The following is a 144,179-nucleotide window of genomic DNA, read 5'->3' as shown; positions in this document are numbered from 1 at the left end:
TGGGTTCTCCAGCCAGGGAGGTCCCTGGGGAGGGAAATTCTCATGTCCTGCTTGCTCACATGGTTTTCTTCATGAGGACTCACTGTCAGCAATGGCCAAAGTTAAACTCTGTTTTCACTCCCAGTCCACTCTTTTTCCATCTTTCTCCTTGGCAAAATCTCCATCTCCCTCATCCTTGGAGCTCCACTGACAAAGCTTCCTTCCTCTTCTCACTTAAGATCCCATCTCTGCTGCTTTCTGTTCTGTGAATTCATCCTTCAAGCCCATCCCTGCTCCAGGTTTCCCCAAATCACATTAATTTCCCCCAACCAATGTGAAAAATGCTACCAGAGCCACCTCATCCCCGCAGCCCTCCTGGCCACCTCGTTTCAAAGGGTGACCGCGGGTGGGCTGGACAGGGAAGAGGGAGGTGGGGGGCAAGGGGGGGGACAACGGGAACATTACCCATGGGATTTGATGGCAGCGGGGACAATGACGGGAACATTGCCTGCGGGACAGGGCGTGCTGAGCTCCAAGGGGCTCCAAGGGGCTACTGCCAGGGAGTGGGGAACGGCACGTTTCTGGACCCCGGACACGGCACCAGACATGTCAGTCTGCTGCTGGATCAGGGCACACAGCTCGTAACAGAGACGTGGTCTGACAGTCGTCTTCTTTAGCAAGGGGCTGCTGTTCCAAGTATTAAATCTCACTTGAAAGTGATTTGAGCGTATTGCTCCTCTTTCCCCGGCTCAGCTGCATCTCCTACCTGCATCCAAGCACTGGTTCATATCGCTGGCTCTTTTCAGTGCCAGCTGAACAGCTCTTGAAAACAAGAGCTAAACACGTATATATAACACGCTCATATGATCTCAGATATCGTTGTGACAAAACCTGCAGCAGATTTGTTTATATTTTTATTTATACTTTTAATTTAATCATATTCTTTCTAGCATCTTAAAACTTAACCAAGAACTGCAGCAAGCCGTAGATGCATATTTAGAGGGATATTACCTAGTTCAAGGAATTTAGGGAGAAAGTGTAGAAGAAAGGAAACACAAGCTGTAATGATAGAAATTTGAGAAATGGGAGAAATGCAGGCATTTATCGAGGTACCGCAGGAAGTTATTCTGCATCGACTGCAGAATGCATAGGTACCAGCCCGGGCCCCTACCATGCAAATATCCAACTTTCTTAAATATGCGCAGAGTAAAGACAGGTTTGTGCAATGGTCAACAAATAAGGCAGAAGAAATGGAAATTCATTGCCCTATGGTAGCATGTCAGACTGAAGAAACTGACTTTGGGGGGTTATTACCTCAGGGCATAAATGTGTATATATTGCCAAATACTAATTTTAAAATTGCTTTACAGCGCTTAGAAAAAGTAAGAAATCTTATTCTCAGCCTAAAGCATTGCAGCAAATTCAGTCCAATGGAGTTAAACTGGCAATGTTTGCAATCCAGGATTTATATGTCAGTGCTTTATCAGATTTCCAGAGACGTATAATGTCTCTTTCTGCTGCCAATAAAACCAGATGCAGAAGTATCTCTGTGTGTTTATTTAGCACAAGGCTGTTAATGCCTGGGAGTAGCACACACTGGGGTGTGGCTTCCATGTCTTGCACACAGAAACCAGCGCTCGGAGGCCAGAATTAAAACAGACCCAAGCAGAAGTGCAACAGACTGACCTTGGAGCCAGCAGGGTGGGAAAAAAGCTTGTGAAAACCTAGACGCAGCAGCTAATTTTTATCCCTTGGAATTCAGAGGTGCTTGATATGTAGTATTAATATCAGCACAGAATCAGAGAATCACAGAATGGTTTGGGTTGGCAGGGACCTTAAAGCCAATCCAACTCCAACGCGCTGCCATGGGCAGGGACACCTCCCACTAAACCCAGTTACTCAAAGCCCCATCCAACCTAGGGGCTTGTTCTCTGCTTCCCATTTCCTTAAGGAAATTCATTCTCAGGCTGCAGGCAGTCCTTTTTGATCTCAGCTTTGCAGATGAGAAAGAAAATCCTGGGTTGGCCTTTTAGTGAAGAACTTTTTTTGCATAACTTCATCAAGACAAGATGCCTTTACGCATTAAAGTAAGAACTACATCTAAGGAGGAGATTGAATAAACTTCTACAAAGTCCCTGCTTCAGGCATGAGCCCTGATTTTCTGGCAGGTTGGAGACGCAGTCTTCTCCACTGGATCTTCATGGCTCAGCTCGCAGCAGTGCAGCACTGGTTTTAAACCTGTCTGGCACTTGCAGCGTTAACCTTGGTGCTGAGCCTTTGGTGGGAAATGTTGGTATCAGTTGTGCCACCTCGTCTCCCACCCTTGCAAAGGTCTTCATCAACAAAAGTCTATGTACCTTAGCAGTCTCATGCCACACAACCCTGGGAGCATGAAGGACCACAACAGAAGGGTTGTCACATTATCTAGCCCATTTAACCAGTTTGCTTTTTGCTCTGCTCCAGTGTCAGGAAGGCAGCTATGTGCCCAGGTAAGTCTTTGGCTGGGAGAAAAGTGTGATTGTCCCTGACCACAGCTGAAAAGCAGTTCCAGCCTTGCTGAGGACTGAAACAGGTTAAAGCCAGCATAAATCATTGCAAAGGTGAGAGTGAGAGGGCCTGGTCCAGAGTAGGGTGAAGGCAGAAGAGCAGCTGGCCAAGGGCAGTTCTAGGGAAAAAAATAATAATAATAATAAATGTAAAAAACAGAAGTTTCTTTGCACAGAAAATGTCTGTGTTCAATGAAGTCATCATAGTTTACTAAACCTGAAGTCATATTTAAAACAAAAAAAAAATCACTCTGCCTCTGAAGAAGCAACAGCAACCTCTGATAAGTGGGAAGGGAGGGAGAGTGTGTTACTTTCTCATGGCTCCTTGGCAGGCTCCAGCAGTGTTTGATTAACCGGGAGCAAGATTTATGTGCTATAAAGTGCTCTGGGGAGGTTGCTGATGCCAAAGCTCTGCACCTGGGTTTTGAAAGCATCTCTAAAGTGATGAGAATTTCTGTATATTCTCATTTAGGAAAAGAACCCCCCTGAAAACCAGAAATGACTACTGCTTTTTGGCAGGAGAATAGGAGAGTGCGATTTCACCTAGGAGGGAGATTTGTAAAGATACCAATAACCACTAAATGTCCCAGCCCGACAGAAAATGGATGTGAGCTAGCACTTCATGGCCATCTACCCCTGGGGAGGAGTGTCCCGTTACCCCTGATTAGTTTGGATTCTTCCATACAAGGAAGATTAAAGAAATATCCCACTAAATAATTTCAGGATTGTTATTGTTTTTTGTTTGTTTGTTTTAATTTTAAATTACTGTGCTGAGTATAATCCCATGGAAGCTTGCTTCAGAAGACAAAGGAGCTTAATGTCTCTTAATGGTTAGCAGAGTCACATTCTTGTGCGACATCTGCCTCTAATATGATTACTTGAAAATGAGCACACCAGCGGGACTAGCAATGTAACCAGGAATGTTATCAGCCTCTCAGCAGACTTGGAAATTAATTTTCATCACGTATTGTTTGAAATTGTATTGTGCTGAGCGTCGAAATTGGCCTGTGTTGCAAATAATTATGCTGCACTGACGCTGTTTTCAACCCTTTCTAGAAGCCATCAACAATCTTCAGTATCTGGGCGTTGCGCAGCCTTTGTCTGGAAATCACATCCAGTCTGCACAACTTTTGCAGGCTCTAACCAAGAGGAAGCTTTTCAAGGGGACACATCAGCACCAATTCCTACCAAGAGAGGTTTCTTTCAGAAATGTGCTGCTGCCTCCCACTAATTAATGCCATGCTTGGTCAAAGTCCTCATCCAATATGATTCATGTTTCATGACTGAGTGCAATGGTCTGTGCTCTGCAAGGGCTGTGGTGACTTCAGACCACAGCTGAATGGGATGGCAAGGAGAAGAGGTATCTGGACTTCAACAAATGGGAGAGAAACTGCAAAATGAAAGTTTTGATGGGGGGAAGCTGAGACAAACTGGATACTCTGGCTCGTTTTGTCTTTCCCATCACTAAGGCCAAGACTTGGACAGCTTTTGGAGGCTGGTAGTCTTGCAAAGAAAAAGGAAAGGGGGGTGATGATACTTTTGACAGAAAAAAGGCAGAATGTCTTCTTCTCATGATGGGGTCTGTCTCTTGTGGGTAATGAGGGGATTCAGATACATCATTGCTCTACTGGTCCTTGTAAAGGAACTGCAACAAACAGCAAAGCCCAGAAAGTGTCAGAAAATGCTTCTGAAGGTCCATGGGATTTCTTTGCCCTCCCATGGTTCAGTGATGTGACCGTATGATGGGATGGGGCACAGCCACATGCTCGCAGGGAAGGCAGAGCTCACAGCACAGTCCTCATGTGCTCTGGGAGTGAGGATAGCACCCATGGAGGTGGCAGTTGAATGGCAGCGTACTACTGGGGCAGGAAAAGGGTTTGGCTGTGAAAAGATACTTAGGAAGGAGTTGAGGGTGTTTGTGCCGGAAAACAAAATTTCTTTTTCAAAATCATTCGGGGTCTCACTTCTGACCCACACTGGGGGCCCTGAAATGCCCAAGGCAACTCCTACACCATGACAACAAGTCCTGAACAACAACTAGCACAGTGTTTGTCTTCTAGCCATTTTGTGGTAAGGTGCTGCCATTGCTGTTGATCCCCTGGGCAGAGATAGACTTTCCCTCTGAGCAGTGCCTTCTGCACTTGCCACTGCTGTAATCATGCCAAGCCTTTCACCACACAAGGTACAAGCACAAAGTGTGTGTTCAGTCTTTGAAACAAACCCAGTAGCTCAGGGGCTCTGTATGAACCAGACCATAGACCCCTGCAGTGGGACAGGAGCTCCCTGAAAGAATACAAAAAAAGCACTGTTTTGTCTGGCTTTGTATGAAGTCAAGAGCTATTTAGCTAACTCCCACTTCACCCCTCCAATTACTCATCCTGGTTTGAATCTAGAGAGGACCTGAGGAAAAGAGAAGCTAAGATTCTGCATGCAAGCTGAAAAGACCCTCAATTCAAACCGACTGGTATCTGACTGACAAAATCAGAGTGGTGATATGGCTGGACTGTGAACCCCCACAGTGCTTGTCCTGTTTCTGGGTGTCCAGGCTCCCTGGGAGCCTGTTCATGTGAACAATGAGTACACAAATTCTTCAAATGCCAGGCACTTCCTGGCACTTAAATGTACTGGATGTCTTGTACTCACTGCTCCCTGCACAAAGATCGCTGCTTGGTGATGCTTATGCCTTCGGTAATGTTGGCAGCCATCTCCAGCATCTGATCTGAAGGCCTCATGGTCACCTCGCCTGTCATCTGCAAGGTTCCCCAGAGAGATGTGTCACCAGCATTCACAGGTAGGATGGAGGAGAAAGGCAAACCAGGTTTTCCTTCAATAGCTACAGACCTTTGCAAGCTCTTCTCATGGAGTCAAAGTTAAACTGACAGCAGTATAAGTGCAGGTAGGCCCCATGAAAATACTTTACAAAGGAGTTCTCCAGAAAAGAGCTTGCTCAGAAGTCTTCAGAAGCATCACCTGTCCTCTTTTGAAGGCTGGAGAAAGGCTGATTTCTGAATCTCTTCTTGCTGTAGGTAGACTCTGGACCATTCTGACAGATAAGTGGTCTGTCTCATTTTGAATGCAAAATAATTCAATGCACATATAGAAAGACTTTTCTATGTTTGCATTTTATCAGCTACTAAGTGGGAATGATCCAATCCAATGCTGTCCCATAACCATGAAGGGTAATGGGTTAAAAGTACTTTAAGAGGAGATGGCTGATCTGGAGAAGAGACATTTCTTGTGGTGAGTTGGTGGAGCCAAAGAGTTTGCCAGTAATGCAGTCTGGGCTTATGGTACTCCTCTTCTGTCAACATGCTAGCCATAAAATTGCATCTACATCCATACTTACAGATATATACATTAATTAATCTCCTAATTGGCCTATAAGTGGGATGTTGCATCTCTCTAAAAATGAGTCATAGTGCTACTGAGGAATGCATGGATTTTATCTGGAAGCTTATTTATAAAATGCTAACATTTAAGTTAAATTCATTTCTTACTTTTTCATCAGGTGGATCCTCAGCTGGGGGCAGATTGTAGCGGCACTGCTGATACCACTGGAGCTCCAACAGCACAGATCAGCTGAGTACCCAACCCACGAGGAACAATATGAACATCAGTTTCTCTCTGTTTTCTTGTTTCTGTGTGAACACTGGTGTGATTCCTCTGATGAAGTGGCAAAGCCATCTTCCTGGATACCAGCTGGCATGGTATAAGTAAGGCTGTACTGTGTGCTCCGTTGATGGTAATTTATGAAACTTTCACAAGAGTGGGTTTAAGTTGTGCTGGAGATCTTGATTTCTTGAAACTCAAATCAAATCTTTATGCATGCAGAGTAGGGAGGGTATAAATAATTCCCGTAGTGTTTTATAAACTATTCTAAGTAGCAAATATCATCTGTTAACTTTATTGGGATTGGTACATGCAGCTAAGGGAAACAAATGAACTGCTGCTGAATTAATTTGCAGCTCATCCAGAAACTTTTTTGCACTTTGTCTGGAAAGCTTCCAGGCAATGGAGCAGCTGGCATGCAAAAAGTGGGTGGCTTCATAGGAAAGGGGGTTGGTCTTTTTTTCTTTTTCTTTTTCTTTTTTTTTTTTTCATTTTTCTTTTTCTTTTCCTTTTTTTCTTTTTCCTTCATAATTTGTTTACAAAAATATCCACCTATGGTCAGATTGAGCTCTGCCAACCCACCTGGAGTAACCCATTTTAAAGGGAACATGTTGAGTCAGACTGGTCTTTTTCTACCACTGGTGGAATAAGCCAGGAGTCTCCAAAAAGAAGCAGAACTTTCTTTTCAATATCCTCCTCAGGATGTGATGCCCTCCTGGAGGAGTCCACCTCTCCTCTTCGCCACAGACAGAATCTAAGCAACTCCCTTATCTAAGCACTTAATTTTTTCCATGGTCCCTGGGAGAGCAGGAAGATAGCATGGCACTTTGCAGGGGGGGTGTTGGTGGCTGAAGGTCAAGTTGGACTCAGTGCATCCCTCTCCCATGGGCTATTGGGCAGAGCTTTGCCAGGCTTCAAGCAGACTCTGTTTAGGGGAAAGTTTTATAAATAAACTTCCCTCTTTTCTAAGAACCCAGTTAATTCCTTGTGCCACCTGATTCACTGTGTTTGGTCTTATTTCTGAGATAAATGGGCAGAATTTGCCTAGTGAAAGTGAGAAGACATGCAGAGCACATGAAGGCAACAGAGAGAAACAAGAAAAGGGTTTTCTAAAACACTCCTCAAAAACACTTCTTCCAAAAATGCAGCTACCAAAATGGTTCCTTCATCTTTTCTATATAAGTTTGTTTACTTTTGCTGGCCCAGGTCAGGCCCCCCACTGCGCATGCTGCAGGATGTGGCCCTGCTTCCATGGCCCTGAGCTGACGCTTGTTCCAGTGTTAATAACAACACTGCTAATAAGGATAATGACTGTAGCACTGTAAGAATATATCTGATGTTTTCACAAGTGATGTAACTTGTCTTGATATGGAGATACCACTCAAAACCCTTCAGCTATGTTTTTTATTACACTTCATTTTCTTTTATCCTTTTTTTTTCGTCTTCTTTAAATACACTTCTGATTCTTGTATAAAACAGCTGACAGATATGGACAGGTTTGTACAAGCAATTATAATTTGGGGTGCAGAGACCGGTGTTCTATAAATGACATTTATTTTGAGGAAGGGAGGAAACACAATGGGAAAGAAATTGTTCTAACTTTTCAAACAACAACAGGTTTGAAGTCATTTCCTAGAAGAGAAAACAATTAAAAGCCAAATCATGCCGCTAAGTACAAAATAAATCCTTCATCAGCAATAAAAAATCAAACAAAGTATCTAGAAAACCCTGGGAGGTTAAACAGAGCAGTGCGGGGATGAACATGACACATGAGGGAAGAAGTCACACTTCCCATGCGTCATCTCCTCACGGTGCCAAGGTACACTGCAGCACTGCTGCTGAGAGTGCTCAGAAACATGCTAGGTAAAACTGCGATCTCAGCTGCCGTGGCACAGAGCTGGAGCAGCTCCACTAACTTCATCCAGAGATGCTTCTCCAAATTTTCTCATGCATGGGGATGGAGAGAGTTTGGTCTGTTATTTCTGCACGTCTCTCCCCTTTCTTGCAGGAGCGTGTGCTGCACTGCTGTAACAAATCACCTGCTGCCTCTAGGGAAACAAGGGAAAAAACTGCACATGTGGATAATGCCTGAGCAGTTTTCTACCCGTTCATCACTTTTTGTGACTACATGAATGCAAAGTTTAGCCAGGCTACTATATCTGAAATGTTTCTTCTGAGATCTTTTGCTTTCAAAAAGTGAAACAAAGCAAAATCCTTCCTCTTTCAGCTACAGAAAGAGGCATGCTCCTAAGGAGCTGCTGGAGGTGCAACACAGAGCAGGATCCCTTCCCACCTGAACCCTGGGCTGGTGCTGAAGTGGTGACTCTGGCTTTAATGGGATGACTTCATGTTGTCTTGGAAGGAAGGAGAGCCTGCCCAAGACTCAGCTGGTGCCTGCAGGAGGCACTCCAGACAGCATGGGCACGCCAAGAGGACAGGCATGGCCCCTATGGAGGGGGCTGGGGAGGCAAACCAGGCCTGGACGTGCTGCCTCCATGCCAGGCAGGGCCTCACCAGGACCATGGGGGCTGGAAGGGGAACCCTACAGGCAACACAACAACTTCTCACCATGCCTGAGCAAAACAACCCCACGTTTAGCCCCCACATTCCTTTGGAGAGGGGCATTTAACAGCTTTGCATGGCACTGTGCCGGTTCAAAGGGCCTAATTTTTCACCCATTTCTCCACCAGCAGGAATCAGGCCCAGGGAACATTGGCAGAGCTGGTGGGCACGCGCCGGGGCCCCGCCAGCGCCACAGTGCCCCTCCCCGGCACCCGGAGAGCCCGTCCCTGCCAGAGCCAAGAGCAAATACCAGAAGCATGAATCCTGCCCTAACAGCTCCACATTTGCAGAGCTTAATTAAAATGATAAAACAGCTGCAAGGCCGGGCAGGCCCACTGGCACGCGGCTGGCGGCAGCGAAGGGGTGACGGGCTCAGATGGCTTCTCACCACCCAGGGGGGGTCCTGCGTGAGGCAGAGCGGGGTTCACCTGGTGCACAGGTCCCACACATGACCCGAGCTCAGCTGAACAACTGCAGGGTTTTTTCCCCCGTGTCTGTAAATGTGTCTTTGCTGGGACACCCACACGGCTCCTCAGGAGATCCACAGGGGTCGGCACCAAGGGACACCGCTGATGTGATGTGGAGTGGCAAGGTCCCTCCCTGCCCAGCCCTCAGGAAAAGAGGACATTAATCAATACAAGCAGAGGGATTTTGGAGACTGAGTTTCAAGTCTTTTATTCCCACATTGTTTTCCCTCTGTCTCACAACAGATAGCCTTCTCCAACCACCTTCCACCCCTCTGGCCTCTGTTGACTGCTGCCCATTCAATCTCACCTCCTCAGTCATTGCTTAATTCTATTCCTCGAGAGATTCAAACCCTCTTCCCTTGGTTTAGAACCTCAAGATCCATCTCTTCCTTTCCACTGAGCCCACCTGCTGACCGTTCAGAGGTCCTACCATGACACACTGTGCCTCCCATCCCCAGGAGAGACCTCTTTCCTATCCATGGCCTCCACAGCCAGGAACGGCTCCTCTGGAGTTTGGTGTGTCTCCTAAATTCCCATCTGGCTGCATGCATAAATACATGTATCCACATCAAAATAGCCCCAAGGACAAGAAACCTTTCACAGATCTGGTTCCACATCACCGCCAGGCCAATGTGCTCCTCTTCCACCTTTCCCACAAGAGCTCCCCTCCCCTTTGTCCATCCACACTTTTGTGGGTTTAGAAGATTAGGAGACAAGGCTTTAGGAAGTACGTTCACTGGGCCAGAATATCTGCATGAGCCATCAGTGCCTCCTCTCCTTGCTTTCTGTCTGTAAGAATAAAATTCAGGTGGTTTCCAAAGAGCTTAACTTCTTACCTACTTTGTGTCTGGATCCCTTGGTGTTCCTAGAACTTGGATATCTTAATAATATCTAGACAGTCATTTGAATGTCACAGGGACCACTAAATCCTAAGACACAAAAATTTTTGTTTCCTGGAGCTGACTGGCTCTTACAGTGCCCTCCAATATTCTCAGTACTCTTCTTCCTCAAGAGCATAGCAGAGCTGTCCAAGGACAAATATTCTAATTATAGACAAAACAGAGAGCTCTTGGAGGCAGGTGTTGAATTCTAGCTTATAGCTCCAGTGTTTCCAGTGCCTCTTTCAAGGTTTCTAGGCAGCAGATGTAATCCCCTCTGCTTCCACCCTCTGTCCGCAATCTCACGGTGCCCTGAGAGCATGTGGTGTGGTTGTATCCTGATAAAATGGGAAACATTAGAATAGCTAGCACCTCTGCAACATGAGAGTGGGAATGGAGACACAGCAGGCATGCAGAGCACCCCAGGTTCACAGGACGGCATGGGTGCATGCCCCAGAATCAGCCCCTGACTGAACTAAGAATATTATTGCACAGCTGTGGGCTGGGGAGAGCAGACAGGGGGTTGTTCTTTGCCCCTTCTGCTGTTAGAGGACATCCCTGAGGCACTGACCTCACTTTGCCACAGAAGAGGGGAAAGGCTGTGAATGTGTCCATGTCTATCCATGGACTGAGCCTCCCAACATCTTGAAAAACTCCCTCCCATCACCTGAAGGTCAGCAGCATGTATAATAAGTTACACCCAGCACACTAAAACTGATCTTTTTTACTAGGTTGCTTAGCACCCAGCACAGAGAAGTTCTCAACTAAACGCAGAAAACATGCCTGAAGGAGAGTATGTTGAAATGCAAAGGGTAGGACACTTTCTTGAATGATTGTGTGCAACCCAAGTGCGTGCACAGCAATGCTAACATGTAGTACCTCCAGCAACAGCATCTGTTTAAATTATCTCTGTTTATAATGCACTTTAGGCTGACTTTTGATGCTCAGTTGTCATCTAACTTTCAAATCCATCACACCAACACCACAGGATCTACCTAGAGCACTGCTGCAAACAATCTCCCATCTTGTGCAGGTAAACTACCATTTCTTTGTGGCAGAAGAGAGAAAATAAAAAATGGGATCAAAGACAACCAACCTGTTTTCATGGAGCAGAGAACTATGGGAATTGTTGTCTCTGAAATAACTGTTCCTGTAAATAGGCACCAAGTGCAAGTCCCTATCATTTGTTGGTGACAATCTTCTGCCCTGTATTTTACTTAACCTTTTTCCATGGACAGGAATAATAGAACATCAGAACTGAGTGGCCAAAGGATCAGACAGGGAATGGGGCATCAGGAGAGTCAGTCCCAGTTTTAATGCAAATCACGTCTCTGCCCCTCTGTTTATCCCTCCACACCCTCTGTCTGCCTTGTCTGTCCAGACTCCAAGTGCTCTGGGACAGACACCTTCTCTCAAAATGTGTTTGCAATAATTCCCCTTGGAGTGCACTGGAGAACATAATAATTGCTTAGTATGCCATAAAAATATTTAGTAAATAACAGGCAATTGTGAGTCACTGCCCTGTAACTCCATGTCTGGTTCTTGGTATGTATTTTTATACACAGCTAAGGGATACAAGTACCTACACCCCATCTTCAAAAGAAGGAACCTAAGGGTCTTGACTCATGTGGAGTTAAAAATGCAGCGGATGAGGCAGGCAGATATCTGTTCAGCCTCCTCTGCTGTTGAGGTGGCTTGCCAGGATGGGGAACATGAAGAGAGCAGCTGGGAGCAGTCTCTGACTTTGTCTCATTTTATAGTGGCAGCCACAAGTCCCTTCGCTTGCATTGTCTCAAGGCTTTGTGTGACTTCTGAAGACTGCTTCATTTCTTGGCACTGAAGAATTTAATCGTCTCTTGGCATTAAAATGTATTTATCTTGTTGTGTTTGTTTTGCCTCTGCTCTTCACTGGTCTCTGAGCAGGACTTTGTCTTGCTTCATGATTTAGAAAGGCCTGCTGAAGAACAGCTGTGAATCAGCTTTGGATTGCAATGCACTATAGAAGGACCCAGGATGAGGGCAGCTTCATTTGTGAAAGCCTTGTAAGGGATGTGCTCCATTGCAATTTTCTTTCTCTGCCTGCCGCTCAACTTTTCTTCATTCATTCAACTACCTGCTTTATTTTATTTATTTATTTACAGGATCATCTAGCTCTGCAGTACCAGAGCTCACACAGTGACACCAGGTTTGTTGTTTCTGCCCAAACTCTTACTGCCAAGGACGTCACTCCTCAGCTCCCAGCCCTTCCACCCCTGCACTCCTCTGGCTGCTGATCGACCCTTCTGATAGCCCAGTGAAAATTCTTGTACAACCCTGACAAATGAACAGCACAAGAATTTGGATGAGGTGGGAGGATGTTGGAAAGATTGTGCGTGTACAACTCAGCTGTGATTTTGATGTTCCCAAGTGTTGTTTCCATACCCGATAATGTTGACCAGTCTCTTCCACTGGCTGGTTTGGTGGTGTAAGTAGAGTTGCTGTCAGGTGAGATGGCAGGAGGTGATGTAAAGACGTGAGTTTGGTTTCCTTTGGTGAACACAAAGGTCTGATGAGATAACCACAGTGGCCAGATCAGCCAGATTTCCAACCACGTTCAGGGGATCAGGGGATCCTTTGAGTAGAAGAGATGAGGCACCAGCATGCTCTTTCTCTCATCAAAAAGCTCCTCATGTAGCCTCACAGCTAAGGAGGCAATTTAAATTATTTCCCTGCAATACTTTTGCCTGAGCAATTAAGCCAGCCCTCAGCTTTCTGTGCCCTCCACTAGGGGCTGCGTTTAAAGGAGGATGTCCATGCAGCTGTGCTGGTGGGAGGGGAGAAGTCACTCCCCCTGCTTAGAAATGCACAGAAACGTATGATGCAGCTGGGTCCAGAAGAAAGCAAGCACTTCCCAGATCAGACCCGTTCCTTGCCCTCTGAATATCCATGCCACGAGGCCTTTGAGCCTATAAGTTAGCACCCACAACCTGGTTGTGACAGGGCTCTGCTTCGCTGTCACCCTCCCTTGCAAAAACCCTTTGCAGACAACACCAGAGCTGCAGGGCCAGCAGATAGGTTTTATTACGGCAGAAATGACCGGGTTGTTCATCCTGGCTCCCTGTGCATCCCTGCTCCCACTTCTCCTTTAAAGGCATCACCCACCTGGCCCGGTCACGAACACGAATGAACAGCCCTGTGCTCACCCTCACATAGCAACTGCTGGGTAGTGACAGATTTTAAGGGAATTGGTGGTTATCTGATACATAGCTGAGCAGCCATGTTCAAGGCTATAACTGATCCTTGCTCTTTCTTTTCTTTGCCACAAGCCCACCTGTTGACTGCGGCTCTTTCCATCAGGTTGTCCTCTAAAAAGAAAAAGGAAAAAAAAAAAAAAAAAGAGGATTAATTTGACAGTGAAGTTCAAATTACATAGGAGTTATTTGACAGGGAGTAATATCTGTGGGCTGAGCTAAAGAACCAGCCTGGGAGTAAAAATCACACAGGGCTGCTTTCTTCGTGTTTAAATACTAGAGGCCAGACTCAGTGTAACAGATGATACAGAGGGCAGATTTGTATTTTTTATTTTCATTTTCAGGGGGTTCTGTCCTGCTGTGCCATGAGCTCCACGCTAATACAACCTTACCTTAAACTGCTCCCTTTGGGTGAATTTAGGAGCTAGCAACTTACATGTTTATTCCAGCTGCAGGCAGATTTTGTTGCACTGTGCTTTTTATCTGAAAACTAAAATCACATTGCTACAAATAAATGACATTGGCATCACTGATGTTGCAGATTACTTGCAGCTTGAGAGGTACGTAAGGATGAAAGCATACATCATTTATGAGCAGTTCGATGTGGTGGTAAAGACCTGGAAGAGAGACATCAGACATGTCCTGAAGCTATGCTTGGTAATGTTGCTTAAATTATTCTTTCTACACAGATAAATCATTGCTTTCTTTTCTCCATTTTGTGCTTTTATGACTTTAGCATATGTTCATATTTTGCACTTTTATAATATCCCTCTTGTGTTTACAAAGGCACTTTGAGACAGAAACAGCTTAAAAGTGAGGAAACCGCCTTGATTTACCCATGCAGAGGTGAGGAAAAAGACCTAGAGTTGGCAGTGGGGAGTGAAAAGATTGTCGAGGCAGTGGAGAATACCAAGAAAATCCTCAAGGGTCCAACCCAGCACGCTTTGCTGAATTGCCACATGTATCTGCTGGTCACCTGCAAGCAATCCTCAGCTCCAGCATCAGCACGAAGGGAAATACTTTGCAGGAGAAGGATCACGACAGCATGTCCTGGGAGCAATAATTACTGTTTTACTGCCAGTTCTGACAATTTCTGATGTCAGGGCAACTCAACCAAGGGAAAATCTCTGCTGGCAGACTTTGGCTTTTGTCACAGTCTTTGGCTTGGTCCTCACACTGCCACTCCGTGCCTCAGTTTCCCATCTGCAGAACTTCAATAAAGGAATTCCTCTTTTTCCAGACTAGGTCTGAGCACCTCGGTTAATGCTCACAGGGGGCAATGAACCTGGAATAATTGTATCCCTGGTGCATCACAAGGCTAGTGCTTTTAGAAGACAAAAATGCTTCCATTCCATGGCCTTTCTGACAAAATCACTGGCAAAAGATGTGTTTCGTGGGCAGCAGCTTGCAAACAGTAAGCCTGACCTCAGTCATGATTACACTGGTGCAGTTCCTATCACTGCAGCTCACAGCAATCAGGAAGTAAATTAAACCCCTGTGTTCAGAAGGGGCTGCACATTCATGTCCCTAGAAGCTGGGGATATACTGATTTTCCAGCCTGGGTAATTTCCAGCTGAATAAATTACTAGTAAAATGAGAAGAAAGGAGGTTGCTCTTACTTGGTGCAATTACACACTAACACCGGGGCTCAGCTGGCAAACCAGTGTGAGAGAGGTGGTGTTACATAGAACACCACTCTGGGGGACTGGTCTCCAAATTTTGAGGATTATTGCAGGTCAGATCTCCTTGGGAGATGGCAGAAAAGGGCTTGGCCTGAAAAACCCTGAAAAACACCCTGGGACTTCAAACCACCTACAGCCACATCTCACACCCACCGCAGCATCCCACAGCAGGATGCGCTGAGCTCAGCCGGGTTGTCACCTCCCTGCAACAGCATTTGCAAATATCTGTGCAAAGCTGTGTTGCCCCTGGAAAGGACAGAGTGACTGGGCAGAGTGTAGGGAGTGGAGCATCCCTGTGGCATCAAAATGCACCCAGCATTAATAGTAATCATTCATTAGCCAGCATTTGCAAATTATTTTTTTTTTTTCCTAACCTTCCCTTGTTCTTCCTTTTTCTTCCCCCCAGTTTTATTAAAAAATGTGTGTATGTGTGGAGAGAGATATTTAACAGGATGTTGGAAAACAGAAGTAGAAATTTCAGGAAGGAAAAACAGCTGGAAGATTACATTTGATCTTTTAACTGAGGCGAAAAGGGAGAAATGAAGAGATGCTAAGTGATGTTTTGGGACAGACAGAGAAGTGAAGATAGAAGCACTTGGATTAATCACATGGTGAATTATACATATCTGATTTTATTTGAAAGAGGAAAATAGTGGAACTTTCTTCAAGTTTTGGATAATTTTATGTTAAATTTAGTACATGAACTGGCTTGGTTTATCTTTTTTTGTTTGTTTGTTTCTAAATAAAATACGTTTCCGATCCATATGTCATGTTCCTCTGCTGTCATTGCAGCCATCTCAGCCTGCGTCAGAGTCGCCTTGCTATACAGCACACCTGCTCTGTGGCTTATGGCTCTTAATTGAATTTAATTCAGAGGTTTTGCTCTAACTTAGACGTTGTTCTTGCTTCAAACATTTCATAAAGTATCCAACCACATCTTGAGGTGTTTTCAAGAAATAATGTCTATAATTGTTCTAAATCTGATTTTTATTTTCTGCTTAGAATGCCCTTTTTCTCCTAAACTCTGTATTTCTAGGAAGTTTTGAGTATTTCTAAATATAATATTTCTTAAAACAAACAAACAAACAAACAAACAAAAACTTATTTCTCTGGCAGAAATTTGGTTTCACTTTGTTTTTCTTAGACCATTTTGTATTATTACATTTTATTCTTCCCTTTCAAGTCCCATAACAAGCTGCTATCCAGAAGTCACAGATGACAGCACTTGTCACCCTCTTTCTTCACTGTCTCAGCATTAAATGTCTAGTGAAAGCTAAGCTCTGTCTTTTGCCTCTTCCTAGAGAGCAGAGGATAAATCACCAGCTGGATCTCTCATTGCCCACTGTAAAATTAGTGCAGAAGATTGGCTAGAGTAAGTAGATGTAACCCTCAGATGGCTAAAATTGTATCAGATGATTTGTGACCTGAAGAGAAACAAGACAGGCAAACAGAGGATTGTAAGAAAAGTGAGGAGAAAATGCAGCCTCAGCTATCAGAAAATCTATGTGACATTGAGTGACAAGTGAGGAACAAAGGGACATGGAATGACAAGTAAAAGGGGAAAAATATGGAAGAAAACTATAATTTAAGCATTTTGATATCAATATAAATATTTTAATGTCTTTTTTTCCAATACAAATTTCAGTCTGTATCATGCATCTATCTTCTTCATATAGGGGCTAATATGTAGTTGTTTCTGACAGCTGACATTTATTGCCAAATAAATGCAACCCCTGTATCCAGCCGAACAGTTCCTGTTAGCACAGATTCCTCTGCCTTTCTCTGCTTCTGTGTTCCACCTTCAGCTGTTGCAGCCTGCCTTCACACATGCTGTATGCTGCTTTTCCTTGTCTGGATGGCTGCAGAGAAGACAGTCTGCCACCACAGTGGGCACTGCAGGGCTTCCCCATCCATCTATAGAAGGATGACCAGTTTTTGCCTTGCTGGTGTCGCTCAGACTGCTGTGTGATGGGAGACCTGAGGGTGAAGAACCACTGATCCCTGCATGACCTTGGACAGCTGGCAGATCTGGACAGTGGTTGTACCTGGATGTAGGTACCATGATAGATGGGGATGGAGCAGCCCCCGAAAGGTTTCCCTGCAACACGCAGCACAAACCTTAGCAAGGTGTCCATACCACGGGTACCCCATGGTCCATCTGGGCCTCAGCTGCTTAACTCTGGCTCTTTATTTTAGAGTCATCCCTCAGGACAGCCAAGGCATGCACTATCCTGTCAGTAAGCATGTCTGATGGAGCCCATCAAGTGAACAAATAGCATTTCAAGGCAAACCTCTCTTCTCCAAGGCAACTGTTATGGGTTTCCCACTGTTCCATTAATTCCCACTGCTGGGTTTCCCTAAGGTTGCTGTAGATTATCAGGGAGGTACATCATTTGAAAGAGTCACTGGGCTCAACATATACATCTATACACAAAATTGAAGACTAAGTAGAAACTAGACTTCTAGGTCCATAACAAAAACGTAAGCAAGGCAGATGTGATTTAATATTGTGCCTACAAAAAGGAAAATTCCCCATCAGCATTATGACTTGCCATCCTTCATAATACAATGAATTTGGAAGCTGAAAGAAAAATAGGGAGCTTTGGATGTCTTTGATAGGTGTTACTGGAAGTGGTATAGCTGCAGTCAAACAAAAGATCCAGCATTATAGTGTATTTTGTCATTTTCCTGAATGAGCCAAGACAAAGCTATGATTTATTTTGATTTTTTGATTTTCCTTTTTTTTTTTTTTTTTTTCCTACTAGTTCTAGTGATATCTGAAGAAGATTGGGCACATTGGGGTGTAAATGAATAAGCATAAGTTCAAAAGCAATCCTACTGCCAAACAACTGGCAGCCCCACTGCCCCAGGGAGACTAAAGGTGGGCAGGGATTAAGAAGAAAAGCATCCAGACTGGAGTCAGGCAGTATAAAGAGATGAAAATAAAATCCAGGTCTAAATGCACAGTCCCTCTGGCATACTTGATCAAATTGCCTGTTCTCTTACATTTGTAAGTGCTATAAGCCTGCCTGCCAGGAGGATCTTTATCTACCTCTTCTTCTCTTTGAAACTGATATAAAACCAAATACTGATGGCTTGGTAGCTTCTTCTGACATACCAACTGATCTGATCTGATTTGGTGCTAGCACTCGGTGTTGCCATGACTCTTCATTTTGCAAACCCTTTTCTTCTTTTCCCAAAGTCAAATATGGAAAAGCTGTGACAGCAGCATGAGCAAAAGGATATTGGAAATAATCCTCTTCATTCAGCCTGCATGCAAGATTTAGTGGTGCAGTAGCATTGCAAGGATGATTTCCATGCATCTGATAACACTGTGACACCCTATAATAAAACGTATACCTTCTGTTTCATTTTATCCATTTAAGCCCTTTGAGCAACCAGCAGTTGTTGAGTTCCCCGCTCCTACTATTAATAGCCGGGGCAGACCACGTCTGCCTACTTAGATTTATTACATTTTAACTAATCTTGATTGAAGTCTTCGTATGTATAGGCTCCAGAGCAGTCAGTCACCAGGGTTACACACAACACACACACAGACACACACACACACATACACGCAGAGATTTCCCTGAAATTAGCTCAGTAGATCTGAAGTGAAAGTCATTTAATGTGGGGGGAAAAAAAAGAAAAAAAAAAAAGTTTCTCCTTATGAAACCTGGAGAACTAAATGAAAGTATCACCTCTTTCACCGTGATGGATGAATCCTGTACTTTTACCCATGTGAAAGTCCCACTGGAGTCTGTGGGGAAGTTCCCTTGAATAGGGAAACTTGTACAAACCCATGTTTTGCCTCTGCTGAGCAGCCATGATACTGAAGAGTTCACAAGGCGGAGAATTTCTCCCTGATGCTGGTGTATTTTAGCTGAATAGTTTCAATAATAAGCTTTGTGTTAAGAGACTTGTCAGCAATGTAAAAATCCACTCAGGGGAAAATTCATGACACAGTTTCTCAGTGTGGTCTCTCACGAGTCCCGTGTATGCACCACACAGGGACAGACGATGTAAGGGGCACTGCTGTCCCCATGGCTGAGAGAAGTGGGTTTGGGGTCTGACATGTCCCTGTGTCCCTGCTTCCTCCCACAGGACTGCACCGAAGAAGAGGGCCCAGCTAAAAAGGCACAGAGCACTTTGCTTTGAATGCAACATTGAAATGCCTGCAAGCCAAAATATTTCATTTAATTTTAGTTAGTTAGGATCATTGAATTTAGGAAACGCTCCTAGTCTGGAGAAGAGGAGGCTCAGGGGAGACCTCAGTGCTCTCTACAATTGCCTGAAAGGAAAGGCAGTTGAAAGGAAGGTGTGGGGAGCTGGGGGTCAGCCCCTTCTCACAGGTAACTAGTGATAGGACTGAAGGGAATGGCCTCAAATTGTGCCAGGGGATGTTCAGGTTGGCAATGAGGAGACATTTCTGCTCAGAAAGAGCAGTCAGGCACTGGGATGGGTTGCCCAGGGAGGTGGTGGAGTCACCGTCCCTGGGGGTGTTCAAGGAAAGGTTGGACGTGGTGCTTAGGGACATGGGTTAGTGGGTGACATTGGTAGTAGGTCATCTCGGAGGGCTTTTCCAACCTTAACGATTCTATGATTCTACTGCAAGAACAAGATAAATCTCCTGGGGTTTTAAAGGTTCACTTCAGAGGTCTTTTGGCTGGGGCTACTCAAAGCCTGCAGCTCCAGCAGGGCAGTGGGTTTGCCCTGGCTGAGGACACGCAGCAGTGGGCATGACACAGTGTGCACCACAGGCAGGGCACGGCCGTGATGTTGGCTGCACCAGGAGCCAGCACCGTGCAGGAGCTCTGAGGCCTCCAGCACACACTGAGCTTCCTGACCAGGTGTAGATCTCCTGCACCATGTGTGCATGGCAGCTCCCAGGCACCCACAGCACGCTGAACACATTCAGCACGCACTGCACATGCTGCTTGATGGCGGCTGAAGCCAGCCTGTGGGATTTGGGGATGCCGTCAGCATGCTGCACATCCCTCTGTGAGAGTGCACGTGAGCTGCAGAGCTCTCATTTCTGGAGACCTTGGGAAGAAAGCTGGCCAACTCCATAACCCTGCATTCAAGGAGGGGCAGAGAGAGACTGATAAGAAACTACTTTCTTGATAATCCAGCCAATATCCCAGGGGGATGACAGCTATGGAGGGGCAGTCTGAGGCTAATGGGATATGGCTCAGCAGGGACATTTCCACCTATTAAAACCCCTCCAACTGTCTGTGCCCAGGACAGAGGTGAGAATTGTTTCCTTCTTTCCTCTTAAGAATGGAATAAAAGGGAGGTGATGAAGTCAGTGCTAGGTGTTGAAAGCTGATGTGGATACTGCTCAGACATTTGCAGGGATGTTTTCGAGAGTGACTGGGGTGATTCAGCGGTTTTGGTCAGGAATAAGAGTGGTGTGATTGGCTTGTGACAATGGCATACACCACACGTGGCTAACGGGACATCGCGAGCCCAACTGAATCATAAACACATCAGCTGTGGGGGATTTGTATCTAATGTCTTTCTTGGCACAAACAGGACCCCTCGTCCCCAGCAACTCAACCAGCGGTTCCCTGTCTGCTTTCGCCGTAAGATGTAATGCAGGATGATCAACAAACCTCCATCAAGGAAATCTAAAAACTTCTGTAAGCAATTTAATGAGATGTTCTCTGAGCCCACACGTGGCAGAAGCTGAAACAAGAGATAAAACACGGGAGAGTGATGAACCCATCCATCACCAGCAGTGTAATTGGGAAATTTCAGGTCTTTTTCTGCCTCACACACCAATTGCAAAACTCCCTATCTTATCAGTTCTTCCAAACAGTGTCCAGATTTGCTCCGTAAATCATTTTTAATTTGCAGCCATCACTCTGTAGCTGTTAACGACGTTATTCACAAGGTCCTGTTATAGTTACTGGCAGTTCAATATAGATGTATATACACCAGTGAAAAAATAATTGTAAGGCAGACCAAAGCATGGAGATTAAAATGCAGTTTTAAGAATACTGAGGCACAAAGTGGTCAGAAAGGAGAAAGCCTTGCTGGGAGAAAGAGAAAAAACCTCAGTGGTTGCTTCAGAGCATGCCACGGCTATATTTCTTGCTGGAGATGCCGGGCTGGGAAGAGGCTATGCTGGTTTTGGCCACCCAGAAAACCTTCCCCATTTCCCCAGGTGTGGATTTTCCTGAAATGAGCTTTCATGCCTACTGTGTGTCCCCAAAGCATCCCCTAGGAGGCTGCAGGGAAGGTGCAAGCCCAGGAGCGGTGGTGGCCAGGTCACCATGGGCTGCCTGGGCTCAGCATCCCCAGTCCCAGCCTGTTGGGACTCGCTGTCAGCTCCGAGCCCTCTGGTGAGGGCAAAAAGCCTCCCTGGAGGCACATTCCCGGGCTGACCTCTGTGTGGAGGCTGGGCCAGATTCTGCAAATGCTGTTGCAATCCGGGAGGAAGCCAGTCAACACCTAGCAGCAGGGTTTGCTCAAGCCACGCTTCTTTTATGCTGCGGCGGCCAAAAAAAAGTCTAATTGAAAATAAATCTAATTCCATTTCAAAGATAATAAGGGGTTTAGCAGAGCATATCAATTTGGTAATAACAGCGCTCGTAAAGCTCGCCACTCTCTGCTGGGCTCCAAAGCCTCGTGTAGTTACGAGCGATTATTTAGTGCATTTTGCTTTCCCCTGGAGGAAGCCAACTGGGAGCTGCTCCTTGGAAGAAGCTGATCTGAATCAAAGAGAAACCCTCTCGCTAAAATCTCTGCTGTGAGCCATCCCAGGAGAAAGGGGAGCACCTCAATCATCCACCCCACTTCTCCCTCCCAGGAACCATTTTGGAGGAAGCCTCCATCACGAAGCCACAGCACACCACCAGCCTGGGCCCTCTCCTTTTAAACGTCACCCTTTTCCCCAGGCTCTGCAGAGGGGCCGGGTGGGCTCAGCTGAGCCTGGCACGACAGGAATTTCTTTAAAAAATGATCTGCATGCCTGCCTTGAGCTCCTTGTGCTTGTGCTCCCCCCATCCCAGAGGGGCAGGAGGGCTTTGCGAGGCTGCCGTGGTCCAGGCGGACAAGAAGCAGCTCCACGGGCATGATTGATGGGTGCTCTGGTGGTGGGAGCGCCGAAAATAATCCCAACAAATGTTTCCCAGTAGCACCTGGCAGCCAACCAGAAGAGAGCACTAGCATTTCCTAAATACTGAAAAAATGACTGTCACCGCAGATGCCTCGCTAAATATAACCCCCGTGAGGTGGCAGCCTGTGAGAGGCTGAAAAGGGGCAGCTAGCCACGACGTATGCACCGTGCTGGTCCCATCTGAGCCCTGGGCTGTCATCCCCCGGCTGCAAGATCCCCAAGACTTTACTGCACAGGCTTCGAAGCCTCAGACGTGGTGGAGAAGTCTCTCGAGGAGTAGGTGCCAATGAAATACTGCAAATTGAAAACAGGGAGCTATCTGAGCAGAGCAGATTCTTTCTGTCTATAGGCAGGAAGCATGATTTTGGGTGTTATTCCATCTCTGGGGCTCGCTGGGAGGGGCTTTACCCACACACCTGGGGCTATGGGGTGCATGTTCCACTCGAGTGCCTTCTCAGTGCCTCTGCAGAGGGACCCAGGCAAGCATTTTTGAGTGCTACCCAGCCAAGAGCTGGGGCAACTTGGAATCACAAGATGGTTTGGGCTGGAAGGCACCTTAAAGATCCCCTAATCCCACCCCGCTGCTGAGGGCAGGGACACCTCCCACCAGACCAGGTTGCCCAAAGCCCCATCCAACCTGCCCCTGGACACTTCCAGGGATGGGGCATCCACAACTTGCACACCCAAAATGTCACAGCTTTCACGGGTGGTTCACACAGCAAAGTGCAACCCAGCGGCAGGGCAGTGCAACACAGCATTCAATTTTTCATGAAGATGGGGGTTGTTCCTTGTAGCCCTCTCCCCTTTGGCCCCAGGTAATTCCCTCCAGAAGTACTTTGCCAGCAGACTCCAGGGGTTCCTCAGGTGATGGCACTGCGAAGCATCAGTCCTAAGAGCGTTTGCTTTAGCAGCTTGCTGGGTCACTGTATGCATCCAGACGTGATTTTGATGCTTACACATGAGTATCATTTCCCTGGGGTGGCTTTTATAGGGCAGTAGGGCTGAAGGGAAGTCTTGTGTCACTCTTGAATCTGGCTGGTCTCCATGGTGCAGTCCATGGGCATCTGTCTGCTGGCCAAAGATGTTACACCAGCATTAGATCCCACTGCCGGAGCATTTGCTGGTGCAGCAATCTTTCATTGCCTTTATAAAGCCTGCCAAAATTTGAACTTCATAATGGACACCAACTTAATTTCAGCAATGCAGAAGGAGGAGCATCTGAGTGGGAGATTTATTTTCCTGCATTTGGCCTTGCCCTTCGATTCTGAGTTGCAAGAAGCTGCAAGCAACCTTTCCCCAGCTCTTATCCATGAACAGCCGACAAAATATAAAATAAAAAGCCCAGCCTGTGATGTTACTGCAAACTCTGGGCTGTCTCCTGTCTATATGTTTGCATAGTGCCTGCTACAGCAAGCCCGGGGGTCCCAGAGGCTTATCATCGGACAGGTAGCTAACAAAGGAAAGCAGCTGTACGCTTCCATTTCAAATCCATCACACAACGTGCTGGCAGGCAGGGGAATTTCGGAAATCATTATCCAAAGCTGCCATCTTCGTCAGGAAGCCCCCCATATGCTCTCTGGAAGCTCTTGCTTGTGCATTTTTTTAAAACAATTCAGGCTTTAGCCCATCAAGATGAATGATTAACTTCCGAACCAAGGAGCGCGGGGTTTCAGCCTTGCAGGTCCTCTCTCTAGCAGGAGCTGTCGTAGGAACGGTTCCTACAGCAGAGTAGGTAAACAAACGGATATAGAACAGAGTCCTCCATAGGACAGCTGGTGAGAAAAACTGTAAGGGCAGTAGTGTCATTTAAACAAAAATATCTAATTTGGGATCTCCTGTACAGGACACAGGCCCTTATGCATCCCAGTGTTTGTCCACACCAGAATCTGTGGTTATAGGTGATCCGTTTTTGCCTCCAGCCTTATCTGTACAATACACGGAGCATGTGAACATTTTCATGCAAAGCTTCAAAAGAAATGGGCAAAACCAATCCCAGCAGAAGGGATGGGCAGTTCCATCAGCACTGCGTGCATTTCTTGGTTTCCTTTTTTTTTCCACGTGCTTCCCTCCAGCCTGGCCGTCTGTGTCCACCTGTTGCCCCTGCTCTTATGTTTCAATTGCAAGCGCCGTGGGATAGGAAGCGTTATCCTCACTTGTGCAGGGCCTGAGCTGCTGGCCTTAATGCTCTGACGTGATACCAATGGTCTCCTACAGCACTGGTTATCTGGCAGCTGGAGAAGTATTCTGCAAACAGGTCTGCCTCCTTGTACCACCTGTGTTTGACTGAGACTTCATTGCAACAAATTTCACAACCCTCGGGTTTACCTGGGAGCCCACTCACACCAGCACACTGCAGGATGCTCTCAGGTGGTTTTGGAAGAGAAACCCAGCAGCAGGATGATGGCTTCTGAGAGGCATTAGAGGGCATGAAGGAAAGTCAGCTTACCAGAGGCTCCCTAATTCCTCCGACTCACCTCCTCCAGGAAGGCCCATTGCATATCTCCCATTCCATTCAGGTATCAGCAGAACTAACAGGCACCTTAGGAGCCATTAGGATTTTAATATTCATACCGCTTCCTAATTGTTCACTTCCCAGAGCCTTCTCTTCTTGCCAGGAGATGATAATGTTCCTTGCCCAGAGCCAGATTCCTCCAGCTCCCTGACTAATTTTCCTACAAATTTTGCAGCAAAAGCAGTTGGCTGGTAAACCTGCTCCACACTTCAATGGCACCTAGGGTGAAATTCATCTCCCTAGCTCCAGACACCTCCACCTAGCTGGTTACCATTTTGTCTGCTGTTGTCTCTTTAGAATCAATGGCTTCAAACAGGATTCATCTCATCCTGGAATTAATGCCTACAATCAATTAGATGCATCCTTCTCTAAAATGGGTTACATGACTGTGAGGGACCTCTGATAAGACAGCAGCTGAAAGTCTAAAGCATGGTGAGATGAATCTTATGAATCTTACTCTTGTGACCAGAACATTGTCCTCCAGTATTTAAAACTGGTTAAAAAAAAAAAAAAAAAAAAAAAAAAAAAAAGTAAAAAAAAAAAAAAGTATGGAATTATGAAAAATCTGCACTGAAAAAGTCATCAAAACCCATGATTACTTCCTAACTGCTCCAAATGAACAGTTCCTATTACTTCTTAACCCCAACCATCCACTTGAACCACCAAATCCTAATGACAGACTCCAAGAAATTTATATGAAGCTTCTGTATCACCCTTCTGGATGTATGTGCACAGTTTGTTATCTTATATGCAATGAAGTGTACTTTTTTTGCGACTGAACAGCAGGTTCAGGCACTGGAAACATCGTCTTTCCCATCCTGTAGCTGTGACATCCCTGTGCATGTCCTCTGCACACCGAGACAAACACAGCCAAAGAGAGCCCTAAAAGTTCTCCTGAGCCTCCGGGTGGGGAGGACAGAAAGGCCTTGGTCTTGAATCTTGCGTTTTCAGTGTTCTCCCTGGCTGTAAAACCTTCATTTCTCTGCTTGGCCTTTCATTTAGCTGGACTTTGGCACATGTCAAGAGGCAGCCACCTAGTGAACTTCCTGGCTGAACAAGGGGATGCTGAACACCACCACTGCCCTTTGAAAGGAGCATTGCCACTCGTTTTAGGTCTCTGAGCAGAAGTTACACCCCTGCCGTGTGGTTGTTCAATGAACTTGGGGCTGTGAGCCTGCAGATACACACACGGGCATGCAGCTGGTTTGCAAACTATCAATTACTGCAGCAAAAAATAAATAAATAAATTGATATCTCTGAGACACCCTGCTGAAGAGGAAAAAAAGAGTAATAACAGCACAGAACTGGCAAGACAACTGTCCAGAGGTAATAAGTGAAGTTTTTAAGCTCGGTTTGAAGACTAGCTGCAACTTGCCGCACAGGAAAAAACAGAAGACAAAAGCACTATTATGCTTTCTTAAAAATGTAAGAGCACAGCACACACATTCCCTGACAAGGTCATTAAACACCGGTTCAGAGACCCATGGCAGCAGATGCCCGGGCCCTGGTACAATGGGTGTTTACTCTTCGATTCAGCCAGGTGCTGGTATGCACAGGGGTTGCTGTCGCCTGCAGAGCACCGCTTTTGGCCCAGGGTGGATCGCAACCACTCGGTATTGTTGGTGCACAGAAATGCGGCTAAACCCACCCCTTCAGATATCTAATTTGTTTGGAATGACAGGCATGTCCTGACCTAAAATTAATTCTGCCAGGTGATATAACTTGTTTGAATTTGCAGGAATTTGCCATTTGGAGAAAGGAAAAAAGAGAAACTTTTAATTAGAGAAGGAGCTAAAGCAGCTAATTTGATCTTTCATTGGGGAAAAGAATTACAGGTTAAAAATGAAGATTATACACTCCGGGTGAAGAATGCTCCCTCCTTTCAGGTATGCTTTGATGAGGCTTCTTCCCCTGCAAAGAAATGCAGTGCACGTTTCTCTCAAACCCCCTGTTTGTTGTCCTTTGGGCTCTGCCCACGGTGACCCCGTCATGGTGGGGATGTGTCAGGGAGCTCTGCTCCTCTGGTCGGCTCTCTGTTGTCCCTCAGGTGGGAATCCAAAGGTGGCCACCGAGGCCAAGGTGCAGAGAGCAACCTCACCTCTCCAGGGCTTTGTTCCCCATGCCTGTCCCCTCTCCTTGCCAGGAAGGAAAACAAAGACCCCCTGTCCTCTTCCCTGGGGCTGAGCAATCCCTCTCACCCTTGGTGTGCTATCCCACCAGGACCACATGGCACAACCCCGACAGCAGCAGTGGTGCAGGAGGGAACTGTGTGGGCATGGTGCCACCATGCTCTGGGCTGCCCCCAGCATGGCCATGAGCACTGCCCACGGCTCTGCTGTGCCCCAGGGCATCCCTGGAAGAACATCAAGCTTTTCCATGCCCCCAGAGCCACCATAACTCCCACAGAAACCCAGGAACAATTCCCACCACCTCCAGCACTGCAGGTCTTCAGCAGCACCGGGGCTGTGTCCTGGCAGTGAAGGCTTCCAGGCTTCCTCCTCCTGGGGGAGGCTGTGGGCTTCATCCTTCCCCAAACCTCCCTGGGGACATTCAGGATGCTGTTTGGGAGAGGTGCAGCCCTGACACTGGAGTATTTCAAACTCAGACAGGTTCAGACTTCCCCTTCCCAAAGCTGTGAGCAGGTCTCAGTGCTTTCTGGAAGCAGGCTCCTCGGACAGAGCCACTTCCTGACGGAGCTCTTTGTCTTTTATCAGCAGGAGCGTAATCTGAAAAAGGCTAATTATTTACTGGAGGGTTATCATTATTATATATTTTTTTAATCTTTTCTCTTTTCTTATTAGTGTCCTTCCAGTTTATTACTCATTTGTGGCTTTTTTTTTTTTCTCCAAGTTGTCTTTCAGGTGAGGCGCAGTGAAGTGGTGTTACATTCCATGCATGTAGGGGCTTAGCTGCAGTTTCATTGTGTATTCAACCCTATAATTACGACTCAGATGGAAGACTTTATGCCTTTAAAGCAAAGAAATTCTAGGTTTCTTGGCAAAACATTTGGCTGAGTACATAGAGAGCACCTTAAGTACTTAAATGGTCTCTACGTGAGGAAACCTGATGCCAGAAATGATGTACCTTAAAGGCAGGCTGTTGGGAAAAAGCAAACAAACCAAAGCTAAAACGCTTGATGTCTCAAGGTGCATTCTTCCTGCACATTATTTTTTTTCTTGGAAGATGCTCTGTGAGAGGGATTGTATTCTCCAAAACGTCTCGTTGCTGGCACTCGGTTGCTGTTAATGTGAGCTGCATAAGGAGTGGGAGTCAGCAAAAACCACCCAGCTGGTTTTCAATAAATGATGAGGGGCTCGGCCGTTGCCTTTAAGCAAATCAATACAGCGCTGCTGCAGCCAGGGGAGTGCGATGGGAGGGAGCCAGCGTCTTTCTGAAGGAAAACCTCTGCAGGGAGGAGGAGCAGAGCCACAGCTGTGCCCCTGCCCAGGGAGGATCAGGGCAGCCCAGGGAGGGTTGGGGCAGGAGGAGATGCTCTGCCCTTGCCAGTAGTGCTTTTCCATCCTCTCCTCTCCTCTCCTCTCCTCTCCTCTCCTCTCCTCTCCTCTCCTCTCCTCTCCTCTCCTCTCCTCTCCTCTCCTCTCCTCTCCTCTCCTCTCCTCTCCTCTCCTCTCCTCTCCTCTCCTCTCCTCTCCTCTCCTCTCCTCTCCTCTCCTCTCCTCTCCTCTCCTCTCCTCTCCTCTCCTCTCCTCTCCTCTCCTCTCCTCTCCTCTCCTCTCCTCTCCTCCTGGAAATGGTAAGGAAAGATGACAGACACAGTTGCTGGGCTCAGGACAAGCAACACGGGTCCCAGATCCCCACTTTTACAGAAGGGTGCATTTGCGTTCAAATACGAGCATGGCACAACGTGGGCCAGCAATCTCAATGACCACCACATCAGTCATAGAAGGCAAAAAAAGTATTACTGCTCGCAATATTGATATATCGTTCAGGCAGCAGTCTTTCCACCAGCCAATCTCAAAATACCCCAAAGAGGGATCAATAACTTTTTTTTTATAGATGTAGAAACCACGTCACAGAGCCGTGACCTTGTCACCATCATCCAGCTGGCTGGCGGCAGAGCCAGCAGCAGAATTAAATTCACAACCCGTGTTTTAATCAGCCTAAAACAAACTCAGCTTTGCCATTTTGGCTCTTCATAATGCCATTCTAAAGTCTGGCAGAGAAAGGCGCATGTATCCTCCACTCACCTCCCCTGGGTTTGGGGCCTATGGAGTGTAAATGCAACGGCAGAGCGAGAGCAATAAAGATTTGTATCAATGGGGGACCTCCCACTGCACAAGGAATGTATTTAGTTTGACCTTCAAAAGTAAGCAATTTGCCAAATGTCAGCCCGAGCCTTTTAGGGGTATCTGTGCTTCTTTCAAGGAGATGGTCTGCATATGAGAGCCAGAATCTTTTGGGATGTGAAAATTACAACAGTCTCTTGTTCTTTTTTTTTTTTTTTTTTTGTTATTAGGCATCAGAGTAAATAAGCATAAGCCCTACATGGAGCATCTTGTTGGGGCATACACTGTATATGCTCCAGGGCGCAAATATTTTACACACCCTCCCCTTTGATTTTTTTTTTTAATGGAATATGCAAATCGTGCATGTTTCAGCTGGGATCGTCTGCCTTTGATCTGACTGCTTTCCATCCTGGAATTTCTCGCAGCGGGGAGACCGAACCCAGGCATGCAGTGAAAGGGAATTTCACCCCGCACTTTCCCTAAACTCGTCAGGGGCCCGGCAACCTCCCTGCGAGGACTTTGGCTGATGGCAGCACTTCTGGAATACAGTCCCTAGGAAGGAAGAGCTGGAGAGTGCCTGCCTGGGGCGTGCGAAGGATAGGCAGAACAGGTTGGGTGCCTCCCTGCGAGGATTCGCCCCTGAAGGGGATGGTTAGGTGAGAGAAAGTCAAAATCTCCTTTGAACCACGATGCCCATCCTCAGCATGAGAGGGTGGAGGTACCGATAGCCGTGATGGATGCATTGCATGCAGCAGCATCCCTGGCAGCACCTCCTGCCTCACCCTGCACCCGTTGGCCATGCAAGGACTCAAAAATAACCCTGAATGCAAACTGGGAGGACCTTTTGTGGGCACCTCAGATGTCCCATTAAGGCCAGGAGATGCTCCATCCCCAAGGAAGTCACAGGAAAATGGCTTTAAATAAATGCAGCAGGGGGGAAGTGGCAACGAGAGCCACCTGCAGCCAGCGAGGCTGGGGCAGGCACGGAGGAAGAGGTCAGCTGAAACAACAAGCGGTGCCTAGGCTACGCTGCCAAAACAGCTCACGCCAGGGCTTGAATTACCTCCGCCTTTGTGCAAACAGCCCGCATGGCTGCCGTGATCCGCTCCCTGTCTGCGATGAAGCAGATAGGGACGGGAGGAAAGCCGGGCGGGGAGAGAAGGCAGCATATGGTGACACGCTTGGGTTTGTGGCATGAAATGGGCTCCTGCTCCCGCTGGATCCTCTGGCTCCAGGGACAGCAAAAGACAAATTTGGGGGACCTGAGGAGTTGTTTGTTTTTTGGTTTTTTTTTTTTTGGCACATGGGGAAATGAGCTGTCTATCAGGCATGTATTGATGGGCAGGAACACAGCCTGTGTGCCAGGCTGTGCTGCAGCAAACCAAGCACGAGGGGAGTTTGCATATTCAGAGAGAACAATTTGAGCTGCCTGGAGAAAATCGTACCAACGCTAGGGAAACGAGGCAGGCAGGGAGGGTGTCCTGGCAGAATCTGGAAAGTATTCCTGTTTATTTCTGCTCGCCTCTGGGGGAGAGGGCAGCACAATGAATCATTCCAGCCGCACAAAGAGCAGAACTCGGAGTTTACCTGAGCGAGAAGAAAGCTTCTCCAAGGCTCAGAAATGCCTCCTGACTTGTCCTCTTCCATTTGTGCACCTCTGCATTTCCAGGAGCACAAGCAGAAAGAAAGCAGCCCTGAAAGAAGACCATCAGCAGGGCCTTTGTTTTCTACCTATTTTCTACTCTGTTTTTTCCTACCAGCCCCTTGCCCAGTGATGGAGCCACTTGCCTCCAGCCATGGACTTGGTCCATCCACCACCGATGCAAGCCGGTGTACGTGGAGCCCTGGCAGACCCCATTGTGCTCCCCGGTGCCTCTCCCCTGCACATTGCCCTTTGGGGCGAGCCCAGGACACTGCCAGGGGTCAGCTGGGGGGGAGCCAAGAGTTTGGCCGGCAGAGTCATGGGGCTTATCAATGGGCTCTTGTTCGGCTCGGGATTCCTGAGCTCCTGAGTCACGTCTTTGCAGGTAACTATAAATCACCCTGCAGAGCCTTCTGCACAGCCCGGGGTTTTGCAACACTTGGCCCTCTGCAATTTTGCCTCCTCTGCAAATAACAGGAGTGGCCATTTCTGCTCTGCCCGAGCCAGGCTGTCTGGTTACGGGCTCTGGGTTCACAGGGGGTTTGTTGGTCCCACTGGGCTAGTTCTGCCAAAATTATTGTATTTCATTAAATAGAAATATAGAAATATATTAAATGCTAGAAATGCTAGAAATACACTAAGATCCTCTGTGCTCGTGTTTCTCCTTATAAGGAATTGTTGCTACTGGGCTGGAAAGTTGGCCAAAACATCCATAAAAGCGTCTGCAAACAGGCTCAGGAAAAGCATAGGGGTTGGCAGCTCCAGCACAGGACCCCACTGCTGGGTGGCATTTCCCCACAGGTGAGCTCAGGGCCATTTCCCAGTGTTGCTGTGGCAGTCAGCAGCTGGGCAGAGGCAGGAGACATCAAATCATAGAATGGCTTGGGTTGGAAGAGACCCTAAAATCACCTAGTTCCACCCCCCTGCCATGGACACATCTGGTGTCCACCTTCCCTCCCCACCCCAAATCCTGTTCACCTCCACGGGTGACGGGGTCCCAGAGGACAGACCCTGCACCCACTTCACCCACTGCTGAAGAATTTCACTCCTTGCAGTTTCACGGTGCAGCAGATTGTCTGGGTGCAGGATGCACCTGCATGGTCAGAGGTGGGGCATGGGTTGGCATGAGCTGATGGCTTAGGCACGCTGTGCCTGCGGTGGCTCATTCAAAAATACAAAAAAAGCACATTATTGCACCAAGCCGTCAGCATGGCTGTCACACCATTGTCTAAAGTCCAGTCAGCTCTGTCCACGAAAGCAGCTGCTGAGGCTGTTCAGGGTTGGATTTTTGACTTTTCCACTTTTCGGGCTCACTTGCCCTCTCGCTGGTGCCTTTCCCTCTCTCGGCGCTTACTTAATAATGCATGACCAGGAGCACGGTAGGGCAGCGCGTCTCCCCGGCCGGGCTCGGGTTACTGCCGCCCGGGAATTCGACAGATGGGAGCGCTGGGATTCTTTCCATGGCCCCCGGCCTCCCCGGGCTCTCAGGATAGCAGAAGATTATCAGGGGCACATCCCAGCACAGTCGCCAGCCTGGGAGAGGAGAACCTGCAGTGAGAGCTGGGGGGTGGTAGGAGTCATTATTTTAATGAAACTATTGACGATGAGATGATGGGAAGGCAGGGCATTCATAATCGTGTGGCTAAGAGGATTGGTTTGGCTTCTTTAAACTGATTTCACTTTCAACATCATGGCCCAACTAATTACAGAGAAATGGAGTGGCTTCTTGTGAAGTGTATTCTGTTTTCTGCAGTGGTACTGAGGGAAATGCAGCAAGAACTGCTAGGAACGTGGTCCCCTCGCCCCCATGCAATGCTCATGTGTTCTCTCTCATATTTTTTCTGCTCCAAGGGAGTCAGAAGAAGATGTCAAAACAGGTGCTTCCTCTGACCCACCGCTGGGTCCAGACAATGTGCAAATACACTGGATCATTTTGCACAGCCTGAATGATGCTCACACAAAGAAGCTGGGGCAGATGATGGTGCTCAGGGTCCTGAGCACCACAAATGACAGCTCATTGGAACAGGTCTGTGTTCAGTGGCTGTTTTCTTCTTCTTAGGGCTCTGTATATTCTCTACGCTGAGAAATGTGGATGAGAGCAACAGGGTCAGGAGATTCAGGGATTTCAGGCTCAGGTGTCAGCCCTCCTGGTGTGCATATAGGTGAAGCAGTCCCAAACAGTGGTCTGGGAGCCATGCTCACAGCTGCTTGTTCCAGCAAGGGCTGCCTGTGCTGTAGCAAAAACGTTTGTTCATTTTTGGGTATGAAATCTCGCCAAAGTCGAAGCTGGCTATACCTAACAGGTATGGCAGAGCAAGGTGGAGGAGTCTCACAGAAAATGGCATTGTTGTCAGAAAGGATTGCCTAGAATATGAAAACATTGGTCTGGCCAAAATTGTGGAGTTTTGGGGACCACTTTCACGCCTCTACAGATGCTTCGCATAGAGAATACATCGAATAGGAACCTAATAGCTAATGCCAGCTAACATCAGCGTGCACACAGAAACCCACAGCAGTGCCCTGCACATCTGCACCCAGAGAGGGGGCGGCTCAGAAAGGGACATGACTACATCATGGAGCATCAGGCAGGTGTCTTTATCCCTTGGTGAGGCCGCTCTGCAGGCTCTGTCAATCCCGGGTGACAAGATGCCTAGATGGAAGCCAGCATTTGCTCCCTGTCTCAGTTTGCCTGCTCCAGCCTTGCATGGAAGCTTAAAGCACCATGAGACAGCTCCCGCACCAAAGTATGTCCCCGCTTGGCTGACGCAATCCAGGCCAGAGACAAGGGGACTTAAGACAGCTCATGAAAAAAATGCCATTAGGCTCACCTTTAAACCTTGCCTTCAGGCTCTCAGGCTTAAAAATAACACCCACCGTTGGCCATGTATGTTTAGCTCACTGGGGGCTTTCTTTCCTGCAGGAATGCAAGGATTAGATGGTCTTCTCCGTTTGTGCGGTGACTCCACCAGTGCCCTGCAAAGCGATCATGTTCTCCTCTCCTAAAGCCTAGGCTGGATTGGCAGCAGCGGTGCAACAGCAGATGCATGAATGAGATTCCAGTGTGTGCGTCCTGTCCGGGCGGGAAGGAGGGGACAGCTCTGCAGGACAGGCTCCCTGTGAGCAGGAGCAGGACCTCTGAGTTGTGGGGACCCCAAGAAAAACACGGGTGGCCACCCACTTGGCATCACAGGCAATGAAGCCCCCTGACCACAGTGCCATGATTTCTGAAGGTCAAATCCAGCTGCCAGGCTGAAAGCAGTGACAAGCTGCCTGTGGGTTTCAGTGGAGAAAAGTGGCTGTGAGAGGCAGCAGGGAGCAGCTGCAGAAGGATGCTAATCAAGCCAGCAAGTTGCAGAATGAGGTCTTAGACCCCTCCACCAAGTTCCTTGGCTGCTGTTAGCTCCTTCTGGTCTCTCTGGTGTACACCTCAGAGTCTGGAGAGATGTTGTTACCCAGGACTTTGAAAAGAAAGGATGTTTCCTGATCTCACTGGTACTTTTTTTTTTTTTTTAAGAATTAAGCAGCTTTTTGGCCAAGCAACAATTCAGGGGCAGTGGGTACAATAGGAACAAAAAAGAAGGTTTACTAAATCAAACCTAGAATTAGTATCTGCAGTCAATAAACCTGAGAGCAGGCTTACTCCTGAGAATAAACCTGAAATGTAGGCTTTGCATTGCTGCAGAAGACAAATATGGCACAGGCAGAAAGCCTCATGTCTCCACCCCTCAGGGGAAGGATGAGGGATGGAGCAGTGCCCCAGAGCAAGCCTGCTACACCCAGAGACTGTCTTACAGATAAAGGGAGACAAACCTTGTTCAGAAGGAATTTCCTTAGCAGGATCAGTGATGTTGGACTGGGTATTGCTGAGCGTTTGCTCAGCATTACAAGCTCCCTACCCTGCTGCAGGAGCAGCCTGGCTGGCCAGACAGAGGGATGCGGCAGCAGACAGCACTGGGCTCCGGTCTGTGTGCCTCAGGATATGATTCACAGAGGCACTGGGCTTCCCCAGAGCTGGGGAAGTGGTTTCAGCCCAGATAATGCAACACCTCCTCATCCGTCACAGCACCTCGGGACGTCTGAGAGCTGTGGTGCCTGCCAGAGGCTGCGGGGATTGCCATGACTTTCCCCTTCAGACAGCCTCCAGCTTTCCTGGTGCCTCCTCTTCAGGTCACTTCACCTGATTCAGGGTGCATTGAGATAGGGGATCTTCCTCCAAAGCTGCTTCAGCTTTTTATGATCTTTACAGAGCAATTTGTTAAGTGTAGGACATAGTACAGGACATCAGGGCAGTGGTCCTTAAAATACTCCTGTTAGAGAAGGAGCATTTGCAAAGGTGAACTTGAAGTAAGATGAACATTTAGCTCAGGTGCCAAATGTCAGTCTGAAAAAGTGCTTGGTGGTGAAATAAAAGTGGGCAAACACTCTTGTGATGGCTGGTTTAAGAAAGGGAATATTGCCTTTGGTCTAACTGTAAAAATGTGGAGCAGCCAGAGACACACTGTGCTGCTGGGAGAGAAAAGTGGTGGGTGATCATTCACACCAATCTAGTAATCCTGGAAATAATTTGAACCAAAGTAGCAGAGGAAAACAGAGTCCAAAAAATAAAGGTAGCAATGAACCTGTAGATATCTCTGATATTTATTGTCCCATATGAGCAGAAATACTGCAGTGAATGGGGATCAGGAGATGAGGGAGCAGATTCCTTAGGGAAACAGAAATCAGTACCAGTGCCTGAGTGTATCGCTAATGGGTTTTATTTCCATGCACCTCTCATCTCCTGGATCTGAGCTGGCCAAATGACACATCATTTTCTTGCCTGCTGCTCTGCAGCACTGATGTCCAACCACTGCAGCTCAGGTGCAAATGCCCGAGATGCTCACCAGAGCAGTTTCTCTCCAGGTGAGGCACTCTCCCTGCCTTGTGGGTTAGAAACTAGCCTGAAGAAATTATAGCAAAGCCTCCTGGTGATCCCATTTGATTTAAGCAAATGAACTCTTAACTGGAGAAAGAAAAAGAAGTGCTATTTTTTTTTCTGATGAACTCTGATTTGCACTAGAGTTCTAGCCAGTGGTACATATTGAAATGTCTCTGGGGAGATGCTGGGGTGGCACTGAGAAGCTGTTGGAGGACAAACTGGCTGTCTCAATGCAAATGAGCCCTCAGAGATAGCTGGGAAGTCCTTTCTTGTGGCTTTTGCTAAACACCGTGGTCGAACAGGCCGTTATTTGCCCCTTTGTGCTGACTGTACACGCTGCATGCACGCCCTGGGGTGATGTTATGCCCTTTGTCCAGGCTGCAGGTTAGGCACTAAAATTAAATGAGCACAGAAGCAGTGAGCTTGCAAAAACAAGAGGTTCAGCTGCTGGCCAGGGATGTCAGGCAAGGGGGCTGCAGTGGTGGCCCTGGGCATTCATGGTGGAGTTGGGACAAGCTGGTGGAGCAGAGGACATCCCCCTTGCTGGGAGCCTCCACTCCCCTGTAGCATCCAACTGCAAATTGCAGCTGGGCAAAGAGACTCTGTTCCTCTGTACCTTTTTTGTCATATTTCCAGCACTGGTTCACATCCCATTCCCTTTTCACTCCACCTTTGCACTCCTCCCTGCCCACCCCTCCTAGCCCGATGCAGTCAGGGTTCTCTGCCCCACCAGGGCAGATTTCCTGAGGAAATCTCTCAGCTCGAGCCTGAGCCAGCCCCTGGCAGGGAACAAGGGTGCACAGGGATGTTTATTTCCCCGGGGCAGCAGCGCTTGCGGCACTGTTTTGCTCCTGCATGTCCGTGCATTCCCGCCAGGGATAACAGTATTGTCTCAAGGAGCGGCAGGCGTAGGTACGGGATCAGGAAACTTGTTTGGTCATGCCAGGATCGCAGCAGGAGCTCTCTTATCTGCCCTTATCACACAGTGCTGCAGCACAGCTCCCCTACCACGGCCCTACACAAGACCCCAAAAGCATGGGGCCAGAGGCTCAGGTGCAGCTGCGCTACCCTGGCCACTGTCCCTGCAGTGCTGCCAGCCATACAAGGCTTCCTCAGGGACCCCAAAAAAGTGTGGAGGGAGGGGAGAGAGTGCGAGAGGAAACCTGCCCACCGGTGCATTTGTTCTGACTTTCTCCCTGGCTGACCCTGGCTGGGGCCAGCTTCTCCCTCTCAAGCAGCATTAGTGCAGCCAGCCACGTCACAAACCCCAATAAAAAGGATTTTGGCTACCCATGAGCCTGTAAAGAGAGCATAGAGGGCAGTCTGTTTTAGTCAATGGCATCTAGGAGAAAAAAATTAGCCTAGACTTATTAGCCTAGACTGATTTGAATGAATTGCTGTACAAGACAGAAGCACACTGGGCTGGTTAATGCACACCCTGCTCAGCAGTTGCTCATCTCCTGGTGCTCCTGAATGGCCGGGGCTCGGATGCAGCCCCTGCTCCAGAGGGGTTTCTTCAATACCAGGGAGCTGTGAAAATGTATGCACTGCGACGTGCCCTGGGCCAGCCTGCTGCCCAAGTCTGTTAAATGTTAAAAAAAAATCTGGAGAGCCCGAAAATACAGACCTTGGAAAGTTTTGGGCCAGGTCCCATTCTGGGCATACGGACCCTGGGCTGTTGCTGCCACAACACCAGCGCTCTCTTCCTCATTTTGGTGCCCTGGGGGCTGCTCTGGCTAACAGCATTTTTACCAACTCCCCCAAATCCAAGAACAAACAGAGCTTTTCCATCAAACACTGCTGTGATTTATTGCAGAATAACGTACTGACAGGGGTGGAGGAATGGGACAGTGTGGGGGTCACTGTGTGCTGGGACAAGAGGTGTCAGTGCAGAGCCAGGGCATCGACATGGCACAGATGCAAGGTGTAAGCTTCAGCACTGCAGGCTGCTGACTTTAGGGAATTATTTGTGCTTGTAGGATTGTAAGATTTAACCCAGTGCAATCAAAATATTGCAGAGAAAGGGGCAAAGACAATCATGGAAAGGCTTTTCCTTCATGCTTTTCCCCAGTGCTGGGCAAGGAGCTTTATTAGCTAAGCAGCATCTCACAGGCGTCACCCGCATGCAGGGCAGCACCGGCACCTACAGAGACTTCTTGTATATGATTTCATAATAAATCACAACAGATCTCACCCCGATGGAAACACTCTGTTTGTTTTTGGATTTAGGGGGAAAGCACGCCGGGGGCTGGAGGGGCTGGGACTGAATGTGTTTGCACATTCCCTGCCCGTGTGGGATTGAACCCCTGTCAGCCCAGTGATGGATGCACTGCTGAGCCAGTGTATCTGATCACCACAATCATTAACCAAATTGTTCGAGGGTCAGGGGTCGGGGGGCCAAACACCACTTCTGCTCCCGGTTTTACAAGGTCCCTTTGTCGCATTGTGCACGAGCGTAAGCCCAGTGCCCACAGAGCCTGGCCAGCACGACCACGCCACTGGGGGACGCGGCAAGCAAATGACAAGAACAAGGATGGGGAAAGAAAAAAAACACACAGATGTGGACTTTTTCCCCCTGCAGATTTCTCAAAGTGTTAAAAAAAATAATCAGCTGCATGTTGGGATGCTCCTGTTCATCTTGAAAGGCACACCACAGCAGAAAGGAAAGGATGTGTCCAACCCCTGGCTCTCACCGAGGGTCTTGTGCTTGCCGTGCTGCTGAACCATGTTTGATGCATCACTGATGCATCTAAGAGGGGATTTAGGGACTTAAAAATTTGCCTGGGGGCATCAACACATGCTTTGTGGACTGCGATCCCTGAGGAGGTATCAGGCTGTCAAAAAGAGGGAAGGAGGAATCAGCTCATGTTGGGGCAGAGGGGAGGGAACAGGCTGCAACTGCAGCAGGAGGTTTGGATGGGGAGCAAAAGCTCTGGGATGAAATTCCCAAGCAGAGACGTGCACTGCCCAGCAGCTTTGGGAAAGGCACCGGAGGAAGTGCAGGGAGAAAACGTGTGATACAAAGTACGTTCGCTTCAGTGACCGAAAATACTTCTGCTCATTCTTCAGTGTCACAAGAAGACATTTTTGACATAGCTTATTTAGACAGCTGCTTGCAAATATTCAGGTTGAGTCCTTTCCTGTCAGAAGAAGAACGTGAAAAAGAAAAAGAAAGTGCTGTTGTTTCAAAAAATCGAAACTTTCTGTGGGAACATACAGCTTTCAGCCAAAAGTCACTTTGCAAGAGGCTACACTGGCACTCTCCTGCCAAGGGCAAGATATTCTCTTGGCCTTTTCTAAGAGCCTGTATGACTTTTTTTTTTTTTTTTCCAAAACAACTTGTCATTAATTTTTAATGCATATTCTATTACAAAGAGCACTGCGGTTTCAAAGGTACTGAGACTAGAATAAGGAACATTGATTTTACTGATGAAGAATGTTCTTCTGACTTCCAACATCCCCCTTGATCCTTTGGAAGGTGATTTCAAACTTTTTTTTTTCTTATTTATTTCTTTACTTATTTATTTTCTGTTTGGAACTAATATCTCAAACTCAGAGAAGTTTTGAAATCACATAAATCCCCCCCCAAAGGAAATCCTCATCCCATGAAGCTTTACTCATTTCCCCTGCAGACCTGAGTAATGAACGAGGGAGGAGGCTCTCTGCAGAGGGGACAGCAGCCCAGGAGCTGTGCAGGCCCTGCACGCAGTGCAGTTCAGATTAGAGGGGACCCAAATTCCTGGGCTGTGGAGCACTTCCTGAACACGTTCTTTCAACCTGCACAACCAAAATTTGAGGGCTGTGGGCACGGTGGTCTCTCCCCATGGCTGTCTACAGCCCCAAATGTAAGCCCAGACTTTAGGAGCAAGCCTGGGGGCACCCAAGCGGGTGCTCTCAGAAGGTTTCATTGACTCTCCAGCAGGTATCTTGGCTGGACACAGGCAGAAGGAAGAAGATGCACTAAAGAATGGCCTCATGCAGTAGATTTTTTTGTAAATTTTCCTTCTTCTTGGATGAGATCCTGTGCGAAGAACCCTTTGGGTTGGTTTACTCGATGGAAGATTTACAGCTGGATGGTGTCCCAGTCCCGTTGCAGATGTGTGGGCTCCAGACACTCTGCACCTGACTCCCCATTTGGGAAAACACCTTGAGATCACTTGGGAAATTTGGCTTCTCAAGGTTTCCAAACAGTGGCTGACTCAGGGGTGTGCAGAAACTGCTGCCATAAACTCGGTTTGCAAGACGACTGCACACATCAACTCTGACACAAGACCTGATTAATGCCTTCTAGGCCATTGCTGGAGTGTTTGCTGAATCACTGCACTCCTCTGCCTCAGATGGCTCTCTTTTATTATTTATCAGTCATAAGGAAGACAAGTGTCTCGTGTTTGCAAGCCATGGGCTGCACTGAGGTATTCAATTAGCATTGCAAGAGGAGGCTGCATCACTTGGTCTCCTGCCCAGATCAAAAGCAACAAGTACCAAATATTCCTTCTCCTGAGGACTGAATGATTTACAGCAGGGTAGCAGGAAGGTGGGAGTAGTCCTGGGGTATGTGAGGACTTCACGTTTTGAAGGGGAATTTTGTTGATAACCAAACAGACCCCATGCTGGGGCTCCTTTTAGTGATATTATTGTGTAGATAGGTGGATGAAATGGCAAATTGCTCATCTCTGGAGTCAGCCAGCTGTAAGCAAATGATTCTTAAATTGTCATCTGAGATGCAACACTGCACAGAGGGCAAGAAAACGCTTACTTCCAGCCGAGCTAATAATTCCCAGCAAGGAATTTTTGTCTGGTGAACTTGAGCAAGATCTTTGTGAGTGGCTTCTGAATTTCTTGGAATTATTGATGGCTTGGGTTTTTCTCTGCAGGTTGTGGGTGGGGTGTTTTTTGGGGGGTGGATTTTGCTCACGGTAGGAACTTAGGTGATTTTTGATGGGAAATGCAATGAAGTGGCATATGTTTCTGCCAATGTGAGATTCTGTTCCTGCTTTGCCCTGGGAGGGAAGGAGAATGGTGACCATCTGTGTTGCAGGCTTCATGGAGAGGGAAGGTTGCACAGGAGGCTTTCTTTGGGTGCTGAGCTAAAGAAAGTGCTGTGAAAAGGATATCCCTTTCTCCAGTGAGCTGCTCTGGCAAAGTCCTACCTCCTGAGCTTCTTCACTCCAGGCTCAGCCCTTGGGGACAGCTCCAGAGCAGTCATTTTGCTGTGGTTTGAGCCCTCCTAGTCAGCAAAGCACTGCAAAAAGCTTCTTTTCAGCCATAGCTCTCCCCTGTGCTCACAGCTGGGCATGGGCTCAAGGGCACTGCTGAGTGAGGGTGGGCTGAGCACTTCCCCACATACTTCGGGGCCTAAAAAAAAACAACTTTCATGAATTGTCCAGATTTCAGATGGTGCTCCATTTTTCCATGTGGGCTTTATGGTTTTTTTTTGTTTGTTTGTTTGTTTGTTTGTTTTTTGTTTGGTTTTTTTTCTTCTCCTTTTCCTTTTTAAGGGCATCTAAAAAGCCACTGTGCTAATGACTGGAGCCTGCATTTGAGTCAGTGTGTGCTCCTCCAGCACATGGCACACCCCGTGTCCCTGACTGCTCCTGGTAGTTCTACCACCAGACTTGTCCCAGCTGGCCAGGGATGCAGGTCAGGAGGAATGCCATCCCCCATCCCCATGGTGGACCAGGCCCTGAGCTCTTTCTCTGCCCCCATGCTGTGTTTTCATCACCATTATCAAGACGTGCCATCTCTGAACACCATTTGGATATTTTGTCAGGCTTCATGTCAATAGGAGGTTGTTTTTTCCATCTTCTAAATGTTTTCTGATGTTGAGTACCTGGGATATACTCTACCCAGCATGGAGGTAAGAAGCACAGCAGCAATACAAGGAGGAGGAGGAAGGGTCACCTCAGAGGCAGTTTGTTAAGAAGCTGAGCCTCTCTTTAATTTCAGTAAGAACTGAGAGATAACTTGATTATGCCATACACATTAGTGCTAATAGGATCTTTAGCAAAGGCATAAGTGGTCCGAGACCACTTAAGGGTCAAGCCTATTTGAACCATAAGGAAAGAACAAACCTGAACAATGATGGCAACCAGTTATCATCGCAAAGAGAAGCAGGTACTCCATCTCCTTGTCTGCCAAACAATTTGATCCCTAGTGAAACAACCTCTGGAACTCAAGTTATTGAGCTGAGTGATCGAATATCTGGGCTAATCCAGATTTAGCAATTCCTTCTGGCCATTAAAGTTATGACCCTCCTGGTTCTCACAGTCTGCCGGTGGGAAAGGGCTGAATTTGGTAAACTCAGACAAGAATGCGGTGTGCTATATTTATACAAATCAGCACAGCATTCGCCTTGTAGGGAGCAGCCCTGTCCTGCGGGGCAGCAGTCACTCATCGAAGGGCAGCAGCAGGTCTGGGTTGGGCTGGAAGCCATCCACAGCCATCCCAGGGCAGCGCACACACTGCTGTGAACAGCTCTAATGATGGTCTGCTTCATCCTACATTAATGTAGAAGCAGCTTTCTGAACATCCAGGGACCTGTGAGCTTTATCAGCCAACTGCCATAATAACAACAACAAAATAATAAAATAATAAAAACAAACAAATAAATAAATAAAATAGGTTAAAATGCTATGAGAAATGTAAGCTTTGTAACTCCCCAAACTTTCCTTCCAGGGCTTGGATAGTGCAAGCCAGAGCACAATTTCCAGCTTTTGCCTTGGAGACAGTTTCACAGAACCCCCTGCCACCACCACTCTGTTCCCTCCTGCAGCGCTGTCAGGGAAGCAGAACCCCAAAGCTGTCTTGGGCACTTGTTTCTTGCAGGGCTCGTGGTCTTAACCAGGACTCCTATGAAAGGATTTTGAGCACGGACCCTTAGGTGGGGAGCAGCGTGAAGCCCATCAGGAACAGCCAGAGCAGCAGCATCACTATGGCAATGGAGATAAGGAGCAGCCCTCACGCCACAGCTGATGAGTGAAATGTTTTCTGACCCTTTCAATACCGTGAAGTGTTTTCCTTCTTGACTCAAATTAGAAGTAGCACAACTTAAAAACAATTAATGTCCCCTTGGAAAAAAAAAAAAAAAAGAAGTGATTTTTCCTTCTATTTTTAAGCCTTGCTTCACCACAATGGCTCCAATATTTCACTCCTGACTCAAAGGCGAAGGCAGAGTGAGCAGGATATGCTGTAGGGTATCTCTCCTGCCACACCATTCGTGTTATTCCTCAGTTCCTCTCCGCCGGGTTGATCTTGGCAGCAGATCACACGCCGGTGCAGCACAATGTAAACTGCAGCCATTGTTGCTCCGTCCCGCGCTCCTCATCGCTGCGACAACATTTCCCCAAACGCCTCCCGGTGAATTGTTGCCGTGCCCCGTCCCATTTCCCACCCCCCCCAAGCCCATTAGGCTGTCGCAGCTCAGCTATTCATCGAGCCCCCCTCGGAGGCACCGCAATACGGCGGTTTCCCTTTGTGGGCTGACGTTAGCAGGGCTTTGACAAATGGCCTCGGTGCCAGCAGTTGCTGCAGGGCCGCCCGAACGCTTCGTGTCTTGTGTGGGCAGAAAAGGCTGGTGGGGAAACAGGGAGAGGCCAAAATGGCTTCAAGCTGCCTTGTGCCCTCCTGTCACACGGTGAGGGCCCAGCAGCAGGCCCGGCTGAGGCCCCTGGGGAGGTGATCTCCATACATATAATGTATTGAACGTGTGTGGGCTCACTCCTTCGACAACAAAGGACGTGCCAACCGTGCTGAACCTGAGCTAAGCCACCTGGCTTCCCGTGGGTGGCTGCCACCATGGATCAGCAAAAGGATGCCCCAGCAGGCCCCGGCACATGCCAGCCTGGGCCAGACCACGGACAGAGCCAGCCCTGTCCCCACAGAAGTCCCCTGGCCATGCTCAGCCAGGCCGGGCCCTGGTGGTGGCGGAGGACGCTGCCCAAGATGGGCTGGGAGCGGTGATAAAAGTGACATCCGTGGGAGTTCGCCGCTGGCTTCAGTGAAAGGGGATCAAGCCTTCTGTCACTTGGCAACCCGCTTTATCGACGTGAACTTGTATCTCTCTCTGGTGCTGTTTTTCCAAGGGCTATTCATGGTTCAAAGCCGTAGACAATGCCGCTCCTTTCTTCACTCACCGCCACCTAGTTATCTCTGGCAGAGTGTGACTCTGGAGAGAGGCAATTTGAGAGAGGAAATACACTGGTGATGGAAATAGTACGGAAGATACAACAAGGACTTGGCTTTCTTGTTTATATCTTACTCGAGATTATGTTTCCTGACTGCATCCCCAAATTCATTTGAATTGTTCTAAAATTCTTCTGAAAGGCACAACAACAAAAAATTACACACATTGCAGAAAATCATGAATGATTCTGGTGATTTCCAAGGTGTGAAAGCAGGAAAGGGAGTCAGCGCTTGGCCCTTGGCTAAAGTATGAAATGCAGGGAAAGTCCAGGAGTATGGGAGAAAGAGACACCTACGTGGGAAAACTTTTATCAGCATCCCAGCTCATAGCCATTGGAAAAAACATTTTGATCTCTGCAAACTCTGAATGTCATAAAAATGCAGTGTATGGACAGAAAAATATTACTATGGGAAATACTACAGATAAGATTGTGGTAGGATGCACTTAGTAAGGAGAAGTGCAGGTGTGGGTGTGCTCCTTCTCCCTGGAAGTCTGCTGGGTCAGTTCACCTTTATGGCAAGGAAGTTTGGTCATCCTGGGCTTACCTGGTGTTTTCTAAGTAAATCTGATTGTCCAATTGACCCAATTTTCTGAAAAGTGTGCACATAGAGATCAAGTACTATGCTTGTAATGAATAAGGAAAAAAAAGAGTATCAAAGAAAAAAAAAAAAGAATAGAAATAAAACAATAGGAAAGTTGTAAAAACAATAAATTTAGGAAACAAACAAATGAAACAAATGAGATTTTTCCCCAGTTGGCTGACCTGCAACTGTTCAGGACACTGACCACAAAGTGGCACTGGGATGCCAGCTTCTCCCCTCTGCAGGTCTGGGGCTGCCTGCATGGTAGAGATAGCACCTCTGAAGAGTCTCGCACTGCTGGAATACCCAAACTGAAACTTTCTATCAACTTCAATACACCCCAGCTTGATCACAAAACATTTTCCTGTGTGATTTATGAGAAATAAACAGCTGCAGTTTAAATAAACGTTTGCAGGCCTCTGGCTATACCAACAGAAAAAAAAAAAAAAAAAAAAAAAAAAAAAAAGGACAGCAAATATTAGCAACAGATTTTTAACAGGTGGGGGGAATTATCATCTGTATCTCAGAAAAAACAAAGCAGGCACTCCTAAATCACCAGCGCTGACTTAAACACAAAATTTTAAATACATACAGTATGTGAGCAGCAAATGGTTTCTAACTGATGAAAGCTTGTAAACAAGCAGCAGCTTTCATCTGCAGCATCATGCACAGTACGCGCTCTGTGCTGGGGGCTGGATCCTGCTGCTAAAGCTCAGGCCTGGGAATGGAGACATCTCCGTAACAAATCTCAAGGCAGAAGCATCCTGGAGCAAGGAAGAAAAGCAAACACGGACCCACACTTTCACAGAATCACAGAATCACAGAATTTCTAGGTTGGAAGAGACCTCAAGATCATCGAGTCCAACCTCTGACCTAACGCTAACAGTCCCCACTAAACCATATCCCTAAGCTCTACATCTAAACGTCTTTGGAGGGTCTGAATGAGATATGAGAGCAGTGCCAAGCCAAGGAGCCAGGCACATGGGGATCCTGGGGTTTCCCACCATGAGAACTAGAGCCATGTGGTCCAGAGGCAGCTTTGGAGCAGTTAACCGGCAGGGAGAGAGTGGCTTTGTAAAACCATCTTCAAGAGACGTCATTTGCCCTGAAGCAAGAAAGTTGATGGCCCTTTCCAGCTCCTGCGTGTGGGCATCTCATCATCCTTGTCTCTCTTCATCTCCTGTTTTGGGAGAAGACTTGCCTCAACATCCAGCCTCTATCAAGCACCGTGAAGAAGTATCTGAGGAGCAATCTGGGCAAGTGGGAGTAGCAGAAAGGAGGGAATGTGGCTGGAAACAAGCCTCTGAAAGATAGGCAGGGGCATGGTCAGGACAGAAAGGTCTGTTGCAGCAAAGCATGCAAAGTTACTGCTCAACTTGTGATGCAAGAGCAGAGGAGATAGAGCATGTCCGGAAATGTCTCAGTAGTGCAGATACAATCAGGGCTGAAACACACAGACCATGCCAAGGAAGTAACCTTGAATGTCTGCTGGTATTTTTCTCTGGAAAGCAACAACAGGATATTACAAGGGGACCAAATTTTGGACATGCTTCCCAGTGCTTACCTAGATTCTCAAATTATTTGCCCTGGAATGGAGCAAAAGAGGCAGAAATATGCCCTGTTCCAGATCAGGGATCCTTAAGAGGTGGTGTCCCGTGGGGCTGTCACAGCTGGCTGGGCACCTGGACAGTGGGATGGTGGCTCTCAGAGCACGTTCTCAGTGTTTGCACTGCTCCCTTTGCACCCAGGTCTGTGGTGGCTGAGCATGAAGAGCATCTCCCTACTCGAGAGAGTGGCTGCGGTGGCAGAGCTGTGCACACATTGAGCACCCGCCACTGGGGAAAAGTAGCCCGTCCTCATTCAGATTTTATTTCCAGAAGTTTTCATTGCTCTCTGCTCCAATACATAATTAATCACTCAGATAAGCTGAACCAAAAGCCAGGAAATCAAAGCAGCCCAAGTTTTGAAAACACTTTGCCCACAAACCCCGGTTTAGCACCATACCCTCCAGCAGGAGAAACACAAACCCCAGCAGAATATAGCACCCTGCAGCTCCCAACCCAAGTACCCAAATTTAGGCATGTAGATGGAGCAGCTTAGCTCTGAGGATTGCTGGGACCCATATAGACCACCAGAGAGTCAATGGGAGCAGCAGGTGCTTGGAAACACTGCAAATCAAAGCGCTCATTTAGGGGACTAAATATAGAGGAAAATTTAAACACCCGGGCTGGAAAATGTTGGCCATGTCATCCCTCCGCTGCATTTCACCGCGGGACCCGCGCACGCAGGCTGCTCCCACGCGATGCCCCTAGAAGGTGCTGGGTCTCCATTCCCACCGCAGGGCTGCTCATTAGCAGGTTTTTATCCATGGTGACACAGTGCAAAGTAGGTTCTCCTCCCGGCTTTTCTAGAGGATATGGCTGCACTTGAGATAACCTCGTGGGTTTATCGGTACTGAAAGCGATGTCAGCGGGCTGTCAGAGCACCTCCCAGCCAAGCGTCCCTGGCGCCTCGGGGCTGCATGCAAACACTGTCCCTGTGCCACCGCGTTTGCAGCCAGGAACCCTGCAGCTGCCCTCCGGGGTGCAGGAAGACCAGGCCCTCACCATTCAACTCACCCAAACATTTCCAGCAAGGTCTTATTCTGCCTCCCATCGAAATGCTACTGCACCTCTCCATTTGCCTTTTGGGGAATGGGGGTTTGATGGTGCTGCAGTGGTTGAGCTCTTGGTGTCCTACAGAGAGGTCAGCCCTGCCCAGGGGTCTTTCAGCCAGGACATCACCTTGGCGAGAGCAAAGGCTGGCCGGCACATCACCTGTGTAGTCTGGCTTGGTGTTTCTGCACCAAATGGCCTTTCTCATGCCCCCTTATACCGCTTCATAAGTAATGCATGGAGGATTTGGGACTGTAGCCCAGCCACATAGACATACATCAGCAAAGGGACCACCAAAGAAGGAAGAGCTGGATAAACCACATGGCAAAAGGAGAAATGGATGCAAACTGTCCCACAGTTTTCTAAACCATGGCGAGGTCAGTTCTGGGACTGCTTCTAACGAGGGTACAAAAGGGTGGATGATCTCCCCTCTCTCCAACAGCTATCATATACTACTTAAGAAGATTTATAGCATCGTGTTTCTGCCCAGGGTGGGGCATGTGGTGACAGCCACCCACCCCTTCTTCCTTCTCACTGAGATCATGCATTTTGCCTCTCCTAGAACAGCAAACCACAAAGGCAGTTGGTGGAGCATGGCTCCATGTGAATGGGGCCATTTTGGGCATGTGGTGGTGAATGCAGGGCTGTAGACACCCCACTTTTCAGGAGTGCTTTATTGGCTGTTTAAATGTTGAATGAATAAACCAATGCCATGCTCTGCCTTTCCAGCATGGAGATTTTCCTCTACTTCCACTGTCTCATTTCTGTGCTAATTCTGCAAGTGCAAAGGACTGTACTGACTGGCCTCGCACAAGTACTGCATCTTTGTTCAGCTGCTGGGAGCCTTTTTTGCTTTCCCACTCCATCACATGCAAGGAAGTCGGGGAAAGCCATCCAGATGCAAGAAGCAGAGTGGAGACAAGGAAATGCAGATTGCTAGTAAGGGAAATCAACAAATTGCTGAGCTCCGAAAACATCATCTGCACTGTCAGTGGAGGCCAAAAAGTAAACACCTGTGATTTTTAAGAAAAGATTTGAATAAAGTGGAGAACTGCATCGATCTGCTATGGCTGTTGCTGTTCAGTTTGGTCATCCCAACTCAAGTGGCAGAGCACAACTTTGAACAGGGCTTTCACAGGACAGACGGTTGGAGATGTGGACCAGCATCTCTGCATGTGGAGACCAAAAAGGCTGGGACTCTGAATCCCAAGACGTAGGGAGATAAGGGTGTCTGCATTGTAAACCCCAAATGTTGTGGAGACTGTGGGGAAGGGAACAACTGCTTGCTATATTCACAGCACCTTACAGGGGAACAAGTCCACAATAAGCAGAATTTGCTCCGAATTCACACTGCCACTGTGGAGCACATTGCTGACACAGGATGTTGTGGAGGCCTAGAGCATAGAAGGGATGAGATGATGCCATGGAGAAAAGATGACTATTAAACACCTCTGGCCCAGGAAGCCTCTAAATCACTGATTGCCAGAAGCTGGTTGGGTATAAGAAGGACTCACATTGTATTTGCTGATTTTTTGTGCTTTCCCTAGGCATCTTCTGCTGGCCACTGCAGGAAGCGGGACACTAGACTAGATGGACCTTTGATCTGAGCCTGTACAGCTGTTCATTGACTCTACTTCCACCCACAGATAGCGTTCTGTTAATTAGTAGGTGGGGTTACACCCATCGTTATGCTTCCAGCCAGGTGGCCTAGCCTTCAAAGGGTCTTACGCATGCCGCTGCCACAGCAGTTTCCAAACCTGCTCCACAGCTCCCTGCTCAGCCTTCTTTAATACACAGCCTATCGGCACAGCAAATCTGCCACAGGGAGAAGTCCCCTCCAACCCGAGACTCCTTCAGATGGGTGGGAGAACAGATAGGGTAGCAGCTGAGACAGATCTACAAGTTAACGAGTCTCTCCCCACCCAACAGAGCAAAAGGATTTGCATTGGGTTGGGTTTGTGGGTTTAGTTTTTTGGACAGAACATTTGAAAGCAGTATTCTCTCCTGGGAGCCCGTAGCCAGAAAGCAGAGCATGACTCCCTGGCTGTAGTCTTGCATCCTTACAGGATTGTCACATTTACACCAGTCACCCTCCTGCCTTGTCCAGCACCGAGGGAAAGCTTAGTTTGGATTTCAGAAACTCTGATATTCTTTGCATCTATTTGTGGTTATAAAGAACAATATAAATGGAATATCATTAATATGAACAAAAATATAAACCCTCCTAGACACTATTTAAGGTTTCCATGACTTTTTTTTCCCCCACACAGAAACTTTTACAACAATTTTTGTTTTGTTGTTCAGATCACACTAGGGAAGAAACAAGTTCCTCACTTGAATTTCTAGAGACCTGATAATTTTTCCTTCTGACTAGCTGACACACATACTCCTTTCATGAAGATATTGCAAAGTATCTGTTGAGAAGGATGTGATACACTCCTCATAGTTACAGGACCAGGTTGTTCAAATGAACCATTGGTCATTTGTTACTAGCTACAGGAGACATCAAACAGCATTGTTCAGTCTTCGGGGAAATTACACACCCTGTGCAAACCGTGCTGATTGTCTGCAAACAACTGAGTCCTTCCCTCTTACCCCCAGATTTTACTGAACACTGCAAGTGAAAAACTTACCCATTAGATCATGAATCATAGAATCATAGAAGAATCATAGAAGATCATGAAGTTAGCAATGTTTGTAGAAACAGATACCCTAGATAAGGATATTACTTACGTTATTTATGAGCATTTGATTGTAGGCAGATGTTTACAATCAAATGTTTGAAGAGATTTTTTGCACTTAGTTTAAGTCCCTGTCGTGACGAAAACAATCACTTGTAAACAGACATCTGTATAGAGATGCTGTGCGTAAGCATGGGCGCTAGAAAAGGCATGAGCATAGAAAGTGTTTAGTTGTAACTCATTCTGAAGAGGACCTTTCGTTCCTTTATTGTTTTACATGTCTATTCTTTATTCAAAGGCACGATAAATGAAATAACAAGAGGCTATATAGGAAGAGAGTGCTGTAAAGCGCCAAACAGAACGAGAGCAAGATTCACAGAATTTTTCCAAACCAATATTCCTACTAGCAGTGACCCCAATGCCAACTTTACCATTGGCTTTGCTATTTTTCCTTTCTCAACCACCATCCTCCTCCCACACAATAAAACCCACAAAGGTCACAGCTAGCATCCCCACATCAGGCAGTCCAGCTACCCAGGAGGGTTCACAGGTTGCTGCCATGCTACTGCACGTCTGAGAACTCTTCTACAGGCTCATCCTACCTCTGTTGCATCCCAAGGACAATAGTCCATTAGCACCCAAAACCAATGAGACAGACTGCACCTGTAACCTCATTGAATCAAACTCAATGCCCACACAAGTTAACTCCATGCTGCCCCTAGCCCCTTATCCAGCACTACAACTAACACTCTCTGCAGCTTTCAAGGAAGCAGCTAAAATGCCTTTCAGCTTCTAGGTTGTTCCTGAAAAGCATATGGGGGAAGCACTGAGTTATTTTGCTATACAAGTTAACTTTCCATCCAAGCACAGTTTGATCAAAAGAGGACTAATTACACAGTCCTCTTGGAGAAGAAAAAAACAGCCAAAAGGATTAAACTCACCAAGTGTTTCAGATTAGCATCAGAGAGCATTGAAAAAGCAAAGTTAGCCTGGAACTACTCATAAGTTTAGAAAAAATCTCAAACGTGCCTGTTTCTAAGTTGTTCTCATTACTTAGCTTTTGCAACAGCCCTTTCAGGAGTAATGCAATGCTTAGCACACCTGAGAAAACCTGCACCAGCAAGAAGTTGAGATGCACAAGTTCAACACCTTATGTAAAATGTCAAAAAGAAACAAAGCTACAGAGTAAGGATGTATAAGGCATGGGGAGAAGGCATGCAATTAATGTAAGAGCAGCGTAGAAATAAAATCTGTAAAAAATCTTGGTAAACTCTACAAATCGGTTTACTTTTTGTTCATCCTCTTCATCATCTTATTTTATTCACCCCATGCTACATAGCTTGTGCTGGTCACCATATGAAGGTAGCATGAAATAACTCTTGGTTTTGGCAGATAACAGGTACTACTGATATTCACGCTAGTTTCACAATGCCATGTGAGAGCAAGGGTCAGGATCTGGAACCTTCGTGAGGGCTGATACCAGCCATCAGGGACGCTCGGAGCCTTTGGTTAGAATGGTTGATGAGCCAACTGCAGGTCTGACATCAAACTGTCACCCAGTTACTTTATTTACCAATTCAATAATATATTAAAAAACAGAGCTAACATCTTCAGGATCAGTGAGCTAGCTCGCTCCTGCACAACAGCAACAGCCTTACTATACAGATTTTGATCCATTATTTCTCCATTTCCATACGGCAGTAACACCCACCACGTTTATCCACATTCATGTAAAAACCTGACAAGAAGCATTCTCTCTGTCTTCAGTACATGGCATCAAAGACTCCTCTCTGCAGGAGGTACTCACAAATACTGCAGCCTCAGCTTATCTTACAGAACAATGAATTTCATCGCTCCCACTATTGCTAGGGAGCTAATGACAATCACTAGTTTTTTTCCAAGTTGATTTTAGAAAGTAATAGCTGAGAAAGTGTTGGTTCCTTGCCTCATCTTTGGATTTCCACAGCCCCATGAGCCTTTCTTCAACAACAGGAGACATGTTTGAATAGTTGAAGCTTGGAAATCAAAAGGTAATTCAAAAAGTAATGAAAGAATTTGATTTTGAGAACTGACTTTGTAGCCAGGAACTTAAAAACAGCTCTCAGAGCTTAGAGACAGTTCTCACTCATCAAGGTAAAGACAAGCCAATGCCCTAAGGAAAAACCCTAGGGAAAATAATGAAATAGCTATGATGACTGGAATCCTAGTCTCTAGGATGCTGTTTCTGAGGTTGGTAGCTAAAAGAAAAAAATCAGTATTTATATTCCATATCTCCTTGTACAAAAGTTCAGCTTTCATGTAGGTTTTTGTCATAAAAGTCATTTAAGTCACCATAAGAAACAGGCACAGACCTACTTAATTAAAATTGGAGCATGAGAAGACTAGAGCTTGAACAGTTACAGAATATAGAAAGGAGTTAGTTAAAAAAAAATCCACATCACTTTGGCAAGAGCGTTCCAAGCTGTTTCATGCTTGACAGCCCTCTTATCACCCAAGGAAGCAAACTGATACCACTAGACAAGCCTCTGCTCAGCAGCTGGGAGGAGAGCCATTTCTAGAAAGGCACATGGGCAATAGCTGCCAGCAAAATCAGCTGCTGTACTCTGCAAGGGGCAGCACAGAGAATCCCAGTTTAAGCAGTAGAGGTGTCTGTGCCTCTAGACCACCTCCTGTACAAAGGGCTACTTGTGTAGTAGTGGGCAAAGGACAACGCTGCCAAGTTGGCTCAGGAAATACCAACAGGAACAAAGGCCATAAGCGAAGGTTAGAGGAAGTACCAGGTATTAAATCAGGACTTTCACTGCTCATTCATTTTGCCTCATCAGATCAGAGCTTCAAGTAACCAAAGCAAACACAATGTGAAGTATCTTACACACAATGAGGGAATCATTTTATTAGATTATGGAAGACAGCAGCATTACAGTACAAAAAGTTACAAGAGTAGCAGAAAAAAAGTGTTTTTGGTTTAAATACTCAGGATTATACTGGGGAACATGAGAAGGATAGTACCCTTTTCTAAACTAACTCCTAAACCAGGTTATCAAAATAAGTTTTGAATATTCAGCACAAGTAAAAAAGTTACAACAAACATCATTATAAAATGCTTTAATAAATAGTTTCTTTTCTGAAAGTTTTTTTTAAGAACATGTCAAACAAAAATGTACTAAAACAGAAGATCCTGCAAAGCAAATCGTGTGTTCCTGTATAAAATAACTGATTTCAAAACATTCATGTTTACATTGTTCATGGGCCAGAGTTTACACTCAAACATCCGCTCCTCTCACTGGTAGGGTAACTAGGTGTATGTAGTGTTATGCTTCTTCAGTAATTAAAATAAATGTACAGTTTGCCCAGTTAATAGCAATAATAAAGCCTAAAAAAAATGCACAAGTCTTCCATTACAAATAACCATTTCTAATGAGGTACTCCCATCTTCTGAGCTTGCCAGCCTTTTTTTTTTTTTTCTTTAGAGCAAAAGATGAATAAAGCACAACAGAAACAAGATTGAGGAAAATATTGTTCCCTTCATTAGGCCTGTATTTAAACGCAAAAAAGTAATACCACATGTAATTAACATATTCACAAAAGAAAAAACAATGCCTCACTATGTTGGTACTGTACAGTAGATGCACCCGTTAGTGTTCTTGAGATGGGCTGAACATGGGGATAAACAAACATTTCTGGATCTATTTACATGTAAGTGGTTATGTTCCTATGTAAATACAAATGACCAACAGATTCCTAACATTGATTGTATTAACATCATTTTCTAATCTGGACATAATACCAAAAAAAAGTCTTATAAACTGCCATAAAACCTCCTTTTCTGTAACATAAATTAAAAGGAATGACATGTAAAAAAAGACCAAAATATTTAAGTTATTAAATCAAATATACAGAGTGATTCATTTAATATGTACATATTTACAAAAAAGCACTTTCACTATTAGAAAATAAACTGTGTCAGTTGGGGAACCTAGAGTTCTCACAATTTTACTATATTGATATGGCAGTCTTTGACAGTTGCTATAGAAAAAGTTTAATCTCAAGGCACTTGTCACATGCTTCAATACTGCAATTCTAAAGGAATTCAACAGAAATAAAAAGGCCACTTTTAAACCACAGTTGAAAGATCTCTATAATTTTTTTGTTCCTATTACAAAGTGTGTAAGGCAAATTTGGAAAAAATCTTACAGAAGCTACTAACGTAACAAGTGCAGTGAGCTGCCATTAATAGAGATTCAAAGTCAAGAAAGCAGTTTAAAGTTCACAATTTCCTCAACCAGGAGGTTTTAAAGCCACCATTAAATTAGAGCAAGTAATAAAAAGAAATACATTCTGTAAACAGTGTACAGTCTTTTGTAATAAACTTTACACATATTGAAAATACAACCTCTCCTCTGCCACACAGCGAGTGTATTATAAGTAAACTTTACAAAAATAGCAACTATCAAAGATTACTCATTTTTTCATCTGACAGTCATTGAATAATTTATACAAGGCTAAAGAAACAAAATAAATTTTATTTATTATTATTTTTATTTATTTTTTTTACGCAAAATAAAGAAACTATGAACATTTGACTCCAGATATTTTTAGTCCTTGATGCAAAGTGGAGATGTCAATTTTTCCCCTCCCCAGTAAGTGTAGGCGCAGTCTGCCTACATTCCAAATACAGATTAGTCTCTACTGCCTTCAAAGTTTGATGCATTCACATTTTTTACAGATCTGTTGTCCATTTTGCCTATTTGATGGGATTTCTTTACCGGACTGCTCTCTGATGTATCAGATGCCTTTGTTGGCAAAGGCTTTGCGAGTTTGTGAGAGAGGAATTTGTCCATTTCCTCATCTCTTTCCTCCTCTTCATCCTCCTCTTCCTCATACTCTACATACTCCTCTACTGCATCACAAGTTCTTTTTTGAGGAGATATGAAGTTTTTGCATTCATAACGAATGTCTTTGTTACTGTAAGATCTGTCTATAGGATTTCTTATGGGATTCAAAGGCGCCCACTGGTTATTGGCACCCTCTTCTCGGGGAGGACGACTTCTTTCTCTCTCTTTTCTTCTCTTCCGAGTCCACCACACACAGATGATTATACAAGTCAGCCATACAATGCTAAATACCGCACAAAGAATTGGAACCAAATAATCTAGAGGGCAAATAAAAAAAAAGTCTTGAGTTAATGGAACTAGTTATACAGCACTGAGCAGCTGCAAGAGAAATATCCATACAAAGCTCTAGGTTAGTCCTAGAAAGATTTTTTAGTAACTCTGTTAGGTCCTAGAAAGATTTTGAAGAAAGAAGGATGTCATTGCTGCACAACAGCATATATCTGAATACACTAGATTGTCAAGAAAGACTCTTTACAAAAATAGTGAAGTTAGACTTTGCCCTGCTTAATGATGGGGGAACACCTGAGATGTTTTTCCCCTCGAAAGGACAAACTTGCTATATAAACAGCATCTTCATTCAAGTACCCAAGCCTAGTTGGCCCAGAAAACCTCAGTAATGACTCTGAGAAGAAACAAACTGTTTTTGTAGGATGGAAGCAGAATGAAGAATATTATCCCTCTAATTTGCCCCTGAAATAGCATATTTCTGATGCAAATGCCAGTGCTAGGTATCCTATCAGAAGAGTTCCTTACCATCAAGTTCTCCTGTATTTATGTGCTACCCACCTCTTACCTGAATGTTTTTGTTTGTTTTTGTGTGCATGTGTTTTTTGTTTTTTTTTTTTTTAAATATTTAACCAAATAAGTCAGGCAGTTTTTAGGATGGTCCACCAGTTTTACTTCCCTGTAAAATCCTTACTTCAATTTCTCCTACAAATATGGTATATACCAGAATGTTGTCACTAGATATGAGAACATTCACTGCTCAATGAGTAAGCAAAAGGATTTGATGCAACTGCTTTTCCCCCAGTTCCCTTATCACAAATCCCATTAGTGTTGTCCAAGCCACACAGATGGATTATTCTTCTGGGAAACAATTTCTGAAGATCTGACAGTTATTTGTCTGTCTTTTTCAAGGGCTTTATTACTAGAACAGAATATTCTTTTCTGCTAAGCAAGAATTCATGCATTGTAAGTAGTAAGACATCAGGTGCTTTGCTTTTATAAAGACAGGAGGGCTTAACAGCTCTGCAGACACACACAGTCCAAACTACAGTTTTGGCCTCTAATCTAAATAGAAGTTTTCTGCAGTTTTGAGACAGTTACTTACAGAACAACCTGCTAGTTGCTGTACAGGCAACTGCTTCAATGCCATGGTCATTCATTCCAACTTTAAAATGTCTTCTGAACATATTCTAGTGTGAAGATGATGGTATGCATGATCTGACATGCTCAAGCATTTCCTTCTAGTACAGGAAAGGGGTTTGCCTCATGAGATTTAAAGTCATAGTTTAGCATGCTAGTGAAAGACTGTGCTCTTAATAATAACTGTTATTCTCTCTCCATTTTCCATAAGCAGTCTAAACTGCTTATGTGGTGGTGGGAACAACTTAAGAAAAGGAGCTCTTCATACCAGCTTCAAGTAAAAAAAAAGATTCTTATGCAAAGAATAGTCTCCATAAGATCCAAATGAAGATTTTTTTTTTTTAATTTTTTTAAGCCAGAGGAAATTGATGAAGTATTTAAATAATCATCTCCATCTGGACACTTGAGCATCCCACAGAAATCAGTCTTAAAGATATAGGGCTTTGCACCAATGTTTTGTGGTAGGTTTACACCTGCCACACCTAATTAAAGGTGTCTAATTAAAGGGTAAAAAATAAAACAAACCAAAGACCATGAGAGACCAGGCTACAGTTTACTTTTTCAGAGTCCAGTTAAAGAACGGGGGACCACTGGTCAATATTGAGCATCCACAGTGAAATGAGTCTAGAAACATCTTACAGCTAGTGCTTGTGAATAAAGTCAAAGACTTCGCGCTTTCTCAGAGAATCTTTGGATTTCATTGATGCAGAAGTAAAAGTAATCCCAACTCTTTCCCCAGAATTTAATGCACAATCAGAACAGAGAAGCTGAAGTATTTCAGAATCACAGCTCAGTTATCATCTATAACATTCCTGTTGACGACAAAAACAAAGCTAGTAGCCTTCTTCAGAAGAGCTAAGGAAATACTACATTTGCCAAGGCTTTAACAGATGAAAGGCATTCCCCTAAAGGGAAAACATAAAGGAAATGGAACCAGGCAATTTACTCATTGTTTTGACTATGGTTGGAAGATCTTCCAGAAGATTATCTGGGGAGGTCTAAGAAAGTTGGGAGGGTCTCCAACATTTGTAAGAGTTCCACTCTGAAGCTCTTTAATCAAACTGCAGCCCACCAGGGGTCCTTCAGAAAACTTTCTCCTGCCTCCCCCAGACAGGAAAAGTACAAGGAACACAGACACACAGAACTTCAGCTGTTCATTTTGGCACATCTCTTGGACAGACAATACTGAGAGATGAAGGTATCTCCAATCACACCATACCCTTGTTAAGGGGAATGTATGTTACAGTTTAAACCAGCTGTGCACTACTGATAAACATGAAGGAGAACAAAGTTTTGTATTACCATTGTCAAGTACTGAAAGATCCTAGACATCTAACTCCTGCTAAGGTAATACATAAACACTTCAGAAGAGACTTGGTATCACACTATATCCACCCCTGTTCCCATGTTTTCAGTACCTCACATCTTCAGTTTCTATAGTGCAGCAGCACCAAGGTCTGAGGTTTGGTTAAGGTTAATGTAGGAAAATCAGAAAGGATATGAAAACAAGTACTCCTGATCTGGTGGAAGGTATGCTTAGGATAGAAAATGGGGTTAGAAATAGTGGCAATAGCAGGTAGGGACATAATCCATAACATGGTATCAAGTTTAACCTAGCACACAAGCACAGACTCTTGATCTTAAAGCCACTTTCCTCTTCAGTTAGCAATAGCAATTGAAGAAACAACCTGGTCTACCATTTTCCCCACAGAGAGACAAGACACTGACAGCAGGGAATAGAAAACACTTGAACACACACAGGATGGGTGCATTGGGAACCTTACCTGATGATGAATTCCCAACAACTATGGTCTCTACTTTAACTTCAGTTACTGCCAACATAACAGTGCTGTTCTGCCGCTTGGTGATGGCATTTACAATTGTATTAGCAGCATTCTGTATGAGACTATTATCTTGTTCATCTCGATGTGGGACAAAAGACTAAAAGGCAGGGAAGGTGAAAAAACAATTACTGCAGTCACCTAGGCAAAACATTGCAATTTTTAAATTTAACTCTATCTTATTTGAGTTCTGTGGCTTGAGTTTACCAGACAGAAGTTAGAAACCTTTAAGTATTCTGTAGCAATATCATGAATATCTTTATTTGAACTGCAGATGCAGTGTCAGGCTTGGTTGGTAACATGCCTACTTGCTAATCCAGCATATCTCAAAATGCAGCTGACTTCCATGTCACTTACACCGCTGAGCTAAACTTAGTTATAGTTTGAAGCACTTCAAGACGTGTGGATTATCTAGATAGAAGCCTGGAGTAATAACAGTCTGCTCTATTTATACCATACAGTTTACTTCTTGCATCATGGCTCAGCATGTTCTTTACAATACTGGCAGAGACAGTCCAGCTTCTGCCTTGACAAACACTTTAATATGAAAATTAATTCTTTATTTGGAAACTACTCAATAGAGAAGCATTGAGTGACTGAGCTATAAATGCCTTCAAAGCACATCTTTAGCTCAGTATGGCAACAATCACTCTCACCTACTTAACTTGCATCTTCTTCAACTTAACACTTATGCTTAGTGAACATCCCGAAGCAGTCATACTAAATGGCAAGTACCAACTTTTTTACACTGCAAAGATCAAATCCAGCCATCTGCAACAATCTCCCCACTGAAAAGGTCAAAAGCCCAAGATTTGATAGAGCAGGTAGGCACCTGTTCACTAATTTAGGCTGAACTAGTCCTCAGAATTACTTTATCAGCAGATTGTGGTCACCTTCTATCATTAATGAAGCTTGTAATCCAGATATCTAGCAGTATAGGAAATTCCATGAGATCACAAAATCACAGTACAGTCAGCCTAGGCCACAGATTGCAACATCTGTATTGAAATGAAACAAGCTTAAACAACCTCTTCCCCTGCTCAAACTAATGACAACATATACACACACACACATCTCATACTTACAATAGCAACTTCCACTGCATTCTCTGTGGAGTATGACAGATCACATAATATTATCAAAGTTCTGTCCCTAGAAACAGTCCTAGTAGCTGGTAAATATCGAATTTCAGAACAGATATTTTCAGTTGTAGTGCCCTGTTAGAAGCAATGGAGATCACATGACTTTAGTTCAAGTCAAAATTAGCACAAAATAAACACCTCCGCAGTTTCTGCTGTTACTGAGACCTGATGAAGGGGACAAATAAGGCAGGCAAGAAATGGCAGAAAAGTGAGGAACAGTTTTTGAATGAAAGGCAAGAAGCTGCGCTTATATGACTGTCCTAGTACAGTCTAAACCCAGCTTGTACTGTAAGAAGCAATTTATTTGAAATTAAAATATATATATATATATTCAGTAGAAACCCTAACTTTACCTTGCCCTTTAGGCAAAATTTATAACTGAAGTCTAAGAATAAAATTTGCAAGTTGATGACAGCAAGGAGTTGTGTTATAAATATTAATCTTCTATTCCCCAACACAGAAGATATATTAAATATAGAAATGTATAAAACATATTCCCATACTTGATTAATAATTATTCTCACCTGGGGGACTTTGTTTCCATTAAAAATTAAAGTAATCCTAGCACAGTCATTGTCCAAGTATCCTGAATTAGGTAGACACTTGATATTGGCAGGCAGAGGTTCAGAGGCACTGCATTCTCCCCAGTCAGTACATGGTGGCTGAAAACATTTCATATACTTCTCCTGGCATTCTTGACCCATGGGACACTGGGTATTTGAATTATCCCAGTGTTTGTGTAACAGACAAGGTTTTTTCCCACACCACACCTAGAAATTCAGAACAAAAAAAGTACTGTTACAGTTAATTGGTCTTATGCATCAAATCAAATAAGCTATTCACTAAGATGGTCATGATCTACTACTAATTGCAAAGTACTTATTTCGATACTGCTATAGTCTTAGTAGAAGATGGAGTTGCTCTTCCAGGAAGAGTGGATGTTTTGTATTGGCTAAAGAGTAAACTGAGCAAAGATTACCCAAGATACTGGTGATACTGAGAGGCTTCCAGATTAATCCCACATGATTTCAAACCATATGGAAGTTCAGACTTTTTTTAAGCTAGTCATCTAGGCTTCTTTTATATTCTAGAAATAAAAACCTCCCCAAGGTTTCATTTCCCTTCAATTTTTATACTAAGATCCTTGCTACAGAATGCTGAAGACATTAAGGAATGACAGATCAGTAATAACCACTGACATTTCGACCACTCTTCCAAGAAAATAGTATGCCAGCACCCCCAACTTACTGAGGGATAGCAAGCTTCCAAACACCACTCCACTTTATGATGCACCTTTGTGAAGCATATAAAATGCTATACAGCTATTCATTTATTAATGTATGGATTTCTTAAAGCACCATGAACAGCAAGAAAACATTCATTCCACTACACATGAAAGAACCAAACAATATGAGTAACTTGTTATCACTGCACCATTTGTTTGCCTCAAAGCTGTGTGCTGCCACCCTATACGCATCCTTAAGTCTCCCTCCACAACAGGAAGCATATTTCTGCAGTTGTAGTTGCCATCACGTACTGTTCCCCTTTGAAGGCATCTCAAACTTCAAACTCACAACACCATAAAGACTAAAAATAGTATTTTTAAATTATTACATGCAAGATACAGTTATTTCCTAGCCTACAGGGCATACCTACCTAATAAAAAACCATGAAGGCTGAACAGATCAGCAAGATCCAGGCTTTTAAACTGGTGCTTCCAATGAAACACCTGGGAGACTGCCAGGTGAGGCAGTGTCATAAGTACTATTAGCGCTCATCTCAAACCACCCACCTAGCCTTACAACTTGTAAGCAGCACTGATCTTGTTTTTCTCCAACTGTGATGTAAAGCTGCACAGGCACCACAAATCCACTGAGGTATCACAGCATGGCTGAAAGGTCTGCAGCACATACACTAACGTGTTCTATATGAATTTAAACTAGTCATATGGCTTCTAAGTCACAACCACAAACATATAGTCCATAATAAATATACAAAGACTACAATTAGTCAATTCATAAGTCTACTGAAGGACAACACAAAGACAAAGATTGCCCACTGAAGAAACTGTTTTTCTTCCTCCACATCCTTTACCTTGGAATTAAGGTTTCTCGGAATTAAGTCTAATACCATGTTTGCAAGGCTTTGGCAGAGATTATTTTTTTTCTAAAATCATTTCAAGGATCATTATTCTATTCCCATTCATATTTACTTTTCTGAAAAAAAAAAAAAAAAGTGCCTGTCTGCTTCTAAAGAGCTTGTTCTAGCAGGTAGAGGGTAGGACAATAGCTTATCATTATAAAGCCAATCCCGTAGGTGTTTTTACAGGAAGTCCTTGCACACAGAAAAGGACATTCTGTAGGTGTGCTATGCAGGAGTCTTGATGGAAAAGAGAGACTAATTTGTGCATGAAGAAATACTAACTTGTATGTGAAGTATGTTTCAGCCAGAAGGATATAAGAAAGCAGGTTAAAATAACTACCTTGGTGCAGTCAATACGGCCATCCAAGCAGTGACAGTTGTTGCATTCTTGATCCCACCTGCTGCCATGAGGAAACGTCATTCCTTTAAGCCAGCAAGGCTTTCCAATTCCAATCACTACAGAAAGAAACAGGCACTTAACTCAGTTACTGACACTACAAATATCTAAATAATAAGAAAAACTTGCTGCTTATTCAGACCATTGCATATAAACTCTATACTAACTACAATTGTAAATTGTACCCAATTGTTTTTTGGGGGCAGAGGTCGATAAGTAGATATAGAAATACCTTCTTGGCACCTAGGACCAACTCTTCCAGGGGGACAAGTGCATCGGTATCCATTGATTTCATCTATACAAGTGGCACCATATCCACAAGGGGAAGACTGGCATTCATCAATATCTAGAGAGAAAATAGGAAAACTCAACAGCGAGAACATAAAGCATTGTAATCAAACATTTACTGGGATGTAATCTGACAATACCTGCTTTTCTAACATGCAAGAGTTTGGCTTCAGAATTAATCATCTTAATTGGAATTATTCTTATAATTCCATCCTAATTGAAACTTTGGTAATCAAAACAGCAATCTTATGCTGACTCATCTTACAGAGCAGAGGTGTTGGACAGCTGTAGGTGCTAATGTCTTCTCCACACACAGCTAATGTCAGAACAGGATGTGGGACTGTAGTCCTAGTGTCTGCCATTTAGACTTCATAGAAAATCACATGCTTTCAGGAGATTATCATAGTGCAAGAAACGAACAATAAATTGGTTCAACAGTGTCCCCCCAAAAAATTACAAAGGAGTTTCTTACAGCAATACAATCTACCATGAAGAGGAAAAATATAGTTTGTTACAGACATTTGATACAACTTCCCAATAACTATGAAATAGCAAGTAGATTCATTTAGCACACAGCTACTTAGCACAACAGCATCTCAAACAACCTTCAAAGATTCACAGACTTATAGAAATCTAATGAAAAAAGGCAGAATCATAGAATTACGCAGGTTGGAAAAGACCTTTAAGATCATCTAACCCAACTTTTAATCTAGTACTGAAGTCCACTACTAAATCATGCTGCTAAGTCCTAAGCCTACACATTTCTTGAAGATCTCCAGGGATGGTGACTCAACCGTTTCCTTGGGCAGCATGTTCCAACACTGCACAACCCTTTCAGTAAAGGAATTTGTCTAATATCCAAATCTAACCTCCCCTGCCTGACACAATTTGAGGCCACTTCCCCTAATCTCATCACTTGATGCTTGGGAGAAGAGCCCGACCCCCACCTTGCTATTGCCTTCTTTAAGTAACTGCATAGCACAATTTGCACCCTCCCCCAACTCCTTTTCTCTAGGAGAAATACCCTCAGATCCCTCAGCCACTTCTCCTGGGACTTGTGAAGCAAGAAGCACTGCCCATCCAGATGCACAAAGTATTTGTCATCCTGGATAAGTGAATAACACTAATTTATGCAAAAGCCTACCAATAGAAGTAAAAGAACAACCTGCCAATTTGCAAGCTACAGCCAGCTGCTTCATTTTTGACCTTAACTGTTCTCTCCCAAGACATATATCAAAGGTTTAATAGATTCATTTAGGTTGGAAAACACCCAACCATCAAGTCCAACCATCAACTAACGCTACAAGTCCACCACTAAACCACATCTCTAAGCATCATGCCCACGTGTTTCAAGTATCTCCATGGAAAGTGACTTCACCGCTTCCCTGGACAGCTAGTTCCAACGCCTAACCCCCTCTTGAAACCCCACTCCAATCCCACAGAAAAACTATTTAAACACCAATTCTTAGTTGATACGGACTATCAGTTCATCTTCTGTGTTTACAGGACTAGAGTTAGTCTCATTATTAACACCACAATTGCTTTCTGTTACCTGTATAGGCAACAGAAACAAACAACAAATAAATGAACATGAGCCAAAGAGCTTTTGGTTCTATTCTAGCTCCCTTCAGAACCACTCCATGACAAAGTACCAGCAAAATTCAGAAGCATCTAAACTACAGGGTTTGATTACTCCTTCCTCCTCTATTCAAGCTATGTTAAAGACCATCTAAATGGCTGTTAATTCTTACTGTTATCAGCATCCCATAATAGGCGTTTGTTAGAGCTACTTCCTTTGTTTACAACTTTCTAAACAAGGAAAAAATAGTCAGCAACCCCATTACAAATACACAGCATTTGTCTTTGACTACAAGTAGTCCTCTCTGCATTTCACATCTGGAGAAGGACAGTTCAACATCCCTGAGTGTCTGCATGTAATTACACATACATAATTATCTGCCCTCTCTGGTTCTACATCCAGAGATTACTAACTCAAATCTACTGCCATAAGTGCTACAATCAACTTCTGACTAGAAGTGTCAGCTCATTTACTATCTGCAAGAATGAGAATGGAATCTCTACCTAAAAGAACAACCTACTACTGCAGTGGCAGGCCAAAGCCTAATAGCCTCAAAGTCTGATTTACCCAAGGTAAAATTATGTAAGAGTAAATATATTTAGATCAAACTAGTAGTATTCAGAAGTATTTAATTAAAAACACAAAAAGACATACAAACTCCTCCACAACATTTAAATGCAGTCTTCAGGTCCTTTGTTTCCTCCTTTTTTTCAGCCTCTAGTGAAAATTGCCATGTAACAGGTTAGTTTTATAGCTTTGAAAGAGCCTTTACCGTATTACTTGCAAAATGCTGTGCTCCACTACCTGTATTCATGTGCTCCTCCTATTTTGTTTTCATTTGAGATATCCCAGTGGATTTTAGTTTCTATTTTTTTAGTTTCTAATGTTAAATGGTACACTTAATGCGTTATCTTTAATGATGAATTGCTTATCAAGAAAAATACTAAATGATAATAAACTCCTATAAACCACTCCAGACCCTTCAGAAATGCCTGACAAAAAGCAGCGGCAAAGTACAATTTAAGCCAAGTCACTTCAGTTGCATTTAATGAAATAAAGAAAGGAACAGGAACTGCCATTGTTTGCAAGGTAAGTACTAGTGCCTGACTGACCCAGTTGGCTTCTTTATTTGGAATTCAGCTGACCTAATGCAAAAAGGATTTAAGGGTTCTTCTGATTTGTGTGCTGGAATGGTGCAACCTTTTAGGTCATTATTCATATAGGTACTTTACTTACTAATTCTGCAGTCAGGACCAGCAAATCCAGGTGCGCATTCACATCGGAACCAATTCACACCATCGACACAGATACCTCCGTTGTAACTGTAAAAAATAAACATATAATTACACCAGTTGTTCTCAGGTTACATTCACAAGTCTAAAGATGAACGAAAAACATAGGTTCCTCACATTGCCTGTTCAAATGCAAATTTCTATCGTCTCTATTCATGGGACTTTCTCACTATTCAAAGAATTACAAAGTCCCTAATTCATAATACTAGTCTAGGCTCAAGCTATTGTTTCAGTGGTCTCTAATTAAAGCTTTGTTAATTAAACCTGCTGCTGCTGTTCAGGGGAACAACCTATTTCATCATTTGAAAAAGCATACTGTTAGATAAAACTGCTTTGTAAGTTACCTGTTGAACCAAAAACATCTACAAAAACATGCATGGGGAAGAACATCAACAGATCTCAAGGAGATAAAGCAACCCTAAAAAGCTAATACAGAGCCAGAACCTCTGGAATTTATTTGAAATGCAATAACCCCTACTGAATGCATCAGAGGTTGACAACAGGGAAAGATAAGGTAGATAGTTTGCTTAATCCACGTGTCAGTATTTTTCCTCTTAAGCCATAAACAAACTTCTATGTTTAACACTCCTAATATATCTCCCCCCAAAAATTAGTATTTTAAAAACTCATTTATACAGAGTATTTGATCTAACCGTAGGTTTTTTTTATATTTGTCTAAAACTATTTGCTGTAGATTAACAAGTTTTGATTATTTTTCAATTCTTATTCTAAAACTCAGTTGTAGATACTTGAGATGTTATCAAGTCTGATTCATTTCACACTATAGTAAGTCACCAGTCAGTTCTGGCATGAGAACTACACTCTGAAATACTTTGTTCATATATGAATCAGCTCAAGATCATTCTGTGGTCTTTGCTGCTGTGAAGAAATAGATAAGGCACAACACTAAGAACTGTTTTAAGACTTACAAAGGCTGGCTTCAATTATTTTAGGGCAGAATTTGTTCTAATCTAGAATAGAAATCCATATTACTGTGCTGTCTTATTTTCACAATAGGTAAAGAATTGTAATTCTCATACTTACCATGGATGAGGGTTGCAGTCATTGGTATCTATAAATAAGAAAATAGACTAACATCAGACTAAAATAACTGACATTTTCTAGCATACAATATTATAATTTAGAAGACAACGAAAGCAAAAAGTTCAAAAAGATTCCTTCTACATACACACTTGCAAAAAAAAAAAGTTCAATTAGACCTAAGAGACTTAAGAAATACCTTACATTTTCTGAAATTAGTCATAAGGTCTTACAATTTCTGCATATTCAACACCATGGACTGGTAAGTAGAATGATGGCAACATAACAGGAATAAAACACGGTATTTATTGCAGTAGTAGTTCCTAGCTCAAACAGCCTCTAAAAGCTTTTTAAAGGATTCCTATTACTTTAGCAATTCATACATATGTATACAACAGTCAGATTTCTTAAGCAAATCTTTCACATTATAAATAATTCTGAATTATTTGTTAGCATTTACACTGGTACTGTAACCTTTAAAACAGCTCATTAGGGCATACATCAGTACGACAATAATTTCAGGGTAAACTTAAAGTAAAAACAGATCTCAGATGTAGGCTTCTGTTATGCCTTGAAACAAAAAAAGAAGAGCTGCAAGCTTTGTTCCACCTAACTAATTCATTGTGTTGACAAGTCAAAGCAATTAATAACTATCCTCAAAGAAAGTAGCTGTATATGATGGAATATGCACCACCACCTTACTTTCCAGATACTTTTCATTATTAAATATACAGAGCAAAACAATCCCAGAGATACTTGATCCCAAAGATTATTTTTCTCTAAGAGGCTGGATATCATATTTTGGCAGAGAATAGTGGCAAAAAGAAACACGGCAAGTTCTTCATTTATTAGTCAAGCATCATATTTACTGTGAGTGATTCAGATATTTTGGCAGCTAAACACAATAAACTTGCTTTGTTTCAGTTAACAACTCTGCTAGACACTCTGAGTATCACAGAGCAACGAAGAAGAAAAAACCTTACTCTGTGTGCATGTACGTCCTTCCCATCCTTCTTTGCAGATGCAAGAAAAGGAGTCTCCGCTGCCAACACATGTTCCACCATTCATACAAGGGTTTGGAATACAACTGCTGTTTTTAGCTTTGAAAACAGAAAAGGTATCTATTTAGCACAACAAATATATACGTCATCTGGATATATCAAGATCACTAACCTGAATAGCACTTATGTCAGCATTGCAAGACTTACAAGAAGGTGAAAAGATTCTAAGAAGAGCCACATGCACAGTCATCTCTCACCTACCTTCACGATCACAAATCAAATGCTTAATTGAATCAAGATAAATTATCTATTTTTTCCCCCATGTAAGGTAAGCATTCCTCAAACACTGCTGAATTCCTACTCTGGTAGTATCCCACATCAGCTGGGATACACAGCCTGCACAGGATGTGAACATTGGTTGGTGCTTATGACTAGACATTTTTCTAGAAAAGGGAAGAAACTACCCTGAACTCAGTGACGATCCAACTGGAAAGGCATTGACAGTCAACTAGAATATAGCTTTCCTCATTTACTAAATGATTAAGTATTATTTAAGTCCTTCTCTGCTTCTGCCTTTGTCCATAGACAATTTAGAGCTTACCAATGTTGCAAGTGCTTCCAATCCATTCTGGAGGACACGAACAGCGGAATGTATCTCCATCGTCATAGCACGTTCCACCATTGCTACAAGTATTTGCATCACATTGGTACTCACCTACATGTTTACAATAAAAACAATTAAAAATAATCAAGTCCAGGCTAATGGAAATTAGGAGGCCAGGTATTTTTTACTCAAGTTTACTTTTTTTAAGAGAGACTTTACATTTAAATGCAACAGTACTAGAAATGCATAGTTCTACTTGCTATATTAGAGTAAGCAAGCCAAAAATAGTGGAATCTAAGGGCTTCTCTTAAGACTATTCCACTACAGTTTGTGAAAGAGTAGGTTCTTTAAAAATTCTATTTTGTTGCTGGGAAACTGGAAGAGGTAATGAAAATATGACTATTATTTCACTGAGATTGTTTTAAGTTTCAGGAACTCTAGTCTCATGCAAAGAAAGAAAACTAAAGATCAAAGAAAAGAACACTTACGTGAATGGCAAGTTTTGCCTTTCCAGTCATTCTTACATTCACAATAGAAGTCATTTACCAAATCAATGCATCGGCCACCGTTATGACATGGGTTAGGAGAACAGTCATTGAAATCTAGAAAGAGTTATTCAAATTAGCTGATCTAGCCTAGCCAGGGCCATGAGAAAGAACACAACATGTTTCTTTATAAAGGAAATAAGCTGCATAGTATTTATGAAAACAGCATTCCTAATTGTTAAGCAGTTATCTTTATATAAGCAAGGAAAATCTATTTTTAATAAACATGAATTACAAAACACGTTGACAACTTCAGACAAAAGTATCTTTTTGAAATCAGCTGTATGACTAAGCAGAGAGCCACCATAGTTTCTTTTTCCAGCAAATGTCTGCATTTTGAACTTTAGAACTTTCTACTATGCAACTTAATAGTAGAAACCACAATGTCCTGAAAAGAAGCCCTAACTCAGGCCATCCACAAGACAAGGCTCGCTTCTCCTCCATGTGTACATGTATATACACACTAATATACAGAAGTTCTAGAGAGAATGCTTTCTACTCGAAACAAGTTTAAATACTTAAAACAATTATTCCAAAACAACCTTCAACTAAACCACACAAATTCTTGAAAAGTGATAGCTATCAAAAGCTTCTCAGCCTTTATTTCACATCTGAATTGACAGACGTCCTGTAGTAAGTCTCACCAAATCCTTGTCCTCATGTTTTAGAAGGAACTTCATTCAGAGTAGATATCACATTTAATAAATAATCAGCTGCAGTTTGCTCTGAGTTAACAACCATAAACTTATCTAGTACGCTTCATTAACCAAAGCCCAAGAAGTCTCAACCAAGGTAACAAGAGTAAAGGCCTGCTCCCACTGAGCCCAGAAAAGGACTAGAATGTTAAATTTGTGATTCCTTCAGTAAGGTGGAAGCATGTTATAACTTGCACAGGTTTAAAGATAAGAAGCTTTCCAAGTTTGGAAACTGATGCATATTAATTGATTTGATAAAGGACAGACTTACGTACATTAAGTACACTAAGAGGCAAATATGCTTATAGCAATAAAAGGAAGGAGTCTTTTTAGCACGTTCTCTATTCACTTTTGCTTCTCCTCAGGAGAAAAAAAGTTCTTCTGAGGTATGTCCCATGTTATAACCAAAGCATCACATTATAGTTACATCAAAAGAACAGAATCTTTTAGAGCTGCTGCTATAAAATCTTAAAAAAGCTTCAAACAACACTGAGTAGGCTGTCTGTTACCATAGAACAGAGAAACTACTGCAGGATTAGCTATATCCTAAATGTCACTAATTGTTACAACAAAACTGTAGTATTTAACAGGGAAATGCGTAGCAGTACTCACTTGTGTCACACAACTCTCCTTCCCAGCCACTTGAGCAGAAACACCTAAATGAATCAACTTCATCGATGCATGTCCCACCATTCTTGCAAGGTTTCCCAAGACAATCATTGATGTCTATGACAAAGAGTCAACAATTATTGCTCAAGACTTTCTTCATACACAAAAGCAAACTAGGTTGAGTGATTGCTAGGCATTTTCTAAGAAAAACACGCTATTCTCCATTTTTACATGCACAAGAACAGCTCATAGCATCTGTTTTCAAGCCTGGTAAAAATTCTACATGTGTTCTCTCTCTCACATGTATCAAGACAAACCGGAGCATTAAGTTCCCCCTGGAAAAAAACATTCAAAAATACTTAAGTAGTAGGTACAGACACGTTTGCATTGAAACTGGATTAAGATCAGTTTTCACTCACAGAGGAAAGCACGAACCACTACAAAAGACAGTTTTTTTTTTTTTTACCAGAAGAGATTGGACTTGAAGCAATACACTGGAAATGACACTCTGCAACTCTTAAAATCCTCACGTTTTACTTTATGTTGTAGAGCTTCAAAGCAAAAACAAACTTTAAGGAGGTTTAGATCAAAAACATATCTTTTAAAAGAAACTCCCACTTACTTTCATGACAGTATATTCCAGTAAAACCTCTTTCACAGGCACAGGTAAAATTCCCTCCTGGCTGACTAATACACCGTCCATGAGGCCCACAAACATTAGATGAAATGAAACGAATTCCTTCTTGGGTAGTATTAGTGAAGACTTCTATCGTGCAGCTGTCTATTACTAAGAAAGAGAAGTACACTATCAGACCATAAGAATCCGCATCACTTTAAGTTATCCAAAAATTAAGACTTTAAGACCAGTTAACTTTTAAAAACAATTATGTTACTTCTCTACTGCTTTATAAGCGAGCACTGTTACAAGCACTTTCTTCTCACTATTTCACCAGATCCACGTACAATAAAATAATTCTGCATTATGCTATTCTCAAAAATGCTACTTTTCTATGTACCACCATTAAGACAAATTTCTGGACAGAAGCAAGTACCTTTACAAGAATTGTTCTTGCAGTGGTCCTTGAGATGAGAACAATTCTTTCCATCATAGTCATCAGGGCAGGCACAATAATAATCTCCTCCCAGATCATAGCATTTAGCCCCATTCTGGCAAGGGTTAGGTTCACAGAAGTCAATATCCATCTGTAAGAGAGACCAGTTAGCAGCAGCAGCTTCATTTCCCAGAAATAAACAGCTTTATGTATGTTGCTGTAGACAGATGAAGCTTTTACAGAGAACCTCAAGTTTTAACATTTATGGATTTTCTACACTGCATATACAGAAGGAAACTTCAGTTTGTTGTTTTTTTTTTTTCAACTTTAATGAAGGGCTTTTACAAAGGGCTTCTGATTCTCCAATTAAAGATATCCCTTTGCACGAGGCTGAATAAGCATATTCACAATAACTTAGCAAAGTATGTGTCATTAAGAGATCGCAGTGTGACTACTCTAGATCATTATCCATCATTTCTCTGCCCTTCACACCCACATGCTATGTGCTGTAACTCAAGTTAGATAGGAGCTCACTTAACTTGCCTCTACAAGACACTTAAAATGCACAGCACCTTCCAAAAATGTGTTCTCTAAAGCAATTCAGTTCTCCTCCCACCTTAACTAACACACATAATTTGTTATTGAACCACACAACTTTGAAGAAACCTCTGGAGATAGTCTAACAAGAGGCTTTTTGCACAGGAGGTGGGAGTAGCTAAGTTGGCCAGGGCCTTATCCTTACAAATAATATCTAGCATACTGATTTGCACACAGAAATGCAAGGTGCATTTTGAACACTTCTTAGAATTTGCTTTTTGAACCTAACACTAATCCCAGTTTTCATAACATAACCTTTAACAGACTTATCCTTTTAGGAAAACAATTCTGCTTCTACATCTTAGACTGCCACAGAAGACCACCACTGGTCACACCCCAAACTAGCTTTTGAGGCTGCATTGATGACTGAGGCTATATTGTTATATCAGTTTCTTTCCCCAAAACTGTTCTTACAGACTGCACTCCTGCCCTTGAGTCAGTCTTTTCCTCTTCACATCTTGTGAGAAAGGAAAACTCTCAATCTTACAGAAGTCTGACCAAGTCCCATAGCGTATTTGACCACTTTTTTCTTTTCAACTGCAGAGTTGTTTTAAAAAACATCAAACCTAAATAAAACAGAAGGAACCCCAGTTGTCTAAGCACTAATTCAGCACAGCATGTACAATTCCAGCTGCCACAGAGAGATTTTCAGCCAGCTATTTAGCAGACTCATATAAAACATTTAAAGCAGACTATAAAAATAGGAGATCTGAGAATCTTTCTCAGACCTAACTATCATACATTTCCATTTGTTTCTTTCCATTAGTATAAATTTCCCCTTCCCAATGCAAGTCAGTAGCTGGTACTTTAGCATCTGGAATCAATGGTAGATATTTACTACAGCACACACGGCAAGAAGCCAATTCTTCCTCTATTATTTGAGCAGATCTACTAAAACTTTAATTACATATTATGGTATGAACCAGCAAGGAGTAGAGCACTTGAGATACAATCCTTACGTAGAAAAGGCATGAGTTATTAGGTACTACACCAGTTTTATTAAACTGGTCAGTATCCGTAACCCTTTTTAATTTTGAATAAAAGGAAGACAATACAAATACATTACAATAAACATTCTTCAGCATGTAGCAGAAATCACTCCAATGTCCTCCATTAAAAATTCTGGAAGAAATCCAACAAGCTTCTAATACAATGCTTTCAGTGGATGCTGTCTTCCAACTATGTTTATTTGCTTATTTAGGAAAGCCAGAAAGTACATACTTGGGCAATATAATTTCATATTGAGAAAAAAACTAGCATCCTCCCTAGGAAGAGGTAGATCTTCATTATCATTAAGTATTTTCATTAGGAGTATTCAGTATTTAAGATCTGAGTACTTAATGAGTAATAGCACTGCACATTCCTACAATTATGTAGAACTGGAAGATCTGAGAGCCAATACTTATGTATCTACCTGCCTGTGGTTATTCCTGCCAACAGTAATAGGATCACTTGAAAGGTACATCAGCTATATACTTCAGAGTTAGTAGGACAAAGGTCTAAACCATTTAATGTAACAAGAGGACACAGCTCCTGAAGATTTGAAAATTTCAAAAAGCATTTCAAGCTTAAGGAATACTTACAGCTTTAAAACATTTAGGAGATTCAACACCTATATGCACCAATTTACAGTTTATCAAGCTGCACCTTCAAGTTTCATAGGCACTGTGACAGCACTGAACAAATTTGCTTATTGAGAGTGTCAAGTACCACCTACATCACACAGCAACACCTTAGGCCTTGCATTACTCTAATTTAAACCTGGAGTTACGTTTCTTTCAAGAATTCAATCCATGGAGACTACTGCAGCAGTGTCACCACTGGCCTCACCTCACAGAAGACTCCCGAGAAGCCCTGTGCACACAGGCAAGTGAACCCATTCACTAGGTCTTTGCAGCGGCCTCCGTTTTGGCATGGATTGCTTTCACACTCATTTGTTTCTGTCTCACAGTTTTTTCCTGTGAAACCACGAGGGCATAAGCAATGGTAACCATTCACTTCATCCTACAAGGAGGAAAAATGAACAAAAAGTGGGAAGACTTGTTTATTGATAAAACTTACACAGAAGAATTCAAGTTGTTTCTACATTTTGAGTTTGTGAACAGCATTAACACCACAAAAATCATTTTGTTAAAATTTTGTGGACAGAGTCTGCAAGCTTTCAACGTATCTCACCTTGCAGCCTCATTTAGCCCATCTACAGTTGAAACTACAGAATAACTAGACAGAACAAGATTCATTTTCAACATGGTATGTAATCAAGAGTTACCTTACAAGTCCCTCCATGTTGACATTGTCCATGACAGTCATTAATATCTATGGATAAAATAAGCAAGGTATTAGAATTTATAAGACTAAGCCCTAAAATAGAAGTCTAGAATAAAAAAGTAGAACAAATTATTTTCAAAAAATGTTTCAATGTAAAGCAAGGACACTCGACATCTTAAGATAGTCTTATTTTAAAGAATTTAGAATTCTGTAATAGAAGTTAAATCAACTGGTATCAGCTAATCTCATATCTGAAGTTTCAGCTAAAAAGTATTCAAAAGTAAACATGATATTCAGAATCAGGGGTGAGTAGTCTTCTCTAGGAAGACAGAGATACATAAATTTAGATTCGTTTAAAAAACACCTGTTACATTTCTAGATCTAATGGTACTTTCAATTTACTTCATTAGAAGTTAAGAAAAGTCAGACAACAATTATTTTCCTCTTGTGTAAGTATCTATACTATTATTATTCGGCCTCATTTAAAAAGAGAATGAAACATCCTATATACAACATAAATACTAAAGAAATACTAACTGATATGACAATTTACTCCTGTCCATCCTGGAATGCAGTCACAGTAATATCCACCAATGAGATTTTTGCAAGAGTAAGCATTAACACAGGGTTTTCCCTCACACTCATTAGCATCTGTGAAAGAAGATAAAAGAAAGAAGAGAATAAAGAACAAACCCAGAAACAGATTACCGCAGCACCAAGCAGTTTCCATGCAATCCAAGCATCAGCAGCTCATCTTAAATACACTGGTAGGGCACTAAAGCTATTTACATACCCTAGGTTTTTAATGCACGCTCATCTATAATAGCACATGCATGTTATCTTACTTTTCCCTTTGCCAAAACTCAAAAAGGTAACGTTAGTCAGGGCAAATCCCATCCTTGCCTCCATAAGCTGGCATAAGCACTTTCTGCCACCATTAAGTAGGAGCTACCATCACCAATGCTGTATTTTGAGACAGAGAAGTTATTGGGCATTCTAGAACTCTTATAAACAAGCTTAATCTGGGATTTTTTTAGTTACAGGTTCACTTGAAACTTTTTTGTTTATTTGTTTTTGAAGACCTAAAGAAGATCTAAGATATCAATAACAGCACACATCTTTGGTGCTTATTTCAATAACAATCATATCAGAAACAGAGCTGCTCGTTATTTAGTACTCTTCAGTGGCCTTCACTATAGAAGGTAGTTACTTACCTAGTTGACACGTCGCTCCAATCCACTGTTGTGGACATATACACTCAAATGCATTAATACCATCAATACAGGTCCCTCCTTGAGCACAAGGGTTAGATGCGCATTCATCAATATCTGTGAAGTCAGAGCGTGCCTTCCATTACTTGGTTTAAAATTCAGCTTAACTTGGGTTTAAGTTATTTTGCAAGGGGAGTGGGGATGGTGTACAAAAGCTTGGGAAGAGACTAACAGCTCCGACCTAATTTTTTACTTGAACTTATCTTACTTTAAGAAGATGAGAATCTTTCTTGTCCATGTTTATATATCATAAAACGAATCCATTTTATTTTGCTTTAGTCTAGCTAAACAGTTAGAAGTTGTCCTGGAACCTTTGGCAACACAGCATTTCTTCACATACATCTAAAAAAATCTACAAGTCAGTAATATGATCTATCAATGCTTTTGCTAACTTGCACTTCTAAACTGCAACAAATGCATACTGATTTTAATACTGCAGGCCACACAGTACTTTTAATCTGAGTCTCCCAATGCACAGCTGTTAAAAGCCAGGTGAGGCAAAAGGCTACTGCCAAATTCCATACCTGCAGAGCACAATTACTAAGCAAGCTTCATCAGCCCTTCCAACCCAAGGAGTCAGCCACCAGTAAATGCATACCCACCAATAGCACATGTTGGTCCACTCCACCCTGACGGGCAGTGACACTTGAAGCCTGATGAAATTTCATGACAAATTCCACCATTAGCGCAGGGATTAGATACACAAGCATGCTCCGCTGGGAAGAGAGGGAAAAAAATATTGCTAAATACTCTTCCAATATCAAACAGGGAACTTACATGTTTCAAAAGTGAAGTTTGGAGCCTTCGTCTCCCACGTACAGAAAGACTGACAGATTTACAGAATGAGACTTGAACACAATTTTACTGAGGGTACATCATACTTTAAGACTTAAAAAGCCTAAGGGTAGACAGGTTACCCATACCTCTATATCAAGCAGCTGGAGAATTCCCCATTAATCTACTGCTTCCAGCCACATACTTCTTTCTACCTCCAGAGTGCTTCAGCACTTTTTTTTAAAGCTTCAGTGAGACAAAACAGATATGTTGCATGCAAGTCTGAACAGTAGTTTAAGTATCAAAAGGTCTGTTTAGCTTCATTCTAATATCCTTCATTGGAAACAGCAAAGAGAGCTACTTGCTCTCTGTAGGCCATGCTGCCTGCTGTTACTTCATGTAGGGCTGCCTAACACTTGCAGAAGCTTCAGCAAGTATCAATCGAGTTGAGAAAAGACAAGTAAGCCAAAGAAAAGCAATCCTTTTTTTAGGTGAGACTTTCTTATTTGTATAGTAGTTATGTTTTAAAAAGGCCTTTTTTTAAGGTGTGTTATCTAATCCAAAATGAATTTATTTTGTCTTGGCTGTTACTTACTAGTGCCTAAAACAACTCATAATCCAATCTACTGCTAATAATTAGGATAGAACTTGTGAAATGTATCCCCACTTTATCACCACCCCCTCATCCAGAGGGCCAAGTTTCTTCTCTACAGCTTTCAGGGCAAGCTAAGACAGTATTTCATCTATCTTAGCCAAAAATTTGCAGTGTGTTCCACCAGCTGAATCAAAATTCACATCTTGATAGCATCATAAATATCACGCAGCAGTTTAAAGAAGTTCTAATAAGATCTATATCCTAAGAAACATGAAAACCTTCTGATGATAATAAAATTTAGTGAATTAAAAACCCAAACAGGCTAAGTGGAAGAAAAATTGTATTCTTCCCATCTACACTTGTAATTAACAATAAAATTCACATGAGAAAACTAATACCACATTTTAAAAGTAAAAAATAAAGGATTTAACAATCCATTGCAGCAAGAAAAACGTCACTGTAGAACATCCAACTGAATACTGTGAGTGGAAAAAAAGACCACCCAAAATTTTTCATTCTTCTCCAAACATGAAACCTTTGAGTAAAATTAGAAAGATAGTTACAGTGTTGCACACTTGTCCCTTTATCCAATCAAATACAGAGAAATCAAATAAAAGTCTCCAAATATCAGAACAGTCTACAGCACATAAAAATGTTGGGTTTTGCATGGAACACACACACAGGTGTGCATGAAAAAAGACAATGAGCTATCTTTGTAGCATCATGAGACAGGATGCAGTTTCACATTGGCAAAGTATCTGTTGGATTGTAGTCAAGAAGGCAGGCTTCATCAGAAGTACAACTGAAATGTTTAAATTTGTTCTCCCATTTTGGCAGTGGACACAGGGAAGACATCCATTCGTTTAGACTACGCTCAAGGTGACTCTATAGAAGGGCTCAAGCATATTTCCACAGTGGTTAACAACTGCATTGTTAAACCAAATGTTAGAATTCTTTTAACATGGTAAATCTAATATGAAGTTTCAGTTAATCAAAAATGACAATCAACACATTCAGATAGATAAAGATTTGGCCAAAAACCCCACCAGACCATCATTAAAACTGAAATGCCTATGACTACTACTTCCCTCAGTCTGCAACTTGTAAAAGATGCAGGTTTGCAAGCAAGTCAAAAGACAAGAAAAATGTAGCAGGAAGGCAAGTGACAGAGAAAAATACACCTCTAACCCATGTTCAGAAGACCACAGATCAATTTCATGTTTGGATTAAGTGAAGAAGCCAAGGGGAAGGAAACATTCTGGGTCTTTTTTAAATCCATCAGAGACCACGGCAGAATTTGTCATTTCCAGCGGGCTTTTTTATTTTTGAATAGCCAGACAAAGACAAGATAGAGTTGGCATACAAGTTGCATACCTTCGTATTTCACATATCCCTCTTTAGAAATAAGGCTAATTTTTGGAAGAGACCTCAGTCTCTCCACTCCACAAAAAGCACAACAATGAACATAAAAGAATACCATCAGGTTGACTAGAGCATAGCTCTGAATAAAAACTGTTTCAGAACACATGCAATATCCAGAATTACCAATTTCGCAGTTCTTTCCAGAGTAACCATCTGGGCAAGCACAGCGATATTCATCTGGTTCAGTATTCATGCAGGTTCCACCGTTCAGGCAGGGATGGTGATTTCCACAATAATTCAGATCTGGACAGAGAAAAGCATCAATTAATAGGGTGACATAGATCTCAATATTATCATTTTAGTCCCTAGTCAGGTGTACAGATGCTCTTCTAGCTTGAATATCATTCACCCATATCATCCCCATATTCCATTAGCTAGGCTGTCAGTTCATCACTAACAGGGAAGGATGAGCAGAAGAGAACTGCATAAGTTAGAGGAGTCCAGATCATTCCAAGACTTTTGTCTTGAGCTTCCTATACTTACAATGCTTAGGTAACATCTGCCATAAAAGAATTAGGGACAGAAACACTCAGGTAGTGGCACACTAGCAGGAAAGAAATGGTTAATGAGTTATCAGTTAATCATGCAACTTCACTTTTTTTTTTTAAATTAATGTTAAGTACCTTTGTTACAGAGCAGGCCACCCCAGTTGGTTTCACAATTACACTGCCATGGTTCATTACAGCTCCCATGAGCACAGCCTGGGTAGCGGACACACTCATCACAGAACTGTCCTTGCCAACCATAATGACACCTAAGATGTAAGTTCACATGTTAAAAGTTAGCAACATGATGCTTAATTATCAGCATTACAGGTATTTAGAACGCTACACTTACCATCCTCAAAAACAAAGTCAGCTGTTCAATGCGCAACAGATCATTTAATTTCTGCCATTTAGAAGGTACGTACTAGTCCTGTTGAAAACCTTTACTGGAACTCATCTTGCTCAACCACATTACACACCATGGCAACAAACCACAGCAGGCACTATGCGTGCTGAGAGCTACACATAGATCTCTATGTCCTTTCACAAGGAATCCCATGTTCTGAGTCATCTCACACTGGGATAGAACCGGTGATCAGCGTATAGAGAAGGATACAACTACTTTTCAAAAAGCAGACTGCAGGCTTACTGAACCACATTAGATTATGTTGTCTGTAGCAGTGCCCAGAATTATGCTAACAAAGCAACTGTTTATACTAGAGGGAAAGGCCTAGGTCTTCAAAAAAAATCAGGCTTTTTTTTCGAAGTATGTTTCACACACTTCTAACCAAACAGAAATAGTAAGTTCACTCTGTTGGGTTAAAAGAAATATTTCTGCCTGTTCGTAAAGAAGTATTTCTTATAAACAGTTCAAGAGCTATATTAGCAACAAAAAGATGCATAAAAACACTTTGAATGGGAGCTGGGCACACACATGCCAGTGGAGATATGCCTGGCAGGGGAAAAGCATTAAAAACCTTGTTTCTTAAAAAAAAAAAAGCTCACCTTTCTATTACCACCATGCTTCAAGAACCATAAAAAGCAGACAAGTTCTTAAGTCTTTTGGGAATAGGGAAGGAAAAGAGGAATAACTAAGTCTTGCTTCCTTGTGAATCACTCCACCATTTCAGTAAGCAGTATCAATCCCCAGAGGGATAGACCAGACTCTGCTGACAGCATATTAAATTTCTGCTATTTACATAGGCAGGAGGAATCCCACTGCAGATCTTTGCAAGACAATTATTTTATTGCAAAAAGCTCTAGAGCTACTTTGATTTCTCAGTCCTGACATCTCCTCCTCATTCAGGACCCCAGAGTTGCAGGATCCATATGGGACAGCCTCAACCATCCATGCAGTCCAGAGGCAGCTGACTGCCTCTTTACGTTAAGCTGTCAGGAGAACATGCCTGGAAAACACACATACTTTAGAAGCGGTTTTCTTCTGCTGTATTAGCAGTAAGAGGAAACAAATACTGCTCCTGCTAAATTTGATCTCTTCCTTCCTTCTCGGGGACAGAAACGTCTTTTCAGGGGCTGGTAATAAACAATAAAAAAAAGCACTAACTCACTTTACTGGCCCCAGCCCAAATCTGCATCCATGCCAAACCTGGCACTACTGCCAGTGATTCACCATGACTATCCCAGCCTGAGCCAACTCCCCACCCACATGTAACAAGCATTTTCAAGGGCTGAAAGTCTGCATCACACAGCAGATAACCATAATAACTCCATTTGTTTTCTATATCCAATAGATAACATTTCTTTGTTTAACACTGCACTGAAGATTAGGAGCGCAAAGAAAAATAGAGCCACCTTCTTCAAACTTGAGAGCGTTTTAAACACCTCCTTGAATTTGCAGGTATGTTTGACTCGACATTAGAACTGGTTCATCAGGAAAGGATTGCTGCTTTTTCATGATATTCAACATGAAGAACATGAAGTTTACTGTTGAAGTTACCACTGAGCCCGAGGGAAATCATTTCTACAGGCTGAAGGCAGTCCAATCAAAGGAACACAATGTTTACAAGTCAAAAGGTTACTATGTGGTAAGCTGATCAGCCTTCGGTTTACAAGGAAGAATAAATTAGGATTTCCTCTTGAACAGGAAGTCTGGTCGCATCCTACATTAGCAGGTGCTAGAACAGCTTTAATTTCACTTCCTTCTAATAAGATAACGTTTAATAAATCTCAGCTCACTCAAAGCAAGATCGGATCAATAAAACAAAACCAATACAGAAGTGGGCACACTGCAATGAGGTAAAGATCAAAGTCAAAACACAGCAGAAAAATAGAAGCACAAAAGGTACAGATGTAAAAGTAACAATATATGTCAAAAAACAGAATTCCTTGTCAAGTAATGACCGCTTATATTAAAAAAAAAAAAAAAAAGGAAACTACTAGCACAGCTAATTGCAGGCTGAAGTTACCTCTTCCGCAGGCATCCACCGGTCCCTCTCCCATCCCCTACCCCTGTTGAGAGTAACTCGTTGTAAGCTTCTGCAATCCTAAATTTTACACGTCTGAATAGATAATAAAGCCAAATTTAGAGAACTTAAAGATCCCCATTGTACAACGGACAAAGAAAATCCTTACTGGAATCAAGATTCTACTTCCTTCGTCCTTCCCCTCTGCTGACTTCATCTGCTCCAACTCTTCTCCACAACCAAACGCAAAACAAAATCAGAGACTGCTTACTTAATCTTAGCCTTTGCTGGCCATTAGCAGTACAAAAGCAGCTACCATAAATAGACTGCTACAGTTTAGTAACTTCCTGATGGAAGGGTGAAGCACAGGCATCTGCTTCCAGACCAAAGCCTCCCTTCAGGTCAGGATTAGCACGGAGCACAACAGGAATAAGAGAAGAGTTGCTAGTCATCTTGAAACTGACAACTTGCAGAAAAGACCCTGATAATTCTACAAATGTGCTTCACGGCTTCCATTTTCCTTAGATGAACGTCTGGTGGCAACAGAAAACAAGAATTTAAGTACAAGGCTGGGGACCGGGAGGTGGCTAACATTAGCAAGGCTTTGAGATAACATTTCAGTCTTCAGATTAGACAAACTGCAACTGCACAGGAAAAAGCAGTTTTTCTTGACAATTAGATAAAGCCACAGTAATTCAACTCATAGTATATGCTTAGTTAAAAAATAAGCAAGTGGGGCTTCAAATAGCTAAATTCCAGGATGAAGAAGGATCTTCTACAGTGCTTGTAAAGCAGTAAAAATTTATTATCAAGAAATCCCACAAAAACACTTGTCACTATGCACAGTTCAATGATGCATAAGTACTCACAGGCTAAGAAAAATATATTTTTTTTTTCCCCTGGGGCTGTTAAAAAGCGAAACTGGTAAAATAGCAATCCCATAAAATAGGAATTACAGAAATATGCTTTTTCTATATTCTTCTGAAACAGTTATAATTAAGGAAAGAACTGATACTGGTCCTTCTCTGAAGACATCTGTGTTAATTATACAGTGAGAGCTAGATTAAAATTGAGCATTTCTGAATCAGATACCACAAGGTGTTCAAAAGATTCCATATTGCTGTATGCAAGCCAGCATTAACAGTATTTATGAGCAACCTGGTCTAATCAGACCTACTTTGGGCAGAAGGTGGGATTAGAGGACTCCAGGGGTTGTTCTGCTCTCCACAGTTTCATGATAATCCTCTAAGGGCAGTTACAGAAGTGATATGGAAAGCTGAAGCGATGTACCCAGACCTTGCAAGTCCAAGAAACAGTCCCTCAGCACCTTGTATGATTCAACTCTTTATCCAAAAAGAAGTCTGTTAAGTACCAAGAAGCCACAGTGATCTCAACAGCCAACTTTATTTGTTCAGCTGTTCTACACCACCTTGGTACATGGTCTGTTCTCCTAGTTCAATCATTCCTATTACTTGAGTCTTGAACTTCCTGCATGACGTTCACTTGAAAAATGGCATATCCAAGGTTTCATTCAATCACTAACCTACTCCAGTTAACCTTTTAAAAAAGCTTGTGATACTTAAGAGGATACCTAAATAAATTCTGTTCTACATCTAGCTACGGGGAGTTTAGTTGGCAACTGATGTGTAAGTAGACCTACACCACCAACAGCACAAAAAGAAATCAAAACTACTTCTGAAGTCTAGGTCAAAGTACATAGCCCAAAAATAATAATAAATCCTCGGGAGGATATCCACAAAGTGGTACAAGCCTTTAATTACCACCTTACCGGTATCTTGCATATCCTATAAACATAGGAGGAAAAATCATTGTGACGTGATTTACACGTGTTATTTTTTTTATAGCAGGCTTTTCGCAGGGAGCTTCTCCCACACAGATTTTAGAATCTGTGGCCAAAAACTGAACACAGGAAAATGAAGCAAAACAGTGACATTAAGAACAGAAGCAAAACGCATCATTTGGGGTGGGGGAAAAATAACCCTCTTAAATGGAAAACCACTGAATTTTCTGATGACGTGAACAGGATGGTGTTGCATAGGCCAGAACAATAGCTTTATATTAGTTATTTACTTAAAATAACTATAAGAAAGTCTGTTTAATGCTTCAAGAGACCGTTGCATAGCATGGAGCAATATGGTCTGTTAGATGATCCTACAACTATGAGCATCCAGATTCAGTATTATAGCTAGTATGGTACTCACCAGGACTTGGTAAGGTCACATAAATGCTTTCTCCCCTTTCCTACCTTTGAAATAGACATGATAGCAGTTCTGTGACTAGGAAAAGATGCTCATTAGTATACTCAAATCCTTCAGTTACCCAAAAGCTCGACTACTTTTACTCTCATTCCCAGAGCTCTTATTGGATGAAAAATGCAAACTTTTCCCTACAAACTTGTTTCTGCTATAATAAAACCACTGAAAGCTAACATTCTTGCTCCAATGCCTTACTTAGTTTTGTGAAGATGATAGAGGGGATGGTTCAACATTGTTTACGTGGAACACATGGGGAAGGCTGCTCAGTCAACTTGCAGTAAGTGGATCTAAGGGTGTGTCTACATTTGTGCAAGTTCCTATCACGAACATGCTTTTCAGTGAACCGCCTGATCATTCCTGTTGATGGTGTGTTGGTTCACATCAGAGCTGTTTTGGAACAAAGGAACTGGATTCCTTTCAGGTTAAGCTAAGGTAACATAAGACAGAGTATGCCAGGAGCACACCTCATGTCTTCCAGCTGCAAACATGCATTCAGCCCACTGGAACAGACTAGTCTAAAAGCAAAACTGAAGTGGTTTTAGTATGGATATCAAGTTCTCAACAATAAAGCTTTTAATCTATTGTTCTAATTTGTCTGCACTACCTACTACCAGATAGGTTAAGATTGTACATGTTCATATTCCCTGCGCTCACTTGCTTTCTACTGGGAAGTAGTACTCAGAATATATTCTGTGCCTTTCTATCCACTACCCATTTAATGCACAGTGCAGAATGTGCCTCAGTTCCTTGACCAATTAAGACAAAAATGAATCCCATACTTAGTTTCTAACTTAATATGCCTATTTTTGAAATATTTGCCAGCACCCCCAGGAAGCTTACCACTAGGACACAAGAGGTGTAGTACGATCATACTGGTTATGGTAACAGGCACTTATATGATGAGAGCAGCAGTAGTAATAATTTCGCAAACCCTTTGAAACTGGAAACCAAGATAAAGTATCATGTGTGAAAGAGGAGATGGGAGCAGATGTTCAGGTACCAAGCCCACTCCTGCAGGAACAAACAGCCACCAGCTCTTTAAGGATCACAGTCAGTCCAACACTGCAGAAACTGAAAAGGTCAGATGGTGTAGCAGCTAGTGCACGGCTCACACAAGACTTCTAGCTCACTGTTCAGATCAGCTTAGGAGATTTCTCACCAATGGATATCACGTTATGGAGCCACTGTGGAAGGAAGCCACGTTGTTTCAGATCCGCTCTTGACAAGTCCTGGTTATTCAGTAACTCATCATCTGTGAGCATTTTCTAGGTGTTTGGAAGTGGTAGAATTTTGAATCTGAGCTAACTAGCATTGAAGTTCATGCTCTTACTTCCTCCCCACCTTTAGAAGCAGTTTTTTTTTTTTTTTTAGTCCTGTAAGATCTCTTGCTAGCTCTCCACAGAGTGCTTCAATAATGACCTGCTTCAAACTGCCTCACCAGACCTCTGTAACCAAGCATGAATTTACTGGAATCCATTTTTTCTTTCTGTAGCTTAAGCAGAGCTCCCCAGTACCAATGCTAACAGCATCATCCATCCAACTGTTATGAAAACACAAGCAAGAGATTAGTGATATCAGTTGGCCTCCTACTCAAAAGGAAGGGAAGACTGTGAAAGCCTCAAACAATTAACAAAGGATCTCCAGAACACTATTATTCCCAACACCTCAGGTAGTAGTAGCTCATTTCGCAACTCGGGATTTTGTCCCTGCATGTCTTGAAGGAAAACACTGAAAGATAGTTGAGCCTGTTCTGGCCCTTACAGCAACAGATTAAGTGCACACAAACACTTGGGATGAGGTCCACAGCACCTGCAGGCACCTCTGGACACAGTAACCCAACCTCACAAGCAGGACTAAAGTTGAATACAAGGGCTACAGAAGGCATGGTGTGGGTTGGGACAGCAAGTTTGAGAAGTCTTACATTTGCCCTACTGAAACAAGTACACGATTCCATATAAACTAATAAATCACACCAGCATTGTAAAGCCAAATTTTTACCACAATTAGTTCAAAAGCAATTCTACAGTAAGCCTGAAGTACAGAAGTTAATTAATTAATTTGCTTCAGAAGTTTTAGACGTCGTCTGCTGGCTTTGCTCAGCTTGCACAAATTCATGTTAGAGGACTATCAACAACCTCAGTTCTCGTTCATTTCAGTTAGCCTACCTGTTCTGAAGAAGCTTTTGTATCACAGTTGCATGGAAACTAATAAAAAATAAATCCAGGACATAACCTAGGGCCTACCATAGTTCCAGAGATGCAGCTGAGCACAAGCAGAGCAGTATTTGAGATCTGACCCCTTTTTGCTTCAAAAAGACATTTGAGCATTCAAAGACAAAAAGGAAGAGGAGAGAGGCTTCAGAAAACACACCATCCCAGCAGGAATTCGACAACGTAGACCAGACATGAGGCATAACTGAACGTCTGCCAAGCCCATACCACTCTGGATCACAAGGAAGTAAAAGATTAAGCTGTTAAGCAGCCTACTGACAGTTTAAGAGTGGTACCAGTCAGCAGTTTTAATCAAGGAAAGAGATTGTCAATTTGTGGTTTCTCTATGTTCATTTTAGTAATTTCCTAACATGATTGAGCCTAACCCAGTTATAAGTCATTAGATAACTACATTCTTCTTTACCTAGTTTAATGCAGCACCTAAAATGATGCAAAAACATACTTAAAGCATCAATTCTTACAGCTTGGCAGTGCTGCTTCAGCAGTCTTTCCTAGTGCTTTCATTTGGTGAAGTCAATCAACCAACAAGACCATTTGGCCTCCCACTGCAGGCCAAAAAGTTCACAGCTGTCAAATATGGAACATGGACATGGATAAAGTTCATGTTTTTTTTTTGTTTTAAAATGACTGTTTTCCTACATTTGAAAGATTCACTTAAGTTACTTTCCTCAAGGATGTCATTTTGTTTGCTTTTCATCAAGTTACTTCTGAGCTGCCTTCAGAACAACCCAAAGCCTATCACCTAGACTCAGTGATACCACAAAACAATTTCCTACACTAAGTTGTCTTAAGGTCTGCTATTTTTAATTTATTTGATGAAAATGCAGAGAAATAGCCAACTTCAACATAACCTCTTCAAAACAATGGGTACCTGAACTTGTTCAACTGATGAGATCCAGTTTCAGCTAATTGCCTATCAGCTATTAGCAGTCTGCAGTCATTTAGCTATATTTAATATTTGTTTTTGCTAGAACATTTAATCCAAGAACAGCTCTAAATTACTTTGGAAAAATCAAAGCACAGAGGGTAGAGCCTGGCTACGAGAGTTAGGCTGATGCCTCAGAGCCACTGCTTAAGTTATTTACATGTTCATACAAGATGAAGATGGAAATCGTTTTCCAACTCTATTTATAAATGCCATTGCACACTCTGGCAACAAAGGAGCTATTGGCACCAGTAGATTTCCATACATCTCACACCCATGTTTTTCTCACATTTTCATTTTCCTTCTGAATTAAAAAAAGGACATTGTTTTCACCTGTTAAATGACAGTGGCAACTGTCCAAAAACCAGGAAGGAGCAATCTAGATTATGATTCAATAGCACCAAACTTTTTTTTTTTTAAAATAACAGCTTCCTTTGTACTGCTGAAGATAAAGGTCACATCTCTAAGCCTTGCTTATTTTTAGTTCAGAATCATTTTTCTATAGAAAGTATTATCCATTTGGGTTAGAAGTTCCACTTTTAACATAGCCTAGTAACCACTACAAAATGCAAACTAGAGATATCTGTGGGACAGAGCTCCAGCAAACAAATCACTTTTAAAGAGAGCAGAGTCTTCTGCAATAGTGGAAATACAGTGGCCATGTATAGAAAAATCAGTATTCTCCTTCAACATGCTGACCACCAGTCTATTGCTTCAGCAGACCTGTGTTAAGAAGCAAGGAAAATAAATGGCATACAACCCATCTGGACCAGTAAGTCCCTTATTCTTCCCCCCAGTACTTTTTTCAGATAAAATCCATCCAGCAAAGTAGTGAGATTTTTGGTCAAAGTCCTTCTGCAGAAGCTTCTATAAGCTTTGGTTATCTGGGCTGATTAGAAGAAGCACCTAGACTTACACCACTAGATGCTTTTTCATGTATGTCAGTGAGACTCTGTATGGGAAGGCTTTGCTCATGAGACTCCTTATTCAGACACCTTAAGAAAAAGGTATCACAAGAACCCAGATTTCATCTTCAAGGGCTTTTTATTCCACTCTTGAAATGTTCCTCCATCTCTCCAACTTCTGTCCTTCCTGACACATGCAGTACCACTGAGAGAAATGAAAGTTCACAATGAAACTTTCTACATTTGCTTAAGCTGGTTCATCTTTATTCAAAGGCTCTTTGCATTTCAGAAGCAAACATTCACAGGCTCCTAAGACACAAATAGGCACAGCGCTCCAAAAAAAAAGACCCTACATAAATCAGAGTTCAGCATAGATTCAACATTCCTGGAAAGCTCAGAAAAAGGAATATTTCTTACTAAGTAAAGATCACCAAGAGGTAGAGGGACTCATAATTCTTAAAACCACAAGCAAAACTTTTAACAATAGCAAGAGATCCTAAATACCATACTCTTACAAAAACACAACCATAATTTAGATAAATATGTGCCTTGAATAATCTTTTTAAGGGAGATTTTTTAGCTCTTCAGAAGTAAAACACCATATGCACAACACCAATGTACTTCACATACTGGTATTAACACAGAATTTGCAGTCACATTCAAGAGCCACAACACAATCTTCCACAAATCAGCAGCATCTGACTGAAATTTCAGGGCAGTATAAAACCACTCCAATGCAATGATTTAGGATTGTTATCTGCCATACCCTACTGCCAGAAACTTCCAGTTCTCCGGCAGAATGGGACTTGTTCTCATCAGCTGTCACAGCTCACACACCAGCACTTCAAACCCTGCAAACAAAGCTAGGCTACACCTGCATCCATCTTCTGCCACTTCCCTGATGGTCACTGTTTGCTAGGAGGAGGATCAATCAGCATTGCCTTAAACTATCAGAGTTTGACTCAATGATATTTGTCAGCTCTCAAGGGTTCTGACAGACATCAGTCTTACATCATCCCAAGAAAAGATTCCATATAACTTTACCTCTGGTCAGTTTTAAGCTAAGAACTCACAAAGAATCACCAAATTGCAAGCAGACCAATCTCATTTCTTCAATACCCAGCATAAAAATAGCACCTGTTTCTCCATGACCTACTGCATTAGATGCAACTTCAACAATGAAACAATCAGCGCTTCTCTGCTATCAGAGTCCACTTAATCACAAAGTTGCACAAACATTTCAGACACCATTCTCTCATATCCAGGGACCAAGAACATTCAATTAGGGTATAAAGTTTAGGTTGACGCTTCGGTTGCTACTATAACATTACTACCCAACAAAGCTTCTTTGAGAAAAAGTCTATTATATTTTGGTGATGATGTACACGTTGAGTGTTCTAGTACTGGGAGCATTTCCTAGTCGTAACAGCCATTCTTAAAGAGCAAGTCACCCTTTTAAAAGGATAAGAAACCGTATCTCAAGATCTAAGTTCCTAAGGATTTTGAAAAAAGGATGGTTCTCATTTGCTAAATACAAGAAGCATATCTGTTCAAGTCCTATAAGCACAGAAATAGAACAGCATTGCAGAACAGTACGATACAGTATCTTACATGTGATGTCTACTTCATATCTAGTAGCATCCGTGCTTTTGTACAGACTTTTCAATTTTAAAGTAAGCCCTTTAAGAGTAGCAGCGTACATGGAAAAAAATAGAAATATCAGTACTTGGAAGTAAAATATTCAAGCATGCAGACTTACTTGCATTCCCCAGGTGTACTGCAACCCCCATGGAGCAAATTACATCCTTGTTTACATACAGCTGCAAATAAAAAAAAGTTTTAGTCTTCAGTTAGTCTGGGTAGCCAGATATCCCTTAGCATAGCAGCAATGCACAACTGTTCAGCTAGGGCTTTTGTGGTGTAACTTACTTGTTGCTTATGCAAAGCATTTTTTCCCTAGCCATGTTCCAATATACCTACCTTCTAGCTAGCTATTTCATAAAACACCACCACAGCAGCTTTGTGAAAAATAACTCAGGGTATCTCACTGAAAAAGTTGCTACCGAACTAAATAGGTTTGCAACAAGAGCATCAGAACTGACATTTATCAAATAGTTTTTTTTTTATTTTATTTTAAATCAATTTAATATTATGCTAGAAATCCCAAGCTTCAGTCAAGACAAGTGTATGTCTAAGTCCTAAAGATGGTCTCCCCCTCATTAACAGCTTTTTACTAGAGAGGAAAAAAAACAGAACAAAAACAAGAAGCCCTCAACAGAAAGGTAAGTATGACGAGTAATTTTAGCACTAATTACTCACTGAGAGACTACAGGCAAAACAAAGATTTGATAGAAGATTAGTGGTCCATTAAAAAAAATTACACTTGAATTTCTGTTCACATTAAGAGCTATCAAAAAGCTTTCAGCTGTGCATATATTAATTTTTAAACTTTTTCATTTGTGAAAATGTTACGGGAATTTTTACAAGACTAGAAGTCTACGGTATTACTGTTACCATCATTGTTTAAAAAAACAACTCATGTTTACAAACAGTACATTTTGCTTTGTTACAAGCATGGTACATTTTGTTTTCAAGAAACACCACCTCTGAAGAGAGTTAGTTAGCATAAAGTTGTTTCAGTGTTTTGAATTCTAAGTATGTTGTGTACCCCCAACAGCACACACTGCAAACACTGTACCCAGCCCTGCGCTTCACTACTCAAAGGATGAGTTTTTCCTATTTTAACACCATCATCTTTCAAACTGATTTCAAGAGGAAGTAACAAGAAAAAGTTATGCTTTGAAAAAGACTTGTATTCAAAGGACAACATCTGTATGTGTTAAAATTAATATGCAACAGCACTGATACTACATATATCAACCACTGCAAGGGTTTTTATTACATTAACAATAGAACTAATCTAAAATTAAGTAAAAAAATACTACCTTGTTTACATTCTTCTCCCATCCAACCTTCCATGCAGGCTTTGTTTCCATTTTGATCACATGTGTAGTGACCGACAAAATCATCTCTAGGGCCACAAAATTTATTGCACAGAGCACTGTAGTAATTTTCATCACACTTCACTCTTATTTGAACTTCAAAATGGGCAACAGGACCATTAAACTGTAGTGTCTTCCACCGATCTTCTGGGTTGATCATGCCAGCATGCGCCACTCGTTCTATTAACAAGTCTTCACCTATTTTTATTTTTTTTTTAAAAAAAAAAAAGGTAAATTCAACAGGTGATGATTTTGATAGCATACAAACATATAAATTCAAATCCGAAGTATTCAACTGGTTAAGAGAAAGCCTAGTAAAGAAAATGTTAAGTGATAAAGATCTACTGTGTAACTGAATTTTCCTTTGCCTTGCAAAGTTCATTACAGGAAGGCCAATTTTAAAAAAGTGTCCCAAAGGAAATATTAAAAAAACTGGAACATAATCCATAGGAAATAACTTATTTTTCAAGGCAGCCAAACATACCACACCCACATACTGACAACCAACAGCTTTATCTTGATCTGAGACTCTTTTTGCCTCCTTTCTGTTCCTCTTAAATTACAAGATCTGCATAATCTAGTAGCTGTGATAATACTGTAAACGTTCTCCGGTGCCAGTGTAGTTTTTTTAAAAAAAATAGTATACTGTTAATTTACTGTAAAATTAAGCCTACCAGAGCATTGACTATTACATACGTCAACCAGCTTATTCCCATTTCATCATTTTCTATAAAGAAGCCAAAACATCTTTAACAAGCATTTCATAGAATACTTTGTCTAGCTAGTAAGTGGCTTTTTTGAAGAAACACACACGTGAACCAAGGACTACCAAGGGACCGTTCTCTTTGTATCCTGCTTATCCTTATCCCCTGTGGAGCTACAGATAATTATGACCACTGCTGCAATACACTCTCACAAGCATCCTGCCCTGCCCACACAGACAGCAGCAGCACTGCTACCGCCAGCCTGTTAGCTGAGACCACACATGCACAAAGTATTTAGCAGTTGCATGGGACAAATGGATTCTAAAATGTAAGATTATGGAACCACCAACCCCAAATATTGTCATTTTTATGAATGTCAACTTTGGATTTATGTATTTTAATCTTGATACAAAGTCTTCAGTACTAGGAGATGAGGCAGATATAGCAAAACAAATTATACAATTGTGTGAGTAAATATTAAGAGTAAGCAAAGACAGTGAGTGACCTCAGTGACAAGAGCTTCCAAATGAGATCTCTCAAGCCACTATTTGAGTCTGGTAACATCCTACTATTTTTTCTAGGTGACCACAAGTTGCAGCTGAGAACTCCAAGCACTATTCAGGGCAAGAAAGGGGCACAGAAAGTCCACTCGTGTACATGAATTTCGTACTCATTTATGAAGTTACTATAATATTGCTAGCTCAGCACTTCAGTGTCCATTTTCTTTAATGAATTAAGATTCTTTAAAAAGCACACTAAAATAAATAGAGAACCAAGAACTGTGCACACAGAAAGACTAATGGTAGTGAGATAGGGTCTCAACTTCAAATTATTGATATAAAACAGGCCAAGCAGATAGCAAGCAATATTGAACTCTCATATTCATCTTGTGCATTCTACATACATACTGCTCAGTAACACGTCAGGCTTAGAAAGCAATGCCAAGAAAGTGACTTTCTCACCTGGGAAGCTACTGAGAGCACAGAAGTATCCTGTACATCTGCCACCAAAGCTATACTTCCCCCTCAGAATATAAGAACTCAACTAACAAATTTTCAGTCATTCCACCGTTAAACAAAAGGTAATGAAGTAGTGGGCTCTGCTTTTGTTACCTTGACATCTTTTTTCAAGCTTGCTGCTACCATAAAAATCTTTCCTCTTAAAGAATATTGAAGGAAAAGGTAAAAGCTATGTTTTAATTAAGCACTGAAAGGTTCTCCAATTAAGCCAAAGCATCTCTCTGCTTTAATATTACAAGTGGTAAAAGCCATGTATAGGCTATAATTCATGCTTGCCTAGACTAGTCTGCATAAAACATTTTATGGCTAGACAAACACATTGAAGTCTGTCTTTAACTCTTTGACTCTCAAATTCCTATATGCAAAGTCCTCTGTCATCCAGCAGCACAAAGTCAGTGGCAGACTGAACAAGCCTGCAAGCCAGAGAAAGCTGCTTGCAACTGAGCAGGGTATCTAAGATACCACCAGCCACCTTTAAAAGCTTCATGATTACATTCAACATCCTTTCATAATATGATTCTTCTTTAATGACTATTGATCTAAAAGCCTTGACAATAAGTGCCGATTCACTGGATGGTCCAGGAATTTGACCAAAGAGCAAGTATGCATCATAAGCCTATTTTCCAGCTATCAGCAACACAGGCTCATTGAAATGGCTGCAACAGCCACAGCCATACACCCCAAAAGGGTTTTATCAAAGTGCATCAGATGGACTGAAAAACACATCCTGCAATTACAGGAGTGACTAATAGAAATCTTATCAAATGTCTTTAAGTTAAAGCAGATTCATCAAACCCAGTTAAACTGGAATAAGCATCACAGCTATTGGAAAATACACCTATCCAGAACATTCCTCTTGATACCTGGGGTCAAGAAATGGGGAAATGAAATAGGCAAAATTATTTTTTTTAATAAAAACATTAAGCTTCACCTTCACAAACTCCTCTGAAGAGAACATAGTCTCGATAGCTTTTCCTTTGGTTTATATCAGTAGAAGGGCTCAATGGCCTAAACAAGCAAGTGAAATAATTCACCGAATAAAAGGTACCAGGAAAAACAGCTCCAAGCCATCTAGTTTTAATTTAGATTTGTAAGTAATATAGTAAAATTTGAGAATAAAGAGATTCTGCTTTACTTCAGACTTCATAGTGAATCCAAGTAGTGTGAAACATGTTTATCAGGGTTTCTCCTTCCTCCCCCACAATGCCAAAGCGATTCTGAAGATATTCTCTCCTACATTTCTCTACTGTGGTGAGGCAGGTTTGCTCCCTGCATCTGGTTTACCATTAAAACTCACCTTACAACACAACCCCACAGTACTTTTAGCCCTCACTAAGGCAATAAGCCACATAACTGAATCCAGTTACTGGTCAAAGAACTGATAGAGTACTCTAACCTCCCCTTCATACTCCTCAGAAGCAAGAGGATTCTTCTCCTTGATGAAAGAACTTTCCTGCACACTTCTCTAGAAAATCAGACGGCAGCACAAGGACTTGCACAAAAGGAGGTGACAGCTCAAAGTTCCCACTTTAATTAACATTCACAAAGCATCTGATTTTTGGAAGTGGAACTCTTATCTTAAGAGTATTTAATTGCACCCTTGCTACTAGGAGCCATGAGTACACTTAATTAAGAACTTCACTCATCATCACGCTGTCTTTTAGCAGAGGTCAGACATTCCCAACAAGGCACCTACAGGGCAATACAAGAGGCAGTGTTGGTAGCTGTTTGCAAAGGGACGAACACAGTAGCATATGTACTTTGTGCCTACATAAACAGGAGGTACCATCTCAGGAGGTACAGTCTTCAGCATCTTTCAAGCAAAGGTTTTAAAGCTGTAAGGACAGATCAGTCTCCTACAGACTAAGATGAAAGAGGAAAGCAATCTGCATCCCAGCAGCAGACAAGCACTCAAATGGAAAGTTACTTCACGTGTGAAGATGCCAGCTTGCTTCATACCAGCAGCACTGGGTTAAGCATTGCCCAGACCTCTGCTGTACAACTAGACAGCTGCCAAGCCAATGACTTACCTGGAAAGTAGCAAGAACTGCTGTGACAGAGGACAGAAAACAGGCCCTTCACAGTGATTCTGTATCTAAGCCAGTTTCCTCTCCCCCTCCTTTACCCTCAAAAAGCAAACAAGTGGTAACACTACACTGCCACGAGCTTCACTCCCAGTCCATAGCTTGGTGGTGTCCTGCCAATACTGCTGCACAGAGGAGGAAGGAAGCACAGGAAAAGTTTGGGAATCTATGTTTTAAAGCCCCTCTTACAGTCTGCACTTTAAGGTAAGTACCAGGGAATAAATATACCCTGACTGAGTTGAGATGCATGCTTCACAGATCTACTATATACTACTATAATACTACTATAAGCAATCCTGCATTTGATGTTTGCAAGGAAGAATACAGGATACTGGTACATATAGAGGGGAAAAAGAACTATTCTGAAACCTTTTTTTGTAATAATACCTTATCAAAAGTTCAAACGGGAACAGAAGACTTGCAATCAACTTTCAGCCTTGCTCATCCCCTTAAAGGGAAGTAAAACCTGACTTTGGCACCATCAATCAGTTCACAGAGAGACTGGAACATTAAGCTTTCTTACACTGGCAACAGAAGACATAAAACCTGAGCCTGAGGTTTATTCAGTGTTCAGTACACATCAGGGAATTCAGCTTTCCACAGATATTCCTCCCCTCTCCCCCCAGGATGCAGACATTGTCCCTTTTTTCACTGGAGGATATGTTGTGTTCCTCTTTTAATCCCTTAGGTGTGCATTCTTACTGATCTGTCCCATTTGGCAGCATACAGAAATACAAGGAGCAGTCCCTGCATCTTGTCAGATTCACAGGGGAAAACCTACTGGAGCATTGCCTGCCAAGACTGCTCTTGGAGGGAGAAAGAAAAAGCCAACAGATCTCTTTCATGAGACTGGTAAACAGACTACTGAAACATTTAACCTCAAGACATGTGTTTAGCTAGTCCTCTGTCAAATTATAGGCTAAAAAAGCACAACAAAATTCACATGACAAGCCTCTCTGTTTCAGATGCAATGCAAGTTAACAGCACCTCTCTGGCAGCCTACATTAAAGGGAACTTCACCTTTCACTGGCAGTTTCTCAGGAGACCTAGACTGTAATTTGAGACACTTGGACTTCTGTAGTTCATTGAAACCATTCTTTAAAGGAGATGGCCCACTGGAACTCCTAAAGACATTATACATTAGGTTGTTTTGAAGTTCGGGAAAAAGCTGACATCAGTGGAAGTACACAGCTTTGTTAAAGCACGTTAAAAAAATCTGAAAGGCATAAAAAGGAAAAACAACACAAGCCTAAAGTAATTATCCCCTTATCAAGAATATTTTAAAAGTTTCTTTTAAAACTGGGGTTTGAAAGCTACAGATTCGCTAGAGGATTCTGCAGATTCAAGGACAAACATAATAAAGAAGGGTCTTCCAACTTTTGAAGTTTATTAAAAAGAAATCAGCTTTTAAATGCATCCATTTCATGCTTTGCAGCATAGGGTCCTCACACTCACTCCTTTCTACACAATTTCCTGAATTGATAGGCCACCTAGAAATAGGGGGGGGAGCAAATACTCAATACTCACTGTACTAGCTGCCCCTAGGTAAACTATTCCCAAGCTGGAAGTATCTGAATAAAGGAACTTCATGTAGTACTTCTTCAAAAAAACATCCAAATAAGACAACTCCAGTCTGTTCCTACATAGGATATCTAAACTTATTCAAGACTTAGGCTTACTCTGCTCAGCATACAAGATCTCATTTAAATACCATGTCCAGCTTGGGAAACTGCCATTCAGCAGGCTGTGGACCAACTGAAGGGTTGCAGCAACATGAATTACCAGAGATCTAAAGAAAACATACCTATTAGAAAAGGCTGAAGTTGTTAGACAGGACAAAAATAGCTTAATTTTAACAGAGGGAAGACTGAGGAACAAACTACAAACTCAATTACTTCATCACTAGACACAGACTATGTTAGGAAAACCTAAGTTAAGAAAGTCTGCCAGGAAAACGCAAGTGGAACTGGTCCCAATCTTCAAGAGGGCCTTCAAACTCTAACATAGCCTCAGTATTACTTTAGCTTTGCCTTTTTTGTGTGCACTTGGTGCATCTTGCTTTATAAGGATGGTCAGTGAAGCAGCAGAGAATAGAACCTATAGTTAGGAAATGACGACAATCTGGGGCACAAATCTTCGCTATTTCAATGCCTGAACACTTATCTTTCTCTGTAACAGTCCCAGACAAGCTTAAATAGTCCATTATCAGCAACAAGTTTGATGTTCACTTAGCACTTGCAGCTACACATTTTTTATTTTGAGAGACAAGTTCATAAAACATTACCAAAGATCAGAGAGCTCTACTTCAGCAACAACATAGCAACCAACACCTCCGAATTATTTCTGAAGTATTTAAACACTAAGCTTGCTTTTCCTTCAGATTAATAGCCATGCTCTGATAACAAGGATTAGTATTTACAACCAAGAAACAAGGTAACTTCCAGTACTATGAAAGAAACAACTGGAGAATGAATCATACCATCATGACTTAGAATACTGTCAATGATATCCAGCTTTTTTAATTTACAGGCAGCAAGAATGCTTTATTTGTTTGCCTGATCATGGAAGTTACCACAGAAAGCAGTGAAGGGTGAACAAAAGAGTATTTAAAGCGAAAATCTACAGCACAGATCATTTTCCTTAAGGGAAAAAAATGGCTTACCATAATTTTTAAACTTTCTGAAACTAAAAGAATTATGCATTACAATCTTCACTTGCTATGGTCCATTCTCTCTCTTATCACTAGTATTTTTTTTGGTAATTCCTAATATAGTCCCCCCTCTCTGCTGGGATTTGTACATACCCTTAACTTAGACTGCATCCTCCCATTGCTTCGGAAGGATGGCCAATTGCAACAGCACACCATGCTCCCCTCTCCCCCCACGATCTGTGCACATACAGCACAAAGTAAGTGAAACCTGACAATTTTACATAAATACTCACCACCTTTTGTATCATTATCCCAATCCCATGCTTCTAATACTAATGTGAACGATCTCTGAAAAGAAAAAAAAAAGACAGCAGTTAGATAAAAAGCACTGTTACAGGCCACACAAACAGTGATTTGGAATAAGCAGATATTGCTGCTACAAGGAAGCCAACTGAAAGCAGTTTAAATTTTCACCACTTTACTGTCATGTGAAAGCCCTTGAAGGCATCTTCTCAAAAGCATGGAATATAACAGCATTAAAAACTGTGGGGCAAAGCAGGCTAACAGCAAAACAACAACATCTTCCCCCACACACCAAGGACTGAATTATTATTTTTCTCCTCCCACTGTATTTATTTCTCAGCTTTCTTAGCCACAGAAGTCCTTCTCAGAAGCAGCTCTGAAAGGTTTCAACAAAGCGAAGGGTCCTGAACTTTGGGAAATGGATAGGATATTTAAGACAAGTGAATGAAGACTGAAAATAAGATCAGGGTCATCTTTTTAGAAAGTGCCCAAAACACAAGTCTATAGAACAAGTCAGTTTAGATATTTTTTCTAGAAAAAAAATCCACACTTCATCCATTAAAAATTTAGACTTATTTCTCATGAAAGGGGAGCTGTGAGGAATGGACCTGAAAAAGACACAGCAGAAACATGATTTTTAGAGAAAGCACATTTGGTAGTAGATTTTCCTCAGAGGAAAAAAAGAAAAGCATTATTTCAGACAAATTGAAAACTATTTGAAAAAAAAAAAAAAAAAAAAAACACACAAGCTTTACTTCACTAAAGCAAGACTTCAGTAGTTTCCTTTGGTTGTATGACCAAATATGTAGGATAGACATTGACATTTAAATACTAAGGTTACTTAGGGGAAAAATGCAAATGCAGCTTTATGCACAGATGTGATGTTTACCTGTTTTAAATTTAACAAAAGCAGCTGTCAAACACCTTGACTTTGATAGTTTCCAACTCATCCAAGTTGAAATAAAGTTTCTCACATACATTCAAAACCAGTAACAAAAACAGTTATTGCACCACTATCCTAAAACCCTCTCATATACATCTTTGTGCTTAGAGGCAAGCCACACCAAAAAACTGAAACTCATTAAATACAGCAGAGCCAAAATTTCGTGTATGCTGAATTCACAGGCTAACAACAACCTATGAATTCACATGAACCTGGGGATTTTCAGTTGAGGCATGAAGAACACCCTCTTAGGAAGAGGATAATGTAAGAATTCATCTATATTTCATAGCTATTTCAGACTCCTACATCAAGAGACGAACATTTTTACTGTGATAGTTCATTAAGTGCTTAGCACACCCACACTTCCCACCAAGGAAGGTTGATTATAACACTGAAATCTCCCTATTTTACAACCAAAAAAAAACACCATGCAGCAGCATTATTAGGGCTCTTTGCTAGACATCCCTCATGCCTACAGCGAAGGACCAGTCTACTCAGTGAAGTCCTTAATAGGGTGCCTATTCTATCACTTAGTTGCATTAACATATACATGTAAACCACAAACTATGCCTTTGGAAATAAGTTTCTTCTGAACTTTCAGCTTCAGGCATTAGGAAAAAATGATTTACCGTGATTGGAATGCAAGGAAAATAAAACTTCAGTGTTAAATAGTTATATTACACTCAAGGAAGATCAGCAGTGACTACACTGGACAGAGGCATTCTTGTCCTCTTCCAAAGGCAGTTCTGGCTCAAAGGATAAAGATCAATTGACAAGAAGCCACTAGTTTTGAGGGATGACAATATGCACAATTCCCTATTATTATTTATTAGGGAAAACAAACAGTAGTGCAGCATTTTCTCCAACTCCCCACCTGAATCTAACCCCACCTGAATATTCAGGGAAGCAAGACAGGATCCTACTGTAGTCTGAAAATACTACTTGGCACCCTTGTAAACTGTTACCTGAGAAATAAATGTAAAGTGAGTAATATCAGAAAGTAACTACTGTACAGCAGTGGCCCTGATGTTTTTTGGCAGTTCTAAGTCTGCTTATTTTGGGGATGAAATAAGTATAACCTAGGCAGAATTCTGCAAGTGGCTGCATGATACCAAGTTCCTTACCCACCTCCCCTGCTTTTAACAACAGATTTTGTAACCTATCCCTCATTTTTCTTGTGCTCCACTGATTTCTATCAGAAGTACAAAACAGTGCTCAAGTGCTTCCAGATGTCCACTTACTCATTTTATCTAAGGGCTGGTCTTTCCTACTGCAAATTAGCCATTGCATCTAACTGCCCACACAGGCTAAGGCAGTAACACACTATAGTCTTGGTCAGCTCTGCCTTCCCATTGTTCCACTTGAAAGCAGATCTGGATCTCTACCTAGGATGCTAGGAAGTTTTTGTGGGAAAGGGAGCTGCACGCAGCACACTGTTTCAACATGCATGCGCTGGAAGGTGTGAATCAATGGGCATCCTGCTGATTGTAAGATGCTTAAAATAAGGAGCCCTATAGCTCCAGTGGCAAATCTGACCAAACAAGCTAGCATACACTCTAGAGCTGAAAGCATTCCTGCAACACCTTATAGAAACATACTACATTACAAAGAGTTATGACTAACCCACAACCCTTCTTCTAACATGCAGAAGAATGGGGTTTCTGGCCACACAACCAGACCCCAGAGCCTGTGCTGCTGCCTGGCAGGACATGGACAGCACCCTTCAAGCCACAGGTCCAACAGGCCAAATTCCATCGTTTGCTTTTCCCCCTCCTAACTAAGGGCAATCAAGAGGTATACAGCTATCTACAAAAAGCCTAAAGGGAGCACATGCAATAGAGACTCAGAACATTAAACCCTTTTGCTTACTGGCACCCCATATCCCTGCTTTCCTCACATCTACCTCCGGCCTCAAAAGCTCAAAATGGCGGCAGGTGGCCATTTACACATGGACAAACACATGGAGTGCAATGCTTTAGGAGGTCTTACAAGCGTGACTACAAGCTAGAGATGTTATTCAAGTCACAGTAAATGGAACTGATAGACGAATGCTCATTTACTTGAAAAACCCATGTCAGCTCCGACAGCTCACTTGTGCAGCTTCCTGCTTTCTGTGATGCTCACACTTACACACTTCCAGAAGGGCCTGACAGACATAAGAACAGATCCAGAAAAGAAGCTGATTAAAGGGCTGCTCTCCCTCTAATAGACCAACCCAACTTGTGATGCCTTCCTCACATCCTGCTAGGCAGTAGCTTTAAGGAACTCCTCTGCCATAGGGTGATGAGTGGTCGTATTCCAGTTTATGGCCCCTCAACACAGGAAACAGATCCCTAACTTTCCAGTTCAAAAAACCTCCTCTCCCCCACTAAAGCATCAAGTCCCTCATTAGATCTGCTTTAATTCTTTCAAATTTTCCACTTTGTTTTAAAAGCACCGAAAGCATAAAGATGCATCCATGTTATTACGTTCATTATATGCTGCACTGAGAGCTTTCCAATTACAGCTCAACTATCAAAACCATTACTGAAAACTAATACCCACGTACTCATCCATGCTGTAACCCTACCTGACTGCCACACTAAGAGCTACAGGCTGATTAAGGCTAATGGATATAAGTGCCAAATAATACTTTCAGCTTATATAGACATACTCAGTTTATAAGAGCTCTACCATTGCATTAGGCATATCTCTACCTAGGGGATGGTCAGTCAGCACAAGATGCAAACACCTTTCCTGTAGTACAAGCCAACTTTCCTTTCAAATTGTGCTTTAAGAAAACAGTTAAAGAATTTGCATTAATTAGCTCTTCTCCAGAGTGTAAGGTCTACCCATACTTAATCTAAATACCTGACATCATCAAGCTCTTCAGAATATCATTAGGAACATGCTAGCTTAAAAGTTAAAGACTGTGTGGAAAACTTACCTAATTATACAAGTGTTTGAGTTCCTTCACAAATTTATCAAAAACCTTGTTTTCTAGTGAGCATCCTAAGAATGCCCCAAACTCATGAGTATTTTATAGCATTTCATGGGTATATTATATACACACATATACCACCACACCAGCTTATTTTGTGACTTGAATGCTTCTCAGACTTGAAGCTTATGACTAACACCTCACTAACAGGACATACACGTTCCAGTCCGTTCTTACATGTGAAAAAACTTTATTAAGTAGTATTTGTTCATTTCAACTAGTATCTTCTAAATATTTTGCTAATACTTTAGAAGTGGCCATGGCACAGATTGGAGGGGGGTGGGGAAGGCGAGGGGAGAGCACATACTGCACTGAAAACAGTTCACCTCCTTTAATTAAAGGCAATACAGCATTTGTGCTTACCAAAAACCACAACATGCTAAAGGCTACTGTTCAGAGAAGAACATCAGCACAGTTCTGCAGAAAATCACAGCTTAGCAGAAGAACCATTTCACAGGAGATACCTGAACAGATATGCTAACCTGTTGGGAAAGATACAACTTAAGCCTGTTTAACCATCTTGGCAATGCTGCTTCAGTTGTGTTTTTCCTAGGACCAGTGTTGACAAAAAACAACTTCAAAGCATTATTCCACTGCTTACACTAAACAAAACACTCCCGTTACTATCCCAACGACCTCCTCTCTGGGAGGGGGGGACAAGACCTGTAATATTGGTTTGGCAGTGTCTTTTCATGAACTATTACTATTACCTTGACTTCTGTAAATCAACACTCAAAAGGTGTTTTTGGAAAAACAGCCTTGTCAGATTTTTAATCCCAGGTAGGATGACCAACCTCCTGACTGCACTTTCAGTCAGGTACAGAACTTATATTCTACAATTCAAAACCTCCCCAAAACTCACAAAAGGCTTAGAAAATGTTACGGTTGAGCTGAAAATGAGTATTTGACATTTTCTGCATTGATTTTTACAAGAAGCTGTTGTGTATTAAAATATTTATTCTAAGAAAGATTCCTTAATTTCACCTGAAATTTTCTAATAGGTGCATGTTGACTGGAGTTTCTACAGATAGGCAAGAACCCCAGAAGAAGCCAGAATTAGAAAAAAGATGCTACAGATTAGAAAAAAGCACAGCTCCTAAACAAACCCAGGGCCCACACTACCATCCCATTCTGCTGAGTACTACACTGTGAACACAGGATCTCATCACCAGTCAGGGTCTTTCCCGTTCAAGCCTCACTTGAGAACAAACAACAGATTTAATGCAAAAATAGATCAAGCAACAGCCTCATATCTCTACTCACTCCAGAAGTTAAAAAAGTTAGACCATTAGTTAAGTCATCACCCATATCTCTTGCAACCAAGTCCCTAACGTCAATCAGCACAGCCAACTCTCAGATTTTTTTCATAACTCCTAGAAAAGCAAGGCAAAGACAGGTCCAGTGATTTTTTTTTCTTCTTCTTTTTCTCCCTGCTCTTTCAAGAGCCTGCCCCCCTCCTCCAAGCAGCCTGCTTGCCTGGAAAAAGCTGACTTAAAGGCACACATGTTCCATTTCCTTCCCCAGGAGCTCTGCAAGTCTTTACAACTTCCTCATGCACAAGCCAGAGCTGCAGAGGAAGGAAGAAGTGAAGAACGCTTCAGTGAAGGTCCAAGGCTGATATCTCTGCCACAGATTTAAGGGCAGACAGACTGAACAAGAATGCAGGTTGATCTTGACATTATGAAGACCTCTACAGAAGGAGCAGGTGTTCCTCACTCACCCAGGTTGTGTTTCTGAGGGGAGGGAGAGGGAAGGTAGAAGGGGGCTGCTTTTCAAAACTTCAAGGAAATTTCAGCCCTGCTTGCATGCAAGAACTTGTCTGCTGCAAGCAAAGGCTATTCCAGCATGTAAAATTATAAAAGCACCCCTCCTATAAGCCCTCATTTTTCATTTGAGAAGTACCATTGGCATGGTGAGTCCTAAACAAAAGCCTTCCCTTTGGAAACCAGGGCCAAACAATCCCATTTTGTCAGGAGCGTTGCGCGGAAGGCTGGGCTGGAGTACTGCAAACACGGGCAGCACAGAACAGAAAGCAGTTGAGCAACTTTAAGCCTCCTATTTGAGAGCAATTACTGAAGTTATACTCCTCTTGGCCAAGTCACAAAAGCAGGATGATGTTTACAAGCTTTGGAGCCTGACTGCTCTTTGAGGGGAGCAGTTTATGGGTTGCCCCACCTCACAGTCTTTAGGAAGTCTGCAAAATGTGGGGAGGTGGGGAAGGGTGAGAGGGGGTGTATTTTCTGCCATGGTTAACAGCCTGACATCTCCACCTACATGTGCTTGAACACCTCATTCCTCTCCTCCCCCAAACCAAGCAAAGTCAAAACTGGAGGGGTGTGTACACGTGTGTGTGCATATGGGGGTGGCAGGGAGAAATCAAGATGTCTAGACTATTAAGACATTTCATTGGAAAAGGAGCACAAATAAAAACAACAGGTGAGTAAGTTAGAAATGGTCTCAGAGTTAATACTTAACACCCAGGTAGGGACTCACCACCTTCAGCTGAAGAAAATTACCCAGCAACTGGGTGGAAGAATCCTACCACCAACCAGCTGCATGCATCTATATGAATGCAAAGATATAAACAACTTCAAGGAGGAACTCAAAGGGATATTATAACATCTATTTGGCAGCACGCAGGGCTTTGTGAAACAGGAGAATAGCATGCTTCTCTCCCAAGTATATCAAACTAGCAGATCATGACATATGTAACCAGATGATACATCTATAGGAATATCTTCAAGTGAAGGTTTGATGGTTTGAAGGTTTGATCCTGCTGCAGTGGCAGAACACAACCTCAGAGGCAGTCTTGATATATCACAGGACAGCAAATTGTTCATCTGTGCAGAAAAACTACTGGAAAAACCTACAAGTTTCTGGTAACTTAGTACCTTTGGCAGAAACTCAAAGCACATCTCATCTGATTTAACTTTGTGACAAGTCTCAGACACAGTATTTATTCCCATCACCTTAGTACTGAACTTAAACCCTGAACTTCCATAGCATACTCCACCAGAGAACTGCTGCAGACAGAGCATCCTTCTACTCCACTAAGTTGGAAGGAAGCATGCACCTTGTTTTCACAGTGCCAGAAGCAAGTCACTAGCTTCTTATTTAGAAAAGCTGCAGGAGATCTGTCCAGCCAGTAGTCCTGCAAAGATTTGTATGAAGAAAAGCTGCTAGCTACTACTCTTACCTTCACAGGACACTGCAGAGGTTCTAGAAGAGCCCGTTCCTATTCTAAACCAGTGCCTTTCACCATTGCGTGCGTAGCAGTAACGCTAGTCTTGCAGAATAGAAGCTATAAAAAGCATGGACAGGAGTTGCTATCTGTTATTCATGCCCAACCTAGTCCATCCTTCATTCCCTGAATCCATCATATACAAGTCTCCTGGAGTACAGCAGAGATTAAGTTCCACCTCTGAAATCTAAGAAGTCATTTGCAGTCACTTAAATTTGAACAAATGCCACATGATTAGCTTCCAAACCATTTATTTCCCTTATAGTTTCAGAATTAAGCAAAAATAAATCAGCGAATACTTAACGACTCAAGCACAAATGGTCCTGCAATACCTTGCTATTGCCAAGGTTTTCCAGAAAAAATGCACATTAATTTTTAATGCCAATCCAATCCCACTGATAGGTTTTGCTGAAACACTTCTATCTCACTGCAAGTGCCTTCTGCCTGTGTCACCTCTAGACACCTCCTGTATATAAGCCTTTGTATTTGTTTATAAAACTAAATGCATCAAGAGTAACATAGAGAAAGCATAGAAAAAAAAAACAAACAATTTAATCTTAGGTGAATGATCAGTAACTCCCATGCAAGCAATGACTGTTAGTCAGAACTGCTCGGCCTGGAAGAAAAGAGGACTGAAGTATGTAGCTCTGTAGGTTTCTGCTACAGAAGGCCCAGGATTTGGTTAGCAATAGACTGTCCATTTTCTTGTCAATGACAAGACAACAAGAACCGCAGGTCCAATTAAGCTAACATAAGCCATGATCAGAAACAAAGAAGTGAGACAAGATGGCACTTCATGCAAAGCCTGGCAATGTTACATAGGTTGCCTAGGGATGAAGCAGGTATAAGCTTTGTGGGTCCAAGGAGAAACTGCCACAAGCACTTCAGAGAGACCAGTCACAACTAGTCAACAATTCCCGTTTGGGAAAAAAAGGCTTAGTAGAATTTAAAAGAAATTTTATATATCTTTGCACTGTCCTTATCTTCCATAAGTATTTGCTTACATTCCCTGAAATCTAGTTTCAACCAGTAGAGGTGTTGTTCCAAAACAAGTATTCCACTTTTTCTGATGGCTGACATTAAAGCAAGAGACTATTAAAGAAGCATTTACAATGTAAAATTGTGCAGGCCTGCCTAAGTCATCAGTGTCTACCCTAAGGTAATCAAAATCATGACCAAGGAACAGTTGAGGAAAAAAATTACAGGAAAAAAACAGAAAACAGTCCTGAATTAGATTTACAATTACACCTCAAAACTCCTCTTTGAAAGCTATAACATCTGAGAGGTAGTAATTAAAAAATCTAATCAAGATTCTCCTTTCTGCAATACTGAAATGCCACATCAAATTAGGACTATTCCAGAAGTCAAACCATGTACACGGCACATCCATAACAAGCTGTATAACATGTTGCAACATACACCGAAATGCTACTCAGAAAAAAATGAGCTGAGCTACAGCTACTAATAGGGAAATAGTAATATCTGGAAAACTTTTCCTGGGGAAAAAAGTAATCTAGATAGTCTTTTAAGAACAATTAAGTGCAGCCTGGGTGGTACAAAGCAGAACATACTATCATCCAACACAAGGTAAAAGAAATGCACAAACGAAACAAGCACTTATTAACTAGCTGACAATTGACAAGTGTCAAGTGAAATACTAAGCTTACTGACTTCATAGCAGTTTTTGACATAAAACTGTCAACATATAGGATAAAAACCCTGTTTTAACTATGGAAGACCCAGTATATTTCTGGGGGAAGGCCACAGTGAGAAACACAAAGACCTTCATGCAGAAGCATACCTTCGATAATTAGGCAATCAATCTTCAAACTTCAAGTATTGTATTTGCCCCGGTCAGAAACAATTCCCTCCTGGTTTCCATGTAACACAGGCAAAGGCTTGTGCCATTTCTAGTCACTAACTCCACAGTGACTGAAGCAGCAAGTGCCACCTACCCCATTACAAGCTGGGTCTACCAGTCTCTCAACAACCACTCTAAGCAATAACACTGCCTTCAAAATCATCACCTGTATTTGAGGTAGGGGCACAGAAGAAAGGGTGAAGATTAAGTTCATGGGACTGGCAAGAGAGCTGTGAAGGCAAAAGCACCTGTGACAGTCTAGAAATACCAGCTAAACTAGAGAAAAGAATTAGAACTTTAAAGCTGGAAAGGAGAAAAAGTCAGAGACCTGCTGCAGAAGTTTCCCTAACTTGAGGTGGTTCCCTCCGATGCATCTGCAAGGCCCTCTGCACCTGCCCCAGCAGCATCAGTCACTGTAAGCTCAGTCCAAGGCTGGGACTTTAGAGCCATAACTTGAGCCAAAAATAAGAAAATCTTTAGTGACCTGAGGAAACACATAAGTCAAGCAGAACAGAGGGTGGGGAAGCAGGAATTAGGGCATCCCAGGCTTGTCAGAGCCTTACCTGTAGAGATGTTATTTCACAATTTGATTTAAACCTTTGCACACTGCCCAGTAGTCAAAAAATACCCTGAACAACAATATTTTGATCAGTACCCACAGAAAGTCTCCAGAGACTTCCAGAACTCAACACCATTCAACAGCTCAGTAAAACTGCTTATCTTCCACATGAAGGAAGCCCACCCCACCACATGCTTTCCAATTTGCAACAAAAGCTTAACAGATTTTTTGCTGTCATCTATTATCACCTCCAAGGAGGTGATCCTAAGACCCACTGGACAGTGGACTCATGTCCAACAAAAAGCTTCAGAGATGGGAAAAAACAGGTCTCTAAAAGAGACAGTTTCTCCCAATTGTCATCCCTTCTGCAGATGCCATAGCACTGCAAAGCTTTGCTTGTGAATAGCAGCTGTGGAAGCACAATCTACACTACCAAGAAGCACATGTACAAAGTAAAATTCTCCTCAAAACAATGTAGTATTAAAACCATCCCACTGTTGTTTAGCTTTAACTCTGATGATCTATTGAAACAATGATGAGCACAGGGCACAAAGGAGCTAACGCAACCAGTAACCGCATACCAGGGCTCAGTAGAGGCATCAGCCACCCTTACTACTGCCACTCTGCCAGTTAATTTACTTAACACACTTAACCCTTGGGGAATCTGATTAAAAGTCAACCAATAAGTGCACCATTTGCATTGGCACCTGCCTCTCAAACAAGAGAGCCCAGTGTAAACTCCCCAGATTTCATGTCTTTGTGATGCTTCTAGAGCAGGAAAAAAACACAAGGAAAATGAAACGTACTCCACTGGGAATCGACCCAGCAAACCTGCTAGAACCTCAAGCCACAGCCTTCCCTTCCATCCTACTTAAGGAGAACACAAGGTGTTTATTTTTAATTGAGATTAGAAACAGATTAAATCAGAAATTATACACCAAAGAGAACATTTTACAGCAAATGTTTCTCCACTAGTACCTGAATTTAGTGGACAAAAAAATAAGTCTTTGACTTGGCAGAAAACACTGTTTTAGAAAGAGGGTCACAGGACTATGTTCCAATATACATTTGCCTTTTATGTAAAAACTATTTTTTAAATACTTTCAAACGTCACAGCTATTAAGATATAGCCCTCTGTACCACAGCCAAAGCCAGCACCGGGAGTTTCCAGAAATTCACTGAGTTAATCCAATAGCAAAGAACAGAAGGAAGTATTGATGAAATTAGAGAATGGAGAAAAAAGCCTTTTAGAAAGAGACGTGCACAAACACAACACACTGCAGTCAGGTATCCTCTTAACAGCATTTTATTAGATTTAAGTTGAGGCTTTCAGCCTTGCTACCACCTTTGAAGGTGGCAAACTTGATATTAACCAAGTATCCATGACCTACTCCTTCCTTAAAGTTCTGGAAGAAGTCCAAGATAAATTAAGCCCCATTATATGTACACTTTCTTGTTGCATTAATGAAAACGTACCTAGATTGTCTCTTTTGAAGTGTATGCATCAACTATGAAGACCCATTAATGGCTGGTGCAAGCCTTGTTTTATGCTAATATTTAGAATTCAAGAGATGAACTAGTAATTAATACTGCTCTTCCCCTCCCCTCTGCACTCCATGTGGCATGGATATTAGTGTCCTCTGGGCACTTCAAGCCATACATCATTACAATTTCAACTTGAAGTCAAGAGGGAATTAAACTAACTATGTAATAACATACTTTAATTATTGTTCTAAACACAGAACACCTGCATGCACTCTTTTGTATTGCAAATACACATACTAAGAAGGTAGGCAAATACAGGAAAGATAGATATGCCCCCAAGTTCTATCTATGCAAAGTTCCTAGGAATAAAGAGTATTTTAATCTTAACCCTTTTAAATAACATTAGCTGCTGGTAGCACTGCAGTCTTCTTCATTTATGAAAAGGCAAGTGCCCACAAAACCAATTCAAGCTAATGAGACAGGATGTCTTGCCCTAGGAAGAGGAGAGGCCCATGCTCAACCTCTGCTCCGTTCCTAAGGGAGCACAGAGATTAGGGCACATTTTTTTTTTTTTTTTTTTTTAAGTTCTCTTCAACTCTTACCAATCTTACTCAACCAAATCCTATTAATTCTAGAGCTAGCTGTGCAGTACCAGCCACATTTGAAAGACACACGGACAAAGGCTTAGCTGGCCCCCAGTGATGGCAACAAGTGACTGACCAAGCATTCATGTAACTCCAGACAAGATGCATGATTGTCCTCCAACAGTATTTGCTCTGAGTTCAGATCTAGCCATAGGCCTCTTCATTGAAAGGAAGAAACATCCAGGTTTTATTGTGTAGCTGACATAGCAATACATCAGGTCACTTTGAACTTCCATCTGATTGTAGAGTTCCTCACTGACAGTTTCAGGAATTCTGGCAGATGGCATAAAATGCTTGTGCTGTCCTTCATTTCAGCCCCAAACTGAACACCAGCTCAAATTTGAATTTCTACGCACGCTAAGAAGGCTGGCTGAGAACATGGAACACCTTGATTTCAACACCATACGTAGCTGCTCACCTTGCCTTACATCCTTCTCAATTATTTGCACCAGGACACTGCATACATAACCAAAGCTCTATCCATATCCCACTGTTCTCCGTATGAAAGTAGTCTGACCAGACAAGTAAAAGTTCCCACTACAAAAGAGGGCACAAATTCTTTCAGAGATCAACACACAGGATTTGAAGGAAGGATTAAACAGGGATTCTTCACACAGACAGGCACATGTAGTTACGCATGCACAGGAACACTAGTGTCTAGTTTATAAACATGTTCCTGAAACAAACGCTTGGTTCACATTCCAGTAGCAGCACTGAATCTTCTGAACACTATTTTGTAGCTACAGTAAATCTTAATCACACTCTCGGCACCAACCACTATGCTGTATTTAGTTACTATTAAAAGCCATCTGCTTACAGCAGCAAATAGAGCACACAACAGTATAGTAAGTCTACAATTCAAGGTACCTATTTGAATATACAGTATCCTGAAGTCCATCAACCCCACTTTAACAAAATAGCACCAGAACTCCAATATCTTATCATATTTTTCAAGTTAAGGTATAGTGGAGTAGATCTGATATAGCTTTATGTTATTACAGATCACAAAAATACAAATTGGCAGTCCTTTTGAAGGAAAGCTTTGAGCACATGGAACTCGTGAAAGCAGGCACTTGTCAGTTAAGAGTGCTTCCCCATTTTTTTCCTTCTCCCCTCACCAACACAGATCTGGAAGCTATGAAAGGGAGATCATCTCAGCAAATCCTCAAATTCATTTCATTGTTGACCCCTAATTACTTCTCTGGGGTAGCAATGTTCCAGCTTTCTTCATAAGGATGAGTATCCACAGAAAAAAAGAAGCAATATAAAGACAATCAAAATTTAAAGAACTATTTAAGTATAATATTAAGTTTATTTTGCTAGTCCAAACTAGGATTCCTAACTCAAGAATGCATACAAATGAGTAATTCTCAGTTTCTTTAGCAGTTTCACTTGTCACCAGTTCCTCTGCCATTCTGTCCAAATCCCTTGGCAAGCTAAAGTTTTGCAGACTACCACATCTTGAAAGTCCATCCCAAGGTCTTGGGGACATACAAACTATCGCTGATAGCAGACTGCCACAAGTCAGAGAGCCTCCTGCCAGTTAAAGCTTATTTTATTTACCTTCCAGTTGCAGCGATCTGGGAGCAGATATGAACAGCTACTGATATTCACCATCATGTTCTTCTCCTAAAGCCTGGTGACAGTAATATTCCAACAGTCCACAGCTATGTAAGTCCTGTGTACTTTTTCCTAAGTACACAGCACTTAGGAAAAAGAGGTATTTGAGTTCTGGGAATTACCTCTTAAGAGCTGCCACCAGCTACATTTGAGCAACCATTTTACCTTTTATCTTAGAAAGCAAGAGGAGATGTGAAGTAACTAAAAGCTACACAACCCTGAAGTTTGCCATTAAGCTGTGGTGACATCAGAACACACCTGAGGAGCACTAAGTCACTGAAAGCCAACAATCAGCATGCAAGTCTGGACATTGGTTTCTCTACTTTCGCTTCCCCACTTACGAATAAGAGAAATCGCTGGTCTCTGTGGATCAACCAGGGAAACAATATTCAGTTCAAAGGTCTTAAATACAACACTACAACAATTTGGGCCTATATGTAAATATATGGTTTAAACAACAACTTATAAACAGAAGAGATGCTATCCACTTCTTGTTGCGTAGAACAAGAGTCATTAGCAGAGGCTTGTAGATGGCTATGCTTGGTCTTAGCAGTCCAAGTGAACATGGTCTGACTTCTAGACTTGGCTGATTGCATGCAGCCAGTTACAGTAAACTCCATGACATATGATAAGGAAAATCACATTGTTTTTAAACATAAAAAATTAGAACTATCAAAACCACAACAAAAAAGTCTTTGTGCAAGGTGCAATAGCAAGGAACTGCCACTGAAATCTCTAAAGCAGTAGCACAGGTTACCAAAACAGTACTACTCAAATTGTCTTTAGCCATTGGAAAGAACAGCAAATGGTACCCAAAATTGCACACTGTTAACTTCTACTTCAGTCTTTATTAGAATACATCAATAATTAAGCTTCTTATGTATTTAACTTACTGCCTGCCTAAAGCACATGCCAGTCAAGCCTTCCAAGCATCAACAAGCTCTGTAATTAGAATTTAAGTTCTCCAGCTAGCAGCTAGGACTTTTAACTTTTAAAATGTAGGCTGTTTTAAGATAAGACACTTCAACTTTGCAGAATTATAAACAGAATTACACATACTCAGAAAAAAAGACCAAAATGATTACACTTTGTGTTTTAAGTTAACAGCCAGCTCATCCAGTATTTCATTACAATTTGCATGTACTGCTTTAGGAGTACTTAAAGCTAGCATTTTCTACTAATTGTAGGATACTGCATCAATATTAATACTGCCTACTCATCGAAAGCCTAGAAGTGTTAAGTTTATCCAATTTTAACTTGAGATGCTTCTTTACTTAAGCTGGTATGTTCAGAGTACTAGAAAGCACACAGTAGACTAGAGAACTAGTGGACCATCTGGAAGTAGAAGCAGCATTGCAAGAAGCATTTAAGTGTAGTAATAATCAAATAATAATGTACTGAACAAAAAACATCAGAAGACATCCTGCTGGGAACAAGATATATACAATCAGGACTTTCAAGCCTGAAGCAGGATGTAAACAGATTGCAGTTTATGTACTAATACTCCAGTCTTATCTCAGATTTAAAAAAACTTCAGAGAACGAGCACCTGTGCATCTGTCCAAGGGGCATATAATTGGTTACTCAAGGACTATTAGGCTGTTCCTTAGCAACCTCCGCAAGCTCTAATCAAGTAAGACTAAGATTGTCATTTAGCCTTCAAATGCCATGCCCCTTCCATCTAATATAGCATTTTAACTACTGCTGAGGAGCACACAGTGATTTCAACTACAGATAAAATCCACGCTGTTTTTCAGCTGAGAGTTACCAGGAAATCTTCATTTAAAATATGCTTTTTAACTTAGTCAGTTTCCAAAACAGCAATCGATAAAATACATCATCGATTTTCATCTTCTCTATACACAGTAATAGCTAACTACAATTCTCAAAAATCACCTTGGAGATAGTTTAGTAAATGAGCACAACCTATAGCTCAACTACCAAGCAGTGTTTTATAATGATAAACCATTCCCCGAACATAATTACAAGAGAAGAGTTTAATATCTAAAGCAGCTGTAGACCCATTTCAGGTAAATAGTGAGCATTTATCTCTCAGAGAGAGGTGGTATTTAAGTCTTCAGAGATGCAGAAATGCATCTATTGTGCTGCACACAAAGGATTTCTCCAAACATCACTGAACAGAACTCTAGCTACCAGAGCCAAAGGAATCTGAGTAACTAGGAAAATAAGAGTAACTTAACCATTCAGTCCTAGCCCAGCTTCATTGCTCTTCCTTATATACTATGCACATACTATAGTTTCCATTCAAGATTACTTGTAAAGTTTTACATACAGTTTTTCCTTAGATAGTAAGCAAAGGCACCAAGCATCCATGACTGATCCAGTAAGAGCCACTCCTCCCTGGCCCAAGGTGATGCACCAGGGAGACACTGTAAACCCTACGGCCACATGTGCTCCTTCATCTCTCCCTGGATGTACAGCAGAGGAAGGCAGTGGCTCCGGTGCACCATACTGGTGGAAGTTCAGCAGGTGCCCAACACAACTAGCACAAATGGACCTAGTCATCCACACAGGTTCTCCCCAGCCTTGGGGACAGCAAGGGAGGGTGATGGAGTGCTCAGATTACACGCCAACCCGCCACTCGTATGACAGCAAAACACACCGTACAAGAGCCACCAACATGACAGCACTGCTGATGATCACCTCCAGCCAAAGGCTGACCAAGTTTAGATACCTACTGACCCAGAGCCGGAGCAGCTTTCTGGCAAGAAGCCCAACAAAGGCGTATCAGAGTGCTGCAGAGGAAGAGAATGGCAGAGTTACTGCCAGGAGCCACAGCAACCACCTTTGAGTATCTGGATAAACATGAAGAGGCCAGAAGCAGTGTCAGTATACCCTTATTCCTCACTCGTTGGGCTAGCTCCTCTCCTTGCAAAGCACTTTTCACAAGCTTCTTCCAGCTCAGAGGATTACTAGCAGCTGGAAGCAGAGTGGCCCACAGGACAGAAAATCGACATGCTAGCAGGAGAGCCCTCCCTGTCCTTCTCAGCCTCTTCAGTAGGCCAAGCAGCCCCGAACCACAGCAAGCAACGCAAACAGGACCCACACAGAGTTGACAAAACATCAGCCTTGTTTTCAGAAGAGAAGGGAGGGAAGCTTCTGGGCACAGAGTAATCTAAAGCTTCTGCAGATGACTAAGTGCATGATGTGATTATAGCTGCTTTATGAACTTAATAGTTTCTACAGTATGTTCATTGCATGTATTTCAGAGCCCACACTCGCACAAACCAACACATAGAGGAAAAACAAGTGAAGGAGTCAGACTACACAGAAAGGGTGAGTTGCATTCATCTCACCTACGCAGTGACTGTGGTGTTGCTCAAAAAGAGGGGCCAGAGAGCCACCAGCCTTCAGGGACACCACCAAGTGAGACAACTCATCCACCTTACATCTGTCTTTAACACAATCCCTCCCATTCAAGAAAGACTTTGAGGCAAGTCATTAATAACTAACAGATTAAAAATGCACTAAACCATTTTTGGCATTTTTTTACATCCAGAAAATGTAGGTGTTTCACATCATTTACGGTTTGACAGAAGCTTAATTTTTCACTGCCGCTGTGCTGGCAGCCACTGAACTCTAGCAGCATTAACTCAAATTGAGCTGGACTCGTGCAGGGAATACAGGCAGTAGCATCAGACCCAGAAGTTAGGTTTTACACCACAAGGCTTCTCGACACCTAAGCCAACAGATTTCCTTGAACTTCACTGGATCTCTCAGAAAGCCTACGATACGATGGGACCGCAGCTCAAATAGGCCAAATATCACAAGTCCGATATAAACACACCAACTGCAGTTTCACCCCCAGCCACTTATGTTAAAGACAAACCAGATCACTGAAGATTAAAGCTACAAATACTCATGTCTATAGCAGACCTTTCATATAGTCTTTTTTTTGTCTTTTTTTTTTTTTTTTTTTTTTTTTTTTAGAAAACAGGAGTTGGAACATCTTCAAACAGCCCAAAGCCAGAGGTACAAAGCCCCCATCATGTTGTGGTGAATGAAACACACACCATTTCTACCTCACCCTCTTCTCCACCTCACATCCTCTAGCAAGAGGTAATCCTGACTCCTTTAACACCTATTCCATTTTCAGTGGAAGCTGTAATGCCCACACCAGCCGTGTGCTTGGGAGAGCAGCGTTTCACCCAGAGGCCGGCCGGAGCACCTTCTGGAATGAAGATCAGAGAGCTGACAAGAGGTGTCTAAGCACAGCTCTCAGAGTCTGGGAGGGAAGGTTATTTGTCTGCAAGTTTTGAATTCAGCCTCAGTGTTCCTTATAAATAAGCAAGTGTTTATCTAAGGAAGCTTTCAATGGGTATAAATAGAAGTGTTCTTTTTTCTATCTGGCCATCTCTGTGACATTCAAAAAAAAAAAAAACAACCCAGAACTTTAAGGCATACAGGCTTAAGCAGTTACCAGAATATCACCCTCCAGGGCACATTTATTTCAAAGACATAAGAAATTCTAGATTCAGTAACATCAATGCATGAAAGATTAAGAGTGCAAAGAACATTTCTGCTTAAAAGTAGAAGACAGATTTTCTATAGTTACATGAAACTTAAGTCTTTAAGCTTTCTATTCTGGGCAAGCTGCAAATAGTTGCTGGCACACGCAGCACGCCAATAATAAATCCCTTTTTCAAAGAGTGGTTCTGAAGTGCTCACCATTAAGGCACTGATTCTTTTTTAGAGGTGACACCTGCAGCTGCTATTGAAGTCAACTGGAGTTGTCACTACTCAGCATTGCTACAGCCAGTCTCTAAAACACCGCCCAATTTAAGACAGAGCACTGCAAAACCTGCAAGCTACTCTTTGCATTTGCATAGCCCAAACCTGAAGGGATATTGTTATATAATAAATCATCCCCTCATTGTAATTTCCAATCAAAAAAGCTTAAGTCAAATACAGGACTGAGCAGCTGAAAGCATATGATTCCCTGACCTGCTTCAAGACTGAGGAAATAAATATGGATTCAGAAAGTCTGCATTTTCTGATCCACAGCATTATTTGTCCCTGGGTCACACAAGGCAGGTAACGGCTTCACGCACGCAAGCACTGCAGGTGCTTCTGTTAGCACAAGGAACAGTTTGCCACGCCAGTTACTACAGCAGTCCCAGAACCTATTGACAAGCCAATCTGGCAGTGAGTAACCAAGCAGCAAGTTCAGGGAGGGAAAAAAAAGGGGGGTTGATATAAAAAAATAAAATAAAAATTGTGCTATCAGCACAGACTTCCATTTAGGAAAAGAGCTAGGCTACTGGCAAATGAGACATTAATAATTCATGTAATTCGTCAATACATATAGCTTTCTACTACATTATTTTTCCATGCTGACTTCCTGTGTTAATGAGGGGTTATAATGCATTTGCATCCCACATCATTATACCAGATGGATTTTACATTTTGGCACAAGGTGATGCTCTCACTCTTATTCCCTGCCCTCAATTCTTGCTTGGGACTGTGCTTGCATGTGCTTATTAAAAAAAATAAAGTTTCAACAGAGCAAAGAGCAATTATTTGGAGGCAAAGGCTGCTGAGTATCACTTGATATTTTATTTGTGAAATGCTGATCATTTTCATGAAGTGTGTTACGTTTCTTTGGTGCAACTACATCTAAGTACCTTTCTGAATTGCAAATGGTCTAATTTTAACCTGCCTAATTTGAGCACATCTGTCACGATGGGTCATCATTCAAGGCGACAGAGTGCACATCTACCCTACCAGGGAGCATGGAGTAACCTAATCCAGGATGTTTTCATTACGAAGCCTCGAGATCCTGATCTTAGGTAGTGATGTCTCTGTTAAGACAGAAGGTAGACCAAGTGTAACACTACCAGCCAAACAGAAACATACAAGCACATTTCCTAGTCAGACTACCTAGCTCCCTGCAGGCATCAAGGATCTAGATAACATGCTTCAAGGCTAAATGCCTCCCAGGGCCTCACTACTTCCAAAATATACACAAGTTTTCAAATTAGGAATGACAGTACTTGATGCAGAAGATCATACTCAAGTAGACACCATCTAAAAATGCCAAACAGAGCACTGGACCCATTAAGCAATAAAAGCTGCAAGGTCAAATATTCTTGCTTGGGTTTTGGCAGGGGAGGGGGAGCGGTTGCTTTCTAAGAAATCCAACATTTACTGCTGCAGCCAAGTTATCCTTTCAGCAGCTTTACATATTCAATGGTTCGTACTCCAGTTTATGTTTCAGCTCAAGACTGAACACTTCCAAGCATTTGGATGAGACTCACATGTGGACTGCATGTGGATGAAATCTACACAGACTGGATATTAAATTTAAACACTTTTGTGTATTACTACCTGAAAGTTAGCTGTACGTTTCTAAAGCACTGTTAAGTGTTAATAATCACACTCTAAGTAGGAAAAATTTAATAACAGCACTTACAAAAACAACAAATGAACTGCCTAAATTCCAGTAGGGAAGGCAGAGTTACCAGAGCAAGTTGTGAGGACCCCCTGAACCTCCAATACCCCTTCCTCAGATAGGTAAAGGGTCCTAACTAAGTACCTGTTGAGCATCAAGAAGAAATAAAACTGCTGTTGTTTTTTTTTTTCAGATACTTATCTCCAAGTCCCTGAACTCTGAAGTTCACCTGTGGAGTTCAGACAGAGCACAGTACTTGTGCACTGACTGTCAGTCACACCAGACTAGCAAGAACAGGGGGGCTGAGGGGAGATAATTATGCATATTGTTGTACATGATTTCAACATCCACGACTAGTCAGAACAATTCTTCTATATGACTAATTAACTGAAGTAATGAATGCCATACCAGTATTTATGGTGCAGGAAAAGCTGTGAATTCCCTGAGGGAACGAACAGGGTGGAGAAAAAAAACCACACACACACACAACTCCATTTCATGCCATCTTGAAAAGATGTATTAAAAATGGTTCCACATAATGCACCCAACACAATGCCTACACCTTTAAAACATCATCTTCAGGAGCTGTCTAATCTCATTTATTTAACCAAAATTTAAATTTTGGTAATATCCTGTTACTGATAGCTACTGCTATGTTAGGCGTTTCTAATTTGGTCAAAAGGAAGCACTTGAAGGTTCGGTGTCCAAACAAATGGTGTCTGAATTTCTTGCCATAAAAAAATGCTTTATAATGAACCTAAGCTGTGTAAGCGATCTGAATTTATTCTTCAAAGCTATTTGAACCCTTCTGTCTTCTTTCTTTTAAAATTACACACACGTTAATTGCATCATTTGTTTGTTAACAATCTCAAAAGAGCATTAAGCTGCAAGTTTTACAGCAGGAGGCAAAGAAAAAAATGTGAGGTAGGTGGGTGAAGACGACAGCTGTATTGTTCTAGCTGTTCCTCAACCTCTCCCACTGCCAGATTTCTGTGGATGATGTATCCCAAGGTAGCAATTTTAAGAACTTTTTGGCAATATCCCAAGCTCCTCTTGCAAATCAGAGATCAGACTAATGATATTAAAAAGAGACAGGAAATAGGAATAAGCTGGATAACCTTCTCTGTATCAAACCGGAGAAGCCACTGAACTCTGGTAGTGCAGCTTTACAGAAGAACCACTTGTCTTTTAGAGTAAAATGCTTTACATTTTTCCCACGTGTAATTGAAAAAAAAAAAAAAGGCAAGAAACAGTTATTTAAGATAGCCAATGCATTACAGATACTGTTAGTTAAGGACAATGTCCTATCAAACAGACATCAAGAAAACATCCCTCAAGTGATTTGCACATTACTATATGAGCATCCTTAAGTGAAGGAGCTACCACCCAGGCGAGTTTCATAAGAAGTTCACATATACTAATGCTGCTTTTCAGCGGGGCGGGATTCTTCAGTATTAGAAAAAAATACATTAAGTCCTTTGGCTACTGTGCACCAAAGCTAATTTGTTTCATAAGAGAAGAACACACTTCTATGAAAAGACTACATCCATACTGCTGTCTCATTTGGGTACAAAGAGATAATTTTGAAATTGCCCCAGTAGTTGAAATATAACCCAGAAACCCCATCTACTTTTAAAAAGCGAATTGTTAAACTAACATTACTGTTAAGCCTCTTCTTGCAGACTCTGTATGGCTTATGTACAATTGTGACAAAGATGCTGCATTCCCCATCAGACTGAACATCCACAATTCAAGAAACTACAACCTATAGGAGGGGCTTCTTTCCCTAAGTGCCTCTGCAGAGCGCGATACACGGACTGCTTTTAAAAGTACAGCTACTCCACAGCTTATTTTTAGAATCAAGGGTGGGCAGGGAGAGTATTCAGTAAACCTTCCAGAAATCAGCCAGCCACCCACTAGACTGCAGTGGCACTGTTTAAATAAATTACAGGCTGGTTTGCAACAGCTGCAAAGACACGGCAGAACAACAGTCAGAGACTTCAACTCCTGTAAAACGCTGGGGGCAATAATACCAGAAACAACGGCAGGCATGGTATTGTAAGCTAGAGACACTGTGGTAATCTACCTGCAAGAGGGAGGTCAAACAGGCCTTTCTTAGGACTCGATGAGCACAGAACAATATCCGGCAGCTGCAAGGTAGGAATGTGCTTATTCCAACAGAGTAAAAAACAAAGACGGCTGGGCTTAGGGACCTGCACTGTAAGGATTATCCAACTCTCCTCCTGTTTCAAGTAGCAATGCTAGAAACCAGCAAATTATAAGTGTGACTTCAGCTGCCTCTACTTCCTCGTGCAGATAACATGTAAAGTTTGAGGTGCTAATGTTACTGAAATCTCCTACTTAAAAGAGGAGTTTATGATTTCACCAAGCCCATATTACACGGTCAACAAAGGAGAAAGAATTTTAATTTTCCCTTTGATCTTATAACTTAAGAGCAGAGTTCCAAACACCCTGTTTTCTTTATGGTATTGACTATACCTGTTAACAGCAACCTTTCTTATTTCAACAGGCCTCTGGACAAACAAAGGCAATGAAAACAGTCCAACTTGGCAATGAGAACACAGAGCATCTGCGCAGAGAAATTAATAGTTTGTGCAAATTTATTCGCCACCTAATTCGAGCAAAACCCCAACCTCTGCATGGGGTGGTTAACGTGAGGTGCGTGAGCATCAGGACAGAGGGTCCCTGGTAGCACAGCAAGTTTTAAGTGTCTGTAGTGGAGCGGTTTCCTTTCCAAAATGAAACATACGAGCATTTTCCCCACCCGGACAGTTCCTAGCAGCAATTTCCAAGATAACAAAGCTCCTGCAGCCTGCCCACCTCCACAGACCACTGCGGGCCATCCCGTTTATTAGCCACCAGGTGCTCAATGCAATCTGTGGGTACCAGGGCCAGCGTAACTCACCCTGATAACCCCGATATCACCGTGATAACTTATCTCCCTGCCCAGCTGGGGCACCTGGCCATCCATCCCCTCACCTCAGCACTCCACCACCTGCCCTCTCAGAATGACTACGGGCAGCAGCTGTGCTGCCCAGGGGGGCAGCTACGAGCCTGGGGGGGCCCTACAAGCCCTAAGGGGGTGTCCCTAAAAACCCTTGAGGCAGTGGGGCACACAGCCAGGACCTGAGGGATCCCCCCATGCCATACCCACAGCGTGGGGGCGCAGGGGGCTGAGCCCCGTGAGGAAATGGCGGGCGGGGAGCGCACCGGGACCCCCCTCAGCGCTGAGCATGGGGGCAGCTCTCCCCCTCCCCATCCCCTCCTTCCCTCCCCAGCGCTCCGTACGGCGGCTGCCAGCCCCCATCCCTGAGGGGACAGCCGCTGTGTGTCCCCCCCCACACACACACACCCCACACACCCCGGGGCGGCGCCTCCCGCCCCTCCCAGCCCCGCTCCAACGGCAGCCGCGGGGGCGGGCGCGGCTCCACGAGCAGCACCAGCAGCAGCAGTGCCAGCAGCAGGAGCAGCGCTCACAGTATCAGTAGGAGCAGCGCTCACAGCACCACAGGAGCAGTGCCCGCAGTACCGGCAGCGCCCCGGGAGGGGCGGCCGCTCGCGCGCCCTTCGCGAGCCGCGGCACGCGCCCCGCGCCCCCACCTGCGCCGCCCTCCGGCGCCCCCTGCCGGGGGCAGCCCCGCGCTCCGACCCGCCGGGATCGTTACCGTGATTATCTTATTATTTTAATTAATTTTTTTCGTGCTGTCTGCCCCCACCACCACCACCACCGCGCTTTCTCGGGGATCCCGTCAAGCGGGACGCGCGGTGCCCGCTCCCCACCCTCTCTGCCTCGCGTTGCGTCCCGCAACCTGCTGCCCCCGAGCCGCACAGCAATAATAATAATAAAATAATTAATAATAATTAAAGCACAGAGGGGAGAGGCGGCGACCTACCGGCCACGCGAACTGGAAGGGGATAACGATCCTGCCCGTCTCGGGGGTCCTGCCTTGATGGGAGTACTTGTTGCCGTTCAAATAAAAAATATTTCCACCGAGCACGGGGGTAGATCCGAATCCGTAGTTGCAGGGTCCGACGGGGGTGATCTTGGCCTGGTATTCCTTGAGGCAGACCTTCACGTAAGTGTCGCACTCGTCCCGGGCGCAGCCCTGGTTCTGGGGGCTCTTCTCGCCGTCGCAGCACTCCCCGTTGAGCAACTCTCCGTTTACATTCCGCACCGAGTTAAGCTGCAGCTCGAAATAGCCCGTGCAGCGGGACACCTAAAAATAAAAGCCGAAAAAAAAAATAATAATAATAATTAAAAAAATAATAATAAAATAAAAAATAAGGGAGGGGGGAGACGGGAACATGGAGAAAAAAAAAAAAAAGGGGTGCAACAGCTCTGCGAGCAGCCCCGACGAGAAGGGGGCGCGGACCCCAAACACCCCCCCCCCAGCACCCCCATACCTGCAGGCAGGCGGCGAGGAGCAGCGCCAGGCCGAGAGCAGGGGCCGGGGGCCGGCGGCCGGCGCCCCCCATGCCTGCAGCTCCGCGGGGCCGCCTCAGAGGAGCCCGCCGAGCCCAGCGGCCACGGCCCCGGACCCGCACCCGGACCGGCGGCCGCTCGCGGCATGGGCGGCGGGGGAGCCGCCCGCAGCGCGCCGGGGGGCGCAGGGCATGGGCTGCCGGCGGGGCCGCCCGGAGCGCTCCGCTGCCTCCTCCTCCTCCTCCTCGTCGCCTTCTTCTTCTTCTGCCGCCGCTGCTCCGCTCGCCCTCTGTGCGCCTCGGCTCCGCGGACACCCAACAAGTAGGTGCCGGAGTGACAGCTTCATTACCCATTCGCCGCCGCGGCCGCCGCCTTCATATTAATGAGGGGGACGGGCCCGGCCCCGCGGCCGGCGGGTGGGGCCAGCGCCGCTCCCCGGGCGGCTCTTAAAGGGCGGTGGGGGGCAGCCGCCCCTCCCTATAACGCCGTGCCCTATAGCGCCGTGCCCTGTAACGCCGCGCTCTGCCCCGCCGCCAGCGGGGGCTCCGCGCGTGTGTGCGCACCCACGGGGGGGTCGCTTGTGGGGTATATGCAGTTATAGGGGGGTGTGTGCACCCCCAGCCCTGTGGGAGTGTGCACACACGGGTATCAAGGAGGTGTGTGCAATGGGTGATCGGGGTGGGAGCACGATGTAGGGGGATGCGCGATGCGGGGTCACCCGTGGGATGCTGCGTGCCCACAGCCACGTGTAGGAGCGCTCGGTGTTAGGGGTGCCGTGGTGGAGGAGCTGACGGGGTGGGATTGCCTACAGCTGTGGGGGAGTGCATGGGGTGGGAGCACCTGTGGCTGCACGGAGGAGCACATGTGGTGCCTGCGCCCACAGCTGTGGAGGGGTGCGTGTGCCCACGCTCATATAGAAACCCAAAGGGTGTGCGGGAGCACTTGTAGAGCCCCCTGTGACATGTGCAGTACGCAGAGCAGATGGCCAAGTGGTGGGATCATGTCCTCCTCCTCCTCCAGTGGTGGCTCGAGCTGCCAGGAGAGTAAGCGAGCAGAGATTTCTCCTTTAGTTTAAGCACCCTGTGATTTTGATCCCTGCTGACAACTATGAAAGCTATACATCCAGACAACTGCATGCTATGGATACGCTATCAAAGCCCAGATCCCCGTTTAGGACCTGGGGTTTTTCTTCTGTTCCTCTCCCTCCCCCCCTCTCCCTGCTCCAACTCCTTAGCACCGACCATCCAGTGGGGCGGACAATCGGCGAACAAACAGCTCAGAAATCAAAGGGCTGTCATGTTCCCCTGCGCGGAAAACCTTTCACGGAGCCTCCCCCTGCCTTTTCAGCGCCCCGGCTGCCCCCCGTCCCTCCAGCAGCCAGCCGGCACGCTGCTCCTCTGCTATTCATGGCCAGCGTGCAGCTGCAGCTACTCTCCTAGGCTGACACAGCAGCAGCTGCTATGTGTGTGCCAGCTGGCTAGCCGCTCGCCGAAATCCTCTTGTCCGCCCCGCTCCCCTTGCTTTCCTGCTTCCCCACCTACGGACCTGCGTCTCCTTTCCCACCCACGTCTCCGCTCGCCACAAGCTGCTGCAGTTTCCTATCACCCCCCTGTCCTGAGCCTACCCCCCGGCCGTCCTTACTCACCTCGCTTGCTCTCCGGGAAGCATCCTCTACTTTCCCTCTTATCCCTCCTAAACTCAAACAGGAGCTCTCTGAAGTGGAGCGGCAAACATTGCCTCTAATTATTTTGTGTGTCCTCTCTTTGAAACTGTGCCTCCCAACACAACTGTGTTCAAGCATTTTTTTGGTTAAGATCACCTCTGGGATAACCACCTTTGGAAGAGGGCAAGGGGAGCTGAGGGAGGGCCAGCGTGCTGGTGTGATGGGAAATGTTCAAGTTGCTTCGTTTTGCTAATCAGAAACTCTGCTGGGCCCTTACCATGCCCAGCTGCACTGTTTACTGGCTTGCAAATGGACAGGCAAATGCTATTTAGTTTTAATTACTTTTTCTGGTGGCTGAAGGGAAGGAGTTTCTTAGACTCGCTTTCTGCCTAATGATTATTTTGCGATGGATGGCAGCCAAAATATTTTGCAAGACAGGTATTTTGTTTGCATGTATCATCATAAACAAACATAAAACCTCATAATCTGCGTTCAGCATTATGCGGTCAATATGCCTCTGGAGGAAGACATATTTTTATCACCAAGCTAAGCAAATGTAATACAGAAGAAAGATGATCCAGGAGTTAGAGCATATGCTCAGGCTCTACGGAGCCAAGCTCGGTTACCTGCTGTATCACAGAATTTCTTTGTTACCTTGAGCACACTGCATGGTCTTTTTGTCCTTTGGTTGTGCCTTTGTAAATATTCTATGGTTCTCAAAAACTGCGGTGCCATTTTTTATTTATTTTTTTTTCTTGCAAGAACCTGACTTCAGAGGAGCAGAGAGGAGGGTGCAGCGATTTCCAGGCACTCTTTCTGCTTAGGGAAACATTCATTTCATCCTCCTTGCTGCTGCAGCCCCATTTTCAGCCTGAACTCCTTAGCTCTCTGCTGGGGTTATCGTTATTTCTTGAGTACCATGTACTTTAGCAGGTATACAAAGCTTTTTCATTACAGTTATGCACAAATAGCGATGGTTTTAAGGAAACGCAGCAAAAACATTTCTTAATATGAGAACTTTGAGCTCGTAGACGAGGCCAGCTGCCAGATCAGGAGGTGAGCTCTGAGCATAGTGGGGTATCCCCTGATGCCTGCCTCCTGCCCGCTGCTCCATGCAGGTCAACGCATTTCAAGGCTCCTTTCTTTCCCCCCCTCCCCACCAAAACAAGGGCTACCGAGATCCAGCTCAAAAACTATCCGTATCTTCCCACTGCTCTTCCCTCGCCTCCTCCTTCTGCCGCTCCTTCTCCTTTCTCCTGCAATCCCTGCCGATGGTCCCCAGTGGGAATTAGGGGCTGTGCACAGGGGAGGAGCGGAGAAAGGGCCGAGGAAACCGGTGCCTGACTTTAACCGGGGCTTGAGCCTGCTGTCAGCTGTTACTCATCCTGCACAGGGGACACGACTGGAGAACATCGGTCCCTCTGGCAGGGGAGGGACGCGCTCGCCGCCCGTCCCGGGCAGGGTGGAGTTCCTGCATCCCGCACCTCCTCGTTCCCAGCCCTCTGGGCCAGCATTTTTGCTTTTGCGCTCTCCCTGCACGCCTGCGTTAAGTTTGTGCCTCTATGCAAATCCTTTGCAAGTATGCTCATTAAATCATTTGCATAAAATATCCCTGGAGGATCACGGCAGCTAGGAAGAGGCAGGGTTTCTCCACTTGCCTTAGAGACTTTCAGAGGTGTGGGGACGTAGTTTGTCAGCACACATGTGGATATGGATATAGACATATATATCACATTTACCCAGGCCAGAATGTGTCCGCTTGGGAAAGTTAAAGGCAAGAAGATCGTTTTGGATGTTCTCCATCTGAAACTTGGCAGGGTAGGAGTTAATCCTCCCTTCCTGGCCAGAAAGGCTACAGCTGCCTGTCCTGAGAGCAAGGCATTGCAGGACAGAACCAGCTGTGAAGAATTAATTTCTCTTCCTTCTTTCTCTATGAGATGCCGGTGTGGGCTGGGGCTAATAACACAAGTGGAGAAGGCTCCTCTGGAAGAGAGCTAGAGGGTAACCAGAGGAGAAGGATTTTTCTTTCTCTCTTCTTTGTAGAACTTGGCTGGAGTAAGGTATTTTGAGCTTTGCTGTGGACTTGGCAGGGCAAAGACGTGTCTTCTCCTTTGACCGATTAGAGTCCTGATGGATTTGGATGGTTCAAGTGATGTGTTTAACAAGCGTGTACATGCATACGCGTGCTCTTCATGGAAGCAAGCAGATGAACTGCGAGGATGTTGTTTTAAGATGTCTTCCAACAGAGACCTGGGGGCGGTTTCCCTTCATGAGGATTGAGCTGTTAGTACAGTCCAAGAGAAGACAAGGTGGAGAAGGTATAAGGTGCTGCTTGCATCTGTCTTCCTTCTGGCCTCCTGCTAGGAAAGTCAAGCTATGCCTGATGGAACTTGCACCAGGAAAGGAGCAGAGATCTCGGTGCTACCTCCTCCTGTGTCAGTGGTTGCCCAGCTCTGAGCTGGCTCTGCTCTTTGGGGGCTCCAGAGCAGGAAGAAGGTGGCTTCCTAATGCTTCAGCTTTGCTGCCTGGATTGTTTTCTGCTTTTGGGGCCTGGTCTTCTGCTAGCTGAAGCATGTCCTGCATCTAGCTGGAGGAGCCAATTGGTTTTGGTTTGTAGAACTTGGTTTGAAAGGCTGACAATATTAATAAAATGAGGGAAACATAGCAAACAAGAGTCTCTCTGAGTTCCTTCCATGTGCCAAAGCTCTGCTTTACCCCCTTTAAGATTTGTGTGGTTGTGGGGGTGTTAACAGGTCATTGGGAGGGAAAAAAAAAAACAACACAGAAAAGCCACCTCGGCTGATCTGCCTTCTGAAGCTCAATGCACCCCATTAGAAGTGAAGTTCTTGCTCTCCTAGTGGCTTACCACCTTTGTGGATTTTCAGGAAAACCATTAAGTTTTGAGAAGGCTTCTCAAGTGACTGAACGGTGCTGTATCCACTCCCCACAGGCTACCCTTCACTCTTAAAGTTCATTGTAGTCATCCTCAAAAAAAAAAAAAAAAAAAAAAAGGCAAGAAATCTCTACCTGTGACTTTCCTGGTACATGAATCACAGAAAATAAGGTCAGAAGGGATATCCAGAGATTATCTAGTTTATCCCATTCCACAGGGCAGAACAAACAGTGCCTGCTTCTTGCATAACAGATGGGTATCCGACCTCTTCTTAAAACATCCCCGGATAGAAATTGTCAGCTGAGATAACCTGTTCTAGTAGCTAACCAGCAGAAAGTGTATGGTGCTGAATTGCTGCTCTTTGATCCCACTTCTTGACCTATTTGCAAAGGACGTGGAGCACAGCATAGTCCCTTCCCATCTACCACTACCCTTTATGTACTTGGAGACCACTACTGTGCCCCTGTCTGTTGCATCTTCTTTGTAATGAAAAAATAATATTTTGGTCTTATGAAGGTAGATTATATTTTTTTAATATATGCTCCTGATCGTTCTTGTGGCCCTACTGTGGTCTCTCTGCAATTGTTCCTCAATTTTCTTAAGCCCAGTGTGCAGAACTGGACACAGAGTTCCAGTGAGATTGTAGCAGTGCTGGGTGAGGTGCATGATGTTTGCTTTAATGTACTTTTTTTTTTGAGGAGGCAGGGCTTGGGGTTTTGTCTGTCTGGTTTTTGCAATGATATTGTTGACTTCAGTTTGGTTTGCCATCCACTGAGCAGTTGTGTTTTGTTTTGTTTTGTTTTGTTTTCCCTTGGGGCTTTTGAGCGTGTCTTATAGTTATGAGAATGTCCTATGAGAATCAAAATGCCTAATAAAGAATGGGTTTATTGCATCTACTGGTTCTTGCATACCCTGCTGCCCCAGTGAAAGGAAGAATAACATCTGGGTGATTTAACCCAGATGCATGTTAGCATGTTAGCTGTTACTCACCTCCTTGTTGCTTTCCAGATGTTTATAGAGTATTTATTTGTTCCACCTTTCTCTGGGATTTCAAACCAAGTTGGCTTGAGTATTATTCTTCAGCTCCTCTCCTTTCTGAAAAGGGTTTATGTCTCCCTTTTCCAGTCTTCTGACACCTTACTGGTTCTCTGAGGTCTCAGAGCTGCTGACCACTGAGACTGCTTCAACAAGCAGTCTAAGCATATCATAATACGTAATCCAAATAGGTGCTCTTCACTTAGTCTTTCTAGACTGAACTCTGTCATCATTCAGCACTAATTGTGGTAATCATTTGGGAGCGAGTGGTCTTTCTACTAAAAGCTGAAGTAACGCAGGTAAATACTTCCAGTGTCTTCACACCATTAATTCCTTACCTTTTGGGTAGTTCTCATGGCCTTCGTGTCACTGCTAATGTGCTTTAAATTTTCTTGACTTCTTGTTGCGTTGATTCTCTGTTTATATCTTGACTTTTCTTTTTTAGTCCCTGCATCTTCAGGCTATTCATTTACATTCATATGCAAGTGAATCTGTGAATCTAGTTTCCATTTTCTAAACGCACTATTTCTTGTGTTAGAGGTCAATGAAGTGGTCATGATTTAAGCGTCTTGCAGAAGTTGCTTTCCCTCCTCTGCTGGGATTGTTTGAATTGATGTCCTCACCATTGTTTCTTTAAGCTGCTGCTAACTTTCCTGAACTCCCTTTACTCTGAAACATGTTTCTCATGATTATCAGTTCTATGAGGTTTTTGAAATATGCTTTCTGGAAGTCCATTGTATTTATTTTGCTGTTCTCCTTCCTTCCTTTCTGACGACTTGTGAACTCTGTTGTTTCATGGTCATTCTCACCCAAGCTGCATTCCTCTCGCATGTTATAAGCAGTTCATTCTCTTTGGTTAGAGTCAAATTCAATTCTCATTTTGATTTTGTATCAAGATTTTAATCTCTTCTTATTTATTCCTTATCCTCTTGTGCATTATTTCATCAGGTGATCTCCTGTCCTCTTCAGCATCCCTCCAATGATTTTCGTATGAGTAATGGTATTTCCCCTAGTTTATATGCCTCTGCCCAAGTACTTGATGCTTGTATTTACCTGTTTGCTTTTGAAACCAGTCCTTGCAGATCCTAGCTGCATTAATTCAGCAGGTCAGGGCACAGAGATGCTCTTCATGCTTTGTGCATTGAATGCTAGCTCTGATCACCAGTCCTTTTTCTTGGAATATCCACCCAAGTTCAAGCAAGTCAGAACCTTTCTGGTGACACCACCTGCACAGCCATTCATTCATTTCTAAGAAAAGAGTTCTAAGTAACCGATGCCACTCATGACTGAAATAGCCAGTGCCTTATTCATGGAAGGAATTTTCCCTTCCTCCTTTCATACATGAGCTGGTCTGACCAAGACTAAGAAAACCCATCCTGGGTATCTCTGTTCTAACCAGCTGCCAATGCATTGCTAACTCCCAAGGAAAATTCATAGGGAAATTATCCAAGATGCAGTTAGAAGTTTGTCTAATCGAAACCCAGTGGGAGCTCAGACTAAGACACTAACATTAATAGTATCTTGGATAGCCTGTTGACAGAGGATGGAGCCCTGACATCCCCCTCCTGCACCTGGACCACTCAGCAGAACAGGCACTAGTCTTGACCTGGAGATGCTGTTGTCCTGGTAAGGGGAGGTGGCAGAACTCATGAAAATGCAATAAAATATCCATGCCTGTAGAAGGAACATATCTGATGAGTCAGGAGGAGAGTAGCTGTGCACCTATTTGATGAACTGATTACAAAAAAATAATAAAATTGCAGTACATCAAACATGCATACGTAAATAGAATTATATATTTCTCTTCATACATAAACACTCCTTTCAATGCATTAGCCACATGGTTGACCTTGACCAGCTTACAGCTTGTTAAAGTTAAATGTGTGTAAGGTGGAGAGTATGGTAGATGGCAGAGATAAAAACGTGACAAAGCATCCCAACGTGACAAAAGGTGTACAAAGCTACCATCCCATCTTGTTCAGCTGAAAGCATCCTACCACTACTACTCTGTTAATGGAGTAGTGTTCACGTGTTCCTCACCTACAGGGTCCTACACTGTAACATCCTCACCCAACGTCGTCTGGTGTTTCTTATCTGAAAGACATCCCAGCGCTGGGGGAAGAGGGATTGATCTTTGTGCTCCTCTGCCCTCTCAGGAAACACTGTAAAGCAATGTGCTTGAAAGTAAAGGAGTCCTCGGGGACATACAGATTTGTGTGTGGTACACTGGTGATGTCCAAGGGCAAGCACCATGCCAGTCGAGGTGCACAAAAGAAGCTCTTTCAGCACAAAGGCCCAGTAATATCCTTACACAGTGACAGTGATTAAAATTAAATAATAATTTTAAAAGACCAGTAGCCACGACGCTACTATAGATGTTTTATAGATGTTACTAAAATGCATTTATTTGAATTTCTGTTTGCATAATTTGATCTGATGTGCGTGTTTATGCAATCTTTCTTCTGCTTCACCGATACCTCCAGCCTCTTACACTTTGATAAATAAATCTGGATCTCTTTCTAAAAAAAAACTTTTTCTTTGGAATTTTGTGTAGCTGAGGTTGTCGGAGAAGTGCTCATTCACTGCAGAGCTCTTGAACCAAAATACTTCTGCCCCCTGTCACCTGGATCTCAGCCAGTCTTTGGCCTTCCTTTCAACTGGTGCCTTCCAGTGCTTTCTATAAGGAGGTGATGCACAGGAACAGACCTCTCGCTTGCAGAAGACAGCTCAATTCATTTGAGAGAAGTGACTCAGAGCCAGGACCATGCTATCCATTGTGCTGGATCACAGTCACATTCACAATTCATGTTTATGCCCTGATTAACCATTCAAATAAAATTTTTATCACTCCTAGTTAAAAGCAGGCATAAATGAGAGCTTCCTCTTTGAACAAGGGACTGTACTCCAAAACAGAAGTCTTTCTTTCTGGAGCCAGGCAAAATAACCAAGAGGGGCGACAGATGATTCATCTGCCAGTGCTCTCCCATCAAAAACTGTAGATAAAACAAGATTACCAAGAAGAAGAGTGCTATTAAAGGAGGAAACTGCTTCTGTAATTTTGTTAAGGAACAAGAGATTATTTAAAAGCCTTTTAAAAAGTGTGTTTGTTCCGGGAGAGGAGGGGTGAGGGAGGATTTTAGAGGAAGGGAGAAGCGAGAGAAATCATTAGTTTTTCTTTCCTATAAAGATTCATGCTGCTTTCTTTGCCCTAGCCAGCAAGGGTAGCTATTTCAGGAGCCATTGTAAGTCATTACTCCAGTCCTAATGAATAGGACACAACCTGCACCTTAGCTTTGCAGGGGCTGAATGCATGAAACAACCATCGAGGGGTGTAGAGGATTTGGTGCACCATACTGCAGGTAATTGCAGGTTCAGATTTTTCCACCACCGAGCAAGCCTCAAAGCATGCACCTTGCTTCACTTGCTGGTAGCTAGCTTTGCACCGAGCTGCTTGGTGCATGAAACAGGCACTGAAAGAGGCTACCAGCGTTTTCAGCAGGCTCCCCTGTGTCCTAATCACCGTGAGTTATGCAGCAAAAAGGTGTTAGTGCAGTGACCCCATAGGAAGCGGTGCAGGGACTCAAATAGACATTAGTGCAGTGACCCCACAGGAAGAGGTTCAGAGACCTACAGTGCCGAATCCCAGACCTGGGAGGAGCAGGGATTTGGGTAAGCCTGCCGGGACAGATCCAGCACTGGCTGCAGACATCAGCAGGGGGCTGCTGCTGGATTTCATCTGCCCCAGCGCGACGGGGTCCCCCGCAGAGCCCAGCTTGCACAGCTGCTCGCCAGGATCAAGGGCAGAGCGCTCGCCTGGAAAGCTGGAGATCCTATTCTGCTGCTGAAAGTGGCTTCTTCACATACCAGCTGGACGCATTGTATGGATACTGAGGGAGACATAAAGGGGATTTGCGCCCTGCAGACGCAGACCACTGGCCAGGAGTTACACGTAGCTGCTCCAAATGTGATTCTGCACAGCAAAGGCTGGGGAAATGAAGGGATCCATTAAACCAGACGCTTTGGGCATTCAGAAAGCATTTTGTGTACAGTGTCAACTCTCAGCTAGAGCTGTGCATTTTGATCAGATTTTCAAGGTCAGGCAGAAACCTGACGGTGATCCAGTCTGACCCCAGCTGGTTTTCTGGCTCTCGCTCAGTTTGCTGTTTGGTCTGGATCAAGGCTCCCCGGGTTTGTGCAGGAAGGGCAACACTGGGCAGGATTTGGCCACATATTAGAGAGGAGGATATGCTGCTGAGCAGCAGAGAAGAAGCATCAGAAACGGGTATGGGTTTGTCTGTGCCTTTCCCCTGGACAAAGAGTGCTCTGGCATGGTGCAGATGCCTGTTTGTTAACAGGGTGTTGAAGCTGCACTGTTAGCCCAAATAAGGGATTTGTTTTAAATGCAGAGATCTGCTGAACTGAATATTATAGAAATTTGGCTTCGTATTGGGGTGGAATGGGGAATTCAGTCGAACTTCTGCAGTTCTGGACTTAAAAAGTTATATGAAGGAGCCTGGAAGTTGAAAAAGGTTCAAATAATGAATGATTCTGAATAAAAAGAGTGAATTCAAGTTGGGAAAAAAAAAAAAAAAAAAAAAAAGCTCAGGATGTGGCTTGTTTTCTGTAGTTAATCCCTTCTAAACATTTAAGGGAAAAAGAAAAAAGAAGAGAGGGGATGGAAATGGTGCTTTGTTTAAAAATGGGATCTAGGTTCTACTAAACACATGAAGAAATCCCACAGATTCCTGTACACTTGAGCCTCAGACAGGCTCATCCCTCTTGATGCAGCCTATAAGGAGCCAAAAAATGAGTATGAATTCAAAAAATGCACACCTCAGATTTGGTAGCCTCCAAATACACTTCACTTTTAGTCCTCAAAGAGTGTGTTCAAGGTGTAGGTTGCACACAAGCCTTACCTACGTGTCTGTGGGTGCAGGAGAATGGACCCGCTCTTGCTTTTGAGTACAGAAATACCCTGGCACACGCAGCCCCCTCACTGCTGCCCATACACAACCTCCCTCTGCAGGCAAGCAGCGTGCCTGGGGCCCCCCAAACCCTGGATCCATCCTACATGGACCAAGACCCACGGAGCTGGCTGTGCGCCCACCTGCAGGGCTCCGTGGGTGTATTGTGTACTTGCATTTATTTCCAGGCAAAGCATATTACACCTAGCTTCCAATGCCAAAGTTTTCCAATTATGAAAGAGCAGTAATTCACAAAGGAGCAAGTATTCCTTCAATTTCCTTTGCTTGGAAATGATACCGAGAATCTGTTCTGAATGGAGGCAGACGAAAAATGCTACATGTTAATGCACTCTCTGGGTTAGCTGTCTTTGTTAAATGAGAATGAATGCTGCTCATTTCCCATCTGGTCCTCTTTGACATTACTTCCAGAATATATTCACAGCTCTTATTTGTACAGTACAAATGGCTGGCTGTAGTACCAACTTTACCTTTTATAGGCTGCTAAAATGTGGGTGCCAGATCGCAAAATAACATTCTACTTCTAGGAAGCATCTGTGGACTTTACTTGCTCCAACAGCTTTCTTTTTTCCCTCCTCTTATTTTCTTTAAATGTAACCATATATGTGAAGTGAGTTTGTTGTCAAACCGAGTGCAAGTTGACGGTTTGACAGCCCTGGAGCCTGCAGCCCTCCTCGCGCAGCGAGGATGCAGCAGGCAGATCAAGCGATGCGCTATCAGCCTCCTCATCTCTTCTGCACAGCCTTCCCCGAGGGCCGAAAGAGCAGATAGGTCCCCATCTGCAGCTGCTCCTCAGTGCCTTCGCTGCCTGCTGTGCTGTGGGATTGTGCTCTGGATCCTTTGGGTCACCCTGAAAATACCAATGCAGCAGAAAAGCGAGCAGCACTCAGCCAGCACCCAGTCCGCTGCTGCCCACCGGAGCTGGCTTGCTAAATCCCAAATTCCTCCTGTTTGCAAGTGTTTGTTTCTGGTGGTTTCCTTAGCAGGCTCTCGGCAGCCTCCGCCCGTGCCCTCCGATGCGTTTCAGACCTACCTGGGTAAACACGGGCTCGTGAGCCGAAACACCCGCGCTCGCCGGCGTGCAGTGACCGAGCTTTGCAGCGCCGCACGGGAATTCTCACCATAGCAACTGCCCGCGTTGACAGAATTTGGGGCTTATTAAATAGGCTGTTTGTTTACCTCTCGGGCTGAGCGAGCGGAATAAAACCTGCGAGCTGAACAATGCCGGGCTGCCGCTGGTGTCTTCCCATGCAAAACATGCAATTATTGCATTCCGTAAGTGAAACAGATACGGGAAGTCTCTGTGGGGTAGGAGTAGAAGGAGAAGAAGATGTAGGGTGACACGCTGTTATTAATGGAAGATCAGCAAGCACACTACCTGCTAGGCGGTCTTGAGGGATCGTGCAGGTCACATCTCAACACACAATCTAAATGACCATGTTCCCAGAGGTCAGTTCATGGGCTTAGCAAGCAGCAAATGCATGGGGAAAAGAGAATAAAATATTGTTACCCTAGTAGGAAACAAGCAGGCATGCATGTAGAAGCTTCCAACCTCCCAGGGACCAAACATATGGAAGTGGTTTTTATGATATCTGTCAATGCCCAACATGCAGAGTCCTGTAACAGTGAAGAAGTGATTGCCACGAAGCTCCTCCTCTCGGCTGAGAAGCTGTCCCAGCTCCTGCTCTCTGTGCAGCTGTTCTGCAAGGGGCACAGGTGACAAAGATGGGACAGAGCAGGAAGCACGCAAGGTCAGGTTTGCGATGCAAAGACCCCTTCTGCACCATATGAACTTATTGAGGCCCTAGCATAGCCACAGAAAAGGGGCACATGGCCAGAGCACACCACAAACCAGGAGAATTGAGCACCCTGAAACATGCAGCTGCACTTTCTGTCCAGCACCCAAACACACTGCCTGCTCCTGCACATCCCCTGCAAGCCCGCAGTCCCAGTGGGGATTTTGGCTTGCTTTAGCACTGTGAGCTGCCTGGCCTGCCTGCTGCCAGAGCCCCAGTAAGGCTTAGGGTTATCAGCAATGAGCAGCCCAATCCAAACAGCAGCCTGAAAAAGGAGCAAGAAGCCACAATGCACAGCCCATGCCTGGCATCCCACTGAAAGGGGCCAGGGCTTTGTTTGCCAGCACTGCGGGGATGCCTAGGATTTCGTGCAGGCAGGTGCATGTAGGAAGGCAGGGTGAAGGACAGAAATGCCTCCGTGATGAACATGAGCCTGGAAACTGGAGTTCTTAGCACTGCTGATTGCAAAAAGCCAAGGACTCAACAGGCTTTTATTAACATTTTACCTTGAGCTACCCTCTCTCCCTTCCTTAGGCAGTAATTATTCTTTTTTTTTTTTTTTTTTTTTTTTTTTCTTCCCAACCTTATCACTTGCTCATTATTCTCTCTTTTGTGCAGGTGCTAACCCTTCTTTTCACTTACCTTGTTGAAGTAATTAACAAAATTAAACCCAAGGAATTGTGCTCAAATACCCTTAGACTGGAACTACTGCTCTTTTATGCCTGGAAACCTGCCTGTTTTCTTCAGCCATGCAAGCTTGTCTGATGAGAGGCATTACTTCTCCATACAAACCTGTCCTTGCCATTACAAAGAGCCTGTGCTCTTGTCCCCTGCTGCCCCAGCACTTTCTGCATCTGTTTAATTTTAAATGCAGAGCGCTCTCCTTGGGAGTGCCCTGAGCAGGAGGAGATGTTTCTGTTCCTTCTCTCCTGGCAAATGAGAGCCTCCATTCTTTTTGATTCAGCATCAATGGGAGGAGGGATGGAGAATGTCTTTGTAGCCCAGCCAAGCACAGGTACGCTCCCGGGGGATTTCCACCGATTTGGCTTGATGTACCTGTGTGGCAACCAGAGGGTCTGGTCCCCATAGCTGTGGTCCTCTCTACTCAGCAGTGAGGAGATGCCCCAGAAGGCAGCAGAGCAATGGTTTCAGCTGTCAGGATCTTGGGAGGGCTGGGGAGGGCCACCACAGCTTTGTTGCCACCTCACCAGGCATGAGGCACAGCTGGTCTCACCCAGACCCACACCTGGATGTGTGGGGCAGCATTTTGGTCTGCTCAGATACCACAGCTCCTCACAACATTGGTATTCTCCAGTTCTGGGTGCTTGACTTCAGATGGCAAGGATTTCATTTTCCAAGGTGCTGGACTTGCCTCGCTCTTGCTGAAATCAGGACAAAACACAACAGCAGCTCCAAATCAAAGCCTCCAGTTTGGTCAGAGTGGGGGTATCAGCATACCTGGAGGGGAGAGCTGATTGCTTTCCCTTTGAAAGGACAAGGATGGAGTATCATGAAGGAATGAGGATTAAGCAAATGCTCATGGTGAACATGTAAAGGTGATCAGATTAGAGGGAGAGCTGCAGGCCGTGACATGTGGGGACAAGCAGAGTTATCTGGGGCAGCCATGGGCCATGGGGCTCTTGCTTTGTGCTGCTTGTGCCTCTCAGAGAGGTGCTGCTGTGCTTTGTTTCCAGCTGGGTTGTGGCATGTTAGTTCTTCTCACTCCACCCTTCCCAATTGTTATGACCAGGCACATTCCACCTTTTGAGGTATTTTTTGCTGACTGTTATATGATCAGGAGTATGACCCAAAATGCAGCCTCGACTACTTCAGAGTGACCATATGAAAGATCTTCAAAGCTAAAACTTCTGCAGTGTCAGACATTTGGTGATGCTAGAAGATTTGGAGATGTTAAAAGATGGTTTCTTGCCATTCGAGTCCACAAGGAGAGTGGCAATGGCATTTTTTGTGCCCCTCAGCCTCCTGGTGGAGAAGCAATTCCACACATACTTGAAGGACCTTTTGGTCAGCCTTGTATGGGACTTACTATGTCCAGGATAAAATCAGGTCCCTTGGAAAGTCAACACGAGCTCCCATGGACAAAAGGATGCTTAGAAAGCCTATCTTTGCTGAGTAAGTAAGCACTGTGCAGAATCAACTACATGTGACAGGAAAAATACATATTTGTATGCGAATTTTGATGAATTAGCTAGGTAATTAGAAATGTGTTTTCTCACTGGGTTATTTATTTTTACTTTCCTTTGCCTGTGATTCCTAAGTAGAGCAGACACAGAAAGCATGGACTTGACTGCAGAACAACAAGAAAACTGGCCCATTTTTCTCAGTTCATGTGGAGGCCCCAACCTGAGTCTATCACTGACCTCACACCCTCCCTGGACACCAGCAATTATTTCTGGTCGCCGCTTTGGAGGAACACCAGGGAGCTGCTCACGGGGACTTCTGTGCCTCTGTAGGTGCAGGATTTACCCGCAGGGAGGGAAGGGCCCAGCTGGTGTGCGCAGGCCCTGCCATTCCCCTCCTTCCTGCCCCTGCCCAGCCCTCCCTGACATCTCCCACCCTACTCTAAAAGAGCTCCTGCCCGCTGCGAGGCCATGCGCCCAACATTTGGGGCTGAATCTGAGCCGAATTTCAGGCACAGCTGAGCCTCCCCCAGACCTGAACCCCCAAATTTACCCCGGTTTGAATACCTGGGCGCCGATTGCTAGGAGTCAGACAATAATCCCTTTGTTTCCCGTTTCTGACTAGCCCCCTTTCGCTGCCTCACGTTTCCAGCAAGGAACGAGACCAACTGCCAGTTCGGAGAATTATTTTTGTGGCAGAGCGTGCCTGATGGGAGAGACACCCATTGCTATCCATTTCCATTAGCAGGCTGTCAATAGAAATTAAATTACATGAATAAGGCACTACGAGTGCCAAAATCACTGCAGGAAAACATTAATTAATCCTCATTTACATTAGTCAGTGCTACCATCAAATAGACTCTTCTGTTGCTACAAAAGACATTTCCACAAATGATTGTTGCTGTCTGATAAACAGATTCACAGAGCCTCACTGACTCACTTGTTGGTAGCTCGCCATCGCACTCGGGGTCTGAACGAAGCAAATGCTTTGTGGGATCCTGTTCAAAGCCCAGGTTGAACGCTGGGCCTCTGCGTCCTATTCAAGCCAACCCGGACGTCGGAGAGGTGGGGCTTCGGGCTGCAAAGAAAATAAATCAGCTCCCCAATTAACTTACAACAGTCAAAGCAAATTTATTTTTCTAAGGACTTTGTGATGTGCCTGTCACCGTTATATCTAAACATCATGAAAGGTCTAATGATCTTTCAGAGGGTGCTATACAATCGGAGGAAAACAGAGAGGGCAGATCCTTCCCTCCTTGCTCAAGAAGGAATGATTAAGAGCTAAACTCTCTCCCGAACGAACATTTAAGACATGCCCTATTTAAATCACATCTTTGTTTTGTGACTTTTGAGTCCTGCTGAGGTCCAGGTTTGCAAATTACAGACCAAATCGAGCTCGTACATCCAAACACTGCTGCCCTGAGAGAGTGTCTGAGGGTGTGCGGCCCTGCGGAGGGACCGGGCCAGGCCTGACAAGAGAACTGCAAGAGGCAGTGCTGCTGCCACCTTTTGCACCTGGGTTTTGGGGGACAAAGAACTTATGGGACATGGCCGTGTCCACAGCTGGAGCTCATCCAGTGCAGTGGGAGTGACAGCAGTGTCACCATAGTGTCCTTACATCCTCAGAGGCTTCCCTGATGCTCCTTCACCACCCCATCCATCCATTGGGTTGACACAACTAGCTGCACCACCAAACAGCATGCAGGTCCATCTGTACTGTGAGAAATGCAATCCAGGTGCCAGCAGGCCTCAGTTTCCCCCCAGGACACCTGTAGGATGGCAGGGTCTGCAAACCGGGGCAGGTCAGAAAGCAATCTGGAGGGGCCAGGCTCCTGATTTGTAGGGATTGTAGCCCTGCTCCTGGAGCCAGGGACATGAATATTGGATGCAGTGATATTAATGCTGCCTCCGAGTCCTTCTGTTCTTTGTGGATGTGGAGGGAGCACTGTGACAACCCAGCCACCACCAGTCACAGGTGGTGCATGCTGTGGCAGGAGTGGTGCAGGTATCTGGAAAGCACCAGAATGTCTCTAAATCTGATCAACGGCTGTCTAATCTTCCTTTTGCCTTTCAACCCCTGATAAGTCGCCGTGCGCAGCTTTATTTCACCAGGCCACCAAGGTGACCTTATGTACCAGACTGCAAATATTTTATTTTTCTACTTTGCTGCAGATTGGTCTAATGGGAGGTGGGAATGGGTGGAAATGGAGATGGTGATCACCAGCAGCTTCTGCCAGGAGATAAGGAAGGCCATTAGCGGCTCTCCTTCACAGCAAACTGCTGTGTCACTGGTGCTGCTTTTCCTCCATGAACACGCATTTTGCCTCGCCCTGGCTCTGCCTGGTGCTGGAGCTGCTTGGATGCACAGAGCCACAAGCGCTTTTCTCAGCGGGGGACCTGCTCACTTGTGCTCAGGGTCTTGTTTTCTCATGTGGAAAGGCAGTACTGCTAGGCGTCTGTGCACTGAGAAGTGCTATTTTGAGTATAACAGGGGAGACAGAAACAACAGAAAAATCAGCCACAAATCTCTGGGTTTGGGTAGTTTTGAAATCCTATTCATTGGCTTGGCTGTATAGGGCTGGCAGGAATTGCTGGTTATTGTAATAAGTCTCTAGGTCTATCTACTGGAAGTACCCTTCCATTTTGTTCCTTCCTTTCACAGGCTGCGATCAGCCACCAGATGACTATGTGGGGATGTATTAAGCAATAAACAGCACAGTCCAGATAACAAAGCTTAGCTGGGATAAAGATAAGGCAGTATCCACTCAATCAGTGCATGCACGGGCAAAGCCGAGAGCAGGAAGAGTGAGATGCACCTCACGAACACTGTGCACAGAAGTAAAATAGACCCCAAAGCCTCCTGACATTTAGAGGAAACGGAGATATAAACAGCATTTATTTACTGATGGGTCCTGCCACAGCATGAAGTGTCGTGGGAGCACAGAGATCGGCAGCGGGAGGAGGTGCTGCCACAGGGCTTTGAAGCTCTGCTGGTCCTTCTGCAGCATACAGACCATCGACCTCCTCCTCCATCTCTCTCTACACCTATTGATCTGTAGGGAGAGACCATTTCAGCGCATGCTCCCCTGAGGCTGATGCGTGAAACGATCTCTGCAGGAGATAATGGTGAGCAGCCCTCAATGAAAGCATGAGCTAAATCTGATTCACAGCAATTGCTTGAAATGTGTTACCCAGTCATCTGCTACCTTGTACTGCGTGCCAACACTGATATAATGAACCGCTGATCGTTCACTTAATAGCTACACTGTGGCTGAAAAGCTGGGGACTCCTACATCATGTAAATTTGCCTAGATTTCATACGCCTACTGGTGACCTCCAATCCCTTTTTAAATGGTTTAGTTCCTCTGAATAGAATGGATTTATTCTTTTTTAAATTTTATTTCTTTATTTGGTGAGGTAAATGAAACAAGTTAGATCCATAACATTATGATAAATTGCCTTGAAGTACCTGTGGCAGAAAATCTCAACTAAATAGTAGGTATTTAAGATTTTTAAATATTTGTTACTAGCTTTCCTTGCATTAACTGCTTTTTTCCCTAGTAAGTCAGTCTTTACCCATTTTCCAGATGATAAACCTTTTGCTTCAGAGCCAAGGGTGAGCATGTGAGTGCTATTACTCCAAGGCATTCTCACCAAGCAGGACAAATAAAATTAGCAGTAATTAGATAAAAATAATATGGCGCCATGAAAGACTGATAGTGCTGAAAGCAGAGAAGAAACTGTGGATAGTCTTACCTCAGGGGTTTTAAAAAGTGGTGATTTAACGAATCCAACTGTAATATGTGCTAAGACATCAAAGCCAAAAATAACCTGCAAATTGCACATCACCTTAAAAAAAGCCCATTTAATCAAAAACAGTCTCCTTAACTAAACTTGGAGACTGGTTTCAGTCAAGACCCCATGCTATCCATCCAAGGCTTTGTTTGGTAGGGCAGTCCACTGGGATGTCCCTCACACAGTACATATCCCTGTGCCATGGTGAATGACCTGCTGTCCATGGCCCTTCTGCTTCCACAGCCCAGGGCTGGGCAAACACTTCCCAGTGGCAATAGCAAAGAGAATGGCAAAAGAATTCTTCTTTTTGCAACCTTCAAAAAGAGGTAGTGCCTCCAGGTCTCTCAGAGAGTCATGCTGTCGGACTCCTCAATGTCAGCATACAGCTCACCTACTACAAAGAGCAACTGTTAGAAACGGGGCAAGAAAATTGAGGTGATGATGTAACTGAAGACATCCTTAATCCTGCTTTCTTACCTATGTAGGATTTGGTTTTCTGACTTCAGTGTTCCTCCGTCATAGCTCAACACATTAAAAGGTCCTATTCACAGTTTCAAAGATATGAACAATTCCTTACCAGCCTATGAGAGGTAAGAAAGAGCTCATCCTCAGAGGCTGCAGATTCATGGCCTGGTCCTGGGATGTTTGTTCATTGACTCAGGAAAGGTAGCCTGAAAGATTTCCTAGCTTTAATCCGAGTCACACTTCCCGTTAGACACAGCAACATGGCGGAGTGAAAAGCTGGTGTAGAAGGGAGATGGAGGATTGCCAGGACGGTGAGATATCGAGTAAGTTTAGCTACACACACTTCTTATTTGTGTTGCTGTGGTCCTTGGAGGCCTAGCTGTAGTTCAGCACACCGTTCTACAAAGTTCTTGTTGGTTCTCCTCCTTTGTTTTACATTTGCTTTGAGATAACAGGTAATTGCATGGGAAATAGAAGCTGGGCAAGAGACCAGCCACGAGGTTTTGCTCTCAAAGGCTACCCAGAAAAAGCAAGGCATTTCCATGGATAAGTACGTGCCAGACATCCCATCGGGATCGTGTTTAATCAGTCAACAGTGATGACCCCCCTAAAAATTGCCCTTTGCCTTAGATAAGACATATCTGCTCTGATAACCTCAGTATTTGCCTTATTCGAGATATTTCCTATAATGAGTACAATGAACTACATTCTATTTGTTTAAGCAAAATTATTTTTGTAGGGAATGGCCGGCACTGTAACTCAGACGCTCACAGGTGCTCTTGGATATCGGACGGTCACAGTGATGTCCTGCTTCAAACAGGACATTCCTTGAAGGGCTGTGGTGACCTGTCCCCATCCCCTTCCCCTTGGGCAGTACTGCCAGCCTGGGGCAGTGAGCACGGAGATTCAAGGATCTTCCCACCTATGGCCCCCGCAAAGCCCAGCCAGAAGTTTGCTACAGCCCAGCTTACCACGGAGAGGCTGAGCAAGGCTTCAGTGTTCTCAGCATCTTCTTTTAGTTCTCAAACAAGCTTTTCTCTGTTTTTCAGGTTATTCGGAGGCTCTGCCCTAGGAGAAGGTGGTGGGAAGGGGAAGGCAGTGGGTGAGGATGCATCTGGGTCCTTGGTCTGATGGACATGAAGGTGGGCTGGAGCACCCATGGCTGGGAAGGACGAGGTCATGGCCCCAGCTGGGAAGCTGGTGCTCCACTTGGTCTTTCCTAACAAGTAAAGCAAGAGGTTGAACGTGGGAGACATTTCTGTGCAAGCCAAGAGATGGAGAAAATGTTAGGGAAGGAAAGTGGAGCAGGTAATCCACCAAAAGCAAGGTATGCTTTCACCATCAACAAAATTTCTGCAAAAGAATAGGCAGAGACTATAACTTTTTCCCTGCAGTGTCTAACTATATCTATCTATCTACATGTGTGTATGTGTGTGTCTATGTCAAATCCCCCAGCCCAGGCATGGTATGCTGACCACTCAATTGAATCTGTGAGGAACATTATACAGACCTACAGACCCAGGAATGACAAGGATTTTACAAGGGGCATATACACACACAGGACCCTGAAGCCTAATAAGGAAACTCTTTACCATTTGTTTAAAGACTACATAATTTATGTTTTTCATCATCTCACAGAAGAGAGGAGGTTGTTTACTTTGATTTGTTGATGCAGCAATTTTAAACATACTGTATGGTATGTGGAGTCTATCTGGAAAAAAATACACCTTATTGATTGTGGTGTAACCAGGCCAAAAGCCATAGCACGTAAGGAAAAAAACTGCCTGTGCATGATAGAGAGTGTACAACTGCTCCTGTTATGCACCAGCACTATTTACACAATGTTTGTGATCAATGCCACCTTGCAGGAAGAATTATGGGAAAAGTAAGAGGAAAGGTTCAGAACACCAGGTTCGAAGTGTGTCACGGAGGCAGGAGGAGGGAGAGGTGCCCGCCGAGTCACCAGGGGACACAGGGCTCCCAAAAGCAGCGGGTGAGGCTCGAGCCCTCGGAGGCAGGTAGCTGCAAGACCAGAGGAACAACAGCGAGGCGATTCCACGGAAAATCTGCAGTGATAAATTGTTTGCTCTTAATATAAGCAGGTTCATAAACCAATCTGATCCCTGAAGCTTGAGAGAGACCAGATACCAGCAAGCATATTTCCAGCTGCAGAGCTGGCAGGACTCGTACCTGGGATCCTGACCCAGGTACAGCGTCACGTTGCGCTTCGACCAGGTTGGATTCCTCATGATGTCCTCGCTAGGTTACCTGGCACTGTCACGCACAGCAAGGCTCTTGGGGCTAAAACGAGCTTTGGTTTTGTAATCACAGGTAGTGCTGTGCCTTGGGTGCATACCCCATCCACCTCTCGGTACAGCGAGGAGCCCAAAGCCCCTCCTTTTGCTCCAGTGTCCTTGCATCATCTGTTGTTTTCATTTGCAATACACAAGTGCGCTGACGATTGTGAGTGGGGACAGCAGACCTTCAATTCTTCAAACTTTTTACAAGAAAAGAGTGCACTTTGCCTAATATGGGCTGCTCCCTGGGCTCTTTGCTTACATCTATAGTTTTAAACAGAAGGAGTGGGTTTTTGCTGGTGGCTTTTATTCCCTCCTTGCTCTCATTTGTTTTACTGTAAGAAAAATGAAGCCACATAGTCTCACTTCTTTGTGCAAAGGGTTTGCCTCCAGGTAACAGGCAAGAAGTAAAAATGTAAGTTCGATAGTGCATTTTCATAGACCTGATAAGCAAATGGCAGATATACACTGAAAAAAACAGATTCTGCCTTGAGCTCCCGAGTCAAATTGAAGTAGGTGGGCTAAGAGAAAAAGAAAAAAGAAGAAGAAGAAAAAAAAGATCTAACTCAAACGTCTTCCTTTGTTTATAGAAAGTGCTTTTTCCATCCTGAATGCTCTTAACATAAATTGTTACTTTGTTTGGTTGGTGTTTTTTTTTTGCTCGTCGTTTATGTTTATATTTTAATGCAGCTGGGAATTTATTGGCAATATCTCTTATCAGAACTTCTTGTGTTGTGTCAAAATGTTTATAGAGGCATTCTGTAGGGACAGAAAAAATAACTTCATAGTGTAGGGATGATTTGCTATCCTGAAGCTTAACTTTTTATTAGAGGTTACGAAATCAAGATATCAGACAACAAATGGCTAGAATGGACCAGGAAAATCCTTTCCTTATCTCTTCCTCTCCTTTTCCTGCTGAGATTTTTTTTTTTTTTGTTAAAATGCAGCTTTAGTTCCATTGAAGCATTTTGGCATTCCTCAGGAAAACCTCAATTTCTTTTACAGAATATAGAAAGGCTTTTATATGTGAAAATTACTGTTTCTGCTAGCAAAAACGTCTAAGCAGAAATGTTTCAACCAAATTTACTAATGGTAGTGTGCTCTCTGTTCCTATCTATTAATAGGATATATTCCAGTCAGTACTTGAAATTAAATAGACAGCTATTAATACAAGGTAGTTTCAGCCTCTGAATTTTTATGTTCATATCATTCCCTTTGAATTCTCTTTGTTCATGCAACGATCTTCATTTCTGCATTTGAGGGAGGCACTGGGTTTACCTCCAACATCCATTTTGCACTGGAGACCTAAGCAAACGCGAACAGCATCAACATGCAAACACCTTTCAGCATCTCACCTTGGTTTGCATTATAGGAATACTCAGGTCCTCATTATAAAGATATGACCTGCTGTGTCTCCACAGTGCATTAGGTTAAACAGCAGCTGCTCAAGGAGCACCAGGCAGTACGAGGAAGGAGAGGCCACCAGCCAGTCGTCTCTTCTGGAAACTTGAGAAGCCTGAAGGTGACATCTCTGTGGCTCAGGATGATGTCCTGGGTGCCAAAGCAGTAGGGGGTGGTGTGACACCCTGCTTGAATTATCATCCCAGGCCAACCACCCATCTCCAGGCTCCTTAGCTCCATCCACGCTGAGTTTCACCCAAACCAACCCTTCCCACCCCTCCCTGCCAGCGACTCACTCCTGCCCTGCTCCACCAGCATGGCCATCAGGGCCTGGTGAGGTCAAATGTTGGAGATCAGGCTCAGCTGTGGAGAAAGAGCACTTTTTCTTGTCTCCCTCCCTGTGTTGTTTTGAGCCTCCTTGGCTGGCTTACAGTGATGCCACACAAGCAGGTAGGTGGCAGGAGGGACGAGGTGAGGAGAGGTGCGGGGACGCCAAGGGCCTGCAGCACTCCTGGGCAGGGCACTTCACCCGCTGTGTCTCAGCACAGGTGGCCAGAGCAGCTTCTGGTAAAGCAGAGCCCAACTGCCTCCAGTGGGCTCTTGATTAAGCCATTATGCCTGTGACTAATTACTTAAATATCTGCTTTGCTTCTTACGTTCTCTTAAGAGGCTCCTGCTCTGGAGCTGACTCACGAGCGAGCAGGTGTTGCTGGCACAGGCAGCAGGTGCTCAGTTTCCACCCCTGCCCAGGCCCACAGCCCCCGTGCACCTCCTCCAGCCGTGGGGTGGGAGCTCACCCCCAGCCTTTGCGTCCCCGTGAGGTCCTGGAGGCAAGCGTGACCCACTCCTGTTGCACACCCGAGCCACACATGGGGCTACTTCTCCCTCACAAACTCCTTTGGATGGGCACTGTCCCACCTCCTCTTCCACGGCCACCACATGTCCTCCGTGGTGCTCCAGGGCCTGGCAGGAGGCACATTCAGGTCTGCCTGCCTGGGTGGCAGACTGCTGGGAGGCTCAGGGACAATTCAGCATGGACCTGTCCTGCTGCTACTGCTGCCAACTGGAATGAGGCTCTGAAGGAGCTCACAACACCCAAAGACCAGCTCAGGTGAAAACCAGCAATTTGATTGCTTGTTACACCTCTCAATGGGGAAGAAAGGGTTTTGCAAAGTACAAGGGAGTCTGCTGTCAGGAAACAAAGCATTTCCATCCAGAAACTGCTTCCTAATTTCCGTGATGTGCCTAATTGTGAAGACATCTCCATTTTCAGCATTGAGCACTGCATGGAAGGGGTTATGGTATCGGGGCTGGGGATAGGGTAGGCCTGTGAACAAATCGGTCAGCTGCAGGACAGGCAAGAGAACCGGGTTTCACTGCAGCTGTTACAGCACTGACAAATGAATCTGCCCTCTTAACCAAGTCAGCCTTTCTTAAGGAAATGACAGAAGGGGCCAAACTCACACAGTGCTGCAATGCAATAATCACTGGAGCACTTGTTTGAAAATTGCAGGTCTTGCATTATCGGAGAGCAGAATAATTTGGCAGCCTCAGCCCTGTATATGCAGCTCGCTCCATGCACCAAGGCAGGACAGGGGCTCCAGAGCTGAA

At 43.6% G+C, this 144,179-nt stretch overlaps 1 protein-coding gene and 1 long non-coding RNA gene across 4 annotated transcripts; both read right to left on the bottom strand.

Annotated features, from left to right (window-relative positions):
* Nucleotides 1-52,354: 52,354 nt before the first annotated feature.
* Nucleotides 52,355-120,497, bottom strand: JAG2 (jagged canonical Notch ligand 2). Of its 3 annotated transcripts, none has more exons than XM_038179858.2 (26): nt 120,082-120,497; nt 119,571-119,894; nt 95,903-95,957; nt 89,096-89,350; nt 87,910-87,970; nt 77,529-77,659; nt 77,029-77,148; nt 74,717-74,830; nt 74,058-74,171; nt 73,381-73,494; nt 72,845-72,891; nt 72,406-72,579; nt 69,979-70,129; nt 69,549-69,713; nt 68,930-69,043; nt 67,566-67,679; nt 67,075-67,188; nt 66,456-66,572; nt 65,476-65,503; nt 64,376-64,461; nt 61,505-61,618; nt 61,216-61,331; nt 59,258-59,503; nt 58,677-58,808; nt 57,535-57,691; nt 52,355-54,642 (listed from the first exon to the last, which is right to left on the bottom strand). In XM_038179858.2, exons 1-26 carry the CDS (start codon nt 120,451-120,453, stop codon nt 54,170-54,172), a joined length of 4,008 nt encoding a protein of 1,335 aa, XP_038035786.2. In that variant the 5' UTR covers nt 120,454-120,497; the 3' UTR covers nt 52,355-54,169. The 3 variants fall into 3 exon arrangements, with proteins under 3 accessions (XP_038035786.2, XP_038035787.2, XP_071894320.1); XM_038179859.2 differs by having other exon boundaries at nt 95,906-95,957; XM_072038219.1 differs by lacking the exon at nt 73,381-73,494 and having other exon boundaries at nt 120,082-120,496.
* A 10,697-nt stretch (nt 120,498-131,194) lies between these two features.
* On the bottom strand, nt 131,195-132,161 carry LOC140002551 (uncharacterized). The gene is made up of 2 exons (XR_011809363.1): nt 131,707-132,161; nt 131,195-131,523 (listed from the first exon to the last, which is right to left on the bottom strand). It is a non-coding gene; the product is annotated as an uncharacterized lncRNA (long non-coding RNA).
* Nucleotides 132,162-144,179: the final 12,018 nt, after the last annotated feature.

This window comes from Anas platyrhynchos, chromosome 5, assembly GCF_047663525.1.
Source record: "Anas platyrhynchos isolate ZD024472 breed Pekin duck chromosome 5, IASCAAS_PekinDuck_T2T, whole genome shotgun sequence".
Classification (NCBI taxonomy): Eukaryota; Metazoa; Chordata; class Aves; order Anseriformes; family Anatidae; genus Anas; species Anas platyrhynchos.
The sequence above is the reverse complement of the archived record's forward strand: the minus strand, read 5'-3'. Positions and strand labels throughout refer to the sequence as shown.

Excerpts from the sequence above, each read along its gene's own strand:
- JAG2 (XM_038179858.2), bottom strand. The coding sequence starts at position 120,453 with ATGGGTAATGAAGCTGTCACTCCGGCACCTACTTGTTGGGTGTCCGCG. Across the intron at positions 74,172-74,716 it reads TGGACCAACATGTGCTATTG|ATATTGATGAATGCGCATCT; the intron begins GTGGGTATGCAT and ends CTGACTTCACAG. Across the intron at positions 61,619-64,375 it reads TGGTCCTGACTGCAGAATTA|ATATTGATGAATGCCAGTCT; the intron begins GTAAGTAAAGTA and ends TTTTCTCTCTAG.